This window comes from Pseudopipra pipra, chromosome 6, assembly GCF_036250125.1.
Source record: "Pseudopipra pipra isolate bDixPip1 chromosome 6, bDixPip1.hap1, whole genome shotgun sequence".
Lineage (NCBI taxonomy): Eukaryota > Metazoa > Chordata > Aves > Passeriformes > Pipridae > Pseudopipra > Pseudopipra pipra.
The window spans coordinates 9,306,008-9,426,831 of NC_087554.1; the positions used below are offsets into that span (position 1 = coordinate 9,306,008).

The following is a 120,824-nucleotide window of genomic DNA, read 5'->3' on the forward strand; positions in this document are numbered from 1 at the left end:
AAGGTAAATTTACTAATATTTTGTGAATCATTTAAGTACTAACCCTTTCAGCAAGCTGCAGTGCAGCTTTGCTATTTATAGAGACATGAAATGAAATAACACAGCTTTGTTCATAACTTAATGGCTACATCCCCTTTGCTAACCCTAGAATTTCCAAAGCAGCTAACAAGCACTTTAATGAAGGTTTGGAAGAATTAGAATATTTCCAAACTCCTTCATAACCTCATTTTGCTTCAGGAAATTTTGATACAGTATTTCAGTTTTATTCCAATGTCTTTTGCCTTTTTAAGCCACTTATCAAAATACAATGGACCTTCTCTAAAGTTCCAAAGCCCATCCACTCAGAAGAAGCTGATAGCAATCTAGTAAGACTATTTATGCTGTGGATACTCTTTCTGGGAGACTTCAGAAGTTGACTATATCTAGTTTACAAAACTTCTTTTGCAAGACTGCTGATGAATATTCTTGCCATGTTCAACTCTTCCCTGGCAGAGCCAGCACAACAGGACACGCTACTTAGTAAGTCAGTCATCTTGAACATCTTTGCCTTTTAGAGCACAGAACATTAAGCTAAACTGAGCTTGCACTGAAAAAGGCATCAGAGTTTCACCAAGAGAGTTTTACAAGATGCAGTCAACATTTTACATTATTTGTCCTTTCTTCAACTAATATGTTTTGACATTATACGGCTACAATAGAATCAGCCATCCACATCTATTTTTAAGCTATCCAGGTTTAGAATCAGATGATTGTTCCATTACTATAAATCAGACTCTTTTAAACATAGCAACAAGCAACAGTATTACTAATTCATTCTAATAAAACAAATCTGCTTTCAAAGCAGTGACCCCAGTGAATCAGGTAAATGGAAGGGACTGCTAAAAAAAAAAAAAAAAGCAAACCACAAGAGAGTTTTTCAACGGGGTTGTCATTTCTTTCAAATACTTTGGACCAGCCATGAGGCCTTGTCTGACCCAACTCAGCAAAATAAAGTCCCAAAGGCATTGAGTTTAACACACTAAAGCGCACATTTCACATAATTCCGACCATTCTCCTACGCCTTAAAGCACTCCAAGATGCCCTAAGTTCAGGAGAACACTCAGCTGGAAACCACTATCCTGCTTCATACCAAGAAAGAACGGCAACAAATCCCAACTATCCTTGTTAGCAGAGTTTTGTGTTGTATTTCAGTTTTAGAGCTAAATCCTTTCACACCAGTTTGTAGGATAACAGACTCACAGAACCGACATTTATCGCAGCATCGTAGAACGGTTTGGGTTGGAAGGGAGCTTTAAAGCTCATCTTGTCCAACCCCCCTTCAGCCAGCTGAGACACCTTCAGCTAGACCAGGTTGCTCAGAACCTCTTCCAACCTGGCCTTGAATATTTCCAGGGACAGGGCATCTACTTGTTCCTGTGTTTTACCACCCTCATTGCACAAAATATCTTGATATCCATTGGTGTCTAGTCTAAATCAACCTCTTTCAGTTTAAAACCATTCCCCCTCATCCTATTGCAACAGGCAACACTAAAGTCTGCCCTCACCTTCTTGTAGGCCTTCCTGAGGTACTGAAAGGCCACAGAAAGGTCTCCCCAGAGCCTTCTCTTCTCCAGGCTAAATAACCCCGACTCTCTCAGCCTTGGGCACAGGGACTGCCCTCCACCCTCTCTTGTGTGCCTGGCTCAAGCTCCCTCCTCAGTCCCAAACTGGATACTCCACATCTTGCAAGCCCTGAACAGAGGGGAAGGGTGGGAAGAGCACCAGCTTCACTCTTACTAACACAGCCCAGGTCACAGCTGCACAACAGAAAGAAACTAGAACATGTATTTAGGATCCTACAGCTGTACTACATTACAAACACACATTGTTGCTAAACCTTCAAAAATGCTTTATTTGAAATACGGCTACAGTTTGTAATTAATATGAGCAATTACTGCTTAAAAATATATAGAAGGTAATGAATAAAATCCAACAGAAAAGACTGAGCAGCGTTTTCCCCTTGGGCACAATCTACAGTAACAGATTCAGTCAATCATTCTTTGAGATTCTGCCATCAGGTCAAACAGAACATGTGTCCAGGAAATTTAGGATGATGGTGTCTTGAAAACAGAAAAGAGCATTTCCAAAGCATTCGTATCTCTATCCAGCATTTAACAGATGTCTTTGTAAGTCTTGAGAGAACCAGATGCACGGACTGGAACAAGATGCTCTGTGGGTTATTATCTCACCTCCCCTGTTGAAATTCCTGCCTACGTTAATGCAGGTAACAGCTTTTATATTCTTAAAAGCATCACTGAATCAAAGTGGTTTGAAATACATTGGTAGTTTTGCAAGTCATCCAACTTATATGGAAATTCACACACATCTCAGAGGATGCTTTACCACCTTTGGACAGAAGCAGTGTAGAACGTGGTTTAACACCACTTAATATTTGCTGACCACAAAAACTTTTCCTCATCCCACCACAAACTGACATTTTAGAGACACATGGGCCCAGTGCCTTTGCCAGTTCCAGTACTAAAAGCGGGCTCTATACAAGTCAAGTAAAGATGTACAGAAAATATGAATTACTGAATTATTCCCAGCAAGGTGATACAACATTGCTCACCTGCAAGCATGTTTTGATGGTCCAGCAGGTAGTCATCTCTGAACTCTAAAGAAAGACACTGAAGAATCCTGTGCAAATCAGCCTCAAAGGCAAAGATTTGCCAAATCTTTCTTCCACATACAAGAGAAAGTAGTTTCAGGAGTGCAGGGTAAGAAGAGAGAGAAGCTGACAATGTAGAGTACAGAAAAAAAAGCAGCAGGGTTTTTTTCCCTAACAAGACTCCATTACATACTTCTAATTATATTTACTCAGAAATGATGTAGGTATTTAGAGTGATAATAAAATTACAAATGCAGTACATTGCAAAAAGCGTTTCCATAGCTATTTCAGTGTTCTTTCAGATGAATTATTAACATTAGTATTACTGCATTTTTGAAGGCAGGAATGTGGAATCATGAATTAACCACTGACAAAACAGAAACCCTGTGCACATTTGCAAGCAACAGTCTTAAAATGGCAGCAATAAAGTAACAGCACCTCTTGTTTGCAATTGTTAAGAGCTGTGCATCATCCTACCAAGGAGAAACAACACATGTTTTTACTTCTTTCTAACCCAGAGAGTTCAAATTTTCAGTGAGGAGTGCTGTCATGAGTTATTTACAAGTGGCTCATGCAGAACTTTCCTTGCCAAAATTATTCAGCAAATATGTAAATAATTTTGAAAAGCATCTGGCTCAAAGTTACCAAGTTTTGCACACGGATGACATTTTATGCAAATTATCTTGTAAACAACATCAGTATGTTTCAAAATAAGACATATCAATGGACAAACTGTTCTGACTTTACCAGTTGTGGCAGATGGCAGGATGCAGGATGTCTGGAGCCTGCCAGATTGACAGCTTCATCTGGAGAGGACAGCCTTGGAAGGCGTGGCACAAAGGATACCAAAGGCCACTGTTTCCTCCCCCCCCAACACATCCTTTTCTGTTTATACCTTCCACATCCAAATCAGTAGACCTAAGTGTCGAAAAGATTCAGGTATGAAAAAAGGACATTCACACCTAACCAGGTGGTCCAGATAAGGGTGGCCATAGGAACAGGTAAACACCTCAGCACAGAGGTGTAACAGCTATTTACAGTCAGATACTCTCTGGCAAAGACCAAGACCACCTTTGTGGGAAAATAACCAAAAAGTACAAGAAACGAGGTAGATTTTCTTGTGTAGGATTACTTGCCTCTGGAAATCTACTGTTTGGAAGCCTCTGGAACTTCAGATGAGCAGATACTAGACACTGGATCAGGCTACTAGACACTCTGGCTCTGGGACTTTTTTTCTCAATAAGTCTATCAAATTATTTTCTGGACTCTTAGTTTTGTCCTCTATTGCATCTTGCAACAGCAAATCCCATAACTTAATTAACTATTTTAAAGAAAAACCAAACCAAAACAGTCTCAAAAGCTCCAACTCTTTGCTCTAGCAGTATTGCCCAGGAATTTCATATCAAAGCCCCAGGAAAAGCAGCATTGTCAAATAGAAAACACATTACAAGTGAACTTTATCATAGAATATCTCAAGTTGGAAGGGACCTATAAGGATCATCAAGTTCACCTCCCTACTGTTCTTCGGACTACACAAAACTAAACATATGACTAAGAGCATCGCCAGGCACTCCTTGAATTCTGACAGGTTTGGTTATGTTCCACATTAACACTGCATATCTATATCAAACAATTTTAGCATAGCCTCATGCAGAAGACAAAAATCACTGGAGGTATTAAGTGTAGTCAAACCAGGTATCAGAATAAAACTTTGGTTTCCAGGCCAGTCTGCTCCCAACACACTTTCCCCAGTCTAGAGAAACCCAAATGTGGAAGTCTTATACCCTTCCCCCAGGCAGGGCAGAATAATCTTAGTCACCAGTGCTCTGGGAACAGTTAATATCTGTTGAGCAGCACTCTCCTAACTTCCAGAGCTCAACAAAAATCTACTTCTCTCCCAGATGGTCTTAATCACAACAGCAGAAACAGGTTTTTTTGTGCTGCTTACTCCCCAGTTTGAAGCTGACAGTTCAATTACTAGTAGCATCATTTCTTCTGGCTTGTGCTGGATCTCACTATTAGACATAAACAAGGGAAAAGCCTGCAGAGATCCCTCTTCATCATGCCACACTTTCAGATGAGCATTTTGAGAAATTAAAAGTATTCACTGTTCCCATTTTGGACTTGCTTGACGCTGAGAGCACATGTGGAGATCAGGAACTACATGATAAGGTTTGCTGAGGAGGTGGTGGTGAGGAATGGCTAAGCATGCAGGATAAATTTTGCAGCACTTTAGAAGTTAACCTCTCATCTCACAGCAAAGACACTTATCACAGAAGCTCTAGAAGACAAAGAGGAGAGAAGAGTTTTTGTCTTGGAAGAACAACCCCCTCTCAGACCTTTTGGAGGGGAAAAGCATTTCAAATTGCAGTGAAGTCTAAAGGCTTTACATCTTTTACATAGAGATAGAAAGTTTGTAGCTAGGGCCTAAAAGCTATGCTCTTTTTCAATTTTAATACAATTTCTTGTCCATGTGCACTCAAATTATGTATGCTCTTAAAATACAAAACACAGTGTCCAGCACAGCACTGCTTTATTAAAAAGATCTGTTGTAAATTTTAAGGACCCTTGCAATTCTTCTCATTCCACGATTCAATGTGTTGCAGTACAGATTACAAATTATAGAATTGATAGCAATATAAAGAAACAAAAAAATTCAGTCAGCATTGAGTACTTATCTCCCAGTAGAGTTTTTCAACTTGTATCCCACACAGCTGGTGCTGACAGCTCAAAAGGGACTTAGGCAAGAAGAAATTTTTCCAAGGAATTTGTCTACTTTGAAGCCAACACGCTATTTCATAAATCCTGCTTTCTGAAAGTCTGAGAGCAGCCATCTCTGTTTGGTTCAGAAATTGCCTTAAAAAAAATAAAGACTAATTTCCTTGTAATGGAGAGCAGCACTTTAAACTGGGATGATTCTCCAATTTTACTACCAATTTACTGCATACTGCACCCAGCTGTCTGCACGGCAAGGTTTGATTTTGATATACAGCATATCTTCAAGTAATGAAGGTCCTTTTTTATTCATCAAAAAAATAATTACAGGAAATTGCCCAAGTCTTTTAGATATTTTTCCCTGACTCTTCAGCAAAAGCTCTAATATTTGATTACTTTTCATATTTATGGTTATTTAATGTTGGTTTATCTATGTGCATATAAGAGCACTACTAGATGTCTTCTGTCGTGCTTCAGAAATGCACTACTCAGATTTGGTCTGAGTAAAACCCAAATAACATTAGCCAAATAACATTTCTCATCTAATGATTTCTGACTAGTCATGATAAATTATAGAAAGTCACAAGCAAACTTACTCCAGGAGATTGGTGATAAATAGCAAAAATAATAGCAATTGTTACCACATTTATTTCCACACAGCAAGGCAAAAGGAGAAGCTGGATAATATCTTAATGCACTGGCTGGTTCCCAACACCCTCTTGAACACATCTGTTGTATCTCTCCCCTGCAAAAATACTTATACAAGTAGAATCAGCACTCCCATTGCCTCTTACATAGCAACTTAATCTAGCACTTTTGTTATTACCCAAAAATGGATTTCAGCAAACAGCCTCGATATCCTAATGCAGCAAACATACCATCCTTACTTCTCTTTTTCAAACCAACAAGAGGGATCAATCAAACACTTCTAAGAAATTGCAAAATTTCAGCATTCCTCTTCAGTTCTGGTGCAATGCACTGTGTTCACAGATCCTCTGCTTCAGCTTCTGTAAAACCAGGACAGGTCAACAGGACATGTAACAGTTGGTAAATTATCTTCTCCTGGCACTACAGCAGCAACAACAAATACTGCAAGAATTAGGAAATTAGTTGTTTTCTTTGCAAAAGCACCCCATTAGAGTTCTGCTTTCCCCAGTGATCTATTTATATAAATACATTGTTTTAAAAAAAATAAAAGTTACAGAACTGGTCGATTTAGAATTTAACAGACTGCAGAGCATTAAGTGATGCAAACTAAATAACAGGGGATGGTTGAAAGAATACATTTCTTTCAGACACTATTAAAACCTTATACATAACCCTTAGGGCCAGCTTAAAAATGCACATATGCTCAGGAGACCTTTAATCTATGAATAGTTTATCAAAGTCACCAAGTTTAAACAGAATAAAAACCTTTCCACAGAACGAGGGCTTTCCAATCTGCCTTTCCTACACGTTCATATCTGTTACATAGGAAACAGGGGAAGTTCTGAGTCAAATTTTACATTTTAATTAATTTCAACTGTATTCACCTCAAGCACTTTGGAAAGCAAGCTGAGTTGCAATCTCCTGGAAAAGCTTTGCAGAGATAGTATTTGCAAAACCTCTCAAAACCCAAGTGTCAGGCTAATCCAATAAAACACCCAAAGCATCTCAATTAAAAAAAAAAACAACTTTCATATTGAAAATGCCACCTTACTGATAAGTAGCTTCATGTAACCTTGACTCATGTAAATAATTCACAGTATTATGCAGGAAACATTTTAAAAGTTACAGGGTTTTTATAAACTCCAAAGAAAACCATGCATTGCTGTTAGAACAAAACACTGGCTTTTATTTTTCAGCTTCTTTTCCCAGTTCCCTCCGGGTAGGATAAAATTATTTTAAGCCAAGCTGCAGTTAGTTACCAATATAACTCTGCATACCAAAGAAAAACAGATTCATTAAAATACATCTAGCTGTAGAGATCCTCTGCAAAGCAAAGATCTATCACAAGCAATAAAATGCTGACTTCGAAATGAAAGCAGAGCTGCGTTACACAAACTTTATCTTCAACTGAAATCCAAACTATCATTTCAATACGTTTCTAATACATAACATTTTAAAATTCTATTATTAATGCTGCTTTCTTTATGCTGTTGAATACTCACACCAGTACCACAGACACAAACTGAAAGTTGTTAAAAACCTTAGATGCATAAAGGGAGAGTTTTAGTCGAAAACAAATGAACATCAGACCACCATCAGCCAGCAAAGACTTTGTTATCCAATCTCAGCTCCACTTAGTACACCCATTCAGGTCTGAGGATTATTCCCAATAGGTCTAAAATCCTGACAGTATTGCTCAGAAAAATTAAATTAGCCTTTACCAAACCACTTTGATACAAGTTGTTCCAGGGCTCGTTAGATAAATCCTGAACCATTAAAATGCTTTAGTAGTAACTGGGAAAGAGTGAGACAATTCGCAATTGATTTCTGTGGAAGCTGAATTAAATTACATGGAGTTATACATCTAATGCAAAAAGGGCAACAATAAGTCAATGCTGGGTGCTTTTAAAGAAAAAAAAAAAAAAAATCAAACCTCTAATCTCTCCTCTTCTTACAACAGCCTTCTCCAGTTTCCATAGAGAAAAATCCAATTGATACAGGCATGTAGGCGCTTTTATAGAAATTTGTAGATAAACTTTTTTCTTTCTTTCTTTTTGGCAAGTATTTTGTGAAAAGTTTTGGGGTTTTGATCTTTCTTTCCAGAGAGGCCTAAAAAAAATGAGATTCTACCATGAGCCTTGTAAATTCTGCACATAAGGCTTCATCCCTGGCAACTTCAGCTTTATTTGGACCATACACTATTTACATGCAGAATTTTGCTTATTATTGCATTTATCACTCTAAGCTTCCATGGCCTTTTCCATCAGCTGTGCAATTGGCTGCCTTTGGATTAGTTACTTTTGAAAATATCTCCCTGACGTTTCATCAGAGACAATGATATATCATTTCACAAATACTGTATTACTTGCCCCAGTGGCATTCCACAGGGCTCCATCCTCAGCCCAGTGCTCTCCAACATCTTAAACCACTTGGATGCAGGACTGGAAGGGATACTAAGTAAGTTTGCAGATGATACAAAATTGGGAGAAGCTATGACTCCCTCCAAGGCAGGGAGGCCCTGCAGGGAGGCCACAACAAATTAGAGGAGTGGACAATCACCAACCATAGTAAGTTCAACAAGGGGAAGTGGTGGACTCTGCACCTGGGATGGGACAAACCTGGATGTACAGCCAGACTGGGGAATGAGATGGAAAGTAGCGCCATGAAAAGGGACCTGGGGGTCCGGGCTGATGGCAAGTTGAATGTGAGTCAGCAGTGCCCTGGCAGCCAGGAGGGCCAACCCTGTCCTGGGGGGCATCAGGTAAAGCATCGCCAGCACATTGAGGGAGGGGATTGTTCTGCTCTGCTCCGCACTGGGGTGGCCTCACCTGGAATATTGTGGCAGTTTTGGGCACCTCAATATAAGAAAGATATGAAGCCATTAGAGATTATCCAAAAGAGTGCAACGAAAATGGTGAAGGGCCTTGAGAGGAAGCCGTGTGAGGAGCAGATGAGGTCACTTGGTGTGTTCGAGCTGGAGAAGGGGAAACTGAGGGGAGACCTCACTGCAGTTACAACTTTCTGGTGAGGGGCAGAGCAGGGGCAGGCACTGATCTCTGCTCTGTGGTGACCAGTGACAGGACCCAAGGGAATGGCCTGAAGTTGTGTCAGGGGAGGTTTAGATTGGGTATTAGAAACAAACCTCATCAACCAGAGGGTGGTTGGGCACTGAACAGGGCACTTCCCCAGGGAAGTGGTCACAGCACCAAGCCTGACGGAGTTCAAGAAGCGTTTGGACGAAGCTCTCAGGCACAGAGTGTGGTTCTTGGGGCTGTCCTGTGCAGGGCCAGGAGTTGGACTTGGATGATCCTTGTTGGGTCCCTTCCAAATCAGAATATTCTATGTTAATAAAAAATTAGGAAGTGTTTTAGACAGGCATATCTTTCTATATTTAGTGCTACACAATTTGCTATTCTTTTTATATTATCAGTCGGGAAAAAGAAACAGTAGCAACTTTTTCATCTAAGTGATAAAAGACCACCACTGAGCACGATTTAGTCCTCATGCCCATTCCTGTCACTTTGAAAGTCACTAATGGTTAACCACGGAAAAAATACTGCAGCACATTAAATGCTAATAGGAACTCGTGTCCATTTCTCCACGGATAACTTTATTTGAGCATGCAGAAACCCCGTAACAAGCTTTGCACTGCACAACAAGATGCTAAGTATTTACTGCATATTTTTGTTTCATATTACAAAAGGCTCCCCTTCAGGAGCATCAGTGCAGCACTGAAAGCTGGGCTCCAGCCATAGTTTATTAGGACATACGAAAGTAACAAAACCCAAGTCCTGAGCTGGAAAGTCACAGAAAGAACACATATGCAAACTATTCCAATGCCAAAACCATTTCTTGCCAATTAACATGTACCACACAACTCGCCCAAATACCCAAATCCACTTTCACAACTGTTTTTGGTCAAACCATTGCTAGCTCTGCAGTAACCTGCTCAAAGCAGAACCCAACAGGGCAAAGTCTGAACTTCCAAAATTGTAATTCAGTGGACACAGTGACAAGATCTTTGATGATGAACTGCTGTTGGTTGGCATGGTGACTGGAGACAGTCTGCTGATCAGGAAAAAAAAAAAAATCAGAAAAAGAGAATCATAACACTGCTGGGAGCTTTGTGTGCTCCAACTCCATCATCACCAACAGCCTCCAAGAGCCCAATAAAAACGGGGGCACATAACAAGGAGTGGAAAGGAAGCACACATTTTACCAGTGAGGCAATTCTTCCTAATTTTTAGTAGCTCAGAATTATGCCAGAACAGAACAGCCTTGGAGACTGAGTTTTCCACAAGAGACAATGTGGATTTCCTGTTATACTAATTACAAAACTGTTCATAGAGAAATGATCTGCCAGTTGGACAGCTTAAGCCCAAAATAAAATGCACTGTGTGAAATACAAGTCAGCTCTAGAGGCACATGGGACAGCACAAACATAGCTGCTGGTTTAGAATGGTGCAACACACTCCTGGCAATGAAACCAGCTATTGCTATAGAAAACATTCAGCAATTCATTTGAAGAAAAAGGAAAATATATCCTTTCCCACAGAGATATACAAATTTGGTGGTAGTTTGTTCAGCCTGGGGATTTTCAGACTGTACAAGCATGTGGTTCCTCTAAGCAACTTAAATTGACACTAGATTTTTGTTCACCTGGAATTTTCACAAGCCAAAACCCATACCAGTACACTGCTCTGCTCAGCCCTGGAAATGGATTTGTTCTAGATCTCTTAAAAGTCTAGTAGAGAAGCAAACCTTGTGGTTTCACCTCTTTAAACAAAGGAGGGTATAAAATACACTAGGAGTTAAGAAGCTCAGGCTTTTGCTGTAACCTGTGTAACACGTCATAGGTAGCATCTGGAGAGGAATCAAAGATACACTTAAAGGTGAAAAAATGAACTTTTCTGCACGGCAGAAACGATTTTATTGGCTTACAGAACATGTATTACTGCTTATGTATATGTACATATGTTTCTAATGCCTGAAACCAAGTCATAAGGTCAAAAGCTGTGATACAGATCAAATCCAATTAGGCTCACTGCAGGTCATCATTTTCCCCTGCACTAAACACTGCAGTGTACAAGAAATATTCTAGAAAACAAAGATGCTTAGAGACAAAAGTCCCAAGACCACATTTGCCTAATTGCCACTGTTACCACAAGTCTATTAGTAAAAAATAACTGTCATGCTATATCTCTTAAAGAGAATATAGCTTTTCTCCTATATCTTCTAAAGTGTTTCTTTATCTACTGAATCTACAGTTTTAGGACTATTAACACCTTCCCATTCTCCTCTCAGTGCAGCAATAGTATCTCCATAATAACAACTACCTCAGTGACATGCATTATAAATGAGCTCTTTACCATTAACCATCTAAGTTTTACAGAAAGAAAATGTTCTGTAAGGCTTTTATTTCAAATATTTGCGTAGAAATAACCCTGCACTGAAGACAAGGCTGGACAAAAGACAGAGAGATTCCACAAGCTGTCAGGAGCAGGAGGTGAAGGGAACACCTTGTAATGCTTTGATTTCTAATTAGAATGCAAGATGCTTGAGGCAAATAGCAGATCTGAGATGGTCAATTAAGAGTGCTGTTACTATTCTTCCACAGTAAGACTCCCTAAACTTTGCAAAAAGACAGAAAATCATTACAAAACAGTTAATGCTTCAGTGCCTAGGTAGCTATCCTTTGGGAAAGAAAAAGCTTATTTGTATCAAAATACAGGCAACAGATACAACTAGAGTAGTTTTATCTTCTGGTTTCCAAGGAGACAAGTGACCTCTATCTACTTCTCCTAACAAGTACATCAAAGTCATATCATAGCAACTAAAGCCATAAAAACCATAGGAATGTAGCTCAATGCTAGAGACAATCTGCTTCTCAAAGCTCAGGTTGGTCTGAGGCATAACAACTTGGGTAGTTTACCAACACAACTTCAATTTTGGTGTCAGTCCACAAGCTTCCTTAAACAGAGTATTCTCTGTAACAGATGTTGCAAACCTTTACTTCAAGGAATGGAAAATACAGGCAAGAAAGGCTCCACTATGGAAGCACAGACAGTATGCTACAACTAGCAAGTGATCAGGGCACTAATCTAACTTTAGCACACATGGGACAAGTCTTCCTGTGATCCAAAATCCATCCTTTCACAGTCCATCAGCAATTCTTTGAAGCAAACATTTATGCTGTATCAGCAACTCTCCATTTTAGAATTCCACAATCTCAGGAGGATTCTGCTTTCTTCCTCAGCCAAGCTCAGGAAACCTCCTGGAGCCCACACTGTGTATAATCACATTTTCAATGCCCTCCTAATCTACAAAAAGCAGATTTGTTTTGGCAAAGCACACAGTTAAAGAGATTCTCTGTCTCCTCCCACTTCCCTATCAAGTGTCACTCATGTTTACAACATACTAAGGAAAAACTTTTTCTTGGAGAAACTGCTTCAAGTTCCTACAGTTAAAGTTTACCGTCCATTCCCAGGTATCTGCACACATTTTGACTCCCTTGTGTCCCTTACCCTCATTTTCCTGCTGTCTTTCCTCCATGTGTTCAGGCAGAATGCTGTAAAGCAGAGATGGAGATGGTGATCTGCAGGACTCTGAGGTGCTGCTGTGAGCCAAGAGCGTGCAAATAACAAGCCTGGGGTGAGTTATGGCTAATTTCAGCCTGTCCTAATCTATCTCAGCTGACAGTAATAAAAAGAAAATAAGATGTCATCAGAATACACGAAAGCCCTAGATACCTAGTTCCACTTTGTAATTGTGTAGCAGATTAACAGGTTCTCTGTGGCATTTTCAAGATTGTACTACTTGTGTGGTAGGGCTGGGAAAGTGGCTTTAAGAGATTCACAGCTGTCGGTGGCAAATTCCTGCATCCTAAACAGCTATCTGGGCACAGACTAACCAAAAATTCAGAAAATGTGATAAGAAAACGTTTTGTTTCAGGAGACAGAAAAAAAAAAAAGTGGAAGAGACAGTTATTTTAGACCTGACTAATAAAGCATTTGAGAATATAAATGTGTGAAGGTGTTTTGAATGAGATCATGAGAGACAGCACCCATGATTCTGCAGAAAATAAGAAGTGAGAAAAGCTGAACAGGAACAAGACAGCTATAGGTCAAACTCACAGGTGCTTCAGATGAAATGCAATGCTAACAAACACAGGAGAAAAACATCAGCGTGTAGTGCCAGAACTGGGGGTTGCAGTGCAAAATGGGTTAGGGAAAAGATACAAACAGCAATAAGAAAAAAAAAAAAACAGGACCTAGAAAAATGCAAGCCCAGGATTTCTCCAATAAGGCAAATTACAAATGCAGCCTCCCCCCTCAAAAGACATTCAATACCTGTTTTGCTTAATCTTCAAAGAAGAGTAAGAGATCAGATATTGAGCACAACTGGTAACAAGAGGAAAAAGAAAAGAGTTTCTAATAAAATCAACAAAAACCCAACACCACACAAAATCCCAGAGAAACAGAGAAATCTTGCTAAAAACAAAGATACAGTTATTCTGTTCCCCTTCATCCCGCAGCTGACAAAACACACACAGGAGAACGTAACAGAAGAAAACCCCACACTGCAGGGGCCTGATGAATGCTCATGGTGCCTCTACCATGGAGCAGGGCTTTGATCCTCTACCATCTCCACAGCATGATTGTCACTCAGGTTTTCTACTACTGCTACCCGTGACAAGTTTTATAGCCAGCCAGCTGTAATTCAGACTTCATTCCACTACAGAATTCTACATTTTCACGTCCTTTTCTTGCCATATACGTAACACTGTACCCTATTCTACCTCTTGACCAGTCAAGCATGTCTTACACTGTTATTGGATTTGTAATTCTCTCCTTTCCAACTGTTTGCATAAAGGACAGTCTTTCACTTTGTATAGGACAAATAGAGTCAGTACTCACCAAAATCTATTTTTAGAGAAAAAGTGCTGAAGTTCCCACTTTTGTGTTTCCCTGTCTCTGAGGTTCTCTGAGAAATTTATGTGGCTCATTCACAGAGCATCTCCCTGCTACTGCAAGCTCTCTCATTACACAGATAGAAAAAGAAAATGAAGCAAATCAGAAATCAAGTGTTGATTATTCGCAGTCCTGTGCTCACTCCTAATTCTCCTTGGAAGCACAGCCTCACCTAATTACAAGATCCTTAGCACTCCCAGCTGTGTGGTGCAACGTGACACAGGTGTGCAGAGAGAGAAGCACTGATATCTCTGTGACAGGGAATTTTCCAGAATTCCTGTGATGATAAGCACTTGATGATACAGAAGGTTACATAAATAGGCAGGTAGACCAAAGTAGATAAGAAGAGATGTAACACATACTGACAAACACGTTTTGGGGTACAAGTCTTACAACACAGTCAGCAGAAAGCCCAAGGCAAAATGGTATTTTATTAAGGTAAATCACATAGCACGGAGCAAGGTTAAGCAAGGTTAACAAAACTTTTTATGTCATAAAAAAATAAACTGCATGCAGCAGTCTTTTTTCTAAAGGAAAGATCTGACTAGTATGAACCCTAGCCACAGAATTCCCACTAAAACTGCTACTTTCAAAAAGGCTCTTCTCTCTCCCACTGGCAAGCAACAAAGCATCTGCCTGTGTTCAAAAGGCCTCAAAATAAAAGCAGAGTAACAGATTCAAAAACATGAACGTGTCACTGGGCTATAAATCAAAAACCTTCAGTATAATTTGGCTAAGAGTGCATTTTTTTTTATTGACTATAATCAAAGCCCTTTAGGTCTGTGGCCTTTGTAATTATCAATAAACAGGTGAGTTGTATTTGCAGCTGCATGTCAATCTCAACCCGAGGGAAGGACCTTCTTTGCCTGCTACGAACTGCATTACAGAATTTTTAATGTTATCTCTAATTCATCTTAGGAAAGCACAGGATCCCTGTAGCAGAAAGTCTTCCAGTGACTCACAGCTGCTGGGTGTAACCCCTTGGCTTAACATCACTGTACATCATTGTCTTCAACCACCAGCCTGGTGATGTTTTAAGGCAGCAGGATGCTGGCAAAGTCTCAGCGCTCAGAACATCTGTAGCACTCTAGGAATCTTAGGTATTGCCAGTCTTCTTTTACACTTCTCATCGTCCCTTTTAGAAAAGAGTTTAAAGTTGACAATAACCATGTGTATGCAGTTAGCCTCGACATAAAGCATTTCCTGATATCTCTTAATAAAAAAAAAAACCCACAAACCAAGAGTAGGTCATTAAAGTCTGATAACATCTAATTCAGTCCGAAAATTCAAGTTTTGAAAACTGATTTTCCGTTACTGTGTTTATAGATTAATTCTAATCTGGGTTTTCTGCTCCCAATCTATTCTGAGAACATCAACCCTCCAAGCTAAATTCTGATATTTATAGGTAGGATATTGCACTAAGTGAGTCCTTTGCAAAATTGATAATCTTAGTTTTTGCAAAAGACTATATTTTAAAAACGTAGTTTATCATCAAAAGGGCTAAATATTTTTAAAATTCTACCATTCAAATGATTGAAGAAACATATTTGGGCAGCTGCCTTAGAAACCTCCCTTCTTGAGAAATCCTTTTGAGTGCATCAGCGAAAATGGGCTCAGGCTGAATTTAACCTTTCTGAGAAATCATGGCATGTATAGAGCTTTTTTACTAAGCTCTTCATGTGTCCACTGAGCAAGGCTGTACCACATACATATATGCTGGCTCACTTGGATGAAATCCAGCTTTTCCAAGAGATCAGCTGCCATGTAGACATCCTAGCACATTGACATATTTTTCAAGAGAGCACAGCACACAAAGTTCTCCCTGTGCTTCTCCTTAAGAGGAGCTTCTTGGAAAAATCTAGCCCGAAGGGAAGGGTGGGGATGGAGAGTTTGAGTCTTTTTCCTTACACTCTGAAAATGTAATATAATTGCACAGGGGAAGTCTACACACAAATATTTATATTTATTAGTTCTATTAGTGTATATGATAGCTTTCTGTAAAAAGATAATAATCTCTAAGAGTAAAAAGGTCTGTATATGTATATTGAGTTGTTTATGTAAATACATTATTTCTGCATGCTTTCCAATCAACATTTTAGTTATGATTTGTGCTGCTTAGTTATAAACTCAATTTATTTATTTGCCAAAGTAAACACAGCGCAGAAATTAACAGTTATGTATATCTAGGCTAGAGGTGTCAAGGAGAAGGTTTGAGTTCCAGAAAACATAATAAAAAACTAAATTTAGCAATTCATACACAAGTGCCTGAAGGTTAGGAAGGGGACTAATTAGTACTGAGATTATGGAACACCATAGATCTGATCATCATAGGACTATAAGCCTAGAATTATTATTGGATTAGACCTCTATTGTGGACAAAAATTACTTGAGTGGCTACCTAGAGAATCAGGTTGGTATCACTGGGCTAGGTTTTTCACTTGGAATAAGGCTCAGACCAAAATGTGAACAGGGATGAGGAAAGCAAGGGTTAAAGACCTTAGATGATGCTTGATGCTAGTAATGATAAATGAGAAAAAAGCTCTTCATGTAGTAATTCAGAGTATGTGTAATGTCATTGCTCCAGCTGGACATGTTCCAGAGAACAATATTCCAAAATGTAACTCTATTCCAGTTTCAACATGAGTAAGAGATACAGCTTCCTTCCCTCTCATACATTTATGGTGTAAGCACAAGTTAATGGTTTATAATGTAAATGGAAAGTGCAACTCACATGGCCAGGGATATATTGAGGGAGGAGAGGAGAAAAATCTTCAGGACTAGATCTTAGAAAGAGTTTCTAGCATGGAGAGACAAATAACAGCCCAAGGGTCATGGCTTAGACTGTAGTTAGGGAGGGCTCAAGAAAGGAGCTGAAGTGGGCATTAAATCATAAAAGTGGCCATTAAATCATAAAAGACAAACATGACCACAGGTAAAAGGATGACAAAAATGTATTAGTAAGGTAGAAGCTATACCAGAAATACGACTCGTACCTGCCCTGTTTTAGCCCTGCAGGTCTTAAAAAATCCATCACGCATTTGACCTTCTCCCAAATCCTGCAAAATGGACTGTATCTTCCTGTCCTGTCCATAGCACTCACTTCAGCCCTGGGAGCCCTTCAAGACTCAGCACTACTTTTGGTTCTGCAGATGCTCCCAAAATGAGAGTTGGAGGAAGCAGGGCTAAATGAGCTGTCACTCTGATTCAGGCAAGTACTAACTAGCCTTACAACTACACTTAGATTTAGCTTTCAGGAAAGCAGAAAAGCAGGAGTGAGATGAATGCTGCAGGCTGAGAGCCTTCAGGGTGACATGAGGACTGTGGGACAGAGGTGCAAACGTGCTGCCATTGGCAGTAAGGTATGTCAAGTCCCACTGCTTTGCTGGAAGATGGTATTTAGGTTGAGGATAGAACTCGAAAAAGGAGAGCATATGCAGCTGAGTGATAGACCTTGACATGCTCACATGGCTAAAATAAGAGCTTGAAGGAACAGGAAGAAGTGTAATGTCACTCCTAAAGCTGGTATGAGACTCATGGGTACAGCTTAGGCTGTGACTGGTCAGGTAAAAAGAAACTTTAGAGGTGAAGCTGGCCATGGATCATCAAAGATTTAAAATAAAGACACATGGAAGAAACTGTAAAGCAGTTACTACTCCTACTATAGCCCCTGGCAACAATCCAGAGGAGAGGCTGGGCTAGTTTAAAGTTGGGAATGCACAGCAGGAAAGATAAAATTAATGGTGATTCTTTGAAACCTCACAGGGGAAAAAATGAAGACTAGAGGAAGCATAAGGAATTAATCTATTACTGTGTTTTAGATAGACACGAGTTTATTCTAGCAATTAGGCTGGATTTAGAGTAGGTTAAATCTTGGGAGACAAGAGCCCACTGAAGGCTGCTATTGCTCCTCGAGTACTAAGCAAGGCATAGGGCCAGTTCAGTCAGCATTTGTCCAACAGGCTCTGCCTTCTAAGAGATCAAGTACAACAGGAAAGATCTAAAGGCCTGGCAGAAACATCTGCCATAAAAGACTGAAACTTCAGGCTCAAGTAATACTATACACAAATATCACACAAAATCAGTGCTTCCCAAAAGAGCCAATAATCATCAGTAGTCTTCAATAAAGTGCTCTTGATTTACCATTTAACAGAGGTCTTTGAAAGATCTTAAGTAGTACAGATGGTAGAAAAAAACTTTGGCTTCAGATTTCAAGTACTACCTCTCCAAAATTTGTAAGTATCTCTTGAAGGCAGACCTTGGGAGATTGAAATAGTTACAGGTTTGGACTAAGAAGGAAGAAGAGAATATTTTGTCTTGGAAGGGAAAGAAACCTCTAGCCTCTCCCACCACAGCTTTGAACCATTTTTCCTTTTAGGCAAAGGACACTTAGAAGATGTCTGGCATTAAGATCTACAGATGGTTTTACAATACATGAGAATTGCCTGTAATCTTAGGGTTTTGTGAGCTCGTGAAGATGACTGATGAAAGATTTTGTTCAGGTAAAGACTGAAGAGTAAATTAGATTTAATTTGGTTACAGTCAAGTTAGCTGTGGTTACATTCCTCATGACTTAGTAAGGTTAAGAGTAAGAAAACATATTGTAGCAACCAGTTCTCTGAAAATGAAGACCTTTCTTTTGTGCTTCTTAATGAGGAGAAAAACACCCCATGGCTTTTGTAGCACCTTACATCTCAGAAAGAAAATTTCTGTGACTATTGGTGGGAAAAAAGAGGAGTTAAAGAATCTCCTTAAAAAGAAGTCTGTCAGAATCCATTAGATTTCCACACACAGAAGCAGACACACAGATGACAATCCCATTCTAAAGTTTCACCCTTTTATCTGGCAGCATATGAGGTTATTACAGTATTGTGATGTTTTAGCTTTCCTCTTGGCATTTGCAGTTTTTCTGATGAGCCACCCACCTCCTCTTCCCCCAAGCCTCTAAGTACCTATGCTCACATTGGTTTATAATCCAGTCTAGCAGAGTGTAGTTAAATACATCTCACTGGTTTTAATTTCATAACAGTTTCTTTCATACCTCCAATGCTCTTAGACTCACAGTACTTCCTCTGTATTGCTTTGTGTTGCCCTGCACACTCTTACTGATTTTATTCAGAGCTGATGCTCAGCATCTTTCAGAACATAATCTTATTTTATAGACATAGGCTCTAATACTTCCTTAGGGCTTGTCTGGTTATTGCTGTGTTCCTTGGTTGAGATGAGCATACAGTGCTCAAAAAGTCAATGATGTGGCACCACTGAGTCTATCCTGCAGCAGCTGTAATCAGGAGCCAGAATGGATGTAGCAGTGACAATAACTGAAGGAGAAGCAGCTTGTCACCCCCTTCATCCCATGACACAGAACATCTGCTGAATCTGCTGAACCATACATTAATGGGAATTAGCCCTTCAGCACCTCCCAAAAGGAGACTACAAGTCTTACAATTTAACTAGACCTCCAGAGCAGAACTCTATCACCCCAGATAGCCCAGCCTCTTGAGTTCAGGTTGTCCTGAGTTTAAGAACCTCTCCCACTTTGGCAAATGCGACCTGTTCAAAACAGCCAGAGCACTATTTCTCCTAACCTCCATTCATTAAGCTGGTTTGGACAGCTCCAGGGGCTATCAGAGATGCCTTTGAAAGAATAAATTCCAGTGCTAAGGGGAGGATTGTGCAGATTTGAGACAGAGAAACACATTTTTGGGAACTGGAACTACATTGCGTAATCTTGCTATCAGGTATTCTTTCAGGTAAGTCTGCAACATCATCTGGCTGGGAAAAAAGAAGTCCTAAAGTGAGATATATTGGCATTGTTATGATCACAACATAACTATAAGAAAACTACTTTAAGACTGCCCATAGTCAAAACATAAAATGCATGACTAAGCCTGGAAATCTTACAAAATGCAATCAATGAAAGACAAAATACTGAAAGCCACACACTTCCTGAGGCCATATAAAAATATTACGAATGAGACAAAGAGTACTAGAAAATATAAAAATGGGGTGTAAAAAGATACTTTAAACTGCTCTGTTTGCAACCATCACCCTTTTAAGATTTTTTTCTGTGACATAAACAAATGTTACTACACTCCAGGGCTTCAATTTAAAACAAAGAAATAAAAACTGCAAACTGCACAATATTTGTTATGTTGCCTTAGATCTACAAGGTATATCAGAAAGCTACAAATTCCATGAGGAAATTTTAGTTTAAGTTAACACAGAGAGCTGAGAAGAACAGTGAGCATGATGTATATTGAAATGAATCTTCGCTAGTTTTTGCTGCAGTAAAACAAGGTGTATTGGAAGAGACCTCCCTGTTGTTTTTTACTTCTTTCCCTGCAAAAATAATGAAGGTTATCTTCTGTGTACTTATGGAATTATAGAGAATTGGTCTGGCTGGTGTTTTAGAATATTTAATCCCTTTACATCAGCAAAGGGATTCATTCGCAAAGAAAGCGGGCAGCAGAGTGAATGCTGTAATCTTTTTCTTTAAAAACACAGTTGGCACAGAAATTGTCCATTTTACTCAGGAGGATGCAATTACACTTCAGCTTTCATGTAAAGCTGCGTCGTGAAATTGAAAAGCCTGCCCATGAACAGAAACAGAACAACAAGGAAAAAACAAAGACTGTAGCTGGGTATGGATCATTTCTCCTTCTCCACATGGTTTGAGGGAAAAATAGCTGGGTGCACTGGGTGAAGATAAACTGCAGTAAGCAAGCTTGTATCAGCCCTGCTGCCCTAATGGCTACAAGGAGTCTAGAATTGAAGAGTTCAGGCTCCCGGGGAAAGCAGATAGTCCAAGACCTCATTCTTTAAGTAAAGATTTATGAGCTACACAAGAGAAAAAAACAACCAATAAAAGCAAAACCAAACAAAATCAAACAAAAAAAACAAACCAACAAAAAACCCAGAGTAATGAGAAGTCATCTTATGTCTCAAGGGAGGAAGAAGGATCTTGCTGGTCAACCCAAATCCATCTGCTGGGACTAAAAAGTCCCGCTCACTGCTGGCTCTGCCAAAGCCTGTGAGAGACTGCAATAGAAATTGCCAGGAATGCTTTAACTGATCATGTTTCTGTAAGGAAATGCCAGTGTGTTTGTTTGGTTTAGGAGTGTTAATAAGAAAAATAAACTTTTTGAGAGAGTGGAAAAGAAAAGAATTTTAAAGGTAGGTCTTCCTCTGTCCCACTCAGCTGGATATGGCAAAATTAGCTTTAGGAAACTCACTTAGAAGGTATCAGGCATTTGGTTCAGGGTGCTCTCTTCCCAAGATGTGTTCCAACCACTGAAGTCCTTGGCTACATGAAGACAGTCCTGCTTTTATTAGCAAAAGCAAAAAAACCCCAAAACACTCTAAAAAAAAAAGGCATGTTTTCTGCCCAGCTAGAACAGGAGCTATCATTAAATACCTTCCAATTTCAAAAAATTGGAAAGACATTTCTCATTCTACTCTTGTTGTACCATAATGAACAAAAGGAAAGTTTGAATTCAGACACAAACTATAAATATAACTTTCAGGTCAGAAACTCTCAGCTTTAGAAATTACACTCTGATTATGTAAGGCTACAATAAGTTAACTAAGATCTATTAATCAAGGTTAGTTCCAATGTTAGAAGCAGCAAATTGGGTCAGAAGAGATTGTTTCTACATTCACACAAATACAGCTTATGTTGTAAGACATAAGTGAATTAAAGACTTGATCGGTTAATTATCAAGGTCTTTACCATAAAGCTTTAGATACTTTGATCAAATGTTAGAAAACTCCCGGGACAGACAGATGAGCCCTTGGAAAAAATAAGGTGCTCACATTTTATAAGAATTTCTCCTTGTTTTATGAGTATCAAGTAGTTGGACAGAATAAAAAGTTCAAAGACCTTTTTGATGAATATCTAAAAAATGTCTAGTTGCTATCAATAATAAGATTAAATTTCTGTACCCTTGATATTTGGCATGTCTGCCAAGAAAGAGCAAAGTTATTACCAGTGACCTCTTTGTCATGTAACGCAGAGAAATTTAAGGCACTATTGACAGTTCAGTGGGAGAACTACCAATAAAATAATCATATCACACATTCCTTAGTTTGCTCACATTTGTACTTTGATAAAATATACATTGGAAAGGAGACATACCTGTCTGGTTTAATAACTTAATGTGTTTTAAGTCCACTGTGTGATTCAGAAGGAGGAACTGTAGAGGTTTCATCTCCTAATCCTTTGGTTCTATGCAACAGTGCAGAACTGAAGCGAATCCACAATTTACAATGAGAGACTAAGTTCTAGAGGACAAGATGAGATTCATCTCAAACTAAAATCCCCAGGCCCCACAAAGATAAACAAATCTCAGAACCGACTGCTGCCATCTACTGAAATGTTCCTATTGCACCAAATACAGGCACCCATATAGATCAGTTTGCTTTGACCCAGCTTTGAGTAAAGGTTGTTATACAGTGTAAAGAATTCTTTAATTCTTAATTGTGTCTTCACAATTAATTTGCTGGGAGTTGCACTGGATGTTAAATGGCCTGAGATGTGCTGTTTTCGAAGCAATTTAGACAAGGCTTTATGTTTTGTCTAAACTGAATCTGTATTCAACAGCAAGTGCAAAGGTATGCTTATTTACTCAAGCAGGAACACTTTAAATCAAAATAAATTTTTGCTACACTAAACCACTTCTAAGACATCAATGTAAAATGCTTTTGCATGATTTTCATTCAAGACAAAAATGCACTGCTCACTTAAATTCTTTCCTTATCTGGCTAGATAGCCTCCTATTGCATAGAAAACTGCATTTACTTTACTGTATATTGTGTTGTTTATATTTTGCCTCCTATTCCTATGTAATCATATTCATTTTCTATTTAAAGAAGCCAGAAAACCTAAAAAATTTTTCCACAGCCATAGGATCACTTTCTTTCTTTAGAAAAGCTTATGAAACCTTCTATTCTTTTAGTATTTTCTCGCAGGTCACGCTTACAAAGAATTGTTTTCTAAGAGTTGTTTTGTTTCCCTTTTCTGGACGCTCTTCAGCTTGTCGATATCTGAAATTGCAGCATCCAAAACTTGCATTAGATGAAGCCTCAGCAATTTTAAATCATAATGACTATGTCCTTTGTCTTCCATGCAGTATTCCCAACCATATTCCCAACTGCAGAAAACCACGTTTGTCTTTTTTTGCAACAGTTTCACATTGTCAGCTTGCTCTGTGTGTTTTTCCCTATGACCATAAATTTGTGTTCCGAGTCCTACTCTAGTCAGTTATTCCATACAGCAGACGTACAGGGTGGATAACGCATTCCTCCTCCTGTATGGGGGAAAGGGGCCATCAGCTTTCACACATAATCCGTGGAGACAGGCACACACCTCAGCAAAATTCAAAATAGCCCAGTTACTGACCAAGGAGCTTGCTGGAGCCAACCCACTCCAAGCACCACCGCAGAGGCGGCCCAAGGGAATGCTGGGACCAGCATCACACTTTACATTTTCCCTGTTTCCTCCAGACTGAGAGGTGGATCCCATCATCCACCTGGAATACTGTTTAGAATCCTCTCCCAAAGACAGGCACTCTTCCAGAAGGGTTAAAATCAAAAAACATAATAGACAAAATGGCAGGCTCTCAGTATAACAGCATCGCTTAGATCACATTCCAGTAAGGGGAGGCCAGGAGTCACTTCATCACAGAAGATGTTTTTGCCCACAGGTTCTGGCTCACAGAACAACTTAACAGCTCACTTACAGATGGCCTGTGCCCTCTGCCTTGCTAAAGCAACCTTAACTCTCCTGGCTGAAAAGATATTACTCTGTTGAAAAGAACTGAAAAGTCACAGTGCCTGAAAAGTCACATGGCTCTCAAAGTTAACAGCAGCTGACACAGGCTGGGAACATCTCTGTGACAGGGCCAATATTTAACCACAAAAGCATGGAACATGAATCCCAATTTCCTACACAGTCGTTTACTGTGGCTTTTAATTCTTGGAGGAATTAATAACAAGAGAAAACCCTTCTCACACAGCAAACTAGGTGCTTACCTAGTTTCTTAGCAAACAACCCATATGTTTTACAGACATTAATCATTTGTGAGAACTTATTTTTAACATAAATTCTGGTGTTATACGAAAGTTGAACTGCTACCAATTGTCAGTTTTCCCTAAATTTAGGCAACAATGTATTTTGGGAGTATGACTCAGGAAAGCATTCACATGACCAAGGAAAGCAGGTGGCCAGGACCTACCACATAGCATAAACTTCATCAGATCATCCTCAGAGAAGGAAAAATAGCTCTTAGCTGTTTGGGGAGATGATCAGAGGGTGGAAGAAAAACTGTTCTAAAGCATAGGTCATAATTCTTACAACCAATAAAGCAAACTACAGAGTCTTATGCCTCAGCATCACAAAGCAATACATTTTAAAAAAGCACTACTCTTCTGATGAAAGTGTTTATTCTGTGTTGACAGTTAAAAACTTATTTACACACGGGGCCTCAGTCCTAAGTTTAAATTATGTCTGTGCCAAAGAAACAACTTACCTAGTTTTCCCTCAAATGTATCTCACACAGCAGCACAGCTCATTTATTCCCCCAGTGTTTCAACTGCAAGAGGAGAAAGAGTTTGTTTATTAGTGTATTAGGAAGGGAGATGCCCAAGATACCACAAAACTCCCCCTGTCTTATGCAGATTTAAGCCAAGCACTGGGTTCTGTGGTTCCATGGGAGCAGAAGGCCAGCAGCCACTGCACTGAGGTACCTCAAGTTACACTGCGGCCAAAGCACCATGTTCAGCTGTGATTCCTCCAACTCCTCCTTCCAGTGAATAAGAGGAGTTTGAACAATGCTATTTCTGTCATTTGTTCGCTTAGTAACAAGGCTGAGCCCAAGTCAGCTTTTATAAAATCTAGGGAGTTTTTCAGGATAAGTTTGGGGTTTTTTTAAGGATAAGTAGTTTTCATCATTAGCCAGAGATTTGAGAAAAGGATCCTACCATCTTTACTCAAACCAACACTCCAGGAGCATTACCACAGGCAGTCCTGATTCAGACTGATACTTGGGAATCATCTAACTGTAGGGACATGGGTTGTTCCCTGTAATTATAGCCAGAAGCATTCTGGTACTTGAAACAATGTACAAGTGTGTGCTTCAACTCTTGATTTGAATTCATGCTTGTGAGAAAACAGATTGCACACCCAACCATTTCTACATTTCCTATTTCAAGAATACCTAGCAGAAAGCACATTCTTGATGCAATTAATTGACTATTTTTAACCAATACTGCCTTCTAGATTGAGTCTAGCTTATTTGATTATATGTTAATCAGAACTAAAGATAGATCTAAAAGGAATAAAAATTTTCACCAAGCCACAAGGGGACTTGTGGATCTATTTTACTTGCAAACATTCCATCTGATCTGTCACTTAATTAAAAATGTGTTCTCGATCTAACTACCTTCAAAGAAGGTCATGACCACAGAAACACTAGCAATATCTGTTATTTGCAAAGCATTAATCCACCAGAAATCAAAAAAGAGTTTTCCCTTGGGTGTTGGGGTTTGGTTTTTGTTTTTGTTTTTGTTTTTTTTTTAAAACTTATTTAGGCAAAGTTTCTGTTATGTTTTAAGGTTCAAGGATAAGGGACTACATCCTCCTCACTGAAAGCTACTTTCTTAGCATTCTCTTACAAATCCATCATAAAACCACAAAACATTTTATTCCTTCTTTTGGTTAGGAAATATTAACATGTAGCTGTAAGCAGCTGAGTGGAAATACATTAGCAAGAGCTTTCCTGCAGTCCACATTACAACTGAGCTCTTACATATTTACTCATACGAACTGTACCACTCAGTGAGATTGTCAATAAGAGTTAATTATATAAAGGTTCTACTAGACAGTATGATAACAATTTTCAGACTAATTTTTGTAGCAGATGATTTTGCTTTTTGAACTAGGAAAAAAAAATGCTTAGAGGTAACAGCATTTACTTTATTCAGTGGCTTTAAGGTTTGCTAAGAGTGATTCAGATTTTATATAGAGTCCTGAATATCAGCTAGACTCTTGTTTGTTTTTTTTTTTTTTTTGGACAAGCTACTTTCAGTCACATCACATCATCATTCCACCTTGCAGAAAATGGGCTCTATTGTTCATGCATTTACAAATACTCAAATGATAAAAAGTTGGGGGGTTTTACTCATTGACTGCAGATGCATTAAATACCGGACCAGCTCGTGTTATTGTCTGACTGTCACTGGCATGTTAATATATATAACAATCTTGATGGGTATATTTGGAATGAGCTAAGACATCCCAGTTTCAGGAGATTCTTTTCCAATATCAAGCTTTCATCTTCCTTAAGAACTTGGATATTTCAGCACATGAAGGGAGGGTGGTAGGAACAGTGCCTCAGAAAAGAACAGTGCAATGACTGTCCAGGTTAATGTAGGAACGCTCATATTCTTCTAAACAATAGCCAACCAAGCAATGTAAAGGTCAGCACTTTTGCTCTTTGTCCGTGAAAAACTCCAGCTATTAGAGAGAAGACTGTTGTGTCTCCAACATAGTTACAATTTTAGTGCAGTTTAGGGAACACGTTTTGGCAGTAAAAGAAAAGCATCACAATTTGACTATTGGACCATCCTTTACTTGCAAAGTAAAACTGAAGTGTTCCTTTGATTATGTCTGGGATATCAATCTCACTCTTTCACATAGTGTATTTTTAAGATTAAAACTTCAGTAATAAAAGCAGCATCAACTGACAGGCTAACATTAAGGGAAAGTGTCATAAATAATTCCCCATCGAGCAGGAAAAAAACCATCAGACCTTGGAAATCAGAAAAGATGGCTTCATACTCAGCATGCTGACTCCATCAACTTTCATTGGACTCCCTTCAACATTCAGGTCCAGGGTTAAATTCTGATTTATAGCTGAATAGGTATATGCAGAACTTCAGGTAGGAGGAGCTCAGTGTAACATGCTCACTAAGTCTCCCCTTGGTAGCAGGAAGGTTCTTTTGTGTGTTTATTCGCAAGACCAGAAAGCTGGTGTTCAGGGATGGAAAGCCAGACAAAATTGCAGCATCCAAAGGGGAGATAAAAACCACCAGCTGCAGAGACAGGACTTTAAATCCATGTGAGCAGTCAATAACAAAAACCACAAACCACAGGCTTGGGAATTCAACAATTCTCCCCGAGCTCAATTCACTCTCAAGACTGAATTATTCAGTAAACTTTTTTCCCGGTAGAGTTTGCAAAAGCTGTCAAGGAAGAGACTGTCAAATTGGAATTAAAGTCAGATCAGAAGAGCTGTGTTTTCCTCTCTCTTTCTCAAGTTTTAAGGAGGCTTTCTTAAGATAGATGAAAATAGCATATGACAAGCTACAGCACCCAGAGAACTCTCTCTTAACAATGTGAATGGTACGAAGACCAAGAAAAAAATGTTTATCTGCTGTAAAGAGGTTATAAAAGTGAAAGAGCTCAGATTCATGTTACATGTTTCCAGTCTTCTGGGCAGTATCTTCTGCTCTGAACTTGCATCTCTTTCTCTTCTATAGGCAGTAAAGATTTGTCCAATAGTGACGTGGGGAAAAAACCAACCGAAAAAAAAAACCAGCCAAAAAATCCCATTGATGAGCTACAGTAGACTCCTGTAGCTGTCTTGCTTTTTCTCATAACCTTCATTCAGACAACTCATTCGTTATCTACACCCCTTCAACTGACTCCATAAGATGTAGCTGAGTCCCAGTTGTATCAGGACATTGCCTGTCAAACGTATATTCCTAATCCTCTAGTACAGCTTCTAGTGACACTTGATGGTATCTAAGAGATTTGACACGCTTTTTCTCTGCTTAATGCATGATAGACACTTTGCTCTTCCTTCAAGACCTGCTGTGAGAAAGCAACCTATTCAGAAAACTCCAAAATGACATTTCACCCTTTCTGACATAGAAGCAGCTTTACAAGCCTCCCTCAGAGGAAGGAACAAAGCTTTGTACTGTTCTAGCATTTAGCACTGGTTTTATGCATTATGCTTTAAAAATCTGAACAGATGTCAATAATTGACATGTGATTTAAAATAAAAAAGTCCTAAGATTTTATAAGTACCATAATGAAAATACACTGCCATCCCTTCTTTCATCACAGTATTTAACAGTGATCTCAAAATCTTCAAATGATGATATATTATTGGCTGTACCCAAGAACAGCTATTTTTGTATATTAACACTCTCAAAATGAGGATACCACCCTCCCTTTAGTTAACATTAACGTGTTTCCATTTGACCTCTAGAAGTCAGTGATGAGTAAAAAGTCCAAATGAGGGCATACCTATTTTCTAACTATCCTCCCATTAAAAGCAGTGCTAAAATCTTCTGTGAAGAACAACTAACTCATCCCAAGAATGAAGCTGCTCAGAAAAGCATCATCTCACAAAAACTCAGTAGTAGTTACCCACATTTCTATTTCTTATATGTTCACCTAAGCACTTTCTATTTTTAGGTAGCATAAAAACATACATCCATTAAGAACAGAAGAGGAAGACTGAGAGTGAGGCAGAAAGTCTGGCACAGCCAATAACAGAAAGATTTGATGGATGTATCAATCTCTGAACCTACAGCAGCATCTCCCTTCTCCAGCCTGGACTTCAGGTGACTGCCTTCAGCTCAATGGCACCCTTTAACCACAGCAATGTTGTTTTCCTTGTTCTCTGTCTTTTTGTCCTACTCATTAATTACACATTCACACACCTTGACTTTTTGGAAAAAAAAAATAATCTTGTTTGTCGTGTTTCACTAGTAACTTAGTAGCTCTATGTGTTTTCTTGATTTCCTGAAATACACGTGGCCTCATTTCTCCCTTTTGTTAAAGTACATGGTGTGCTTATACCCACCTCTTTGTGGGCAAATGTAATTCAAGCAATTATAAATATAAATACTTGGTAAGTTCTGGTTGGAGCATAGCCATAATAAATATTCTGATACAAGTTGCCTCACTTTCTTCTAGAAATGCATTCATTTCATGAACGCCTCATCTTTGAAGATGAATTCATTGCCAGCAATCCTTGTGCTACTGCCAGAACACTGGGGAAAAGCTTTATTTCAAGAAAAGAAAGAAGAACATGTCAATTGATAAAGACAGAGCTTTTGTAGGTCAAAGAGTTAAACTTATTCTGACTCCGTGTGTAGCAGGCTTGGGGATTATTTTCCTGAGTACACTGTATTGTGTGAAGGCAGCTCTGAGCTAAACAGAAAAAAATGGAGTTATAGTCAGTACAAGTTGTAACTCTCAAGATAATGTTAATAAGAGCATCCCGCTGCATCCTGCAATGCCTTTCTGGGTGCACAGTTAATTAGTACAGCATTCACTAGGGATCTCAAACGTAACACGGTCCCCTGAATTAGGAAAATCTGCAGCTGACAAAAAGAGTAAACCCATCCCAACTAGGGGTGCCTGCAAGAAGAGAAACATGCAATCAGTGATAACAAAATGGCAGATATAGGTCTGGTTTTCACAAACAACCTCAGGAAGGAAATGTTGCACTTGCTTTGAGACACAGCTGATTACATTTACTGCTGCCATCTCCAGAGACATGGCCATTCGCTCACACAGCGCACTTAGAGCTCAGAGCTTTTGGGAATAGATGCCTTTATTTACGAGCAGTGATGTCCAAAGAGTTTCGTGGTCTCTTCTCCACCAGACTGAAAAATTTCCAACTCTAACCATCTGCATTACAAACATCTCAGCACCTTCAAATTGCTGCTATTTAAAAAATGAAGCAAGATACTCTAGTTATAGGAGAAGGATAAAGAAATTAACACTTCATCACCAGGCTGTCCAGAGTTCACTCTGCAGCAAGCCTGAACCCCAAGCTAGAGATGAGCTTGTGGTCCCACTGGATAAAAACCACACTCTGGTAAATGCATTAATATCACTTTGCAGTTGATATATTTGTCTATCCTGGACAGAGTACAAGCTATAGAACAGCTCAGCCATCTTGGCCAGGGCCAAACTACAAAAATATAGCCAAATAGTCTGTCTAAATGAGTCACAATGCACAAATTCTACAGTAATTCAAAATCTGGTCACACATGATCACTGGACTAATTCAACTGTACTTCTCAGATATCTCTGTCAGTGGGTTTTGACAGCTCCTCTGTCTTTCCTCCTCTTCATGACATATCACCAGCATTGGCCAGGACTTGATTTTGTGTTACAGATTAAAAAGTCCCTGCCCCCAGAGAGCTTACATATGTATGAATAATTCACTACCCCTCTTGAAACTGTTTTTCCCTAAAAGACATTCTGGTTTCTCTAGCTGTACCAAGTTCTTTAAATTTTACTTCTTCTTTACCGAAGCAGGAAAAGCAGCAGGACTGCTAAAGCCTGATCCTTAGCGTGACTGACAGTGCCTCTCAAGAACTGTCTTTCTCCCTGCATGATTAGGGAAACAAGGCAATCACCTTGTTTTTTCCAGCATCAAGATATATATTTGTGCAGCATTTATTGAGACCGGTAGGAATTTTCCCTGTGCTTAAATGTGAAAACAAATACTGATGTCATCAAAACCTCTGGCCTTCAAAAATATGTCAGCAACTGTAATATCTACATACTATTTTATTATCTATTGTTAATTCCTAATAACAACAAGCCAGCATGAATGAGTTGCCTGATTACTGATGGAATTAAACATGGTTTATACAACCATGTTTACAAATATCATTTTTCTATTAAAAATTAGGTGGGGGAAAACAATGCCTTTGAGACATAGGCAATGCTGCAAAAGCACTAGGAGACAAGTTACACTAGTAAACAATTTTTCTTATTAACATCCACTCCTTTCCCAAAATACATCTTATTTCAGTGATATACTTTTTTCTTTAAAATGAGAAAACCTTCTACTAGAAAATTATGCTATTTCTAGAACTGTTATCAGCAGTCTTTAAACAGTAGGCTGAACATCCACAGCAGTCTGAACTTTCTGAGCTCATCATGGCCTCTGATATTTGCTTAAACTATTATAAAAGGGAGAGAGAGGAAAAAAAAATGAAGTTAAATGGAGCAGCCAGTTCTCAGCTTTTCCCCTTATGACACCCACCAGCCTCCCAGCCTACAAACCCAGAAAGCAAAGCAGCACCTTAAGAATCTCCTACTTGTCAGGATAAACATGCCTAATGGCAGACATCTCCTCAGCCCCCACCTCCTCCGGGAAAGGCTCTCCTGCCCTCCCCTCAAGCTATGGCTGGGTCTCGGGTGCCTGAGGTTTCTCAGCCGTGCTTTTAACTCTTTTAACCCCTCGATCAGCCAAGCCAAAATATGAATCTGCTGAACGAAGATCTCCGTTCTGTCCAGGATACATTTTTCGCTTCCCGGGGCTCCCTATTGCGAGGGGCGCGGGGACAGAGAGGCATTTCCAGGCGATTAGCTGAGCGAGCGGGATAATTCCTGGGCAGGAGCGGGCAGCGAGACGCAAGGGCACACGGCACGGGACAAGCTGTCGGAGGAGGGCCGGGCCTGCCCAGCGATGGGGAGGGGGAGGACGGGGCGCTGTCCGTCAGGACCCGCGCCCAGCAGCGTCCCTCGCCAGCCCCTGCGCCGCCTCTGAAGTTCCCAGAGGAGCGGACGAGCCCGGGGGGTGCCGGCCGCCGATCCCGCGGGCCGGGGCGGGGGACAGACCTGCCCCCCGGGGCGGAGAGGGGCGCGGCGGCCGCTCCCGCCGCCGGCAGAGCTGCGCAGCGCGGCCCCGCCGCCGCTCCCGCCCCCGCGCTCAACTGGTGGGACCCCCCGGTCCGCCCCCGGCAGCGGCGCGGGGGGAGCGGCGGGGCGGCCCGGCCCGGCCCGGCCCGGCGGGGCGGGCGCCGCTGGCTGGGGATGCGGGCGGCGGCCCGGCGGCTGCAGGCGGGCGGCGGGCAGCGGCGCGGCGCCTGACCGCAGGGCTCCGCTCCGCTCCGCTCCCGAGGATGCTGCGGGGCGATGCCCGGCGACAGGGAGGACGAGATCTGCCAGAAAGCGCTGCAGCTGCTGGCCGAGCTGTGCTCCGTCGGGGCGGTGGAGAACGAGAACTGCCGCGATTTCATCTACTACCTGCGGGACAGAGCCCGGCCCCGCCTCAGCGACTCAGGTACGGCCGCCGCCCTCGGGGGCGCGGGCACCGGCGGCCTCCCCCGGCCCCGGCTGCGGGAGGAGGGCGAACCCCCCCCAGCATCCCTCGGCGGCCGGGAGCCGCGGGGCGAGGCCTGCCGGCGCCGCGGGGGCTGCCCGGAGCGAGCGGCGGCGGAGCGGGGAAGGTGGAAGGGAGGGATGCTCCCGGGAACGCGGGGCTGGGGGGAAAATTTGCCCGGCGTGGCCGGGGGAGGACGCTGGTCCGGGCTCTGCTGCGCCCGGCGCTGGGTTGCAGCGCCCGGTGCCGGGGGAGATGCGGAGCCCGAGCCCGCAGCGCTGCCCGAGCCCGTGCGAGCCCCGGGTGCGGCAGCGCGGGGGGCGGGCGGGCAACTTTCGGCCGCCGCCGCTCACTCACCCGGAGCGGGTCGGAGCCGCCCTGCCCGGCGCTGCCGCGGCTCTGCTGCAGTGCCCGGGGGCCCGGGACTGCCCTTGTGCTCCCCTGGCCCTCCCGGCGCTCCGGGGTTAAGCGCAGAGGAGAAGGGTTCATAGCCCGGTGTAACTGGAGCGCGATTTAACCTAACTTCCCAGTTCTCTGCGTTACAAGCTAAGACGACTGTTCCTCGCAATTCTGTAGGTACAAGCAGAGGTTGTGGGGCTTACAAGGTGTGCACCGGGTGGTTCTGTGTGTGTATGTCAGGATTATGGTTGCCTTTTTGCGTCTTGGCATAACGCTCCTACTTAAAAAACTTTAACTTAAGGAAGCTTTCTCATAAGGAAGCTGAGCTCCAGCTGCACAAAAACGTGGAAAGACTGAGGATGTGCCGTATGTCTTTGGCCATAAGGGAAAGGCAAATTGCAGTTTAAAGTAGGAGCTTATTACATTTATTTTTGCATTGAGATGGGTTCGCTCGGTGTGAGGAGAAATTTAGAGAGTTAAAAAAGAAGTTGATGAACGTTTGCAGTACTGGGAAGCCGTGCTGTTAGATCAGTGCAGTATTCAGCACAATATTCAGTTCATCACAGCACAGTATTCAGTTCTTTATTATTCTCTGAAACGAATCAGTTCACTTAGTGTAGGGCAGTCTAATGACACTATTCCTAAATATTTTTCTGTGATTTGGTGAGTCTGAAGTAACACTCGGTGCAACTTACTGACAAATCCTTGCATCTGCCGAAAGGCCAGGATGAAACAAGTAAAACTAAGAAAAAAAATTTGAGGGGGGAAAAAAATCTGCTACCACAACAAATGAATAAGGAATTTTCCATCATTCAGTTCACTTGTATCCAAAGCTATTTACAGCCATTCTGGCTTTTCACTACTTGAAATATTCAAATTGAAGTGATTCATGCAATGTTTGATAAGGATTCTTTGAAAATAGGCAAACTTAATTGTTGGTTCATATAGGCATATTTAATTTGTTCATATAAGCAATAATTTTTGTGACAGACACCTGTGATTTTCAGTAATTTTCATCTACTAAAGGATCAATCACATATTTGTATATCAGGTCATGATTCCAAAAATGTCTGCTTAAATCAGTGCTCACTTTGGATACGAAACTACTTGAAATGCATATGGAGACTTTAACCTCAGCTACTTGGATAACAGCTTTTCAAATTTCTTTCAGAAGCTACCTGCTTTTTCTCCGTCAGCCTCGGGCAAAAAGAGTACCTGGCACCTGTTTGGGAGCATTTTTAAAGCATGGTGCGCTCAGGAAAAATGTATCACCTCTGCCTAAAGATGGAAAAAAACGTGTATTTATTTCTACCTGTTTTGCTTCGACTGTTATTATACAACAACCTTCCAGTATTGTTGCAAACCTGCTCGATTACACAGAGCAGCAGTCCCTAACCTTCGCCAGCCAATGTGCAACAACAGTGAGCAATTATGCTGCAGGCAGCATCTTCCTATTGGCCTCAATTTTAACATTTTTATTTTTTGCAGCTGCAGCCAGTCTCAGAGGGTCTAGCAGGCAACATGTTATCCATAAGCCCTGTCTTGGAAAGCCCTTCTGTAAGGTAGCAATGTCAAGAATTTATTAATTTATTAATTTACCTAGTCTTATGTTTCTTTGATTAAAATACATATATTGTCCCAGTAAACTGGCTGCCCATGTGGTTTGTTTAGCTGGTCCTTAGATGTGATGGCGTGGCCTGTAAGAAGGCAGTGTACATGGCTTCCAAAATGAAGCAATAGGATTCACAATCAAAGGGCAGTACACTGACCAAATCCAGCCTGCTTTGTGTAGTGAGTTTCATTGACTTAACAAGGGCAAAATGGCCTTAGAAAGCCCTGACAGCTGATGCATTCCCTTTCCAGCCTCTAGTGGTCTAAGCATAGGGATGTGAAGAAAACTCATGCTGAAAGACAGCATCTCCTTGGCAGACCTGGGCAAAAGATGAAGCTATCCTGGTTCCAACTTGCTGCCCACCAAGGTGTGAAGGTGATGTGCATTAGCCAAACTGAGTAACTTGCTTTTAGGCCACCCAAAAGAGAAATGTGTACAACTGAGTTGAGAAAAGTGCAGCCAGAAAACACACACACACACACACACACAGTTAGGCTTTGCACAGGAATCAAAGCGTGGGGAAATGCTTATAGAAGTTCTTCTGAAGTAAAGTGGCTACTTGCCTAAATCCAAAACCATGGTGGATATAGATGATTTTACAGCAGTTTGATTGGAACCATTCATGTATGTTGGCACTGTCCCCTGTCAGTATTTAGAAAAATCAAGCTCTAACAGAGGGAGATGGTGAGCTGAGGGGTTGCTGAGCCTGATAGGAGTGTTTGTCTACAAGCTCAGCCTCCCAGCACCCCTCAGTCCCAGCAGGGAGCAGCCAGATCCCTGGAGATCCACTAGTTTCTTGCCTGATATCTGATGCAGTTGGCTTTGTGGCTTCCTGCTGTCTGAGGCTTTGGTGTGTGACTCAGACCAGGAGGGAGTAGGACAGGGACAGGAGGGGACTGGGTGCCTGTGGTATGTGCCACATCTCTATTTTTCATGTAATTTGTCCTGTTGTGGGAAGCCCTGCATGTGCTTCGAGCATGAGTTTAAAGTCTAATGAGTTCTGGGTTTAATGTGCTGGTCCACTGGATATAAAGGGTGACATGGGTGAGTCAGATTTTAAAACTTTTCAGAAAACTAAAGATGCAAATTAGTCATTTAGTGAAAAATCTTCAATTAGTTCAATAAGAGGTATAAGTCAGAGCAACCTTGAAAATCCCAATAGGCATCCTTAAGCATTTCAGTACTTTAATAAGCTGACTCGTTTTCTGTTCCACTGTAAAATGTCAATAATATTTCTGTATCACAGAAGGGTTTTATGAGGGTAAATTGCAAAGTCTGAACACCTCAAGTATGTAATACATTCATAAAGGAGAGTCACGTGGACCTCTTGGAGATGTTCAAGTGAAAACTGTGTTTGTCATATGGACATTTGAAAACAATCACTCAAGATCACATAATATCGCCCCATGACACCAAATAAAGCAAATATTGTAGATGAGGAATGGAAGTTCCTTGAGCAGGAGATATTAGTGTGTAAAAAATATCAAAAACCAAAACAACAAAAAAACCATGAAGGCAGAAAACCTTAATGGAGAGACTAACCATTAAAAGAAGAATTAAGACAGAAACTGCTTATGAAGGGGTAAAAAAAAGTACAGCCATTAATCATAACTAATTCTAATTAATTTTGTAGCAGAAAAAATGAATAGAAATAAAAAATAAAGTTTGTTCTCCTTTTCTGTTGTGTTGGATAGCACGTCTTGAGGATGAGCCTGTAAGGTCTTAAAATATTCTTAATTATGTTCTTTAAAATTGACTAATAGATGCTAAAACAGAATGCATGATGAATATTGTGGGTATGGTGATGGCCATTAAGCATAAAGTATGCTACAGGTCATAAGTGTGAGATCAATATTGTACAGTAACAGAAAGTCAGATTTTAGTACTTGATGGAGGTAAAGATAGTTGACAATCAAGAAATTAAAAAATGTGGGCATGGAAATGGGGTGGATATTGAAGACAAAATGTACAAGAAAGTACAGTTATGGTCTTGCAGTGGAATTTGAGAATCTTAGGAATCAGTACTTTTTTTTTCAGTCTATACTTTCAACTTCAGGAAAGAAAAAGCACAAAGAAACAAAAAAGCCTAACAGGTTATATGTGGCCTCCAAACCCACTGCTGGAATGTGGGAGCCACAGTTTTCTGTGGAGAGGATCATTCTGATATAGTGGTCATTCCTTAGGAAGCTGATACTTGCAATTAAATATTATTCCAGCAAGTTTCCCTTTAATTCAGAACTGAGTTTAAAACCAAAACCTGTCTTCAGAAAGTAGTTTTAAGTTCTTAGAGGGGTATTTTTAAATTTTTGTAACTCTAATTACTCACTGATTCATTCCTTGCCTCACCCCCCCAAGTATTCCAGGGACACATCAAGCTGCAGAGTTTCATCAAGATGCTAAGCACATCTAGATTTATCTAGATAAATGCAAAAAGCATTTACAAGTTGTAAAGACATGAAGAAGATCTGAGTGGGTGAAGTAACTTTCAGTATGTTTGTTATTTTTATTTTACTCACTATGAACCGTTGCTTTCCGTATTTTTAATTTGCTTTTCCTCCTGCGAAAGAAATGTAAAATGCAGCTGCTCCAAATTGATGGTATTCTGTGTGTCATTCCAGTGCAAGAATCTTTGCAGGACAGAGGACAAGTGTGAATCATATTCACTGACATGAGGTCGAACGAGTGAACATGTGTGAGGCCCAAATTCCTCTGGGTTTCGAGAACCAAAGTGCTGTTTCAAGAGTTGAAAAAAACCACCACACTGATGTTATGTGTTTTAGACTGAAAATATGTGCTCTTTTTCTCTTTTGAAAAGTCAGGAACAAGTTTGAAGCAGGTAGAAATAATTCCTTCCTGTTGCTTCTGTTCTAAGATGCTCTGCTAGTTTAATTCCCTTTGAACAAAGAGGCTCTCAGAGATTTTGCTGTCATACTGGAAAAGTTTAGTATTGGTTTTCCTTGGGAAATCTGTCTAAAACAGTTAACTAAACTTCAAAACAAATTGTAGAAAAGAGCAAATTATGTTCAAAGTAAAGGGACTAGCTGTGTGCTTAATAATGGTTTGAAGGTAAATTAATTTTAATAAAAGTAAATTAAAGACTTTACCATAACTGCACATGACTTTTTCCTAGAATATATTTTTGTTCTTTTTATAGGTAACCTAAAGTTGTATAGATGTTTAAGTTAGGATTTACACTTCAAAATGAGAGAAAAGGAAGGCTACAAACATAATTCTTATGATAAAACTGAGCATTTGTGAGGCTGCAGCATAGTCATGTTAAATACTCTTCAGACACGAAAGGACAGATCCTTGCAGTACTGAAATCACTTTATATTTTTTCAGTAGTGCAAAGCAACTGCAGTGTTCTTCAGTAGCACTTTAACTTGGGAAGACAAACATGAGCAGGTTTTCTGCAGTGCCTCTGACCAAGACTCAAGGCCGGTGCTGTCCCGTGGCTGCTCTTGGATGCTGTGGGGAGAAGGGCAAGTTTCAGTCTATGGGGAAAAAACAAGAGAAAAGTGGCCTCTAGCCCTTCTTGGTCTCTGCATCCATATTCTGTAGACATGTGGAAAGGAAGAGCTTTCTGGGGCTTCCATTTCCATTTTGGTTTTACTTCTCACTTTTATGGGAATTATACCAAATGTCTGTTGTTTACAGTCTGCCCTTATGCACTGAAACTATGATATAACAATATTTTATGCTGTGTTAAATAGCCTGATGCCAGCTACACCCCTTTGTATTTAACAGAGAAAAGTATGTTTACTCATATGTGATATATATAAAAATAATACTTATTTACTGCAGTCATTGCAAGCCCATTTGTGAAGTAATACTAAAAGTTAAAGTAACATAATAATTGAATCAGAAATCACTTATCACTACAGTCATCACACAATTTATGCATTCCTCTTCCAAATGTGCAGTCAACGTTAAGGAAAATGGTTATTTTGAATTGTGAGTAACAAAAATGTATATAATTGAAAATAACTTGAAGAGTTATGACAAGAACATCAGCCTTTGAAAATTAGGATGGCTAAATAGCATAGTCTGCCTTACACCTGAATTCCCATCTTAAATGCCAGTTTTGCTTGTGAGGAGCAGTAGGCTAAATTTAGTCCCTCTATATACAAACTCTTTTTGCCACTAAAACTTGATCACTGCATTTGTCATAGCTTTTATTTCACTGGGATTTGCACGTTGCTCCTTGATGGGAGGGAAGAAGGGAAAGAAGTTAGCTAATTATACTTTCCTAAGGATTATCCATAAACTTTCTGCAGGCAACAGTTTAAATTTGGCACACAAAGCCCTGATGACTTAGTAGGGGTGTTACTGTAATGGATTTATGGGTCATTAATTCCTCAAAAAACGTGAACCTCTGTTACAGTAATTCTGTTTTTCAGTACTGGTAGAATTCTGAATTGTTACATATTTGTGTGATCCATATATTTAGTGACCCAAGTACAAATGATCAGCCACATGTTCCCCCAGACAGCTTTCCGGAAGATTCCTTTCCAAACTAATTTGTGTGAGTTTAATTACACTGACAATTCAGAGACCTAGAAACGTAAATCCAAAATTATTGCTGTCATAACAGCAGATTCAGTTGAACTCAGTCTTGAGGGTGTGCAGTGCTCTACGAACTTTGGTGTGTAATATGTACAGGTTGAACATAAACTGCAATTTATATATTTATGTTTAAAAGCACATTTCTGTGTTTTAGTTCTTCCTGCACTGAAAATAATGATGATCACTGTTGGTTTAGTGAAAAGCTGTACTGAATTATGTTGCACTGTGCATCTTTTGCTGTATTTTGTCATTATTTTAAGCTCTTCTGTGGCTTTATTTAGCCCAAAGAGATAAAGAGAGATTATTTTGATGCAAAGCTTTCATATTGCTAACAGGTCCCTTTCATACTGCTAACAAAATTTTAGTCCAAGGGATAAGAATTTAGAATAATTAATTACAGATGAAAGGAATTTCCATAAAAATGCTGGCAGTTGCAACTTAGAAAACCTGCAATTCCTAAAGTTCATCGTCTGACAAGATAAATCTTTTTTGCATGTTTTGTAGTACTGTTAAGTAGTGAATACTTGATCCATTTATTTGGAGAGTAGGGAAAAAAGTGTTATGTATAACAGGTGGTGGTTTGCACATTTGTTATATTAGCTGTTGTAATCACACTGAATTTTGTGTTTTAAGCTGCTCAATAGGTTCAACTTCTTTTTTTTTTTCATTTTAGACATTCATTAGCTGAGTTTGGCTTCATTTGGCAGTCGTACACTACAGGATTTGATCTTGTATACCTCCTGTGGTTAGCTGGAATTCAGAAATACAGTGGATGCAGTTGAAACTGGCACATGTGTGTGTATGTTTTAAGCCAATTTACAGTTGTTGTGTGTCTACCAAAGATCAGTGTTGGAATAGTCCATAAACTGTCAGAAGAAGCTTTCAGATTATTTTTGTAAAACCACTATACTAACAAAAAGATCAGGCACTAATGATTTGGAGTTAAAACTTTCAAAGGGTGTTTAAAATAATAAGAATGAGGATTTGAAATAGGATCATTCCTTCCAGTATAATTTCTCACTTTCTTTTTTCCCAGTTTAGCTTTATACATAAAAGAAAGCCTTGCTGACTTCCCTCGGAAAAATGTTTCTTCAGTTTGTTTAATTTCCATCAGGAAGTTTGTTTAAAATATCTTAATTCTATCTCACTATCTCTGAAACTCCCCAAATATTTCCTTTCCCCCTGTGAGGGATCTTTTTTTTGAGTGTACAAAACACTAAATATTTATCTTCTAAAATTTCCTCTTGTAAACCAGTCTTGATCATTCCCACCCAGGTTACTCAGTGTCTGGTTGCTGCATTCCTTTCCTAGATTATATGTGCATATACCAGTGTTTCAGATGATTTTCCCTCTGGATGTTCCCATTCCATTTCTCAAGCAGCAGCTCATTTTATTTATTGCCCCATTTCTAGTATTTTTAATTCAGCTGGTTTTTAATTCTCTGACTTCAACAGTATGGTTTGCTTTCTTCTGCCATTTAGTGTGATGTAATTGTATTGCTGTTTAATCAACTAGTACACAAAGTTTGACCCATTTTACACAGGTTTTCTCATGAGGCATCTGGCTACAGCTGTATAAAGTTCCCTTTAGAGTCCCCTTTTAAGATTTTCTACCTGTTTTCTAATTTACAAGAGGTTCATGGCTATGGAGTGGATTGTTTCACCAATAAATATTAAGATAGTACAAAAGGTGTTTCTCACATCTATGAAATTTTATTACTAATTAAACCTTGTGGTTCAGTATGAATTATCCTACTAATATAGAAAGGAATGTACAATGCTAATTAGAAAATTATCAATGAGACCAACAGTCTTATGATTTCTGTTTCCATTTGTAGCAGATGTTTTACCCAGTTAAATTTTTTTCTCCCCCCCCAGAGAAGTTAGATGGATAAAACTAAGGCCTAATTATTCTATCTCTTTTTGGGAAGCCAACCAAAAACAGCTGCTCTCTAGTATTCATTATGCCAAGGTCTCTGTGCACAGCATAAATGAAGGGAGTGTTTCCCCAGTCTGGCTACAGGGACATGCAGCAGGTATTGACTTGGGTCTTGCTCAGTGCTCTTCTTTTCCCTGTAGTAGGGCTGATGTAGGATGTGTGTAGCAGTGGCATTATGGCAGTTCTTACCTGCTGAAAAGAGCTTTAAGGTCCATTAGCAACCAAAACCAAGAGGAAAGAGATCTGGTATCGCTTAAAAAATACGTAAAGCTCTGAACAGAAAATGCTCTTATCGGTGCTGGTTTATTTTTTTAAGCTTTAGCAATTTGCTTGGACACAAATCTAAACCAATAGCTCAAATTTTGTTTAATTGTATGATTGTGTTCTCTTCTGCAGTAGATCTTGTCATTAAGAAAGGCTCCTATTTCTCTACATGCCACAAAGGCATCCATGGTAACAAAAGTCTAATGTAAACTTTTCCTCTTTTTTTTTTTTTTTGATAATGACAAATATTAAAGATGATTAATGAGTTAAAAAAAATAGAGACCAGAAATTAGGCTGAGCTGGTAAACAGGAGGGTGAGGCGTTGACCTATTTTTGTTTGTTTGTTTGTTGAATTTTATTTGGTTTCATAGCTGTTTCACAATTAAAGAGGGATGAAACCTGATGGTACAGCAGGCACAAGAATGACACCTGTTGCTTGTGCTGCTCAGGAGATGGACATGAGGAGCAGAAGAGGCAGCCAAGCCTCTAAAGGAAGACATATCACTCATATTCCGAAGGGATCAAAGAACACCAAGCAGGTTTCCTGTTTCTTAGAAATTAGACTTAGCTGAGTTGAAGCCTGAGATTTTAACAATCTGCCTGCAGGGACATAGTGGACAGGAAAGGTTGTGGATATACTGCATTGTACCTTTCTTGTAAGAATTTAAATTTCTGTTTTATATTACACTAAAATCTGCCATTTTTCCCCCAAGTTTAAAAGCTTTTTGAGCTTCTTTGTGGAGTTCACTGTAAAAAAAAAGGTAAAACAGATCTGTCCACATGCTTTGGCTGTCTTGTGGTCCCATCACATGCTCATTGGTTTGTTGGTTGGTTGGCTGGGGATTTTTTTGAGGGCTCAGTAGCTTGCTAAGTCATTCTGAGAAAGCATGATTTGTCACTGACAGTAGGGCTGTGGCTAATCAGGAAAGAGAAAGCTTGGCCGCCGTGTCTTCACTTAATAAGTAAAACCTGTCACCTTGACTCTTTCCTACGCAGCAGCATCACTGTTCCTGCCAGCTTCTCTTAGCTGCAGAAGGTGTAACATTTTTATATCTGCTCTCGTTCTCAAGTTAATGTCTTGTTCCTGCCTACCTTGTTCGTTTTGTACCTGTCTCTTTTTCTGTTGTCATTGTGTTACAAAGAGAGAATTGACTAGTCAAGATGATTTCTTTCCTACTGCTGCTAGGAGCCAGTGATGATAAAATAGCTAAAAGCAGTTCCCAAAATAGCAGTGCACAGGTATGGGTTTGCCAGAGTGATTTGATAGTGATTACTCTATCCGTCCTTCTGTAGTGTAGTGTTACAAGTAGACCCAGCACTGTGAACAAAAACTACTCTTTCTTCTTTTGATGTATTTTTCTTCCTTCTTTTCTGTTTTTCTTGGGAACTGGAAACCAGAACAGACCTTAATAGCAATAAAACCAGCAACATCTTCAGCCACCTCAGCTTCTTTTCATTCCCAGATTAGGGGGAAGTAGTTTTTCACTTTCAAGAACATGTAAAATTGAGTCTTGGGATTCACTCCTTATCCTAAAGGCTCTGTGCACTGAGAGAAGGAGCAGTAATTTTGTTAAAATGGAAGGCTTGGGATTTGACATTTTCCGCTGTTTGGCAGTTTTACCTCCTTTTTTCTGTACCCCTCCATACGAGGAAGATTTCCAGTGGTAGTTGTTGCCATGGCACTAAGCAGGACGAGGTGTCTACTCCAGTCTTAAAACTACATTTATGGTCGTGTTGTGAAAAATTATCTCTTCTGACAAGTTGGGTTTGTTTATGCAGAATTAATACAGCACCACTTCTCTTCTTCCAAAGTGAACAGAGGCTCTTCAGGTCATTCCCTGTGTGTCAAGGCAAATGTGAGCTGGAAAAGCCTTGGAATTAAGCTCTGTCCTTCCACTCCCTCGTTAGCTGTTCAAATGAACAACCGCTTCACGCCCTGCCGAGCAGCTGATTGGCCTTGGAGGGAAGAAGCATCTGAAGCAGTATTAATGTTTCATTCAAAATCATGAGAGCCAGGGAGGAGGGGAATTAGGGAATTCAAAACCCCACATCAGTCCTGCCTTTTATTTCGCCAGGCCCTTTTCTCTTGAGCAGCATCCCTAATTGTCTCCCACACCGGATTTCCTCTTAGGATGGTCTTGCTGACTTTGTGAGATGTTTTTGCCAAGGGTAAATTGGCAAAGCTCTCTTCCCTTTGCTTTTCTTTCTCCATTGTCTGCTTCTTCTCCCCAACCCTGTTAACAGTAGCTGCTATGACGTGTGCTGGGTAGGAGATGGAGGAGCAAAGAAGCTGTGCAGTCCCTCCATCCTCTGCTGTTTTCTTTTCTCAAGTCATCGCTGCTGCATCAAGACCTATGAAATTCCCTTTTTATTTTCTCAGGAAGCAAAGCAGATCAGAAAGCTGAAAAAAATAGTGCCTTAAAATGCTATCTCAAAGATATATGAGCAAACTAGATGTAATAAAGCAATCAGTAAAGGAGTGTAGTGGGATGCATGACAGCAAGAACAGCCAGCTGCATCTGGGAAATACACAAGTCCTTGGATTCCAGCAGTATAAAACATCCAAAGCTTTAAAAGATGAACAATTCTTACTTTTCTGTAGCAGTCTCAGCAGCTTGAAACACAGTTGGCAACCATTTATTGCAATCATAGGATCATTGATGTTAAAAGAAACATCACCTCAAAGTGGGTATTCACCTAAGGTCTTGGATTCATTGTGCATAGAATAGCATGTGCCAGGGTTGTTAAATCTGGAAATGTTGCTAATAAATAAAAATAGTTTCTTAGGACAGGAGTAGAAAAAATGTTAGATACAGAGGTGTTGCATAATTAACCTTGGTCAACGGGGAAGGACCCTTTTACAACGTTTCAAGAAGTACTCTTCCCAGTAAATGACAGCAAATAGATGCCAAATCCCCGAGTACTTCTGAGGTAAATGTATATTGTTGTTTTTAAAAACACAAATGTTGCTTATTCTTTTACCTGTTAGTCTTTGAAAAAAAAAAAATAGGGGAAAAAGCAAGCTTTGACAGAGTATTTCCTGAGTCAGCAATTGAATGGAAGGAGTGATGCTGATGCACTTGGTTCAAGGTAATGGAAGGACTTAGCCCCAGCTGAGGAGGTCTGTGAACATACAAAACAGCACAGGAGATGTCTGGCTGTAAATCCTGCAAATCAGATATTAGCTGGCAATATGTTAATGCAAATGTGTTTGGTTCAGGGATATTGTTTAGAGGCAGGAATGGGGTTTAGTTGGCTGGAATAGATCACTAGTTGGGGAAATAAGGCTCTTTTTTCCGCTGTGCCAGGCACTTGGGATGTGATCTTGTAGAAGTGTTGTTTTTCCCCTCCCTTTCAGCTGCTTTTCCAGTACTGATATGCAGCTAAAATTCCATCTAATGCCATGTCTGTAATCAGCAGAGAAAGCAGGGCATGTCTCAAGTGTGATGTCAGTGAAGCACTGAGCAGAAACCTGCCTAAAAAGCAACCAAGAGAAAACAGTGGGTCCAAGGACTTAGGTGGAAAGTAGCTTGCCTGAATATGGCTCGCTCTATTTTCACAGCAAACAGAAAACAAGAGCCTGGGCCTTGCTGGGGCCTCTCAGCACTTTACTCTTATAAATAATAAACAGAATATATTTTCCTCCTGTGCAGGTTAGCAAATAGAAATGTGCCTCTGCTATCAGCAAGGAAGCCATAATTGAGAGGCAGTGATTTGATGGGATACACGTTCAAATGGAAATAAATAAAAGCATAAGGAGGATTTCAAAACTTCTATTTCTGTGCTGGGCTTGATATGTTTAGCTATGTAATTTATTCATGATACCTCATTGCAAGCTTGGATTTACATTTTCAGACTGAAATCATACAACACACTGTAGCCTGCATCTGACAAAACAACACTAACAGGTAACTTTTGGTTATCTTTTGCATATTCCACCATTTTGCTGTTTACAGTCCTATTTTTGACAAGGGAGATTCAAACATTTGCTTTCATGGCCTGGGTTGGATTTCAGAGGTACATCTCAGTGTGATACCATTTGAGACTGACACTGAGAGGACTGTGATGGGGGAAATCATGTTCACATTATTGGAGCAGAAATGCACAACACAAACTTTTTCTTGGAGGGGGACAACTTTTTAATGTTCCCCATTCTCCAGTTTGTGTCCCCCCTCCCACTTGGGATTAAGCAGTGTATTTTTGCTGGGTCAATTTACTTGTTCTTAAGGATATATATTTGTTTGTTAGTTCAGTATACCTCAGTGTGTCTGTTGTGCTCATGTTTATGAAACTTGTAGAATTAATCACCCACCCCTTACATGAGTGTCCTCTAGAGAAATTAACAGTGGGTAACTCTACTCAGCAACCTTCTTACAACCTGACTTTCACAAGTCTGGAAGTTTGGAACGTGCAGCTCTTTGAAATGCTGGTCCTTTTTCCTTCTTCCTTTTCGTAAGTTTTTTTCTTAAGTGAATGTAATCTTATGCTTACAAGTGAAATGTTTTCTGTTTTCTTAACATTGACATTTTAGTCATGCAAAAAACTATTCCTTTTTTCCTGCGTTCATCTCAGTTTCTATAATTTTGGAGCAAAACTTAATCCCACTGTCAGATATTGAAAGCTGCTAAAAAGGGAATGGATTCAAACTGAGCGAGAGTAGGTTTAGATTAGATATTAGGAAGAAATTCTTCCCTGTGAGGGTGGTGAGTCACTGGAACAGCTCGCCCAGAGAAGCTGTGGATGCCCCATCCTTGGAAGTGTTCAAGGCCAGATTGGATGGAGCTTTGAGCAACCTGGGATAGTGGAAGGTGTCCCTTCTCAGGGCAGGGGGATTGGAACTGGATGATCTTTAGGATCCCTTCCAGCCCAAACCATTCTGTGATTCTATGATTCTATAAACCACAGTCACTAAATCTGACCTCATGGCTTCTGTAGCACTGCTTTTCACTCAAAATAACCTCTGAGTAAAATTTTGCAAGAAAGGACATGAGTGAAATTTGAAATGTAAGCCCTTCATGTATGTTTTTAAAATCTAAACATAATCATTTGTGCTGCTAAAGAAATAACTGCTTCTGTTCAAAACACTTCTCCAGTTGTATAGTGATCAATTTTGAATGATCTTGGCTCACTAATTCCATTTTGTCTGTGTGATTTTATTTTATTTATTTATTTTTAACTTCATTTTCTTAATTTATTTTGAGGGGCCATGTTGAGACCAGGATAAGCAGTTGGTGGCACATTGGTGGGTGCCTTATCTACCTATGGTGGACGACAAAGAAAAATGTACCAAGCTTTCAAAAAAAATATCCTAAAATCATTCCACTGAAGTAGCTGAAAAAAATTAGCATCCTCTTAGACAAAAAAGTGGGTTGTAGCTCTGTCTGGGGAAATGGGAAGAAACCCTCATGACTACTTTTAGTTGCTTTTTGGTTTTTTTTCTGGTCAAGAATAAAAAATTTAGAGACCAGAAGATGAAAAAACACTGGCTAGAAGTTTACCATCAATTTGGTTTTCCCTTAGAAGTGGCAGAATTTTTGGAATTCCCCAGATTTGAGAGCAATCCAGCTGAGCAGGTCTTGGGGGAGGAGAGAAGACATGAAAGCTCACTGTTTCCATGCTGTTTTCTTAAATATCCCACTGCAGTGGTATTATGGTTTCTAGGAACGAGGGGCTGACACCACTGTTTGCTTCTTTACGTTCTTGGTACTTCTGAGAGGGAGGTGGGGAGAGCAGTTGTTCTCCCCTTGGAACAGGCCTGGGAAAGAGCAGTCAGGACTCTTCAAGAAGAGTCCTACATCCTGTTTGTTTGTGTGCACCCACCTGGAGAGAGTAGTGTGTGTATCATATGAAAAGTATGTCACTGATTATAACTGAACTCGTCTAAAAAAACTACGCCATATACTGTGATTGTAATTTCTCTCTCTGGCAAGGCTGTTTATCTTCTTTTTCTTTTTTATTGCTTGAGTGAACCTAATATGTCTGAAATTCTGTTTTAGAAGAAGTAAGATACTGTGCAACTGGTGGTATTTCACTGCAAAATAACCCCCAGAGGGATTTGTAATCCCCCGGTACTGACATCATCTAATAGTGAGCCAAATTGAATAATAAGCTCAGTGCTGTGAATACAGCCTCATACTCAGCCTCATTCTGCTTTAGTTAGCATTGCCTAGTAATTAATTATTATTCTGTATTTATGCTATCAATGGCATCCAGAGGCTGGCCTAAACACGCTCGAGCCGCTGGCAGCTGCAGCGGCAGCATCTGTACATGCAGATATTTTGTTCTCCCTCTATAAATGTGTGCTGCTCACTGCCCCTTAAAAGAGTTGTTACTAAGTCTTCCCTGCAGCTAAACACAGTAAGACAGTACGTGCTGGACATCAGTCAAAGATGCACAATGACACATAGCTGACTAATTACTATTAATGTTTACAGGATTTGGAATGTCGTAATTGATTTTGGCACTGGAAGTGCAGTCTGGTAAATTGCTTGTCACCTTTGTTTCATCTTCTATTTCATTGAGAATCTCATATGCAATTAGCTGTAATTGCTTATACTGTATTTATTCTAAAGTGCACAGTACATTTCTATTTTGTTGTTTGGATCTCAAAAGTGGGGAGTTAATTGCTTACAAAAATACAGTTCAAAATAAGGGGATCGTTATGGTGAGGGACATTTTTTCAGAGTAGGAAAACACAAAGATTTTACCACAGTGCATGTTCCAAACACAAGGCTCTGCTGTACTTGAAATCTCAGTAACTTCAGGGACAGTGGCTTGTGCATAAAGACATGACAAGCGAATCTATATTACCAACATAGAGGAATTCTTTTTGCATACAGAACTGGACAGTAATTCTTGAAAGGAATGTGTTTCCTCCACATACTCCAGGTCACAAGGTGGAAGAAGCACTGAATGGCTCACAGAAATTCATCTGCCAGTTTATCCTGGCAATATTTTCTATTTAAACAGCCAAACCTCCAGAATTAGCATGGACTGTCTAGAAACCTCAATAAAAGAAAGAGCTTTGCCAAGAAACAGTCTAGGACAGCAAAAGAAAAAAAAAAAAAGTGAAGCCCTTGGTACAGATAAACAACAGAAATCTGCAAAATTTTCCTTCCCAAGAATGGAGAGCTACATTGTCTCCTGCTCTAACCCACGGGTTGGATGTTGGAGCACAGGTTTGGTTCTCAAATTTAGACTGGCAGCACCTGCTCTTTTCATGTCATAGTAAATTGTCCAAGGAACAGCTAATCAAAACTTTCCTTGCTGACCTTTTAAAGCAGAGGATACTCTTTAGTTCCTCATTTTAAGAAACTAGCTGTTCCAATTTTTTCAGGAGAAAATAATTTTAGGAGATAAGATGCTAATCTAGCTAAATTAACTTAATTAAAGAAAATGCAAATCCAGTAGAATACATTTTCTAGTAGAATGACAGTGTAGATTCTACTTGCTGCAAGCATATAGTGTCTCCAAGAGTCTGGATATGTTGAATAGTGGCAATAATTGTACATCTAAACCATTAGAAATATCTTCTATCAGAATGCTGGGTAAAACAGAAACTATTTCTTTTGGATTTAACTACTGCAAGTGGAAAAACAAGCCTAAATACCATGGACTGATTTCCAGCACTTTCAAACTACTTTAGAGCTTACTTTTAATCCAGTTAATTATTTTGCTATTCTCCATTCAATTAATTATCAGATTAAAGTTCTTATATAATATGTAAAATGGTCTTTTGATAATAAAAGATTATAAAAGAAATACTGCAGAGTTTGCTTTAGAAGAAAGCATAGAAAGATTGAAATCTGCAGTATTCCAAGTTAAAAGAGGCTATTAACTTTGATTACAATTACATATTCCACAAGAAGATGGGATGGGGCATGCAAGACTACTACAAATCTTTATTGTAGGAATCATTTAGTATTGTACATAAATATCATTGCTTGGATTTTCTGCTTAGATCTTCCAGAATTGTTACATTTATCAAAACCTCTGGTTCAGTTTTTTATTACAGATGTTGATTGTCATTGCTTTGGAATTTATTTGTAATTACACAGGAAGCACATCAACCTGTTGGAGTGAGTCCAGAGGAGGCCACCAGGTTGATTAGTGAGATGGAGCACCTTCCCTGCAAGGAAAGGCTGAGAAAATTGTGTTTGTTCAGCTTGGAAAAGAGAAGGCTTCTCTTTTATTTAGGGGGTGACCTAATTGTGGCCTTTCAGTAACTGAAGGCAGCTGACAGGAATGATGGAGAGACACTTTTTGCAAGGGCCTGGAGTGACAGGACAAGGAGGAATGGATTCAAACTGAGAGAGAAAAGGTTTAGATTACATATTAGGAAAAAATTCTGTACTGCAAGAGTGGTGAGGCCCAGAGAAGTTGTGGATGCCAGAGAAGTGTTCAAGACCAGATTGGATGGGACTCTGAGCAACCTGGTCTATTGGAAGGTATCCCTGCCCATCCTCAGGGACTTGGGAATAGATGAGCTTTAACTCAAACCATTCTATGATTCTACAATTCTATGATACATGGTATTCCAGTCTTCCTGGAATCTACCCAAAAAACTCCTGATTTTTTTGTTTACAACCTAAGAACTGATGCTCGGCATCAGTCCCTTTATGCTGCAGAGCTGGTGACGCATTTTTTTGGCCTCTCTGTATCACTTTCTTCCTGCAAAGGTCTGTTCAGGGTGTCAGTACTTCACACACTGGCAGAGTGCCTGCTGCCTCACGGAAAGCAGGTGTGCTTGGAGGGATGACAGCTTTCTCAGGACTCAGTTATTTAATTAACTCATTTTTATAACCGGATTATTTGAAGAAGCCACACCGTCTGTCTAGTGGTCAAAGCCTTGCTTGTGTGCTAAGCAAGGCTTGTTGAACTCCCTGCATCCCTTCTCTTTGCTTGCATCCTGCTTCACTGGAGAAGCAACTGGAAAGTTGCTAGACTCACAATCAGAAGTGAGAAGATCCAGGTTCCATTTTTAACTTTTCAACTGATTTACCGAATCTCACCTTGAGAACTGTGCTACATCTTGGTTTCTGCTCCTGTTTGTAAAGAGGCATTTAAATAACTTTGACATTTCTAGAAGAAGGGGAAAAGCTACTTAGTAATAAACAGTTTAATCACTGAGATATTTTAACAGCTTTATTCCACAAACTACTTGGTAATGTGAATAGAAAAACAAACAATTCTTCAAATATCCACTAGGGTTTCTGAACACATTTGTTGCACTGTTTACATTCCATTAACATTTTTCAGATCCAGATTTACTCACAGTGGTTTTAACTGTGTATGTTCAGACACTTGGAGAGAACACATACAAAATTTTAATGCTTTTTAGCAGCTTTCATGAATAAACCTTGCTTTAAAAAAAATAATTTACTCATCCTATCAACAGCAGCATTATTGATTAGTTAAATAAGGACAGAAGGCTGTCACTTATGTCTCAGATGTATAGCAGAAGTCACTAAACTTCAATAAAGACAAAATCTGAAAAAGATAGCTTGCAAATTTCTCTTTGAAATATTTTAAAATTACATCTTTCCCTTAAAAATCTGGATTTGCATATCTTTTCCCATTCATGTTTGATAACACTGGGGGAAAATATCTATAGTAGACCTTCTTGTCATCATCCAAGAGGCTGGGGGGCATACTGTAAGTTGATGGACAGTAATGAAGCTACTGTGCATCAGAGAGGTTGTCAGAAGACTTTGACAAGAAAGGTGTCAACCCCTTATCTTAATTACTTCTGAAGGGTAATTAAGTGATTCCTGGGCATAAAAATAAGCCTGTATCTAACTGCTGGTAAAAATCAGGGTATCACAGATGCATAGAGGATTTAGTTTTGCAATTCTGAGATCACTGTATGACTGTGGCTTTTTCATCGAATCACAGAATAGAATCAATTAAGGTTGGAAAAGACCCTTAAGATCATTGAGGCCAACTGTTAGCCCAGCACTGCCAAGCCCACCACTAAACCATGTCCCTAAGTGCCAAGGTGCCATACCTAGACATCTTTTAAATACCTCCAGGGAGGGTGACTCAGTACCTGTATAACCAAGGAGGAAAGCTTGCCTTTGGCTTTCTCACGCAACTCCTTACAGCTCAGCCAAAACAGAGCAAGCTCCTTCAGTAAACTGTGCTCCAGCCATACAGATCTGAGAGCTGTTATCCCCCTCCAGACTTATTTTACTTATCATTTCTACCTAATTTTTTTAAACACCAAAGCCCTTGAGGCAGCATCATTTATAAAGCTTATGTCAGCAGTCAGTTTATTTGTATTTATTGTATATTTCAGAATCTTAGCTTTCCACCCACGCTGATGTATATTAGACTTGGGATGTACATATGTGAGTGTATATGTGAAGAAAGCAAAGGAGAAACCTTTGAATACACAGAGCAGTGTAAATTGGTGTGGAGCCATCTGCCTGAGCCTGCAGTGTTTGACAAATGGAGTGCATTAAGTGTGCCTGTTCATTGTCATTGAGGAAAATAGATCAAAATCTTCAGCTTGCTTTTGAAAGCATAACTGTTAATTTTTTAATTGATGAACATTTTTAGATGCATCAAAGTAACATACTTCTTCAAAGTGGTTGATACTGGTAAACAGGGTTCAACAGACAGTCATTGCTATAAATGACTTTTCGTATGAGCCTGAGAGCTTCTGATCTTTTCTCTGACCTTAGTCTCTGGTGCTCACAAGTTTCTTTAGTTGTGCAAAAAGGCTCATGGTGTTTCTTAAATATCTAAAATAACACTTCCTGCTTTTCTTAGGTGAAAAATGTACCACGAAGCCCCTTGCAGCATTTGAAACCTCCAGATAGATGCAAGGCTAATGTATTCAGTTAAGTTACTATCACCCTTAAAACCCTGAAATGCTGAAGTGTTAGTATCTTGACCTATATGTCAAGATGAATGAAAAATAAATTAACTTCTGATGCAGCAGGCCTTTCCTGAAGGATTGTGTTTGTTGGAAAATGTCTGGTTTTACATATAGGTGTAAGGGCAAAAATAAGCTGTTTTTCTTAAGAGCTGAAATATCTTGATCTTGTCAGCCAGAATTTTTGCCGTAATGAACTAGTTATTGATGCTGTTCTTTGGCATTTATGCTTTATTATTCCATAATACAATGCTATGGGTATTGTTAACAGAAAGGTACAAGAGGGACTGGCATATTTTGGAAGCTGGCAGCACATAGGGTTAAAGTTTCATCTTTGTCCCTTGTCCTCCACCTGTCTCCTTCTAAAGATTTGTTTTCCCTGTGAATCCAGCAGGTTCTCAGAAACTCCTGAGCTTTTCACAGTAACTGATTTGTTGAGCATACCCCTGTGACCATGTGTTAGCACTGCATTTCTCCAGATATAACTGTCCAACTTTACTCAGGAATTTAAGGGCATATTAATAGATTAATCTTCAGGAGTCACTGACAACAGTTAGCATCCCATCTGTGAACTTTGACATCTATATTTTTGAGAGTAACAATGACACAGTTACTTCCCTGATGCTAAAGTGCACAGTTCAGGTTTATTATCCTCTTGATTTTTTTTCTCTTTTTAATCTATTATAGCTCAATCAAAGTGCTTCAATCAGCTGTAGAGAGTAAAGCCCTGAATTTATCCCTCAGTCAGCTACAGTACTGTGTGCTCCCTGCCAGTTTGCTGTTTGGTGAGAAAACCACGTATTTGGACACCTCCTGCATGTTGTGGAGTAGGAACAGACAGCCTCAGGGAGTGACTGTTGGGCAGGAAGATTATTGCCATCCTTCTCAGCCTCCAAACTTCAGTGCACTCAGTTCTGGAACACAGTGCAATTTGGGCACCCTCACTGGAACAGCAGGATGAGACTCTCCTGCTTTCTTCTTGGTACCAAATATTGAGCAGGGTGGGTCCATTAATCTGGGATAGGGTGACATCTGTCATCACCATACAGTGTTCAATATTTGCTTTGTTGGTTTTAATTGCAGTATATCAGCTTTCCACTCCGTAAAACTGGTTAAGTACAAGAAGAAAAACCCCTCAAGCTGTCCAGTTTCAATTTTACATTCACAACTACGTACAACATGAAATTATTTAGTTCATAAGAGATTGAGTTATTGCTACTAGTTCTTTCTACAGATTCCTTTTAATATAATATCTTGCCTGAATGCACAATTGAACCCAAGAAGACAGAAATCCCGATATGTTCAGTTCTTACTCAGAGCATACATTCTCCAGTATATGTTTTGCAAAAACAAGCAAGTTGAAGTTCTTCTCTGTATTTGGATTTGCCAAAATTAGGAAGGCTTCCAAGATCATCACAGCCTTAAAATAATCCCCATCTAGGAATGAAAAAGCAGAAGAGCAGTCTGAATGATAATTTTTATCAAATCTGTTTCTCAGTTCTGTTCTTTAGCTGCTACATCCTTAGGATGTTTCACTTGAGATTTTGCTTGATTTTCTGTTTTCATATATCTGCTTTACAGTTTTCTCTTAGACAGTGTTTCAGGCAGACAAGACAGTTGGACTCAACGATCTGAAAGATCTTTTCCAGCCTAAGTGATTCTATGATTTTATAATTTCCATATTTACCCATTTGTAAGTCTGTAGAAGCCTTGAGCTCATTTCTTTTGCTCTCTGGAAATAGAGTATGAATGGAAAAGAAGTATATTCCGTATATTTTTTTCAAACAGTGAATTCATAGTAAACACGATCTGATTGTAAATTATTAATTCATTATCTTTCTTAGTAGTAAATATCCCAGTCAGTAAGACTTCCATCACACTCTAATACATATGGATCAGCCAAAAAAGCTTCCTTTTATAAAATGGGAACCCTAAGTTCACAAAGAACAACAGATGCATAATACATTTGCCATGGCTGAAATACTTTTAAAAAGAGTCAGTGTGAACATTAAAGTGCGTCTGGCTCCTCATCTGAGAAGGATAAAAGCTTTCAGGGCTGTCTTTATTTCCCTTTATGCCAACAGTTCCTTCCTAAAAGAAAAATCAGGTTGTTTAATCAGTTTAAGATGTTAGTGAGCAACATAATTTGAGCAATACAATTCCTCTTTGTCCATATCAGTCTGTGCAGGCAACCTTCCTGAAGGTCCTTGTGAGGTTTCAACATTTGTGACAACCTTTTTATGATCTGCTGGTATAGAAAAAGCAAATTAATTTTGGCTCTTCCTTAAATGTAAAGCAAGAATTGTAAATATTGAACCACTGTGACGTGCCAAAGTCCCATAATGTAGGCTTAGAGGAGTTGATTCTGAAAAGGAAGCTAATGAAGTAATTGACCTCATTTCCAGTCCAAACAATCGGACTTTAAAGAGAAGCTTGCACTTCTGTTCTGCATAAATTGCCCAGAAGAGTAATACTGTCTTCTTATTTCTTACATATATATTTCCTTAAAAAAAAAAAAACAAACAAAAAAAAACAACCAAAAGTTCAAAAACAGATAATTTTTGGGGGGTTATTCAAAATCAGAAGGGCTAATGGTTTTCACTGAACTTAATAAGATTATAGGGACAAGGAGCCAACTGCTAGGTGAAATTTAATGCTTCCAGTAGGAAAAAAAATGGAAATCTGAAAGAAAAGTATAGATTTTTACTAGAAATATATGAGCAACATGACTCATATTAATCATTATGGCTGGCTCTCTGAAAGTATTTTTTAATCATATTCATCCCATCATAGATGTGTTTGTATATATATTTACATACATATGTCTTTATTAATGCTAGATATGTCTTTATTAATGTGAAACAAATTTTGCTAAAGCTCAAACAGTATTTCACGGACTTTAGTGGTCTATCCACATGTCCCATGGTCCCTCACAGTAATTTAATTCCACAAATTTTCCCACCGAAAAAACTCATTCAGTGAGACATTTGGATAAATACTATTTTTTTTTTTTTTTTGGTTTTAACCTTAAATATTGTGCCCTAAAGAGTATAAAAATTAAAAGAAATCAATCAGAATGTTATAGAAAATATTGCTGCTTCTTTATTATTTTTATTAGCATATCAAATTATATTGCTAATGGTTATTAGCAAAAACGGGTTATTATGGTTATTAACATAACTAGGTGAGACCCCCACATGGACTGTTGCATCCAGCTCTGGGGTCCCCAGCACAGGAAGGACATGGAGCTGTTGGAGTGAGTCCAGAGGAGGCCACCAAGATGATTAGAGGGATGGAGCACCTCTCCTATAAGGAAAGGCTGAGAGAATTGGGATTGTTCAGCCTGGAAAAGAGAAGGCTTTGGGGTGAGATAATTGCAGCCTCCCAGTACCTGAAGAGACCCTACAAGGAGGATGGAGAGAGACATTTTACAAGGGCATGTAGTGACAGGACAAGGGAGAATGGATTCAGGCTGAAAAACAGTAGGTTTAGATTAGAAATTAGGAAAAAATTCTTTGCTGTGAGGGTGATAAGGCACTGGAACAGATTACCCAGAGAAGTTGTGGCTGCCCCATCCCTGGAAGTGTTCAAGGCCAGGTTGGATGGGGGTCTGAGCAACCTGGTCTAGTGGAAGGTGTCCCTGCCCATCGTAGGGGAGGTGGGATCAGATGATCTTTGAGGTCCCATCCAACTTTGAGGTCCCAGCCATTCTATGGCTCTATGATCTCTGTACCTGTTGTTTTGAGCACTTTGATTGAACTGTACAATATTACTGTACAGTTTTATACAAATGGGAAATGAAATCCTTCTCTGTCATTTCCTTTAGTGCTCTCAAACGCTTTAATATTTATTGTGACTTACTGGGCTTTCAAGGACTATAATGGAACCTAAAGCCTGTTGGCCTGGTTCAAATAAGCTGTTTGCTCTCCTTCCATAACCTGAGGACTCCCTTGGACTGGCTATATATTGCAGAAAAAAAGGGCAATTTCTCTTCGTTATTATTCATAAGGTCATAACATTCAAGATTAATGTGTGCTCTGATGGCTTAGTCATTAAAATATTCACAAATCTTGACAGTTTCATAATTTTTAATACACACAATTTGTCGAAGAATTTCCACTGGAAAATTTCTGCCAGGTTATTCTTTATTCATTCTCCATCCTTCACTTTGCTATTAAAACCTTTCATTCTGCTAATGAGGGAGCATACACAGTACTTGCCAAAAGTGACTGGTCATTTTCTATGACTAGATGAGAAGTTAAATTCCTCAATTACTGTATGGACTTCTATTTTCCATATCATAAAAAAAAAACAACAGGATAAACACTTGCAAAGTATTAGTTAGCAACTCCCTTCACTTTTTGAATGATTCTGCAGGAAAAAGAAAAGTCTAAGTGTATCGTATTAATTATTTGCTTGGAATAAATCATCTGATTCTATGATTTAATGCATAAGGAGTAGCAAAAGAAAGTGGTTGGAAATATGCCTTGTGGCTTTTGGCTATAGTCAGGAACTTAACTCCTACAAAATACAGCTACTGGTGGCCATAGGAGTTTGCAGTGTAAGTGTATACCCCCAAAATTTCTTTCCCACACGTCATGTCACCAGCTTTCCCTTTTAGCTAACAAGATACAAGCATGTCTCAAATGCCAAAAGGCTTTTAGAAGATTTCGTGTTCCTTTGCTCCGGCTACATTTCCTGCAAATGTAGCATCCTAAGTGGTTCTCCTACCAGGATGAAATGGAGCCATTTAAGCCATCTCCATATATAGGGTACTTGAAAATCTGGCATGGTATCTGTAGAAGTGGTATTCTCTCTTCTATTATGTTATTATCTATGGATTTTTTCCCCCAGTTTATAGCATTTTTCGCTCAATATGATAAACTGAAAGTATACAGTAATTTTGTGTAATTTATCAGTTGTGTGAAGCATATGTTGAAAAAGAACGTGGAAATAACCAAAAAAGAATCAAGAATGAGGCATGGGAACCTGGACAAATCTTATTAAAGTTGGGTATACGCAGACATGAAACATTTTGTTTTCTGCTCTGCTTTGTGTCCCTGTTGATGGTGAAACAGCAGCTTTAGTTTTCACAAGAGGAACAGCATCATTCTTTGTCAGGAGATACAACTGCAAGATGTCAGAAAGAAGAATGCAAGCCTTGAACATACAACTCTTCTCAGCTGTGTCTTTAAAAATCACTTCTCATTCAGCCAGCTGTCTGATTAGTAAAGGCTTCTTTGTCACTTACAAACTGTAGCAGAATTTACGTCTCAGCTAAGTTGTCAAGGAAATTTGCATCAATGCAGACTAAATATATTAGAGATAGGTGTGCAAACAAAAGTAAATTCTTCTCAAAACAAATTCACATACAGTTTTTATTGTAGTTAATAAACTGTCCAGTATGAAGCCACCTTACCTGAATTTTAAAAAAACCTACATAACTTTTCTTCTTAATAAGCAAAACTTTCTGCTGATACAAAAGAAAATAATATTTTGCTATGTTTTTAGTACTTTTTTTCTTATGTATATCCATGAACAATTTGCTTTAAGTTCTTTTTTTTTTTCACTTAAAGCTTTAATTTTGTGGTCTTACCAATAAACTGTTATGTCAATCTTATGTCGGTTTTGAATAGGATCACAGCAATTGCTGCTGGAAAAACATTCTGTGCAAACAAATCTCTTACTGCCTTTGCACAACTTCTTGTTGTGTGTATTTTATATGGCCATTTAGGAATGCTGATTCGATGTCAAAATTGTGCTGTGGAATTTGTGTACCTTTAGACTATTTGACAAGCACCTTGGTGAAATCCTAGGATTATATTTCATTGATCTCGTTCATTTATGAGATTTAGTTAATATCAGGCAATCCCTGAGAAAACATTAAACAAATTTGTAACCCAAGCCAAGCAAATGAAGAGAAAGCACACAGTGATAAACTGGAATTTGTAACACTATTTAGGAATAAAAAGTCATGCAAGTCACGCAGAGAACAGTGTCTTAACCAACACAAGAGCTTTACATACCCTAAAACCTACCTAGACTATGTAGAACACACAACCTGGGAGGAAAAAAAGCCACTAAAAGCTCATAACAGCTTCAAAAACCAGTGAGACCCTGTTACAAATACATTTTCAGAGCATGGAGAATGTTATCACTACGTGAAGCCCTGACTGATCTCATTTAGGCCTCTTTTGTTGGTCCACATTCATAAACGTCAGAGTCAGACGTATAAAAGTTGGAGTGTAGTAAAATTAGTATAATCTGAGATTAATTCCCTTGTCTTTTAGCTGCCTTACTTTAAAGAATTGCCCAGAAAGTTTCTAAACACAGTATTAAAAATAATTAAGAGTATTTCAGAGAAGAATACATTAGCTGAGAATTATTCCTTTGTCTCAGGAGTCTTGGCAAAGAGACACCTTCCATCCTGAACGAGTGCCAGGTATGTTAATTAAGGAAAACCCGTGAAGCACAAAGGAAACTACACTGCAATATTAGGTTAAAAACTGCTTCAGATCCTCAATGCTAAGAACACTTCTTCTCTGGAAAAGCTAGGGTCTTAAACTGCTAGGTGTAAAAAAAAAAACTAAAACGACAGTGGTTTTTACCGTACAATTACTGAGCTGAATGATGGGTAACCCTCCTGGATATATTTACAAAAGAGAAAGATAATTTAGATTTTCAAAAGTACAGCTAGGATTTAAGCAATAGGCACTGATGTTTCCATTGTTTTTCAAGAAATTGAGTGTCTGACCCCTTCATGTTCCTTAAAATCTCCTCTTAAGCAGCAAAAAAGTAATCAAAAGAGGAATATATTTTTTCCTCAGGAATTGACAGCTTGAAATTTCTGCTGAATTCAGATAATCATATTCACAAAGATTGACTGATCTGCCCCAATATATCTTAAAGTTTAGTAATATGATTATTCAGAACAAATTAATTTTATTATTTTAATTGAATGTCTTTTGAAATTTGTTGGGTTCTAAATAAGGAAAAAATGCTTGTAATGCAAGATTTTAAATTGCTAATATTTGTTTCACTTCTTTCTAGCCAAACTTCCCCCAACAGATCAATGTGTGTATTACAATAATGCTGGTATATCTGAATAGTCATTTTAATAAAAAGAGAAGAATAAATAGGATAGAAATAAAAGGATTGAAATAAAACTTGTTTTATTTCAATAAGAACATGTTAAAAGAACTCTTCCAGTTAGAATTTCAGGTAAAACTCTTTCAGCCTCAAGTTAAAACAAATTACAGCCAGTTTGTTGGGAAAGGAGTTCATTTAATAGAACACCTGTCACATCCAGACAACCAACAACTTGATTATCTAAATAATTATATTATTGATCAGCAGTTCCTTTGTCCTGTCTGTGCCTGGTTGATGAGAAATTCCCACTTATTTTTCCTTTTTTATATGTGTTCTTATTTGAATCTTTTGAAGTCAGGTGAATCCAAATATATGTAGTACAGTTTGTGCTTTTGGACTCCGTAACTCCAACCTCATGTCTAGGCACATAAATTGATCTGCATTAGCTATTGATGTCTCTCACTGTTGGCTAATTTAGATATTTGATTTTTGTATAAAACTTAACAATGCAAATGGTAACTTAATAAACACAAGAAGGAAAATAAATTACTTCATTCCTTGTTTCAGGTGTAAACAGACAAAAAACCCACCTCTATCATTTCGGTATTTCACTTGCCTCATTTTTTGGTAAGTTTTTTCAACATCAGAATTTGAGAGGGTAAGGCTCAACCATTTATGCCAGAAAAAAACAAGTCACAGGCCTGCACTTTTGTACTCTCAGAGTTTGAATTGGATCATTATACATTTATCTTTGCTCTTGCAACCTCTCATACTGAACAGGAATCATGCTACATCTATGTAAAAATTCAACACTATTCAAATTCTTTTAGAACAATCTATGATTTTATTCAAATTCAATCTAAAAGCTTATGTTCAGTATATCTGTACTAAAAACCTGTGCTATAAAAATAGAGGCATAATTCTATTTCTTTTTTTTTTTTACTAGATAATCTACAAGGTGCTGTTATATTTTAGAGCTTTGATATTTTGGTTACGGTGATCTAAAAAATGTTACCCATTTAGTATCTTACCCTTACCAAAACAAGATTATACCCACACAGATTGTGCAATGTTCATTTTTGGAGAAATTTGGGCACTGTCCTGGGTAGCCTATACATGCCTGAACTCAGTGATCTGAAGGGTCCTTTCCCCAACAATTCTGTGATTCTGTTCACTAAAATAATCTGAAGACAAGAGAATTTATATTCCTGTCATACTATTCACTTGACATAAAGAGTGAGATTCTTCTTTTCTGTGTAACAGATCTACTTTAAAATGTAAGTTAAAAAATTAAAAATGGATCCAGCAATGACTCCATAATCAGAGTCTTTTTGATAAGAGGACTGAGTCCTTTTTGTCATCACACTGATTGTAATAAAATCTGTCACAGAGAAAAAGGTCATGCTCATATCTCCAGTCAGTCATAACAACTGATGATGTGATCCAGAGGTAGAAAACTCTTATTTCATTTGCTATTTCTGCATCATTTTTGACCTTGCAATTGCTACCAAAAAAAAAAAAAGTCAGAACAAATTACGCTGATGAGCATAAGAGATCAATAAGTTGAAAGTCAGTAGAGTAAAAAGAATTGAAACATGAAAACCTGGTCAAAAACTGACTAGTACATCAGCATATCTGTAAGACACGCCACGAGCAAGATATTCAGAGAGCCTCTGTGTCCCTGTCTTTACTGCACACCATGGCTGAGCACCTGGTGGTTGGAAATGCGTGGAAATAATGGCAGTGCCTTCTGAGTCTTCTAACAATGCAGTTACAGTCTCAATAGACAAAGAATTAAACGAAGTTCCCTAGTCTACTGTGTTTAATATGGGGCCAACCTGAAGATCTGTCCTCTTATTTTCTATCTATCAAAAGGCCTCCTTTACTAGTGTGTGAAAGCATATTGCAGAGGATGTGTTTATAAAAAATTAACTGTAAGTATATGCAATTGCACTGATTGGTTCCTTTAACCCATTTTAAAAACACGTGTTTTTAACAAAAAAAATGGAGGGTGAGTTTCTGTGGAACAAATTTTCCGTTATCAGCACTGTCCAGGCATTCTGACATGCTGGAATTTGGGAGCTCAGCTCTTACTGCAGCCATCAACACCTCAAGACATTTGGCTGGCATCGTGGTTGTGCCAGGAAAGACATCAGTGCAAGTCCCTGTGCCACGGGGGCCTTGCTTGTGTTCACGAGAGTCTCCCCTGCAGAGCATCAACAGCTTGTATCGATGCAGAGCAGGTACAGGGAGTAGATGTATTAGTCAACCACCAATGAAGTGGCCAGATGCTGATAGTGAGCATCCTCAGAAACAGGGCAAAGCCTTCACACTGAACTGATACCCTGCAACACTGCTGAAATGCCTGTGAACTGCTCAGCCTTGCCTGCACTCGGGTTCGGAGTTGCAGTTTAGAGTTAACATCAGGTACTGCTCTGGAAAACACATTGCTCTAATTCTTGTGAAAACAGAGTGAATTGAGAAGCAGCTGGATTTTTTGAGGCACACTTTCTGTGCTGCAGATCTCATTTTTTCTAAAGACAAACAAGTAAGGACTTACCCTGCTATCGTGTTACAAAGCAGAGGAAATCGCTGGCATCAGATACGAGTGCTGCTACCACATGAAAATACAGATAAACAGGCTTAGAAAACCTGAGACATCTGGAAAGATGGAGTAAAAATTATACAGAAAATACAGTATGAAACAGTACATATGGCTAATGGAAAAGCAGCTCCAGGATGCAGCCAAAAATCTCTTCACTTGGGACTGCACTCACCCCAGCTATTCACACTGGATCTGCCCAATGGTTGAAAATTGCCAAGCAGGGGTGGAGGATATGAAAATTACTGTGCAATGAAAAGTAATAGCTTAGAGCACTGCCCTTTAGCACACTTACTTCTTCTATAGAAGAAAAATACATGATGGTCCCTTTTTCGCCCACAGAACCAAAAACTTCTTTCTGACACATAGGAGTCAGGAAGAAGTAAAACCAAGATAATGAAAAAACAACCCCCTCTTATGCTGTGACTTGGCAAGTTACCTGAACTGTTTACTACCCAACTTCTCTGGAAGTAAGCTGTGAGATAAGGGTGTTACATTATCAAATGCAGAAGTATGTTATTAAAGCCCTCCAAACTCTCCAAATGAAAAGCAGTTCATGCTGTCCTCATGTATTTTTTTCTCATGATTTCAGTTCTTTAGAAGACTGTCCTTTGCTAAGGTCATCTTCAAGATTAGGGGACTGTTGGTCTGCCTTTCAAGTTGTTCCTCACATTCACACATCCTTGGCATTGGGCAGTCTCCAGCTCTCACTTTGTAATCCTCTGGCTGGTTCTGACAACTCCCAATTTCTCATTTCTTTCAATCCTGGATCATTTACTTGAATCAGTTCTTTGAAAAAAGAGGCCTTTTTGCAGACCTCTGATGTGTTTCTTCCTTCTTCTCCAGGGAATCCAAGACAAATTGCTTTATTCTGAAGGTCTTCTTTCACTACTGCACCCTAGATCCTCGGCTTTTTAATCAAACAGAGAGGTTGTGCTCTGCCTCCACTGCCAGACTTGTTTACCAATAAATATTCAAAAATTATCAAGAAAGACCATTCTACTTTCTCCCAAATTGCCTTTTATGCATGGGAGGAATTTCTTTAATTAATTTCAGCTCTGAAACTCTTTGCTGTAATTCCAAACAGCTGCTGTGCTGTCCCCACTCTTAATGAGCTTTGTCTTCATATGACTTGGAGAAGGACAGAAAGGGCCATGCTGTCTAAAATTGTTTGAAATAGGTTTTCAGCATGCAAAATAAACTGGACAGCTCCCATGTGAAATGGATTGTAGTGTCACTCCCCCCTCTGAGGAAATTTAATCTGTCTGGCTAGTGAGAATGAGACTCACAGCAGGGACAGAAGGTATTGACTTTTCCACTTTTTTTAAAAAAAAAATATTCTTTTTTTTTCTCCTTCAAATGGACTGGGGCTGTTTCATCTGAATTGTCATTCTTAAATAATTGCCTTGGTAGAAGCAGTACGTTTCAACCTCATGCCATCTTTTGAAAATTTAGACTAGCTGTTGGCTTAGAGAGATGCAGCCTGACATTCTGAACCTACACACAGTGTGAAAAATTGCTTTGATCAGCTTGTGCTTATGATTTAAGGCAGTAAAATAGAATTCTCACTAATTGTGTTTAAGGCATGATGTATTGTGTAATCCACAGAGAGACTCGTTTCAAAAACACTGTAACCATGAAAACAGCTGTTCCACTGAGTCATTTTCCCAACGTGCAACTTAAAACAAAGCAAAACAGAGCAAAAACCTGTCCCAGTTCTAACTTAGTTGTGTTGATGGAGTAGGATAATGCTGGAAATGTGGGGAAAAACAACAGAAAACTCATGTCCACATTCCTTTTTATACCAGAAGTTTGGAAACAGGAAAAAAGAGCCTTTGGAGTTTAAAAAAAAAACAAACAGAAAAATCTCAGTTTCTAGGAGATATTGGTATCCTAATTAAATTGTGAATAGCAAGGCATAGTCAAAATAATTTGCAAAGATGGCAATGAGTCTGAAATTAGAAAGAAAGGAATTAAAATAATAAAGATATACCAGTTGAATATCTAAAAAAATTCAGGTCATATATGTGCTTTTGTACATATTTTCATGGTGTTCAACTAGAATACAGTCTCTAGAAGAGAATGTAGTAAGATCTGGTAAAGCAGGTGGAGGAAAAAATTGCACTAGATAAAAGGCAAAAAAAAAGGCAAAACATACTGCAGGCACAGATCTTTCATCAGTAGAAAGCTGAGTGAGCAAGTGAATAACCCTTTAATAAATTTAGAATGACCTTTCAAACACCCAGCTTTTAGAGGGAAAATATAAGCCAAGTTCTATCAAGGTAAGCCTTAAACTGAATTCCAAACAAATTTCCTTGGGGGGAGGGCGCGGGAGGTAGAACTTTTAATATGTTTGTATGTCATGACTGTTGCAGGGCCCAGAATTTAATTTTTGTGGATCTGCAGTCCAGAGATCTTTTACTTCCCATATTGACGCTTCGGAGATGCAGAGCTCCAGAGGGCACAGAGAAGTGACATGGCTCTGTTTTTCTTGTTTGCAGATATCTCAATAAGCTTGCTCTCCTTAGTTGTCACAGCCTGTGGTCTTGCTCTGTTTGGTGTCTCTCTGTTCGTCTCCTGGAAGCTGTGTTGGATCCCTTGGCGAGAGCGTGGTCTGCCGTTTGGGAACAAAGACAACAAGCAGGAATCGCTGAACTACACAGACACAGAGACCAATGACCGTGACTACAGTGAGGATTATCTGGGTCAGCCTACAGCCTATCCAGAGTCCTCCATGAAGATCAGCCACACCTCCCCTGATATTCCGTTAGACACCCAGGCGGGAACGAAGGAGAACTGCGTCCACAATGCGCGAATGCATCGGCAGATCACTGAACCAACCTCTTCTGCTCGGTCAGTAACTCCAGTTTCTCTCTGATATTAATGAATACAGATACAGTCCAAAAAGGACAGCTTGATTATTCAATACAGTGATCTGATAAAAATGTATCATCTGCTCGCCACATTCTTTTAAAGAAAAGAATCACACAAACCTTATTCTTTGAGGTGCACAAACCTCATAGATTGAAAGGACAGGATCACAATCCTGTTCCACTCTTCTATAAACTACTGTCTCATTTGTGCTTCTCCCTCAGAAGCTGGATAACATAGAGCACTATGTGTCTCTTAAAAGCACCAGAACAGCCTAGATTTAGCTTGTAAAGCATATTCATTTGCACTTAGCACTGATGCTGAGCACTCAGTAATATCTCCTCAAAGATTTTTAAAACAACCAAAGAAGAAAAGTAGGGCAAGCTAATGAAACACTTGCAAGAGTTAGAAATAGGATTAAAAATCATAGATTTTAGCCACAGTCATGACTGTGGAGGGAAATGGAACTGAATAAGAGTCAGTGAAATCTCCAGGGGAACTGCAGAACCAGTACACGAGGGAAGAGGAAAGGGAGAGGGTGAGAGTATGTGCAGGGGCAGGTGATAAAAGGATTATGTTTCATACAGTAAGAAAAAGGATCAGCATGTGAAGAGCCAGTAAATATCTGAGTCAAAGCAGATGCACTTCAGCTGGAGAAGGTACAGCACTAGCCCAGTGGCTCTTTGCTAGCCTCCCTTCTGGCCATCTGGGAGAGCAAATTTAACGAAGACTCTTGCCTGCAGGCACACCTGAAACATGGGTGAGATGACAACAGCCAGTTCAGTAATTGCCAGTTGTCCAGAACAGGTCTCAGAAAGAATTTGAGACATTTCCAGAGAATTACAAATGCTAATGTCAACCTGTAAAAGAACTTGCCTCAGCATCCTATGTGCAAAGACAAGGTCTTCTCTCCTGTGCAGATCTTTCTTCTGGCCACGTTCCCAGGCTGGCCCTCTCCAGCAGGTGTCACAATGGCTCTCTGCTCCCAAGGGATCCTTGTCCGGGTCCCACCCCTGCTCGATGCCATTTGCTGGCCCTCGCTTTTGCCCAGATCTTCTCCAAAAGACTCTTTCACTGAGCAAGAGGGCCCTGCCTTCCTTACCCTGCATCCTTCAGCAGAGACATCACCCTTGTCTCTGCTGCTTTATACCATAACTGGGGAGCCAGCTGTGGTTTTTCTCTGTGGCCACAGAGACCAGGCAGCTACCCCTGCTACAGTCCCTGCTAAGATGTCTCTGAAGTGCCCTCCTTTTAATTCCTCCACAGGATATTCTGCATCTGTCACTGCAATGAGGAGCTTAAGGGTTGAAAAAAATACTTATTTTTTGGTTACATGACGATATTTTATCCTGGAAATGACTAATGTATAGCTCTAAGATTATGTATTTATTATGCAACAAGAGAAAAAAAATTAGGGTAGTACAGAAGAGGCTGTTCCTGTTTTAAGCATGCGTAGACAGGTATTTACAAGGAATGAATGAACAGTGGTAGCAGAGGAGCTATTGCTGATTAGATTCAATATAAATAGCTTTGGACTAATCCTCTGCTAGCATTTTCCATGTGCTCTTTCTGTGTTCAACCACAGCTCATGGTACACCAATAACTGAGTGACTGCTCAATATGAATAGGACAAGAAAATGGAACCCCACTCAGATAAGATTAGGATTTTACATAATCCATCTTTCACATCCCCTCACCCCAACGGGATTTGCAAATTTGATTTCTGTTACCATTCACCAGGGAGAAATTTCAGTCACAATAAGTGAGGGACTCCAGGTAATAAATTTCACTGGACTGAAAATAAAAGCAACTTTTCATCCTCAAGTAATGAAACTAAAGGAGCTTTTCAGCCAAAGTACCACAGAGCTCGTTACATCAGGTATGAGAGGAAAAAACCAAACAATTGTTGGGGTGGTCAACAAACCATTTCAGGCCAGAACAGCTCACTTGTTAATTGTAGAAATCAACAAGTAATTAAAATGCAGAGATGTCAGGAAGTGTTCTCTGAACCAGAAATCAGCAAGCTCATTTGACCCTGCTGCCATTTGCATAATGCAACTCATTTTGTAGGCATTAATTTACAGGATTCAGTCAAAAATGGCTAGTGATAAAAATAGCTACAGTTCTTATGCCACACCATACTTGCCAATAAGATATAGATCCTTTGGATTTGCAGTGGCTGTGAATTTCCATTTGGTCACCTTCTTCAGCCAGGTTGGGTTTCAGATATGGAAGCAGAAATGAAGTGACATTAGCACTGAGGGTCAGCTCTGTGAGAACTGTTGGGTCTCACGCTTTATCCCTTCATGGATTAAAGATCTGACCCCGCCGTACGTTACAGAAACACGTCAAATGAGAGCGGGGTCTTCCATGTGTGTGTGCAGGGACTCTTATCATCCTCAACACGTCTGTTTAAACTCTTTCATTTCCACTTAAGGCACAATTCGATCCGAAGACAGCTCAACCTCTCCAACCCGGACTTCAACATCCAGCAGGTTCAGAAACAGGAGCAGCTGACGGGGATCGGCCGCATTAAGCCAGAGCTGTACAAGCAAAGATCAGTGGACACGGACGATGGCCGGAGGAGTAACAGCAAGGCGTGTGGAAAACTGAACTTTATTCTCAAATATGATTGTGATTTAGAGCAGCTGATAGTGAAGATTCACAAGGCCATCAACCTGCCAGCAAAGGACTTCTCCGGAACTTCAGATCCGTACGTGAAGATATATCTGCTTCCTGACAGGAAAACAAAACACCAGACTAAAGTGCACAGAAAGACCCTAAATCCAGTATTTGATGAAGTTTTTTTATTTACTGTTCCATACAATGATCTGAACACAAGGAAACTCCATTTCTCTGTATATGACTTTGACAGATTCTCCAGGCATGACTTGATTGGCCAAGTGGTAGTGGATAATTTTTTAGATTTGGCAGATTTTCCCAGGGAATGTAATATTTGGAAGGATATTGAATATGTCACCAATGTAAGTATCACAGTTTTTCTTTTTGCATTTTTTTTGTTTCTGATTTCATTTCCTTGACGTGATTATAACTGAAATTGTCTGTTAAATTTACGAAGGAAAATATTCTCTCTCTTTCTCAGGCTTTGACCTTAATCCAAGGAAAATGACAGTACATTTTCAGTCCTAATTTCTTGTTCTTTGGATATATTAAAGCATGTTTTATGTAGGATATAGTGGGTTTAGTCATTGTGCTGATGATAGGGTAGTAATGCTGAAGGATGTTCTTCTCTTAATCTTACTTAATCTAAAACTTATTCAAGGAAATACTACTCCTCTTACTTTGCCTATTTTTCTGTGTTCTGCATGATTTTTCATGTAAATTACACCATACTAATTAGCTAGAACTGCAGATTCAACATTCTTTATGTAGTGATTTTCAATCCTTCAAAAGACTATATTCTTATAAATTCAGACAACCCCCCCCAGCTATAATCCAGTCAAAGAGAGTTCAGACAATACTGTTCCATGAAAGCAGTGAAACACCCTGAATTGGTTTAACTCTTTGTTTGGCATCGTTTTGTTCTTAGGGGAATGGGAAACTTGTAAAGTAAGTCTCTTTTTCTGTTATCCCAAAGTCTCTGGTATCAAATTCTGAGCAGGAGTCAAACAGTGATTAGATACAAAACCACAGAAATTACTTCTGAAAAGGAAATCTTCTCAGAGCAGGAGCCAACCTCCTTCTAATACCACTGGAAATGAATCCTGCCCATCCTCCAGAGAACAGACCTTCAGTGAGAATGATACATTACAGAAATCCACAGAGGTGAAGGTACCAGTGCCAAGTGTCAGTAAATAGTTCATTTGCTATGTCAAACCACACTCAAATAGAGTGCACATTTTAGAGTCAAATGAACCAAACATCATTAACAGTAAGATCAAAGTGTAACTTTGTTAGACCTCAGTTCAAGAAAGCATTTAAGAATATGCTTAGCTGAGAATAAGAAGCCATTAAAAAGTAAAGGATGTTCTGAGACAAATAACTTTCCTGAATTCAACTCCTCATCATATACCTCTGTGGTCTGGTACTATGCCTGTGTTACAGACCAAATTGCTTAAATCCATTTTTTTGTTTGGAATTTCTTTTTGAAAATGGATATTTCCCTTGTTTTAAGGTGATTTCTCAGCCTTCTTGGTCAGTGTGTGGAATGTGCACTCACTGCACAGTCCTGTCCCACACAAGGATGGAAATGCAGCAGCAGCACGAGCAGCTCCTCACTCGGGATACAGGCAGGGCCTTGGTGTCAGAGAGGAGGAACCTGGCTTTTGTGTGAGGAGTTATTGCTTTTCAACCACAAGGGAAGAGTAAGGATGTGACAGAGCAGTTGACAGTCATTCCAAGTGAAAGACTATCTTCATGCAGCATTAAGTGTCTCAAGATCAACTTCATTTTTCACTGTAAACTGAAAGCTGAATGCACAGACACTCTGATATGTACCAGTCCTTTTGCCCTGCTTTGACTCAGGCAGAAGGTTTGCTCTGGTATTTTCTTTAGAATCACTTCTCCTTCCAAATTTCAAAAGCGATGCAGCATGTCATTTGTATTCAGATTTTCTGTAATCTCCGAAATTAAATTCAGGACTGAAACATGAGTCATTTATTAATTCCTACTGATACTAATTCCTGTGAGAAGCGTAACCCTGTTTATCCAAACAGAACACACGACCTGCCATCTAGACTTGTCACTGGGTTTCCAGCTAGCAGAGACCTTTTCAAAGCAAGTGACTCACAGTACATAGGAGACACATCCAATTTCGGGTAATGTGAGTTCTGAGATAAAAGTATCAGATAAATGAAAGTGTGGAGTACTCAGCTTACCAATTAACATTTCCAAAATTTCAAAGGTTAGAACTCACTCCGTAAAGTTATGAGAAACCCTCCACGCATCATTTAAGAAACCAAGTTTCAGCCCATTTCCTTGTCTGTGTAGCTCAGATATCTCTCAGAGTGACAGCAGAAGCTGAATCCTGCGGGCTACTCGTGAAGCTGCTGCAGTGGATACTCCTGTGGCTGCACTCCAAGCCAGCAGGCAGCATTGGTGAACCCCAGAAAGAAATTTCGGCAAAGTTTTGAGCACCATGGGGAGGTTTATGGTTGCAAACCAAAACTGTATCAAGAATCACAGGTTTTCAATGATTTTATATTTGAATGCCTTGTTGTTTCAAATAATAATAATCCTGGAGAACAGACAAATTCTGGACAAAATTACTGAAGGAAATTCAGTTAATGTAGATCAACAAAGAGTGCACACAGGAAGGATAAACCAAGGAAAGATGAGACAAAGGGAAGCTCCACACAAACTACACATGACAAGTTTGACATAATTCTGAAGAGTACATTCATTTCAATTCCTCCTGCATCTTATTGCACTGCATAACCAGTGAGCCCAAAGGCCTTTATTTTACATTCTTCATTTTATTATGTTCTAATCCAATTTGACACAGTAATATAAAAGAATGTATCGAATCCTTCTCTGCCCAGCAAAAAATGTCCTACTTCAAGTGAGCACTGCAGATTATGCCTGAAATGTCAGATTTACTGCAAACAATGCCATTAAACTGACCTATTATACCATGTGCTTTCTTCTGTTTTCTAATAACACTGAAAGATTTTTTTTTAATCCCAAACCAGCAGTTTTCATTCCTTAGACAATAACATCTGTTACCATCCCAGAGTTAAAGAGAAATTATTTCATAACACAGACGCATGTCAGCATAAATTTTTTTTACATGCTTAAAAGCAATCTGCTGCCAAACATGAATCTCCAATATCAAAATGATTGTTCTTCTAATCCCAGGTCCTCTGAACATAAAATCTCTCTCCTGTAACACTGACACTTTCTCCAAGCAGAAAAAAAAGGCATCAATGGGCTGTATAATGGGAGAAATAATTAAGTGGATCAACTGTAGATGAACATGATATGAACTAGATAAGCTTTTTGAATATCTACCAGTCAGATTACACTGGTTTCTGGTTTATCAAGAAAAAAAAAAAAAAAAGATGCTTTTTATTTTTAGCCTGTGTTTCTCTTGTTGCCATGTTTTGTTTAAGAGCATCTAAAACATAATCAGGTTTGGGGTGGGGTTTTTTGTTTGCTTTTGTAATTTTCATGGACTGATGGCATGTTTGAAGAGAAAAAAAGTGGTTAATATTTCCTTGGTTACCACCTTCAAACTCAGAAAAAAAAAAAAAAAGCTTTGTCACAAAATAAAATGAAAAACTATGGAAGAAGAAGGTGTCAGATATGAAACAGGAAGGTGTCAGATAGTCTGTTTCAGATAAAGGAGAACCTTCTCTTTCAGAAGATGCCAAGAAGATCCACTGGTATAACTTGCTGTGCATCCAGAAAGGAAAATCCTTTTTGAAGAATTGCTTGTTAAACATCATCAGGCAGCTACAGGGCACAGAGGATTTCTGTGAGCTAGAAATCTAGCTCTGGTTCATACTGGATGTTTCAATTCTCAAAGTGCTCAGCCTTTGGCACTTACTAAGCAGGTGATCCTTCTAGAGAGGAGTATTTAAAAGTGGCCTCAACTTAGAGCAGGGGAGTAATCAGAGTAAGAAAGAACAATATAAATTTCTACTCTTAACTGGGCCAGCATTTTCCAAAATGACTGGTCATTTCAGGAGGCAATTTTCTGACTTTGTTATAGTACATATAGCTTCTACCACTGATCCTATTTTTTAGTTGTCAGATATAGTTATGTTTAATATCTAGGCATGGTACAGTGAAAACTGCTCTTTTTATGAATGTCTAACTTTATATATACACTTAAAAAACACCCCTTATTCATAACACCCCATTGGCACCTTTCTCTCATCTTACCTTGAGTTTGTGAATATTTCTGTGACATTCTTTCCTGAAAGGATATTTACAACTAGATTTGCAGTGATTATGTACCTAATATCCTCTAAAATGTAGCTGCCAGATTGACAGCTACAATTTATCCTTATCTGTGACTCCTTTGAGGCTCTTTGGGGTGTGCAACTTCTGTGAAGGCGTGAAGTAAATTGAAAGCTTGTTAAAGGTAGAAAGCAGTTGCTCACATTCAAGCCATGGTTTTTTCTTTACCTGCAAACAACTGGAGGACTAGGAAGGATTCAAAGGGTTACTCTGTTTTGAATATGACTATCTTGAAGTACTTCACTGGTTTCTAGCAAAGCATTGATGAGTGTAGCATCCAGCCCCCAAAGTTATAAAACAATAGATCGGGGTACGAAAGGAGAGTGAAAATAGAGAAGGGAATATTTCTGAAACTGAGAGGAGATTACAGAAAGAAGGCCCTGGGCAATACATATAGAATTTGAGAAGTAATATACTGCAGACTTTCAGGTATGTGTATGGTTCACTGAAACCCAAAAGATAGTTGTGGATAGTTCAAAGCTGTGAAGAAACATGAGCTGTATATCAAGTTGCTCACTCTGACATCCAGAAAGAGCCAGCATATGCTACAAGTTTTAAAGCCAAGAAATTGATTGCATCTCTTTGAAAGAATCTTCAAGCTGTTTTAAGGTCTGAGTAGTGGTCAAGAATACAGGAGTGTGTCAGATAATGATGAATTAGTTCTACACAGAAGCAGGAAACAAAAACATATTTAAAAAATAATGAATTTAGGATGTATATTGATATGCATGCTAGTGTTTTGACAAAGAAAGAGTTAAAAGTGGGATGGTTATAAGTATTTGAAATTCTGCATTTTAAAAATGCTAATTGTTCACTGCTGTTGTTCTCAAGTTTGCCCAAGAAAGAAAGATTTGAGAATTTGTATTTTTAGGCATTTATGTTGTATAACTGAGATGCAACTGGAATCAAAACATCACCACAAGGAATTTTCAAGTTCTCCGTTTCAGAGATGTTAATGCCAGTAAAAGTATGTGTGGAAGAGAGACAAAAAGACACTGATTTTTTCAATCAGTTGATCAGTTGCATTGCCCAGAACCAGGCTGTGAACCATTATTTGTCTGCCAAATGCAGATGCATAGGTGCAGGTCATAGTCCTTAGGGCTTAAGCCCTCAAAAACCCAGGAAAATAAACTTCCTTCTTCTAAAGAAATAGGTAAATATTGTCCCTAATTCGCAGACAGCAGAACAGACTCAGACAAAAGGGATGTGACTTGCTCAAGACACAACACTCCTAACAGCAGAAATGAGACCAGGTCCAGAATCTGCAGATTCCTGGCACCAGCCTTAATCCACTCGGTGCAGCGCTGCTTATCTCCTTCGACAGTGTGCAGACACTGGAGCTGGCAGGAAGTCAGCTAAGTCCACCTACTCCAGTTCTAAAAACTGTTTAGCTTGTCAAGATGCTTTAGCTAGTATTTCTGAAATCCCTGTTCTGGCAAGTTGCAGGGTTTAGAGAAGCGATGGCGTTGAGCAAGAGCTCAGGAAAGCGTTTAAAATATTTACAAGGGTTAACAAAATTTTTGAGTTAGCAGTTTGAGGAGGAACAGAAACAAACCAAAGGTCTGCCTCTGTGTAGGAATTCAAATCCAAACCATCAATGTTAAGTACCATATCTGTTTTTTAGGATTGTGGCAACAAAAGAGAAACACAAATTGATTTTTTTTTTGGTTTTGGTTTTGGTGGGGTTTTTTTGTAATACAGAAAACATATCTGGTATTAACCTGTTGTTCCACTTGTGTAAACATGTAGGTTTTTGCATCAGGTGAACAACCAGTTTTTGATGTGGAGATGTACCAAATAAATTTTGATTTGCAAATTCAAGTCTCTTTAGAAGAGAGAGGTTTGAAAACTCATGCATCTTGCCCGTGTTAAAGCATGGCAAAAGCTTAGGAGCATCAATTATTTCGTGACTAGATAACTTAAGGCAGTAAAAGCAAGAGGTAAGATTCACCTCACTTAATAAACTTATTAAAAAAAAAAACAAATCAAAACACCAAACCCACAAACAAACCCAGAAGAACTCAAAAATACAGAAAGCATAATTGCCTTCGAGAGGCAGATCAGTGGATATTCATCTTCTCCAAAGTCACAAGGTCACCTTTTGTTGCGTGATTTTTCTGACTATTCTTAGTTAAATTTGCAGAAAAAATAAAAGTGCATGTGTAATGAACCATTTCACAGATAAAAGATGATGAAAAGTTCATAGATCTTTAATCCTTCAGATTTCTAAGGGTCATCACAGCAGGGATGAAATAGAAATTAATTAGCCTTCAGCATCAGCATAACAGGTATAGTGCTCATTGTACAGTGGGGAACAGAGGCAGCCAGTGTTTTTCTGACTTTTTAAAAAATATTTTTATAACCACATATTTAAATAGGTTTATTTTCAAAACTGGGCTTTTCCTTTTGTCTTTTTTTTTTTTTTTTTTTTTTTCTTTTTTAGTTTAATGATTTTACTAATGACTTTGTAGGAGAAGATTTGTCAGAACTGTCCTCCATATAAATGATGAGGGGCCAGCACTCAGCACGGCTAAGCAGATACAGATATGTACAATCATAGAGATAAAATATTAACAAGTATTTTCAGAAAAGTTAAAGACATCATATGCCTAATTCTTCTTGGAACATCTGCATGATTGTGAGAATAATATTCAATAAAACTTGGGAAGGGTCAGAAGTAAAAAAAAGTCAAATGCCTTAAAGAGCAGTGGTTTGTGATGCAGCTCTGTTGGTCCTGAGTCGGTGGTACAAGCACCCAAAGCTTGGCTCTAAAAGTAGCAAAGACTAATCTATGCAAGTGTTTACCTAAAAGCCCTGTAACTCCACAGGCATAGCCAGAAACAGGATGAATCTTGTAATATCACTGAAGCTTCAGCTAACATTTATTGGGGGTTTGGGAGCAGTTTAAGAAAATGGTAATTCAGAGAGTTGTTTGTATGTGTATGTGCCACATGAAGTTTGCAGAACTGGGGAGTGCGGCCATCACAGTTTCCAAGGGAGCTTTTTCAGTTTGGATATTTCTCTACAAAAAACCCATACAAATAAACAACCAAACAAAAGAAACTAAAGCAAGATGAAAGAACAAAAAAGAAACCCATGTAGCAAAAATGTCACCATTCCAGTTAAAGAATTTAAAAGAAAAAAAAAAAAAGTGTTCCGAAGTCAGTGTTTTGAGAAGACTGAAGTTCCAGAATAAGATGTTTTGATTTCTCATTTGGAATGCCCTTCTACTGCTATATTTTAAAATGTCTTGAAAGCTGAAATAGGAAAAAAAATCCTGATTTTTATCAAAGCATAATGTTTCAAAGTCAATTGAGGGATATTCTGCTTCAAAACAATAACTCAAAATTCTTTATGAAGTTGAAAACCTGCTTCCTTCCTATACTGGTTCTTCCCCTATCCATCAGTGCTGCATGTTCTTGAGCTCTCTCTTTTGTCCTTGTGTCCTGCACGTTTCCCTGGTGCAACAGCCCCAGAACAGCAACAGTGTATGAAGATCATTTTCCTCCATGCGTCAGCTGCATGCTGAAGAAGGCTAGAGAAAATCCTAAGTTCCTGTCTCCTGCTTAGTGGAAGTTTCTGTAACAGTCCCTGTTCTACACGTTCCCCCTTCTCCTTTCTTCTCACCCTCCTCTGCCATTCTTTTTTCCCAGAAATCTCTATCAAACAAGAATCTCAGCGAGCTCACGGTAACAGACACACTGCACATAAAGCAAAGCCAAATTGTGATCCTGGTCAGCCAAGCCTGTCCTTCAATTATACCATCCAAAATTGTCAGTGGGAGCTGCAAACACACAAAAAAAGTACTGCTCTAGTGTTTTACAATTCATAGGCAGCAATTCTTGAAGATGAGCAAAGAGCACTCATGCAGAGCTAAGACTAAAATAGCTGTATTAAGGGGATCTTGGTTGTAACCATTCTGCACATAATTCAGGATTAGACTGTGCCATAGCCCTTTTTCTACAGGGTTATATAACTTTCAATTTAAACATGTATTTAGCCAGGCAGGGGAAAAAAATCACTTCAAACACGCATTTAATTATTAAACTGTTTGGGGAATGCTTACTCTGTCTCTTTTTACTAGCAGAGGTCATAGAAAGCAATTCAATAGCTTATGGATTCATCAAAATTTCTGAACAATCCCACTCTTTAAATGAAGTTTCAATATTTGGAACCAAACTTGCAAGTATTCTTCCCTCTGAGCATACTGTGCTTATGTGAAAAACCTCAAGCCGTTTTTAGCCTTTAATCCCCACTAGACATCACAGCCATCAGGCATCCTTTCTCCACCAAACAGGGTATTTCAGAGTCTTACAGTTTCCCTCTGTGTACAATCTGTTTACCCAGGTCTCATATTAGTTTGCCTTGGTTTTGTATTTAAGCAGGAAGGGGACTTCTTTGTTGTTATATACGTAGGGGCTCACTATGACTGTACCCAGAACTCTCACCAGGACACACTGATTCTGTGGGAAGGGAGTAGCCAAAGTATTCAGGAAGCACCTCTGGCACACCACACCCAACAGGCATCCTAACACAACCTAAAATGTGAACATGCTGGGGTGCAGTTGCCACTATACACAGGCTCTTTTGTCACCAAAAGATTTGTCTGGCCCCTTTCAAAGTCTTGTTAGAGGATGTAGCTCGTCTCACACTTTAACCTTTCAGGATTCCAAGATCTGTAACAGGAGAGGAGAGGACAAAATATCATCTGTACAGAGGGGAGGAATCACTGGATCATAACAGTAGTGCTGGGAGGCCTGGATTTTATGATTACAGGTTAAATGATAGAGTTTGCCAAAGTTAAGATAAGGCCATACCATTGGCTAAATAATCAGATCTCCCCACTGCCTTTGTGGAGGGAAAACATTAGAAGCTGCAGCTGAAGTTTGAGCTGACTTGTGGAAAAGGACCTATTGTTCCAACAATATGTATCTATATATGTATCTATAGCTCTTCTAGCTTTTATCCTAGTCTAGGAAACTTATAGCTGTTTGAAAGAAATAGATGAAACAACTGAACTGACATAGATGAGAGTAGAAATTTCAAAAGATACACAAAGCATTTTGCTAAGATTTGGTTATATGGTCAACAAATATAATTCCAGATATTATGGAGGCCCTCATTGTGTACATGACAGCTTTCCTGTCTTTAGTTGCAGCCCTTCAGAGCATGAGGGCTGCTGCCAAGGCTCTGTAGAGAACCTTGCTCAGGTTACTGCAGGAAGATACATAGCTATGCTCTTCCAGTCTTTCACTTTGTGAAAAATAGGTTACTTGGCAGCCAAACTGTGTAAGGGAAGAGAGACAGAAAGGCATCACTCTTTCATGGTAACTGAGCTACTTTTCTGAGAGCAGGGCTAAAGAAACAATGGCAAAAATGAACACCTATAACCTGACTAAAAGGTTTTTCATGAAGATTTATCAGCCCCAAGCTTATGACATCTTTACAGCGGAGATCTTCATTTTAACTTACTATTTTATTTAGTTTCTCCTTGTGAATACCTGTTTATCTAAACATTCAGAATACACAGGTATCAGGAACAACATATAAAGTATACTGTTTCCTGAAAAAATCCAGCAGTCCACAACAACCTCACTTTGTGCTTGCCTGGGGAGGATTAAATGACACACACCCCCCAATCTCTGAATTCTGCACCAGTTGTCACAAACACTGAAAGGCAATTCACAATCCACACCCAAGTTCTAAAATTATGGATATTCTTTAGTTGGTCTCACTGAAGTCACTGGAAGTAATCACAGGGATAAATGAGGCATACAGGCTTTTGCAGTGCCTGAGCCTTCCTGTGGCTCCCCAGCAGAGAATTAGAGTGAGGATTTCACACCATGTACTTTGGTGGAGTGACAGGCTCAAATGACAAGACTGCATTAGCAATGTCTGTGGTATCATGACATTTGAGATTTATGTAGCTACATGTTCCTGGCCCTTCATTGCTTGATTAAACACCTTGCTCTATTTACTCAAGAAAACAGTAGTCACAAGCTACCTCTTACCTCAGTGAATGCTTAATCATTCACTACTCCTTTCATCAGGCAAACTCTGAATTAAAGCTGGAAAAACCATCTGGAAGAAGATTTCTGACTAGTGATGGCATCTTTCTTGTGATGGGCATGGAAGCAGAAAACAACTGACAGCTGGAGGTTTTCACAGTTGATTATGTGAACTATAGGGATAAAATCCCCCACTCAGATACTTGGGCCAAATCTGGCATCTAAAAAATAGCAGTTTATCACAACATCAGAAAACATAACCTTGCTTGCCAGGCAACCAATTGCTAACATCCTCAGTATATGTGACTGAAATATCACCCCTCCAACCCAACATCTCCTCTTCCATTTTCTGCAGTAAAATTTTTTCAGAAGCAGCAGTGAATAGGACATAAGCCATATCACCCAATATCTAATACTTTCCATTCATATAGAAGCTGCTATCCAAACACTATGAAAGTTAACTCAGAAGAATAAAAGAACAATGTCCCATACTGTATTTTTATGTCTGTTTTCAGAATTCATAGAACTCTATATGTGTTTTCTTTTTAAAAGCATGCTGGGGTTTTATAAGTAGCTTTAAAAGCCAGCTGTGGTTTAATCAACCATCTGATCTACATTAAGATAACTCCTCTGAACAACCCCAACAATAAAATAAATATGTATGCAGTAAAGTGAAACAAACGTGTGTACAGAAGTGATAGAGAGAAAATAGCAGACTTTGGTTTTGAGCACCCTAGAGAGTTATTTATGATCATCAGGAAGAAAGGAATCACTTAAAAATAATGAAAACCTTTCATGTCTATACTTCACTGAGCACAGAATCTTACAGTAAATGCTAATTTAACAATAAACTTCTCTCTACTGGGACCACAACATCTTATGCAGGTAGAAGTGAGTAGTGCTCAGGATTAGATTCTGACTCTACTGTAAAGTCAGGCAAAGAATTCCCACTGAAGCTCAGATTTCATGCATATCCTCTTGCTGTAGTTTGGAAATAGTATCTTGTAAACAATACAAAAAGCCATTTGAAAAATTGAACAGGTAACTTTAGATGTACATCAGAAAATGTACTAGAACAGCAGAACAAGCAAATTACCATCCTATTATTCCTCTCTGTAAAAGAAATACGTAACAGTGACTACTCAACACAGATTTGAAGGTACTCCTCCTCTCCCAAAATTTGATGGGTAAAATATGAGTGAGCTATCACCTTTCTTCTTGGAGAAAGCAGATAGAAATCTCTCCCTCAGAAATTACCTGAGTTCTATATCCACATCTTCAATTTTTGCCTGGCTGTAGCCTTCCTAATGGAATGAAAACAGATTATTTTCCCTCCAGGTTTCTGCAGAGCACCCCTGACCCATTCCTTTTGGTAGCTCAGCATGGTTTATCATTTACCAGCTCCTTTTCCAAACCCTTCACTTTACTCAATATACAGAGAATGTCAACATTCTTGAGAAAGCCATGAAAAACAGTTCATTCAATTCAAAGATTTTATTATGAAATAACATATAAAAAGCTTTTCATCCTATCTATAGCAGTAATACTTTTTTCATTAAAATACATATCTTTTTAAAAACAAACAGGTATCTATAGCAGTAGATGCTCACTTTCTTCATCCCCATCCAGCCATTTCTGTGCTTCTTAAAAGGTACTTATTTCAGGAAACCTTTCAGTGCTAAATCAGCCCACACACAAAAGGATACTATCCTTCTTTTCAGACAGTTTTGCTTCAAAAGTTATGAGTCAGGATGGTTAGAGATAAATACATTAAATTCTTTCAAAATCATACTTCCTTCCAAAAAATTGAAGTCAGGCCCTGTTAAGGTGGCAGATTGAGTACCCAAAATCAAATTAACAGAGTCCTAAAGTGAATTCGCCATTTAGGACAAGTCAATTCACAACTCTGATTTCATCTAAAAACTATCAAATTATTTAAATTATAAGCAGCTAAACTGAAAATTTGAGAAGGCATCTGAGTGACTGTGACATACTATTTACTGAATCACTCACAGGCTGTCTAAAAGTGCTACTTTTTTTCCTACTCCTAGGCAAGTATGTACTGAATAACACTATTTATTCTGAATATAAAGATAACCAGCTCACCACATTCACCTCACACAAGCTCACGTGATTCCAGGAGGAAGAACAGAACAAGCTGCAGAAAACAATCCTTGTCCTCTCTAGGTGTGTTTCACATGTAGCACGTGCAAGGTAAAACAAGTTAGAAGGGGAGTCTGCTAAGAGGAGAGCGTTCTGATAACTCGTTTTTTTATGGACTTAAAGCATTAAAGCACTCCTATATTTAGTGCTCTCTTTATCTCACATCTTACACTCCCCTCTGTGCATTCTTTAAGAGAGAAAACATGCTCACTGAAGTGGCCCTAAAATTGCCTCCAGTGCACGTCTAAATATAATAGGGAGGCACGAACACATCTGATAGAGAACGAGTAGTACAGAAAAAGAACTGTTATCACACTCTGCACAGTCACATCTTCCCCTGCTCATGCTCTAGACACCTGGATGATACACTTAATTTCAGAGTCTGCATTTTCTAAAATGGATTTCTGCCTTCTTTCTTCACCTTCCTTCAGCTTCCTCACAGTCGTTTGTTTAATTTTAAAGCTCTTATTTTTTTCTGTGTAGCTCCTAGGGAGATGTAGTACTGGGTTGGTAAACTGCCTAGCAGCTTCAAGATTAAAGTGTTGTGTTTATTTGTAAGGTAGGTGGATAATGCACAGCAACAGCATAAATTCTTCATTAGCAGATCCACACAGCTTAAGTGTCCTAATGGCGATAGTCCAGAACTGTCTCTGAAGAAAGGAAGGTAGCTGGATTTGCATGAACTTTTGGGTAGCATCAGCAATTAGGATACTGAGAAACACTGAAATGTTCCTGGAGTAGCCTGAGAGAAGTGGTAGAAATAACCCCATGTCACTGGGTCACCAGAGATTCCACGGCATTCATTGGGAGGTGAGGCAGGGAGGTTTGCCCTGAGAGGGTGAGACACCAACAGCATCTCAGCAGGTTCTGCAGTCAGCAAATTTTACAGAACAGTCTGTTATGAAGTTGTCACTTGCATGTCTAAGAGGAAACAGAAGAGCTTGCATTCTCTCCCCACCCCCAAAAGAGAACCACCAAACCCCCAACATCTCATTCAAATGTGCAGTTTTCTTCATAGCATGGTTTGAGAAGCAAAGGATGAAAGCAGTCCTTGTTTTCACACTTCTGGAACAACGCTGTCTAGCTGTCATTAGTTTTATTGTCTTTCTCGTTCTTCCTCCCTCTATTATTTCAATTTCTTTTGTATTTGGAAACCAGAGAGATTCTAAATTATAAAATGAGGTAATTTTGCAGTATTGAAGATTTAGGGTGTCATCTATTTTGACATATTTAGTAACTGTATTTTTTAGGATTAACCTTGATGTCCATGATTCTGTTCTTCCATTTAACTTGCAATTAAAATGGAATGACTGTGCAAGGACAATCAAAGCAGTACAACTCCACACCTTTGCACCCCATCTGTTAACAGCATATTCCCAGTGGTGAAGTAATCTCTTTACCTTGGCTGCTTCCCTTTGAAATTTGCAGAGATTTTCTTTTCTACATGACCCATTCAAATTAATTACTAAGAAGTAAATGAAACTTCCATGGAAATGGCTTTTCTATTGTTAAAAGTGAGTAATTTTATGGAGAAGTGTTACTAGTAAAACGCATATTGAGAAATTTAGTTGTGCATTCAGTCTAATGGAAGGTTATGTTGAATGCTCTCAGACATGATTTTAAGTCATAATGATCCATTTTCACCTTTTCTCTGGTGGATGATGCATTGGAGTCTGCAGGGCACCAGTGTTACTGTTTATACAGGTGACAGATCACAAGCCAACTTTTTGTATTTAGTGGTACCACTTAATAGTAACCAAGTCAGTTTAAAAGGTAGCAGGATTTCAACATCAGGGAACGCTAGAAATGAAGCTGCTTTTTGCCAGAAAACACATGAAGTATTCTCACAGTTCCCTGACCTGAGGGGATGCATGACATAATATGGCAAGATTGTCTCTAGAGAAACAAAACACATGGAGAAATTTCAACAGAAACACACACTTGATCACTGGCTTTAAAATCACAAGGATACCCAGGAAAAGTACCTGTTCAAAAGAAAAAATAACATTCAAACACAATGAAGAAAATCACCGTGTAACTCATAGGAAAAAAGGTAGGAGGAATAGCTTCAAAAGCCCGTTGGCTGTGAATTGGCACTGAACTTAAAAGGAGCTGCACACAGAAAACATTGCTTTTGAAAAGTCCAACTTAGGTAGTAATTCTTGTATTACTTTCTAGTGGGATGAGAAGCCAGAAAGGATCAGAAAGAGAGAGAGAAAGAAAGAAAGAAAGAAAAAAAGAAAGAGAGAAAAGGTGCACCAGAATTTCATTAAATGTAGATTTGACATCCAGAGATCACAGAATCATTTAGGTTGGAAAAGTCGAGTCCAACCATTAACCCAGCACTGCCAAGTCCACCACTAAACCACATCAGTAAGTGCCACATCTGTGTATATTTTAAATCTCCTCAAGGATGCTGATTACTACCATTTTTACTACCATTATTACTATTATTCCCTGGGTGGCCTGTTCCAATCACTTGAATTTTTAAATGAGCAGAGAGAGTTTGGATTAATGGCAATACACTGATCACTAACAGTTACTTTAGTGGTCAAAATCTAGGGGCAAAGTGCTTCTTTGCTGCCTGTTTACAGTGAACATGGCACATGTGCTTCTCCATCTTCTACGTTCTTTACATGGGAGCCCAGAGCAGGATGAGCCCCTCCTGACCTTCCCAGGGCATGTACACAGGTACATGTATAGCTGGCCACTGCCCCTGCTGCAATCTCACCTGGGATAGAATTCCACAGCAGATGGCAAAATCTATCAAGAGATACCTGATTAAATAAAAAAATAAAAAACCTACCTCAGAGAAAATCTCTGCAATGGCAGGAGAGATATGCTAATGCAGCACAGAGTTTGACATTAACTTTCTATATTTCAAGCATGATTTTATTTGGACCATCCTCTTTTTTTTATATCAGCTTCCTCAAAAACAAAATTGTAGAGCAAACTTACACTAAAAGTAGATTCAGATTTGTAGAAATGTCCTTTTATTACCCATTTTGTGTATGACCTGTGCTAAACCTGAGCAGCAAGGAAGTCAGTTCAGAGCACCTAACGTATGTATAATGAATATATCCACAAAACTCTGTAAGTGCTTGCACAGAATGGGAAGAACATCTTTTTTTCCTGATGCTATGACCCTCTCCATCTTTTTTCAGCACTACCCAGGTGCTTAGTTTCTCTCCTTCTCAGAGTGATGTGCTCAGAATACATGATATAACAGACAGCTGCTTTGCACAACACAAAATTCCTGCACTGAGAATGACATTCAGTGCCAAGGGAAGGTGAGGAACTGTTAACAAGGCCCAAAAAACTCTAGTATCATGTCATTTCAGCACCATGTCTAATTAGTTTTTTTTTGTAAAGAATGGCCACTCTGCAGGACTTTATCCTTAATTAAGATTGTGTCAGCAGGGCACAAGGGCTGGCTGCTCCCTGAGGGCTGGGACATCAGGACCAGTGTCAGGAACAGCACGGGATCCTGGAGCTGCTGGGCAGGACCTGGCCAGCCAGGTCCTGTCCCACCACTCCAGCCAGTGAGTGGGGCAGACTGGGAGCTGGGGGGCAGCCCCTGGGATCAACCAGCTCCCTAGGGATGGGCCAAGCTCCTGAGTCAGGCTGAAATGGGGAGCTAAGCCAGGGGCAGGTGCAGGGGAAGCCCTGGTAGGCAATCAGGGCCAGTTAGGGCTGTTAGTGCCCTCAGGGCCCTGACATACTGATTGCTGTCAGTCCCTGTACATGAACAGATAATTGAATGGGGTTGGAAGACATATCTTTTCATATTTTAGTGGAGCTCTAAGTTCACGTGCAGCCCTCCTAACTCAAGGTGGAGTGAAAGGCCAATCCATTAATTTGCATACAGATTCAGTTTAAATTGACATTTTCATTTTAACACACTCGGGGAAAAAAAAATTAACAGGCAAGACATTTTGGATTAAAATATTTTGATTAGTAAACTTTAAGAACCAGCTTCCTCCCTTGCAATTTCTCTTGGATCTATTTGAAATTTTCATTATTAGTGGTATATGGAGATAATTAAACATATCTTTCAACTTATGTCAGAATGGAAGCAAGAGGTAACTGACAAATGGTAGAAATAGTTTTATGCATTAGAGTGGATTTGCTGCTTCATTTTCTTCGAGCTCACGTTTGCCTAGAGATAGCAAACACTTAACATGTAATTTAGCCTCCCTTTCTTACAGCAAGCTAGCATTTAGCCTTGAAACCATCAGGGTTTATTTTCTCATCTTTTTCCATCTGTGTGATGTTCACCAAGAGTTTTCTTTGAAGTCAGCAAGGTTGGCCCACCCAGATTAGATTGCACTGTAGGCTACTGCACGCTACAACACCATTAACCTCTGGTTTCCTTGCGGTTTTTTAAATCTCAGTATTTCACAAAAAATGCAGGTCTAGTCAGAATCAATTACATCTTGTGGAAAAATTATTGGGTTTGACATGACAGATACTGATGGACATTCATTAAAAGCTTTGGTCCTCACTTTAGGCAACTACTGCCCAATTTTACAGATTGCACTGTTACATTGGCTTGTGACACTGCCCTCTCTGAGGCATCCCCTGTCTGCCTGACCTACCTGTCCTTCCACTTTTACCACCTTCACTTAACATCAAAACACTTATGTTTCCCAGCAGAAGCTCCCTCTTCATTTCCTTCTGAGAAAACAGTTGTTCTCCAAACATATATTCCTATACAGGGCAATTTACATTTTATTGCTCTTCCCAAGTTTGTCAACATTTCTGAAGCACCACTGCCTTCCCTGCAGAGGGGAAGGTTTAAGTCAGCTCTGTGCTAATGTGCTCTCCCTTAAAGCTTTAGCATTCAGAAATCATCCCACCCTCACGAGGCTTTCCTTTCAACAGATTTTGGAAGCATAATACCAAAGGTGGCAACTTGTAAACTCTGACAAGGTGGAATACATTGGAAGAAAAGGACAAACAAATCTGTCTAAAGCACCTTGGTTGTGAACTCACGTCTTGCAGGTTATGACATTTTCATTTTTACATATCAGACCATGAAGATCAGTTATTTTCTCTGGCTTTCAGGTGTTTCCTATCCTGCACACACACACACACACACACATAAACACACATGCAACCCCTGCCTCCCAGTATCAACCAAAATTATACAAAGCAGCCTGCAATGACTGGGAAAGAAGAGCCAGGGCAGACTTCTTTATACTATTAAGTCTATACTGAACTTCGTATTTTCTACAAAATAGAACAAGTCATAGAAGAATTGAAAAAAAGCAGTAACAACTCAAGAAACTAAAATTTCAGAGGAACAATTTAATTTGCAAGGAGAAACTTAAGCTTCAGTTAACTTTTGTCTTTGAACTTCAATGCCATCTAGCAAACCTTCAGAGCCAACTCTGTACTCACTCTTTCCTCTTCTTAATAACTGATGAGGGAGTTAAAAATTACTGATACTAACTTTCTACAGAAGTTTCACTTTCAGAGTGCCTCATTTCTGTTTTTCCTGTGAAATCAATTTCTGACATGGCCACACATACACAGAAGTACTCCAGCTTTTCCAATCATGTCTCTAGTAATTTTCATTAGCTCAATTCAGACTATCTCCCCAGTTCATCAATTTAGTTTGGAACAAATTAAGACATTATTTCTATCTCAATAGCTACAGGATAATTCATTAGATTCACTCTTAGGCCCAGACAGCAAACCACTATAGCTGTGAATTGAAGATCTGTGAAAAGTATTCAAAGCCAGTAAAATCTATAGGATTTAAGCATATGTTTAAAAATAAGTTTGGGGATGAAGTTTATCTTTACTGAATGCAGGCTTTTTTTAAAGGATCTTAATACAGAATAATTTATCAATAAAGCCTTAAATGACTCAGTAAGAACAATTATATTCTGTAAATGCACTCAGATAACTGAGGATGGTATGCAGCTAACCCATTAGAAAGGCAATTTCAGTTAATCACTCCATCCTATTTATAGGATAGAAATTATGACAGTAGAGATGTTGGGTCTTCAGAGAGATAACTACGTTGACTGCCTACAGGAGCAGGCCTTTGACTTACTAAGCAAGAGAAAGTTATGTGTGTGTTCTTCTCAAAGACACCAACTGGATTTGTCCTGAAGTGCACAAGGAGTGAAAGGCTCGTCCTTTGGCTCCAGCTACCCACATTCCTAAGGTATCTTGAATGACTGGCACAACACAAAGCTGTGTCTGGAGGATGCTTCTTATGTGGCCTGCAGTGACCTGCCTTACAGAAAAGTAGTCGTGACGCAAGGATAATGGAAACAGGAGAGGAAAAAAAACCAGCACACAGACTCCAAAAATCCATCTCAAAAGATCTTCAGGCTCTGAAGTGGAGACAGAGGATATACTATCTGCTGGATGCTTTACTTTGGATACTGTCTTTACAGAGAAGTTGCCGAGATGCTCGGCAAAACTATAAGTAAGTTAAAATAAGAAAATAAACTCCCTGAGCTGTTCTCTGCGGCCCAGGCTTCTTATTTCTTCAGTCCCTATGAAGTGCAGCACAAAGTGATTGCATTCAGAACTGTTCTGTGGGGCGAGATGTCTGTCTATGAAGTGCTCCAAGTACCATCTTGGCATCACTAATATAAAGCCTAATAAAATAAAATCAATCTACATCCTTTGTTAAGCAACAAAGTTAAGTTGAACTTAGTTGTCAGAGGGTCTTGTTGGTTTCTTTTTTTAATTAGAACACACACCACCTTCAGTTGTCTGGCTGGCCTAAGGGCTTTCTCTCCCCCTTTGCAAGGGTTATTTGCTTAGATTCTTTAGCTGATCATACTTTTCACTGTATTAGTCATGCAAAAATCTCTCAGGTCCAGCATTTTTATCAATGTGTGCTAAGTAGCAAATGCTGTGCCACAGACAAGCCCATGGAGAGAGCACTAGGGATTCCAAGGTACACTTTCTGATCCTGCCTTTTTATGCATCCCATCAGACTAGTTTCTATATATACATGTCTTACAGTTGTATAGGCACAAAAGCTGATAGCCCATCTGTGACTTGACATGAAAATTACCCAAAGCAGTATAAAATCCAGTGAAATACAAGCAAACACGTCAGCTTTCTCATATGCCTTCACTGTAGTGAAACCAAGCTTCAGCCTTGTTAGTGTTCTTTCCCAGTAAGTGAAATCAGACTCATTTTTTGCACATCTAGCTCTATTTGTTTTCATTTTTTGAGAAAACCCTGAAGAAAAGAAATAGAGACAATGGAATGCAAAAAAAAATGAAATCACGGCGAGAAAATGATGCAATTTTCAAATTAACCTAAAACATGAAATATAGCCTGACATTGATGTATTGAAAGAATAATTGTAAAAGATAAGCCATTCCCATTTTCCACACACTTTACTTAATCATATTTCTGTAGATATAGATTGTTTGAGGCATTAATAAATACCTACTTTACCAGAGTTCATTTCTTTGATTTAAGATGTCATGAAAATAGAATTTTCCAGTCATATCTTTTCTATTCATCTTAAAATGTGTGATGAGACAGCAAGTGGCTCTCTTCTAGTTACATGCAAATTCAGTTAAAATCAAACACTTTGAAAGAGTTTGTATATATTTCTTGTAGATATAACTCAAAATAACTCTATGATGAAATAATAAAAAATGTAAAGCTAACATAATGAATTCTTTATGTTAGATACTTTAGATTTACTGTCATACTCAAACAGATTAGTGTCTCAAATTTTTTGAGTATGGGATTTGCATAGTATTTGTGTCCTGGACATGTACCTCAACTGAATTAATATCTTATCACTCAAATCTTATTTCATGCATCTCAACGCAGATGAACAATTTAATTAATGTATATCCCAAAAGGTAGATAGCACTACTTAAAGCATTTTTAATTCAGTTAGACTTAACACATATGCCTTGTATATTTAAATCATCCTTGATTTAGCTGAGTGGACTTCCTCTAAAATAAATCCTTGCAAAATTCAAATCCCCACATTATCAAATATTAGAATGATGTACAGTAAAATTTATCTTGCACTATAGCAGTATAATTCCATTAATTCCAGGAAAGATTTGGAAATAACTAGGAAGATTTTTTTTGTTTAAAATATAACTAATTCTCCTGAGCTACGAGGGGAGGAAAAAAGAGAGACTTTAATTAAATAGCAGTAATCTATCCTTTCTGTGCTTCAGAACCTTAAATTATATATCTCATTTCAGGAAACCTCTGCTATTTTTCTAGTTTCCAGTGTCCTTTCAGAGACATGTATAACTGCTAAAGGAGGTAGTCTGCAAAGCTACCATTGCCTGAGCTGTACAGCTCTGACGTAGCAGTGGGAATTTATCAAGTCTCTGAAATCACTAGTGCCTTGAAAACCTCTTTCAACAGTAATTTTAAAGGAAATAAGCAGGGGCATCACTGCCTGTAAGTGCTCCCATTAATGGCAAGTTGGTGAGATGCATAAAAATACATGCAAGCACCTCACAATCCATAATTAGTTTTGCAACATACCCGAAAAGTGAAAAAGTAGTGTCTGTCTTTTTATAGCTGGAGAACTGAGGAACCTGGAATAATTGAGACATATGCTTTAATTAGAGTGGCACAGGCCCTGCGTGGTGACAGGCCTATCACAGCTTCTCTGCTCCAGAAATACAAAACTCAAGTTGGCAAAAATTGGGCACAAACCTTAAGAATGCCTAACTCAAAGACAGCATGTCTTCTTCCAGACCAGCAGCAGAAGCAGACGTTATAAGCTATAATCTGTCTTGTTTTCTTCCATCCCTTGCTGCCTGTTTTGCATGATTTTACATACTCATTCTCTGCTATTTTTATATATAAATACTCAAATGTATTTAGGAGAAGGGAGAGGAGAAATCTGATCCCAAATGTCATCCCCATTTGTCAAAAACTCCTTAACTTCCAGGTTATTTACAGGTTTCACTGAGTTGGTTTGATCCAGCCTGAGCTGCTTGATGCAGCCTCCCAGGCATCAAAGGTGAGGCCATTTAGGGGCCCATGTTCACTCTCCTCTTTAAGGTTACACTTCTCCCTGTTTAATATGCTGAGTTATACTCACTAAGCAACAGCATGGAGCTGCTGACACAGTACTAGGGAGTGATTTATCCTGCAGGCTATTTGCCATCAAAATTTAATAATTTTAAGTTCTATAAATACCATGTGATTCTAGACTAAAAACCTATTAATGTTACTATTAGAATTCAACATTTTTAAAGGTATATTTATTTTGTGTTAATTTTACAGGAGGAAAACCAGAAATGTTTTCTTGGAAAAGTAGGAACATTAAACCTTTCAGTAGAAGCCACTGAAAATTATTCAAATAATATGATTTTTATAATGTTATCAATTATTTCCACTAGAAAATGGAGCAAGGAGGAAGGATAATGTGAGGGGGGCTATGTCTCCATCCTCCTAACAGGAATCAAAGAGTAAAATTTGCCTTGAGGTTTCAGTGTGGGATTCATTCTCTTTGTGGTTTTCAGGCAAACCTTGTGATTTACACCTCTGGTTTGAACTCTCCAGCTGGATTGAATACATATAACTCTCCTAGGTAACACTGGGATGTTTTAAAGGAAGAAAACTTCATGCTCTTGCCCTTTTGAATAAAGGACTGCATGAACAGGACAAGGGCTCAGAGACAAATCTAGGTGGGATTATCAAAAACAGGCTGTGCAGCGTGTTGTAAGGCACAGCTAACAACATCAAGGCACTCAGCCATCACCTCAAGCCTGGGGCCAAAGCCTGGGGCACTGGAAAAGCAAAGCAGATGCCAGTCATGTTCTACCTTTTTTAAAACACAGGAATGAGCAGGTTATAGATTTATAGATTAAAAATAGAAGCAGTGTTTTCTTCCTCTTCTTTTATGTTTCATGCTGAACAGGACCAAAAGAAAAATAATACACAGCATGTACATATACAGAAATTATAATTGGAATTTAATTATCTTCTACTTATTTTCTTTTAAGTTATTGATGCCATTGCCCAGCCTTTTGGTCTGGTTATTTTGGGGCTGTCATGATTGCACCATAACATGCACAGTGTGGTATTAGCACCACACTGAATGAAGTAAGACACATATTTAGAATGTACAACATGCATGACTCAATAACCTACCATATTATGAAATTTCTTTCTATGCAGAAATTTTAAAATGTCTCTGGCAGTGTAATACATTGCCACGTATTGTTAAGCATACATAGTAACACATAAGTACTCAATTCAAACAGGAGCATAATCCTTGCAGAAGATCCTGCCCTCTATGCTTGTTAATTCTGTTCCTTGAAGCTGTTTCTTGCTAATACAGCACACCTTTAGTGACAATCCGTGGCTTAAGCCATGTAGCTCAGTGATTTTAAACTTGTGATGATGTGCACTAATCCTCTCTGTGCTCTGTTGCATAGGCTTTGGTTCTGTTAAGAAACTGAATTTATAGTAAAGGCTGGTGTTTGCTGGATGGAAGGGTCACGCCTGTGACATTGCCGGTCCCCAGGCAGAGCACGTTGCCTGTTCCACTGCAGTTATTCAGACAGGTGCACACACACACGAGCAAGTTCTGTGGTGCAGTCACAGACTGTGGCACTCTCTGAAGAACATTCCCTCATTAAACCTTTCTAACTGAACCTTGAGGCCCCAGCAGCAAAATTTACAGTGTTTGGAACAGACGAAAATGTTGCCCTTTGATTACAGAAACAGGGATAAGCAGGGAGGAATAGCCAGGGCATGGGGAAAGGTTCTATTAGAAAATCTGTCTTACCAAAATGAAAGAAATGTTCACAAGTAGCCAGTATGATGGAGTAGTCATTCATTCTCTACAAGTCAAAATGAAAGTGTGAGTAGGCAGGGCTTCTTTTTCAGACTTGGAGAAGGATTTGCATGCCAAAAAGTGTGTCTCTTTCCTGCTGCTGCCTGCAAGCTTCCCTTCAGTCCCATTCCCAGACTGCCCTGGTTAGATTACTGCTGGTATTGGCTTATGAACAGACAATCTCACGGTCATCTGTGACTTATTGCTACAACACCTGTAACTTCAAGAACTGGAAAAGGGTGAAGAAACCACAGACTCTGTTTCCAGTATAACAATGCTTTTCCCATATAATACCCAATGCAATTTTTCAAAAAGCGTTAATGAAGTATTATTGTCATTGCAGCATTTGCTAAAAACACATCACAGTGCAGGTGACAATTATTTTTCACATGTAAGACAAAGTTTGTGGATCAGTATATTATGGCATAATTCCTGACACTGCATTCAACGTATGGGATCCATTCTTTCCTAACCAGTTCATTTATGCAGAAGGTTAACATATTTTAACTCTTCTTTCTGGTAACCAGTGACAAGACTGAGGAAATGGTATGAACCTGTGTCAGGGGAGGTTTAGGTTGGATATCAGCAAAAGGTTTTTCACCCAGAGGATTGCTGGGCACTGGAACAGGCTCCCCAGGTCACAGCACCAAGCCTGACAGAGTTCAAGAAGTGTTTGGACAACATTTTCAGGCACATATGTGATTCTCGGGGTGTCCTACACAAGGCCAGGACTTGGAATTGATGGTCCTTGTGAGTTCCTTCCAACTCAGGGTATTCTGTGATACTATGATTTTTCTTGGCATTTATATATGAAACAATTGTGTAGTAATACATTTACTTATGAACTTCTTGATAAGAATTGATAACAAGTTTTTAAAATGTTCATTCAGGATGACCAAGTCTGGAATGGAAACTCTTGTATTTGGTAGTAACAGTAAAGCATTTACAGGACTCACAGAATGAATTCCTAGTCACCATGTGGAGCACTGGAGTTGAATACAGAGTGAGGCTGCTGTGGCTGACAATACTGAGGAATGCCAAAATACACAGTTATAGCAACAGCTGCCTGATGGGCTTCTTTATGGTCAGGGAAAACCTGAGTGATTCAGCAATGCTGTCTTCTTCTGAAGGCTAGTGACCAACTCATTGAAAATAACCTCTCTATAAAAAACTTGCCAGACTGACAAATTCCCAAAAGATGGCTTCAGTCAATCATTTCTTTAAATGGCTTATGAAATCCTGCTCCCCTCAGAAATGCAGCACGAGTGGATTCCACAGCCACAAATCTCAGCACCCCAGAGCTGGTGAAGTACACTCACATGTTGGAAGTTGCTCTTCCTCACAGTGGGAAGGATAAGTGAAAAGTTTGCTTCCTGTTCCCCAGGTTATAGGTATCGAGCTGCAGCTGATCACTGGGAAATTCCTCCTGTATTGTTAAGGTGTCAACCAAGAGAAATTCCTCCTGGATGTGCTGACATTGCTTCAGCCTGTAATACTTATAGCATCACCTTCTCAAACAGCACTTTGATGCTCTCACAAAGTGAGTCAGTGACACAGTTTGTTGCATCAGGTCTGTTACCAAGTGTGCACCATCAAGAGACACTAAACTGGGTGACTCATATGAGCTACCTCGATATTGTCACAGCCTTTATTAGCTTTACAGCTACCGTGAAACACTGAACTTCAGAACAGAAAAGATGATAAGTGATGAAGTCAACTCAGAGTTAAAAGCTGGTTATTCCTGACAAAGGGCCCATAATATCAGCCTTTTCCTTCTTTGGCAGCATCTCTCTTAAATAACAGCACAAGGAAAGGACCTACTTGCGAATGAATTTACATGTTTTGGGGTTTTTCCTTGAATGAGCTGAGAGCTAAAGTGAAGATGCCTCTCTTGAGCAAGGGGTTGGATCAAGCAACACCTAAAATTCCCTTGTGACACAACGTTTTTCTATGACTCTGTGACAACAACATTTTCTGTCCTGCTTGTCTCCCCTAGTAACTCATGAAACTATGTAATATAACAGCTCAGGCTCTGGGCATTGATCTGTACAGAAGCCAGAGACAGCTCAGAGACAAACCTGTGTTAGGGGCTGTTTTGAGAGCTATTTTCACTCACTTTCTATATCATCCACCACCCTTCATTTTTTGGTGGCTGACACAGAAGGAGCAAAACTGGGAAAGGAGAGGAGCTATGGCACAAAGCTAAGTGGGCAAGATACACATACTCCACAACAGCTGTATTTCCCTCCCTGTAAAATCTGGAATGTAGCTTTGAATTTGCTGGATATTATAATTCTTTGAAGTCAAGAATGAAATATTAGGTTACAGGAGACAGGTCTGTGAAAGTATGAATTCATTGCTCAGTCAAAACAATGCAAATCAAATCACAGAAATAATTTAATACAATCCTTTATTCACTATATTTTTCATAAAAGACTTCAATTTCCCTTTTTAAAAAACCACCAACCAACCAATAAAAAAAAACAAAAAAAACAAACAAAACCAAAAACAAACAAACAAACAAAAGACCAACAAAAAAACCAAGAAAGCAATGCTTTGTAACTGCAGATAGGGTTTGCACACTTGCTACTGCCTTCTGAAACCTGTTAATGCCATTAACAGAGGAAAGGGTTCTAAATCAGGTTGTAAATCAGGTTGAAACAGGTTGATAAGGGAGCTTGTCTTCTCCAGGCACAGGAAGTAATGCCCTTACTCCACTTCTAGCAGAGACTGTCCCATTGCCATAGACACTTCAGACTTATCACACTGAGTTTATGCAAACTTGAGAGTTGCATAAGACTTTGCCCTGTGCAACCCATGGTTTTTTCTGTGAAACTCTCTGTGGGTATCCTCCTGCAGACCAGAAGGAAAGGCACAGACATCTGTGGCTGCTCGTCAATGGTACAAAACAAATCACTACAAAATATAAAACAGGACAAAGATTTTTCTGGTGCCTTACAGTATCTCATCACTTAAATGAGTGTCAGCTCCAAGGACTGAGTGCTAGAAACTAAAACCTCATTTACCCTTTGGTGGTCCAGCAAAAAACGTAGCGACTCAAACCTTGTATGCAGGTGGATGTCTGTTTTTTCAGATGTGTTTCAGAATGAGAATTCAGCTTTTACCTGCTAAACTGTAGATCCCCAAAGGTATATTTTTATCTCTAGCTCCTGTTGTGGGTAGGAAAATTCTTATTATTGCTTCATATTATCTCTCTTTTCTTGGAACAGGATAACGTGGATCTTGGTGACCTTATGTTTTCCCTCTGCTACCTTCCAACAGCTGGTAGACTAACTATTACAATAATAAAGGCAAGAAATTTAAAAGCAATGGATATCACAGGAGCATCAGGTAGGAATTAATTTAATGTTCAGTATGGATTTCTGTCCCATTTCCCTCCTGAGAGACAAAGAATTCAACCCTTTCAAATCCCAGAATGATTTTTCAGAAGAGGGTTCTCGAGAACAGAAGTTTGTGAGAAATAAATAATATATTTTAGATTACTCAGTTGCAACCGACAATTTAAAGTACTTTACTCTTAAGTAGACAGCGAGATTATTTTTTCTAAAGCCACAGTGATTCAGAGTAGCATGAGTTGGCCAAAATGCATTCCTAATACTGGGAATTTGAGCAGCAGAGTATAATGATTATGGCACAGAGGCAGACTGACCCTCTCTGCCAGTCTCCAAGAGCCACTGAACCAGTGCTGCTTTTGTTGGCATATGGACAAAGAAGTGACCATCTCAGAGTCCTTTCAGCAACCTTTTCAAAATTTGATAATGAAAATTATAAACTAATTTAAGTAAAAATTCATAAATTACTTTTAAATACTAGCAGGGAGTTGTGGAGCTCCCAGAAAGGACCTGCAAATAAATAGTTTTTTTTTTTTTACTATATTCAGGAGTTTAAAAATAATTATAATTCTCCTGAGAAATATAAGCTGCTAATTGTTACATTTTGAATTATATTTAACCATACATCAGTAAATCCCGTTGTGAAAAACATTGTCATCTTCTGTCTGTGCTACAAATCTAACAAGTAATTAGGCTGCTATAAATAGGCTGATACACAGGCTGTTGTGTAAAATACTCATGTATAACATGGTTCAGTGGATATTTTAATACCCTCCGAGGGTATTAAGAAGCCGAGGGGCTTCTTGAACCTAAATTGTTCATTATAAGCAGTCAACCAGGTAAAGCTTTCAAAGCTCCACTGCATCCCAGGCACCCCATGGTAAGAAAGAAGCTCAAATTCCAGTCAGGTCCAGAAGATGAATTCTGCAAGCAGGTATGGGCAATACAAGAAGTCTGCTCCCTTCACTTGCCATTACGTTTGCTTAAAAGTGTCAAAAGAAAATCAACGTTTTTCTTATGATTCACACAGATCCCTACGTGAAGGTTTCTTTAATGTGTGAAGGAAGGCGACTAAAGAAAAGAAAAACTTCCACCAAGAGGAATACCCTTAATCCCGTTTACAATGAAGCCATAGTCTTTGACGTCCCTCCAGAAAACATTGACCAAATTAACTTGTCGATAGCTGTTATGGATTATGACCGGTGAGATACCTGTAGCTGTAACACGACATCAACTGTTGGCTTATGAAATCTTGCACGGCAGATTTGCATCCAGAAAGAAAGTTATTAATTTTGTCCCTATAAGTGGAGAATTAATTTCATGTTGATATTGGTAGAAGATTCGAATTTTTTGTTTCGCCGGGCAGAATTTCCTTTCTACATTTCAAAATATAGATTTGCATTCGTAGCTGACATAACTAAGCTGCATATACATCTACCAAAACCGAAGTAATTGAGCATATAATCAGACACTCTGCACGCTGATGTTCTGTTTGTGTGCATTTATTCAAACTCCTCACACACAGACCTCCAGTTATAAAATTGTGGCTTAGAGTTTACTTTTATTTGCAGCTAATTACAGAACAGAGGCAAAGGACCTTTTATATTCTTCATGCAAAAATAAGAAACAAATGCACATAGGCACAGTGGGTGCTATAAAGGGGGGAGATATTAAATCGTTCTGATTAGTGGGAAATACAAAGAGAAAACCTACATATTTTGTAGTACATGATATTTTTCAGGAGAGAATTAATTCTAAAAATCCATTATTAATGTTTCTGATTAAATATGCAAATGGTATGGTTCTAAAGGTAAAATTTTAAGAAAAAAATATTATGAAACATTTTCACAGTGTAGGTCACAATGAGGTCATTGGAGTATGTCAAGTAGGCAACGATGCAGAAAGTCTAGGTCGTGACCACTGGAACGAAATGCTCTCATATCCTCGGAAACCCATTGCTCACTGGCATCCTCTTGTAGAGGTAAGACTTTTATTTCCTACTCCTCCATTACAATTATTCTGAATATTCCTCCATATGGCACTAGAGGTTGGATAAAATTTTATGAACAAACCCAAGATCTACATGCATGAAGTAAATCCTAGAAAAGGGCTTAGAAACACCGATATTAAAAGTCAAACATAAAACAAAAGTTAAGTCTGCTCCTTTCAATTTCAGGGAGACAGAAAGTAATTATTGTCTACAAGATATATGTATGAGAACACCAAACATTATACACTCAATTAAGGGTTTGGTTTTGTGTTTTAAATACGATCTTGGGTAACTCTCGGTTGATAATTGACAAAAAGAAATGGACCTTGTTTACAGAACAGTCAAGACCTATTTTTTTTTATATATATAACAACCTAATTTACTTCTTTTCTTGTAACAATATATCATCCATGGCACTAGCACATCTCAAAGGATGCCTAACTGCACTGAAAAAAATATGTTTAAGTGTCTCTGGAGATCTGAGGCGCTGATAAGAAGCGACACAATCAGAAAAGCTTTTCAAGGTTCCTATGGTTTTTTTTGTTTTGTTTTGTTTTGTTTTTTGTCTTTAGGGCCCTATTCAGCAGGAATGTTATGCAGGTCTTCTGCGCTTGGATGGCTGCCGAAGAGGCTTCCTCACCCTTTTAACCTATTCAGCAGAAATTTGGCATTCCTGTTGAACTCTTTCTTAGCCATATCCTCAGGGGCTATTCCACAGAGTCCAGTGGGGTAAAGACGTCCTTTTAATCCCTCTGTCTAATCCTCTCCCCAATACAGGGAACACTAATCCTGATTCATGAGACACAAAAATTCATCAGAGGTCTAACTAAATTGCTTCCTAAGAGTTACCACAACTTACTTCCATTGTTGTTCTCACTGCCTAAAGTCAGGCAGTAATCCCAGTCAAAAGAAACTATCACGTTTATGAACAGCCACAGTGTTATCCCCAGTGCTGAAGGACAGGAAAGACCATAGTATCCATATCAAGCCAAGAATGATGCTGTAAGCACCTCATACGTGGAGGCAGCCTCTCTGAGTGTACTTTATGCATCAGAGTGAGGCCGTGTTACCAGAGGTGCAGCTGAAGATTTACCTGCCTGGTTGTGAGTGCTGACCCCAGGCGGTTCCATAAACAATTTTCAGGCAGTAGGAAGATGCTACAAACTGGGAAGAATGCCACAGTCTCGCCCTGTGTCCATAAGCAATTGCATTTCCCGGTGCCTGGGGACCACGGCGGCGCAGTTTCAGCAGAGTCGCAGTGGGAAGGCACCGTCCCTTTGCACAGCACGGGGGCTGCCAACGTGCAACTGTCTGGGAAAGAAGATGGAGCAAAGTGGGGAAGCTCTGCCTGTGTGTTTGTGCCTTCAGTGACAAGCTAGATGTGAGCTGAAGTGCCATGTCTGAAATGCCGACCTGGGCATTTGGGAGCTGGGTTTGGAAAACACCTCACCAAGCTTCCAGCTGTAGCCAAGCATTGATAGGAATGGCTTGAAACAGCACACAAGGAGTAGTTATGCAGTAGTTCCTGCCCAGAATAGGAGAAGTGTCTCTTATCAAAAGTTCTGTACATCATTATATCCAACGTGTCTTCCCTCTTTGATAAATTTCATTGCAGCCAGAGCCCACAATTAGGTTTTGACAGTTCTTCCCTTTTTACAGGCATCCTGTTCTTTTCATACATGCCTGGCTAACTTCTTTAGATTTCATTACTGTGGATTGCTTTTCGTGTCACTGAGCTAAACAGAGACATATTTTTTTCCTTCCCAGGAATCAAGTGGGGGAGGGTGTCCAGCGCATCCAGGCTGTGCAGAGAAATATATACACAGCATATCATTTTGGTTCCTGAATCAGGATTAGACTCAGCGAGAGCTTCTGGAACCTCTGTGGCCACAGCCATAGGACCCTGAATATTTGCTGAATAGGACCCTCAGTCTTCTACTGTGTGAAGAGCTATTGGTTTCAAGTAGCGTAATGTTATCCACTTGTAGCATTAATTCTCCAGCTGACACTATTGCTACTGATAGATTATTTGTATGGTCGTAAGCATTACCCAAATTCAAGTCATCATTTCTGTTCATTAGAATAACCCAGGTTTTACAAGCAAAATGGTAGCAATGGAAACCAACAAGTATGGGAAGCAGCAACAAACGTAGTCCTTGTATTTGCAAAAAAGGTGCAGTATTGTGAATGGATAGCTTTCTAAATAACATTTTTCAAGAATGGTTGTCATCAGACATTTATTTGTTGATGACAAGTTGCGTCCTCAGTCTCAGTTGGTGCCTCCTTTCACCTACATGAAAACAAATTAATATGGTTGCTTGAAGAAATCCTTCAAATCTGAAAAACTGTAAAAAAAGTTCTGTTGGGTGCGAACAAGATGCATATGGTATTTGTAATGACAGTATGTTCTTTCAGAAAGAAGATAACCATCTGTATAACATGGAGGTTGTTAGTCCTCAACCTTTGTAGATGATATTCCAGTCAATGTTTCTTAGTTGTGTCCACAACACTGCAAAATGTTGGAAGCATGTCACAGGCGGCAATGCTTGATCATACAAACAAGCACACACACGTTTGCCTGGGCACAAACACACCCTTTGTCATTTTAAAATGCTGTTCCAAATATATAGTGCCTGTGAAGACTTCCTTTACTATTTGTGGTAGAATTAGCAGGGCTGTTTTACATGATGGTATATTGTAAATTCTGACAAATTCTGACCATTAAAAGAAAATAAATCAAAGCGCTGGACTCTTTCACGCAATAAAATCTATGCCCCAAACCAAGAGACCCTGAGATAATTTTTTACCACTTATTTAGCCATGCATGGAGTTCTCTCTTCCTCCAAATTTTTCTAGAGAGAATTTGATTCAAGTTTTTACATAAGATTTTCTGTTTAAAAAATGCAAACACAAAGTATGGGTATTTTATACGGTACAATTGTCTGCTATTTACTTACAGATAGGGAGCCCTGGTCTTTAAATATAGTTCAGATAAGCTTATGTGCACACACATTGCTTCATGTCTTGTATGTGTTGAATGGTCACCAAGTGTTTTGGATTTGCAACTTCGCTGACACAGATATGCATGCATGGATTGAAGAAATATTTAAAATTCTTACCCCAAATCTGAAAAATTAGTTTTATAACCTATCAATGAGGATCTTTCAGAAAATAAGGATTGTTAGTGGATAAAGCACAGCTTGGCACTTGCAGGAAATCTTGAATTTGTTGTGTGTTCTGCAGCTATAAAGCAGAAGCCCTGTAAGTACAGTGGTTTTCAAAAATCTCGTGCCATGCTGTGGAGAATACTGTGAGCAAGGGTGCTTCTGGCAAACTGAACACTTCAAAACCTGCCCAAGCACAGTTTCAGATGAGTAACAATTGGGCATTTAAAAAAAAAAAAAAAAAGAAAAACAGACACGAAGTTGCCACAGCAAAATTATTTCACTGCTCTTTCAGCTGAAGCTTTGTATCAGCAGACCAGTGGTGCGATCCATTGTGTGTATCTGCTCCTGCATGATCCTCACCTCAGGCAAAGTCCTGCACTCTTTACCCAGGCTCATGTCCCAGGAGTCAATATGGGGAGATGGGCATGAGCAAAGGAGGAGGAGCTCTTGCTTTGGGGCGGAGTTCTTTGATTTCCTGGACAAATCTTTATACACACACCCCTGCCTGGAACGCAGAGCCGGCAGCTTTGCCACTGCAACATTAGCAAAAGAGAGTTCTGTGAAAACACCATCACAGCAGTGCAGGAGACTTTCTAGGATTTGTCCCTAGCAATTCAGAGGGGCATCAAACAAAAAGTGGTATCATTATAGTTGCCAGTGGGTTGGGGTTCTTTTATTTTATTACCATACTCAGTTTATTTAATGCTCAAGGGTCTGGCATCAAAAGAATTATTTTGAATGCAGTTCTACCAAAAAACAAGAAAGAAATCTCTGTGACAGTGAGCATTTTAAGTGGAATCCAGCATACCTCAAAGGCTTAGGGATGAGGAAAACCCCCTAAATTTATTATATTCTTCTAATTTTTGCTGTCTCATGACTTGCAAAGTGTTACTCAGGCTGTGGCATTACTATGTGCTTTTTACAAATATCTGCCTTATCATAGTAGTGCATCTATGGAATGATAGCTATTTTCTATATTTGGATACTTCACTCTTCACCCTTATACTCCACTTAACCACTGATATTCCCTAGACCTGAAATATTTTCATGTTATGGTTCTGGTCTGCCAGTAGACTGCTGCTGTCTTTGGACTGTATTACAATAATACAACAGCCACTGGAAGAAATAGAGGATAGTTACACTGGAAACTCAGAGCAAACTATGGTCCCTATACTGTTCAGTCTTTCTTTTCTGAACTCTGATTCTCAGAGGTAAATTAGTAGTAGACTCACAAGAATTATTTCAAAGCTAAAACCCTCATTTGTTTTCTTATTTGCTGTGAATGCATAATTAGGCTGTATGAAATGTATCTTAACCCTGAAGCAGAAGAGGAGATCCCTTAGAAGTGCATCTCAGTAGGATTTTAATCCCATTTCACTCATTTTAACAACGTGCTATTAAATTTTAGTTTTTAACTTCTAGTTTTCCATAACAAGCCACCGTGTCAGATGTTGTTTTATGAAAAAGCAGCGAGTGCCAATGGAAAAGCCTTCCAAGTTACTGACACTGAGGCCAAGTACAATGGACAGTTGTGTGATATTCCCATGAAAAGACTCTCCCAGCACAACTCTTCTGCAGTTGAGTGCTGAAATATTTCTTTGTGTGTTTCCACTGAAATCACAAGACATTAAAAGCGTTCCTGCTCTCTTTAGTTTCACTTTTCCCTGTCAGTAATCTTGGCAGCGGTGGGGAGTACCAGAACAGAAAGACAACATGTAGTATAAAAGACCCAGTGCTCAAGCTGTTCTTACCAGCCATTGCACACCTCAGCTTTCTATGCCAGCAGATCCACAAAACACCAAAGCAGTACGTTTGACAAACTTGTTTCTTAGAAGTCCAGTTTTACTAGTGGTAGTGGAAAACTCCTGGTTCAGTCCAAAATGAAACAGCAAAGGGCAATGCAAAAGCATGAAAAAGAAGAGGTTATTTTAGTCCACCCTTTTTGGTTTGAGAGGGTGGTTGTTAGGGGGTTTTTGGTTGTTTTTGTTCTTTGGTTTGGCTTGGTTTCCTTTATATGTTTTTAAACGAGCAAACATGATATGTAGCTATATTATCATGAGCACCCAAAGTCAGCGACATAAAGAGACATGTTTACATGCTTATCACCTGGCAACGTTCGAGCACGGTGGGGAAATATCTGCAGTCAAAAAAAAAAAGTTGCTGCAAACTCCCTTTCAGTTTAAAAGTAGCAAACGGTAAATGGGGACTGGGAAATTTAGTTGAAAAGTCTGGTTTACCCAGGTAGAAATCGATCTGAAATTACTGTTGATGCATTTTGTTTGAACAGAAGTAAAAAAAATTAGATCAGGTGACTCCATCCGAAGTGTCATCAATTAAATGCTTTTTTCCCTTTAGAACAGTGCATTGTAATGTGATTGCATCTCAGTATCAAGTGAGAAAACAATGGCTTTCTTATCTAGAAGAAAAAAACCATGTAGAGAAAGTAATCCACAATAGTGTAGAACTTAATAGAAGCCCCCTGTGCTGGGACAGACTTTGCAACAGCATCACCTTGGATCTTGTTGCAGTTAATGGCAAGCCTCTCTCGCAGCCATAATTCTGTCCTGAAGTGACAGCCTTGCAGTAGGTGAACCCAGCTGTGCGAGGTGTGAGTTGTATTTTCGTGGCACTGCACATTCAAGGCTGAGCGGTTCCAAGAGTCATGTTTAGAGCTTAATTTCTAATAGAGTGGGTTGGGCAAGGAACTACAGCTGGAAGTTCTCCAGGGTCCTCCAGTTCTCTGAGAGGACCTCCATCTCCTTGAAGGTCCATTAGGCGCACTAATCCGGACGGCAGTGGAGGGCACCACCCAGGAAAGGTTTCGTCTGCGCGCCGAAGGCAGCACACGTGGCACAGAGGGGAAGATGACCTGAGGACTTGTAAGCATCTGGGCTGTTCATTTGTTCCTTTGTTTTGTCTGGGGTTTTTAGTTCCTCCTTCTTTTGCTCAGACGTAGACATTGTAAAACTGGAATGTTTGACTCAGTTGCATGCTGGCCAGCTGTCATTTTTAATACCCATTGCAAAGGTGCGTGAAGAGAGGTGTGTTGTTTTGGTATACTTTTGGTTTTAATAACACATGAACATTGTACTATACTTTATTATTTCTTGTTCAGTAAATAGTCCTGGTATCTCTATGTTTCATGTCTAATTTTGGAGAGTAGAGCCATACCTGTATCAAGGCTCTCTCAATTAGGTGGGCATTTTGTTCGTTTAGTAGAAATAATGCATGATTCCTTTCGCAGTGATGGTTTGAGGGACAAAAAAAAAAATCTTAATTTTGTAATACGTATTACAATCTTCTAAACACAAGTAAAAATGTACTGTGATTTATTTATATAAATCTAGTCTGAACAAATAAGTTTTGATCTTAATAAAAACTCTGTAAGAAATTGTGCAATTGTAATTTATTACTATTTTGTATTTAATATATTAAAGTTCAGTTCATTATTGAGAAAACCAACTGGAACACTTTGGAAATGTTTTTGCTCAGTTTTTCTCCGTAGCTGTTGTGTTTTGATAAAATAAATGAGGCCAGAGAGACAAAGCTGTTAGCATGGCAGTTACTTTACAGCACTTGAACACAATTTGGGGGTTTGAATACTGATACTTCCTCTTGTTTCATCCTATGTCCACAATCATTTTTACAGAAAGATTATTTGACATATCAAACATTAATCTCACATATGCTTAATATTAAGAAAAAAATCAAGCAGCTACAGGAATGCTTCTATCAAGTAACAGTGTGTTAAATTATCAAAATCACTATTTAGCATGGCACACTGGCAAAATTAGCAGTCCTCCTGTCAACTCGTGACATGTAGCTCCGGGATATTCCCAGAGGTCCCCTGGCAGAGCCCAGAAACAAATGGAAAAGAGCACAGACGAATCTGGTATGATTACACAAACTGCACCTAGAAAGGCAACACTCTTGTCTCCTCTTTCCTTCTTGTCTTCTCTTTCCTTCTTGTCTTCTCTTTCCTTCTTGTCTTTTTTTTTTTTCACACCAACTGAAATTATACATCCATCAGCAAGGGTTCTACATGTGCCTGACTTCTAATTAAGTAAGAGTCTCTCTGTCTCTGTAGGGATAAGCTCATTCTTTCCTCATTTGGAAGATCTATCCTGCTTGCACATACCACAGTAATAAAGGGCCACTGACATGTAACGTATGGCATAAAACAATATTTCATGCAACTAAGAAAGAAATTAATTTAGTTCTTTTCTCTTCTTGGGATAATTTGATATCACAGGCATGTGGTAGAAGAATGAGAACAGGCCTGTAGTTCTGAAGTTGGTATTATCCTTAATAATGGTAACACCTTTAGGGCCTGGGTAGACTCCTGTTTTTCCTCATTCCATACAGGTACCTGTAAATGATGCTCCATGCTGGGGTAACAAGAGAGACTGAAGATTAACAAAGCACACAACTGTTGGCATTTTGTCCCTGGCAATGAATGTAGTGCTAATTATGCCTCTCTGTCCCATAAGCCACTATAAAATACACTCCAGAAGAGGAGGTGTATGAACTTCAAAATTGTTTTTAATGCCTTTCAAAAGTACTGGTTTGCGTGTCTCTATTTCTTTGTTAATAACCAAGCAAAAGCCTCTTCCCCTGTCATAACAGGCCCACACATCTCTCCTTTCAAGACATTTTTCCAGCAGAATCATCCTTTAAGTATTTATATGTAGCCTACAGACATGAAAAAAGCTCCATTAAGACCGGGACAGGTGAAAGACTGACTGCAACAATCTGTTAATGACTGAAAGCGAGAAGCCAAAGGTTGAGAATCCTCACTGAAAAAGCCCAATCAATAGCAAATAAGACATCCCACGTAGCCCTCAACCTAGAAGCCTAGTAATCCTGCCCAGCTAATCAGCTGTGAGATGAAAATAAAGGGAGATACCTTGTTAGTGACAAGCTTTACTAGCTGCTGACTGAGACTTTCCCAGGGGGAATGCCTAGTGAGGACATGCTACAAAGTCTAAAAAGTGCCTGGAGTGAGAGGAGTGGGAGTGCAGAGTGATGTCCCTGAAGAGCTGAGGACATGGGCTGTTACAGTAAGAAATCAGTAACTCAGAAAAGAGCAGAGACACAGAACAGGGCTGACTAAAGACAGGATCACGTTGGCAAGCTTTGTGACTCCGAAAGTAACCTTTCCAAGGAAAGAAATCATCTAGTGGTTTGTACCACGGACTAATTCCACTCACTTCTGACAATATTGTCACTGATTGAGTCCTAACAGAGGTTTCTAATATAAGCAACATGTTTTTGTCTCCCTTTTGATATTCTAATATTGCCATTTAAACAGCATCAAACAATTCTCTGGATATACTTATGCATTTATCATTTCCATATTAATTAACCACACACTTCAGTCTGGTCCACCACACCATCCAAAAGGTCATGGCCTTTAACCACTTAATAACTTGCCAAATAGCATTCAGTGAATTTATGTTGCAATACAAGCACACATGGGAAAATCTGTAAATGTTCCATAACACAAGAAGGGCCTGAACAGTCTGGTTCAAAGAACTTGACTAAATCTGCTTTAATGTTAAAGAACCATTTAGATATGTCAGAAATGTCAGTAAGTTAACTAGTGTTAGATTCTCACTCCAAAGGAAAAATTGTCAATAAAAATATATTTTTTAGGGAAACCATTCTTAATAATAAATTCTCTACTGAACCTTTATAAAGTTTTGTAATTTTAAGTTTAGCAGGCAGCATTCTGTTTTGAGAATGTTATTGTAATCATATCACTCATATCCTGGTAACTGGTGCATTACCATTTTTAAAACAATAGATTAATAGACTTGAGCTACATTGGGTCTCCCAAAAATATAATTTAAAGAAACATCTTTTAAAAATGCAACAGTTTCAGGTCTTTTGAATAACTTTTGCCTTTTTTTAAAAAACATAGTTCACTACATTAAAAAAAAATTACTAAATAACATTTGACTAATAGTCACATATCTTAAAAAAATTCCAGACTCATCAATCAGTTCTTATATCTTAGTGTAACTCAGTTCCAAATATTTACTGTTCCAGTAAAAATACTTCTTCTGTCTGCCAGAAAACAACCTTTGATACTGTTATTTCCTCCCTTCAAAACCTCAGCTCTCCAAACATGATGGCATTTTACTTTCAGTTCAAAGTTTTAATATAGACCATGTTTCGGGAAAAGGACATTAAGCACTCAAAAACTCTTTGCTAGGCCTGGCCCTGGTCCCCTCTCTTCAGTTGTCCTTGAGGAATCTCACCATCTTCTAACTTGGGCAGACCATGCAGCAACACACATAATTGTGAAGTTCAAATAACCTTTTTAAATATATTCTGCTTAATTTTGAATTCCATTACTGAGCTCTTACAAAGAAATAAAATTTTAAATCTAGTGGAAAAGGAACTTGGGAGCTACAGGAACAGCAAACATCTGTGAGTTGGCACCAATTAGAAATACAGGTACAATTTTGGTCAATTAATAAAATAAGGTTAGGCCATCATGAATGGTAAAAGAGTGCCTGAGTGGTGCTATGCATCAGAGGTAGCAGAAACCTACTGTACACCTGGAATGATGATTATAATCTGCTCAGTACCACACAGCTCCAGCAATGATAACTAGGAACAAACATTTTACTGCTATGGACGGGTTTCTTGTTACTGGTAGCAGGAGTGAAAGGTTTTCTATCATATTTCCCCAAATTAATTAATTTCTTGCATCTTTATGCAGATGTTTGTAAATGTCCCCAGTTTTCTCTTTCTACACTACTTAAACTACTTGAAAAGTTAAAATGGATTGAACCAGAAGGAGGAATTCTCAGTATGACTGGAGCTGTATCGCCTCTTAGTAAAAAACGACAGGAAGCTACTTCCTCCTACTCTTACTTTAAAGCCACCTTAAATTAAAATTAATTGTTCCAAACACTGCCAAATAATAGGCTGAGCTCGCTCAAAAATAATTCCTTCCTTTCATGGGGAGCATCTTTAAATTTGGGTGTGGGGCTCTGTTGAATTTTTTCATTTCCTCCCATCTGCCTGGGAACTGGAGTGCCATTTTCCCCCACTCCCTTTTCTGCCCTGGTCCTGCTAAGGAAAGACAGCACATTTGAGCTAAACCTTCAGAAGTTCTGCAGCTCTTCAGCCAAAATCTAAGACATTTTGGTTTTGAAATTCCTTTGCAAGTAGAAATAACATCTGAGTTGCATCTAGATATATGCCAGATAGATTTTCATTTTATTCGTCTCCTGGTTTTACTTTTCACTTCTGGTATCTGCCTTTTCTTCTCCTCCTTTCCTCAAAACCTTTCCCTTGTCATCTTTCCCTCAGTGATTTTTACTAACAGATGGGTTCAACTGTTCCCATTCTTCATATATAAGAAAACTTTCCCAAATATGTTGGTTTCTCCTGTGGTTTTCACAGTGAGCCCAGGTCCAATAGGCAAGGGTGGTAATGAGCTGTTTCAACCTTCACTCACATTTCATCTGTTATTCACCTCATAGCAATAACATTTGCATTAGAAAAATCGTGTACTTTGTCTTCAGGTAGTAGACCAAAGGTGTAGGGACATAAGGGCTGCTGCAGAATGTCAGAACATGGTGAAATATGCTGCCAGATTGCAATTTAATGATTTAATAGTAATGGCCAGGCCTGAAACACTTCTGATGAATGCTGCAAAATCCAAAGTGGCAGCAAATCACAAAATCAATGGCTACTCATGTCTGCTCCTAAAGACATCAAACATCTGATGTCTTTAGGAGTTTGGGTAAGCACCTTAATAAAATGTTTAAGGCCATAACACAGCCTGAGATGTCAGCATTCTGACACTTGTCCAAAATAATGTTCAGCAAGAGAGAAAACAAATGGACAAGCAAGAGAACTGTGTTTACAACAGGAGTTACCATAGAATTCAGGGCAACAGACACAATACACTATCCAACTGTCCAAATAATGACAATTAATTGAAAAACACTTTCTGGAAGTTTTATATAAACCAAAGGCACAGCAAACTCTAATGTTACTGTCCTTAAGAGAAAGGACCTCTAAGGAAGGGAGATTTAGATTTATTGCTCTATATTAATTTCCTTTCCCCTTTGGCACCTTTTAGGAACTGTTTCAGAAAGGGTAATTACATGTGACAAAGCAAAAAAAAAATAAAATCATTATTTGTTTTGGTTGCCTGAGTCAAACCTGCGTTTCAGGGTGTAGGACGAGTCAGCAGCACTTCAATGTGCAAGGAATGCAAAACATCCTGTGTTTAGTGCTAATGATTGCTCACTACTCACAGGAGTAAAATATCTCATGTTTCTCAGAGGCAGAGTATGACATTATCTTGTTCCAAAATTGCATTATGTGTCTCATCCTGACTCTCCTAACATCCTGTTACAGGAATGGCTTTCACAGTTTGTTAACAAGCCTCAATTTTTATCAGCATATTTGGTTTGCCTGGCAAGGTGCTGGCAGTGGAGTGGCAACAGGAGAGGCTTTTGTGAAAAGCTGTCAGAAGGTTCCCCCATGTCCCACAGAGCCAGTGCCAGCTGGCTCCAGGATGGACCCACCACTGCCCAAGGCTGAGCCAATCAGAGATGGTAGTAATGCCTCTGGGATAATAGATTTAAGAAGGGGAACAAAAGTTATTGTGCAGAAGTAATCATATCCAGGGAAGAGAGGTGTGAGAATATGGGAGAGGACCAGCCCTGCAGACACCCAGGTCAGTGAGGAAGGAAGGGGTGGAGGTGCTCTAGGTGCCAGAGCTGAGGTTCCCCTGCAGCCCGTGACGCAGCCCATGGTGAGGCAGCTGTGCCCCTGCAGACCATGGAGATCCCACGGGGAGCAGAGAACCATCTGCAGCCCGTGGAGGAGCCAATGCTGGAGCAGGTGGATGCCCAAAGGAGGCTGTGACCCCATGGGAAGCCCACACTGGAGCAGGCTCATGGCAGGATTTGTGGAACTATGGGGATAAGAGCTCAAACTAGAGCAAGATTTGTGACCCCATGGGGGACCCACACTGGAACAGCTGGTTCCTGAAGGACAGCACCCATGGAAAGAGACTCATGCAGGAGCAGTTCATGAAGAACTGTAACCTGTGGGAAGGCTTCACATTGCAGAAGTTCACGGACTGTCTCCTGTGGGAGGATCACCATGCTGGAGCAGGGGAAGGACTCCTCTACCCAAGCAGCAGCAGCAACAACTTGAGATGAAGGGACTGTAACATCCATTCCATCTCCCTGCACTGCTGGGTGGGGAACAGGTAGAGAATTGGGAACAAAACTAAACCCAGGAAGGAGGAAAGAGTGGGGGGAAGGTTGTTTTAAGCTTTGTTTTACTTCTCATTATCCTACTCTGATTTTGACTATGAATAAATTAAACTAATATCTTCAAGTTGGATCTGTTTTCCCTGTGACCATAATTGGTGAGTGACCCCTCCCTGTCCTTATCTCAACTCATGAACCTTTTGTTATATTTTCTCTCCCTTGCATGGTTGAGGAGGTGAGTGATAGAGTGGCTTAGGTGGGTGCCTGGCCTGCAGTCAGGGTCAAATCACCACAATCAGGAAACAATTTATCCTAACTTTTCCAATGGCCCAATGCTGACACTCTGTGATTTTTATGCAACACAGTCTGCAAATGAAATGTGAGATTTTTGACCCAGATTTGGGGACTATCTCAAACCATGACAAGGTTGAACACAAAACTTTAAAAAAAAATAATTCCACCAAAACCAGTCATGCTCCATGACAGTGAACCCAGATAGAAAATGTTATAATAATATATACTGTACTCATATAGCAATTCATGTGTGATACCACATTACCTCAATTTAATTCATCTTTCTGCCTTAAGTGTTCCAACAGTGGCTTTGTGTTTGTTTTGAATTTCAGAATAAGTACCAAGGGTGTGCTGCAGACTGTGCCTAAAATAGCATCTGGTTTGTAATTACTGTCTGGGACCTGAATTACAAAAACCTGCCGCTCCATGAAGAGACATAATTATTGAAAAGATCTTTTATGCGTGGTTTGTCAGCATGCTCAACCATCAATTAAATCATTACCACCTAATCTTGCTCATAAATAGAATTTCACAGTTTCCCAAATTCCTGAACCTACAAAAAATTTTTTTCCAAGTGAAAAATTACCACATCTGTTGAATGACTAAATGAAAGCATACTTCTTCTATGGAGATCAGGGCTGCAAGCAGAGCCTTTTATCTCTTTTCTTAATGAAAGGATATACAATTGCCAAATTGTTAATTGAGGGGTAAAATCATCTTGTTTATCCACTGCAGGTAGGTGGGATAAAGACCAATTCATCCCAAACTATGTGCAATGCTGTGTTTTTAGGGTTCCAACCAAATCCCAGCTGCATCTACCTTCAGAACTTCAGTGTGGCAGCACAGCCTTTATACTCCAGAATTTTACCTAAACTTTGCAATTTCTACCTTCACTAATTTCTACAACCAAACACACACATCTGACACTCATAAAACTTTTGAGCCCAATCCTTCCTTCTGATATGCTTAACAAGGCAACAGGACAGTAGAGGAATAGCAGAAATACACATTATCTTTGTGCTGCTCAGGGCTGTGAGTCAGGCAAACTTGAAGGACTCGTATATATTTCAAGAGCCTAAAAAATATGCTTGATGTCTCCATGATCTCCTTCCACCTACTGACACAATTTCTTTGCCAAGTATGACAACTCTCAAACAGCATTTTGCCAGGGATGCTCTACAGGGAGTCAGTGGAGAACTGAATGTTCTGTGTTTGGGAACTCGTGGAAAGAAAACAACAGAGTAGAGTGATGTGCCTTTAAAACCTTCATAACATTATCAGTGCCTAGAAGATGATGGACAAGCTGTGTGATACCTCTTTTTTTCCAGTGTTTTCCCTTATGCTGCAATGTCTCTGACACAAAGACTTCTTTTTCTCCAATGGAATGAATTCTTCAGCCCTTTACTGATGGCTGAAGGAAGGTATCTATTACCCAACTTCCCTTAGTGTCATTCTACTGACTCCAAATTTGCTTCAATTCAATGGTGGCAAGAAAGCTGCCAAAAAACTCAGCTATGCAGACATTTCATTAATTCAATTAGCATAAACTTAGCTTCTTTGTTTGCTTATCAACAGCGTGAAAAAGAGCCTGGGAAGTCAGTTGGCCAGCTAGTCTGGGTTTTCAGCTGCCTGTACAACCCATGTTGTATAGCTCAGAGAGAAGAATAAAAAGGACAGCATTGCTCAAGTCACTAAATTTCTGCTGTCTGTGACCTGGGGAAACTGCTTTATTGTCACAAAGCTTCTTCAACAGAAACCAGGGCTTACATATCTATCTTTAAAAAAATGTTATTCTGATCCATTCTACTACTTACATCAAATGCTCTCCAGCAACCTGCAGAGGCACTTGAAAAACAACAGCAAAGTGAACAGAAATCAGGCAGAGATTTACTTCTAAAAGCAGCATCTACTAAATGCTCACTTACTATGTATAGCCTGGCCCATGCTGAAAAGAATTGACAATTCCATTTACAGCTGTGTCCTCTATTAGTAAGAGATCAAAAAGCTTCAGGACCATTTCAAACTTCCTGTTATCACTGTTATTATTATTCCATGCTTATGGCAGGGTATTTCTGAGAGGCCTATCATGTTAGGCATGGATAAAAAATAATGCCCCATTTCCAGTAAGTAGCAACAATACAGAGACCTCAGGGCTTTGCAGTATTTCCTTTGGTCTATCTTAACTATTAATCACAACCTTTATTTGCTAGATAATCCTATAAATAAATTCTCTTTAATGTTATATTTTTTAATTACATTACTCATTAATACATTTCCAACATCTTGCTGTCGTGAGTGATGGACATCACTCCTGATTATGTAAAGGATATTGAACAAATCCAGTCAAGGAAGGTGACCTTCTTCCATCATGAATCCTCATGTCATTCACTGTGTCTCTGAAAAAAAAAGCCCTGTAGTGCATCTCGGAAAGATAAAGGTTTGTGTTTCACTGAACTTGATGAATGAAGTCCAGCATCACTTTAGACAAATGAATGCAATCTGATATGAGTATTGTGCCTTCAGTCCCTGACATTTTCTTTTGCACTACCTACTCTGGGCATTCTTTTTCTATGCCATGATTTCTGTTCTGGAAATACAGGCATTTCCTTTAAGCTGATAAAATGAAAAGCACAGGACATATCCTGGGAAATATTAAGAAAAGAACTGTGTAGATCTATTTCTCATCTCCAAAATAATCTTACTTCATTCATCCTTTTACAAGTAATTTCCTCCTTCCTCTGCCTCTCTGCAATTCCTTTGGCTGCATATACTTAGGAGGTTTTCCCTGGATATTTATATTTTTCATTAGAAGCGTATTTCTCCTACAGACACATATAATTTATTCAAAATGTCTTCTCTAGCAAAATGTATTTCAAAGGATTAACAATTTTTTTTATCTTCTCAGCAAGGAGTATTACTGTCCTTGTTCCTGCCTAATGCATCAGAAAAGCTGCTCCAGAACAGCACCTTTATAGGATGAATTTTGCATGGCTCATTCATACGAATGTGAATATTCATACAAATTCATATGAACGTGTTTGAAGCTCTAAGCCTTAAACATAACCAGGGAAATGAAGATCAGCGAGAGATCATTTCCCAGTGGCACAGCTGTGAGTCTGTTTTTAGTATTTCCTATCACTGAAAGTGGACATTAGCTGTAATTCTGTAAGTTTAGCTCCAGGTCCAAGCCTATCCATACAAGTTCTTAGGTATCTATACAAAACCCAGAGCCTGTGCTGCCTCACAGGTGTGAGCTGACATCCACAGCTTCAACTGGAATCCCATTAGATGGTTTTGCTTCTGTCAGGATGATGGAGTGGTGAGGGCACCAGTAAAGTAACAAAAACACTGGCTTTTATTCCTTCATTTATGATATCAGTATCCACAAGTCTTAGGTATCAACCTATGTCTCAATTTCCCTCTGTGTAAATCAGGGATAAATATTTACATCTATAGAAAGTGTGTAAATGGCAAGGGCCAGAGTATTCGAATTGCAGTTTATTTTATAATGAATAAAATGCTATTTTTGCTTTATTAATCTGAATTACTCCTGAAACAAATTCAGAGAAAATTGAGATAGATTCTTAATAACCCATCATTATGTGTTCCCAATTGTAAATAAGCCACATTAAATTTTAAAAAAAACTTTTGAAAAGGGAACATTTACAAAACATAATAAACTTCATTTAAGAAGTTCTAGACTTCAAAACTTTGTACAAGTGTGATCATCCAAATTACTGACAATGTCAAAGAATGGTAATAAAAGGAATCCTAAAAATACTTGTAAATTTACAAAATTAAATGCAAGGTTTTATTAAAGAATTTTTGTCATTTTGTATTATTTCCTACATTATCTCTTAAGATTTGAATAAGAGCTGCCAGTGCACAGTCAGGAACCTCCTAGACTGTTTCCTCTCTGCTGTGTTTCTAGCAGATATCTGGTAAGTTGAAGTCCCTCACAAGAACAAGGGCCAGCAGTCAAGAGCTTCTCCCAGATGCTTACAGAGTATTTTATCTGCCCCTTCATCCTGCTTGGGTGACTCCCACCATGGGATCTGTCTTTTTGGCCTTCCCCCTGATTCTTACCCATAAACAGCCAACCCTGTCATCACCATCATTAAGGTCTAGACAATCAAAACACTCTCTACTGACTTCAAACCTATCAGCTGCCACCTCCCAAAAGAGTACAAAGCCATTAACTAACATGCTGGTTCTGTATTTTGTTCATTGTTTTCTTCATATAAAATATAACTGAATATTCAGGTCTTCTTCAGACACTGATAACCCCACATAAAGTTATAGTAAGTCACTTAAAATCTCGACATCTCACAGATCTAATTCTTTTGCAAATCTCACAGGAATATATTAATAGAGAAAAAATATTCAAAACTGCAGCTTTGGATTTATGTACCTGAATTCCATCCAAATGCCTATTTCATGCCTTTAAATCCATTCTGACTATTCGTGACACAAAATATCACATTTTTTTCATTACTGTTACACGTTCAGAATTTTTTCTTAAAACCAAGGTAGAATCAAGACACTGGATGAGTATCTCAGCTTTCACTTAGTTTCTGAGAAGGTATCTGATGAAATCTGAGTGTTCCCCATGAGAGAGTAATTTAACCCTTCCATATTAGTTACTTTTAGACTTCAAAAGATTTTCATGTGATCTTCAAATAACCTGTGATTTTTGAATTTGTGTCTGTCTAGTAAACTTTGTTTTTTCTGTTTGCATAGTTTCAAGTATCTGGTGGGTGTGGAGCTCACATGGCAGATTCCAATGGGGCTCTTGGGCTGTGCTGTAACCAACGAATGCTGCTGCTTCCTAATTGTAGTGAACAATTCCTGTTACAGATTTACATTATGTTTCAGAGCACTGAGCTTGCATGATACAGTCCTTCATTTTGCATATAATCCAACATATGAAGGCATTAGTATTGTCCCTCGGTGACTCATTAAAATATTTTAGTCAAGTTTCAGTGCATTCGTCATGCAAACAATGACTGCACAATGCTATTTCATTTAAAAAAACAAACCAAACCAAATCAAAAACAAACAAACAAAAAACCAACAAAAAAACAAACCAAACAAACAAAACCCCAAAAACACTCCCCCAAAACAACAAACAAAAACTCAAACCCAAACAACAAAAAAACGAATAACACATGCTTTAAAATAGGCTCTAAATTCTTGAAAGAATAACTTGTTTTACCCTCTTTAAACTCAGGCACAACCAGCTTTCTGGCCTATTCTTGCACTCAATAGCACTGTTGGGAATATTGCCTTTGACTACAGTGGGGAAAAACAATACCTAGTTTAATATATGCTTCAGTTTATAAAATACTAAGTCAACAAGTTGCTTAACATGGTGCATAACTGTTCATTTGTTTTTATACATAAAATACAAGGACCAGAACACATGGGGCAGACAGAGTTATGACATTAACAAAAGACTGCAGTGCTTCTTTTTGTTCAGTATTAAAAAACCTAAATCCTTGTTTAAGGATATTATTAACTTGAGTAAGACATCCTTTTTGGAGGATATGTTACACTCATGGTTGCCAGAATAGAAGTCGAATGACTGGATGGTAGCAAAGGAAAATACTAATAATCTCTGTCAGATCCGTTTTGAACAACAGGTAATTCCTGCTACCACACAACTTTCATCATTCAGCATATATATTAGAATCACAGATGGTTTGGGTTGGAAGGGTCATCTAGATTGTCTGTTCCCAACCCCCTGCCATGGGCAGGGACACCTCCCACTGGACCAGGTTGTTCAGAGCCCCATCCAGCCTGGCCTTGAAACACTTTCAGGGATGGGGCAGCCACAGCTTCTCTGGGCATCATGTTCCAGTGCCACTGGGCATCCTGTTCCAGTGCCTCACCACCCTCACAGCAAAGAATTCCTTCTTAGTATCCAATCTAATCCTACCTTCTTACAGTTTAAAGACACGCCGCCTTGTCCTATCATTACATGTCCTTGTAAAAAGTCCCTCTCCATTTTTCTTGTAGCCCCTTTAGGTACTGGAAGGCTGCTCAAAGCTCTCCCTGGAGCTTTCTCTTCTCCAGGCTGAACAGCCCCAAGTCTCTCTATTCTGTTGCCTCAGCCCATCCGAGACTGGAACGACAGTGCTCGACAAGGAACTAATAACTTTCCGAGGAGCTTATCATTCATGAGTTAGCAAATGTGCAATCTAATGAAAACAGCTCTGTTATTAATGAGAAGTCATTTTACAATTAACTCTGCAGCCCTGTGCAAGTTGTACAACAGAAACTCCTTGTCCATTTATCCACTGATAACATATTATTTTGCCCATATCCTGCCAAGCCAGCACACGGACAGCACTGAAGGAGCAGTAATTAATATTGCCAGTGATTCCTCTTACTAATCCTGTTCTCTCATTACGAAACCCCTTGTCTTGACCTTTCTGCATCGGAAGCCCCCAGGTGAGGACGCTGAGAATTTTCTCTATCAGAATTATATTTAGAGCAAAATTAACAGGTTTTACTGATTCAGCATGCTTCTCTTTTTGGTGCCTAGCTGGGAATACATTTAGGGAAAGAGATGAATGTCATTTACAGCAAGGGCTTAGAACAAGTCCTTTGTGACAGCAGAATGTAGACGTTCAAATTTACTCATTATTTCTGAAAATCTCGTCCCGAGTGCAACAAATTCAGGGGCATGATTTTAAACAGCTCCCATTGCTTTAGACATTTTACATCTATCGATCTGTCTGCCTATATTATATATAAACAGTATTTATTTGATATATTTCCCAGTGTTCCAGAGATCATGAGTAAAAATATACAAGTGTTGAACTGCTGCAACACGTGCTGTAATAAATACACCCCCAGCTTTCAGCCTTGTTTATTTTTACAAGGCTTTGCTATTAAGGGATTTTATTTTGTTCCCGTATCCTTTCTCCTCACATCAAATTCAGAATGGTCTTCCCACTTATCTTATCTTTTTCACATAACTGACAGTCTTTTTAAGTTTGAACAACATTATCAGAGTAGTAATCAGTGTTCTGTTGAAACTACAGGGATTCAACAGATACTCTTAAATCACATTACTCAGAAGCTCCTGCCCACAATTTGGGATAAATGGTTGTGTTTGAGGAAAGAATATATCATGTTAATCATGCCTGTGATTCTTCATCAGAAAAGTTTTACTTCAAATAATAAATCAGAAAGCAAAGCAGCAAGAGAGCTGGAAAGAAAAAAAAAGGAGACAACAGCAAGAGAGTTGGAGAGGAAAGGAGAATGTGATGGGAAAAAATGAGACAGGACTAGAATTAAAGGCAATGATGTAGAAAAAAATCCTGACAGCTTTAATGGGTTGTCAAAGAAGATTTGCAAAGGCTCCAAAACAAATTAAACAAAAGAAAGAGAGCCATATAAATACATATAGAAATGAAAATGGAGCAAAGTATCTCATCTCTTATTTCAGGATGTCAAAATTAAACCACTCTACCTAATAAACTAAAATTGGTGTTCATGAAGTTCTGCTTTAGTTTATGACATCTGCAGCCTGTATTATTTCTAAAGATTAACCTGCACCAAAATCTCCAGTCTGTTTCTCCCTTAGCTTCTGTAGTCCCTGATGCTAAGAAACCATAATAATGTTACTCTTTCCATCCTTCTTGGATTCAACCAAGTTGATCAACTACTTGGTTTAACTACACTACAAACAATAAATGTGTGTGCATGTGAGTGCACAGGCACGTGTGGCTTCTTCTTAAGCTGGTGAACAGGAGGAGTATGTTTTCTTAATATTCTCAGTTGAATCAATGTATCTACAATACCAAAGAAGAACGTTTCAGAAGCGAAAAGTTCAAGTCGTGAATTGAGGACTGTGCTTGGTCCTTAAACCCTGACCTACACTGGGATATTGTGGTGCTATTAAAGGGATGTGGGATCTCCTGATACTCTCATCCTCAGGCATATTAGGTGAAATATGCTTTTTACTAAAGAGAAGAAAGGATAATATCTACTTTTGTGTGCCTCTATGGTACAGAGTAACCAACCGCAGGCGGGGTTGATGATATTCGTAACTAGTGAAAAAACAGTACAAGTTGTTTTTCATTACCTTTCTAGGGAAACTTAGACTCAAAAGACATGATCAGATGAAGTTCAAATGGGAATTAATATATGCACTCAGTGACTGATGTCATGCTAAAAATCTTTCAATATTAGCCCTGTATGTATATTTGTACTCACACACACACTGCACCATACTCAATATTGGGAAAAAATGTACTAGCATAGCTCTTTTTCCACTGTAATTGTCACCTGTGAAAAGCCCTAAAAATACATCCATGAAAAGCAATCTCTTTCTCTGTGTTCTGTGTTTCCTTCCCTCTTTCTTTTTTTTTCATTGATGTCTTTTTATGCAAATTAGATTTTTTTTCTTATGAGTTAATCTCTTGCTACTTCTCCTTCCCGTCTTTGGTTGAAATCCCTATGTTACACGGTACTTCTGCACCCATGAATTGTATGGGATAGTGACAATAATACAGAAGGTCCATTAGGGTTTCTGTTTCCAAGCCAACATCCAGATGTTACCACATAACTACATTTCTTCCATAAACTTCCTCTTGTGCCTCACCTTGACAGGTCTTTTTACTTTGAGGTTATTAATGGCAATCATACAAATTATCATTTTAATACATGGACAAAAGTAATGGAAAACTGATAAAATGATGAAGAAAAGAAACTGTGACCCTTTGCTCTCCATTCTTTGCCTTCTTCTGTTCACATCTTTCACAACTCTCCCACAACTACTGCCTGAAAGTTTAGTGTTGCATTGATAACTGGGATCAATATAGCACTAGTCAATATAGTTAGGTAAATACTGCAAGTGAGATCTAGTATTTGGATGTTTTTGGCAGAAAAAATGTCTTTGCTTGTGTTCAAGCTCTGTAAAGAAAGTGAAAGAACACCTACCAACGTTAGACATTACTGACACCGTGTTTTTGTGTTTTGTTTCTTTTTTAAACTGACTTTGAGACTTTTAACTGTTAAGGACACCTTGGGCTCTGGGCAACTTATTGAAAGACCTCCAGACCATAAATATTATTAAATGAGCATTAGTTAACTGTTTCTTTGCATAAGTTTTGGCTTAGGAAAAAAATGAGATTATATTCATATTTAGGAAAATTTGGATTTATTCGGTATCTCTAACTCAAATCCCACCACTTTATATTTAGGTTACTGGTCAATGATCATTCCTCCTAGTGCCCTGCATATGTACATTTTAGTTGGTATCTAAATTAATTTGAAACATCCTACCTGATACAAATGTTACTTAAGAAAAATAGATTTCCATCAATTATTCAATTTCTATTCACTTCAAATTCAAGCTAGAGGGCTCAACACAAGGTAAGAGCCATGCTTGAAATGCTTACTGAATTCAGCATTTCTGTCTCTGAGACAGGACTTTCACCAAAGGAGTCAAAATTGCTATTAGAAGAGGATTATGCATTCTTGCATGCTTCTCATTTTCACTTCTCTTTTATACAGTTTCATTTTTTTTTTCTTTTTGGAAACATCCTCTGGAATATAAGGGACAAACCTCTGCATCTCTATACATGTAGAATCCATTAGGGTTGCTAAAAGTATCTAAAATGGATATTACTATTAGTTCTGAAAGCAGAGTCTCTATCGTTATCTTGTACCATAGAAGTGCTGAGAACACACCAGAAAGCAGACAGATTTTTTCTGCCAGGTTTTCTGTCTGCAGAAATGAGTCTTTTGGAGGTGTGTATTTAGTATTATGGCTTTTATAGTTACACATCTGACAAAGATTGTGCAACTCCCGTGTTCTCTTTGGGCTTCTTTAGGAGGCACAAAAGCCCCTAAAGCAGATCGTGCTTTATGTTTTTGATAAAAACAAAAGCTGAAGCCTTGGCTCTGAATGCTCCTCATCTGAAGGGAGACTTCAGAGATGTAGATGTCAAATATAAGAAATGTCTTTTGTGATAAGTGAGGCATATGAACAAATCATGATTAGATTAAATAAATCATCCAAGAGTCTCGAGCAGGGACTGTTATTATATGTTTGTAATATTTCTAGAACATTAGAGCTCATGTCTTTGGTGATATTCAATGTAAACAGTAAGTAAATACCACCAAGGCTGCTGCTACTTGGTTTTGGAGGCAGCAATGCCTTTATGAAGGGTATGCTTTCACTCTACAGCTTGTTCTTGCTTATTACTGCTATTGGGAAAAACAAATCAAAAAGACGACAATAAACATGTTTCAAGCCAATACTTTTCTCTCCTGCCAACTGTTAACAACTAGTTTGTGTTCAGATTCATGGCAATGTACACATTTATAACTGTGCTATTTGTGCAAATAAAAACCACAAGCAAGTTGTTTACCTCCTTTAATGGAAGCAAGTAAATGCCTGAATCAATTGGCATTTAGGCATACACAATGCATGTCTAGTTCTGCTTTCCAATATACTTCTCTGGGACTAGAACAGGAGACTGGAATTTCTCATTAGTACAAGCTAGAATATAGACTGGCAATTTGTTATTATCAAGCTGCCAATGGCAAATGAATTATTACTATTGCACAGTAGGGGCGAGAGTGTTGTTCGTATATTTTCCATAAAAACCAATTACAAATTCTTTATAGATGTGATCATTACTGGATGATTGCTCTGGTCCAACAATTTATACTTTCTAAACTGCCTGGGAACTGATTTTTCTATATAGGTAGCTTAAGTGTGTTATTTTTGGTCAAGGTCATACAGCAGTTTTGCTCTCGATTTATTAAAGATTAATTGAAACAATAGGAAATGTTCTTAAAAATATTCCTCACTGATGCATCTAAAAACACCACAATAGCGTCAGGATTAGTCATCACCATGCAGGTCTCATATTTCTCAAGGAGAGGATGAAGAACCAGAATGGAACACTGAGAGGACAAACTTCAATTCCATAAATCATCTAAATAAGTGCTTACTTTTAAGCCTGTCATTAAGTGGAGTTTTACTCACACAAACTTCAAACTCCAATGTTTGAAGGTAAATAAACCCTCTCAGTAAAGTAAGAATTTTGTAAAAAGAAATTTCTACCTTATTGAAAAGTACCATAAATCTGTAGAAATGGGTTTGGAGGGGACCCCAACAGATTAAATAGATCTGTTAACCACCCTCATTTACACAGGAGAACCAACCATATCCAAAATATCCTTGACAGATATTTGCCCAGAACTGCTCACATGTCTCGCTGCCACTGCTTCCCCAAACTCAGTGGAATCCTGCTATGAGCTCCAGCACCTTTACAAGACTGGGAGTCACTCAGTTATCCCTCTTCATTCAGTTCACTCTCCTTTCCAGAAGACCACATACAGAAGACAAAATCCTTTCCAGTCACTTTAAGTTCACACAGTACGAGGTATGCTGGCACAGATTTTAGCTGTAAGGTAAAAGTACAGGTGGTAACAGCTGGCCAAAAGCTCTCCAACCAGGTCTTTGTCACATATGAAGAAATACAATTATGTAGCCCTAGCAAAAATACTGTGTTGACAAAAACAAGCAGGAAGCCAGAAGTGAAACTGCTGAGTAGGTCTCTGGAATGATCGCAAGTACAAGAGCTGTGCAGGGGACTGAAATGGCCACAAAGTCTTGGTATCATTAACATAAATAAACATTAATGGGAAAGAACTGATGATGGCAAAATATTTCCGGAAAGCACGTTGGTTAATATTCACTGGGAGTGAAAACCTTTGAGCAATAATTCATCTCTTTTCAAAAAAACGCAGATGTTGCAGTGTTTGAGAAAAGCAAATCATTAATACTACCTGTAGATGCAGGAACAGGGTTACAGAGGTGAAATGAGTTGTTTGCAGTCATCTGCAGAGTTCATTTGAAAGGCAAATACACGCTCTAGGTGTTCATCTCCTGGATATGCCAGTCTGAGCATCAGAGAGAGCTTTTGCAGGCTCCTATTCAGTCCCATTAACTTGGGTTCAGTTTCAGTATATTCATCCTAATTCTGCACCCATTTATAGTAAGTGAAATATCCAAGTACCAACCATATGATATGGACTGAGAAAAAACCAAAAAAATCCGGTTTGTCATGCTCAGATTTGGTATCCATGTCAATCAATATCACAGATGTGACACCTCTGCTAAATTAACACAAAACTTGCACACCAACTAAGGGCAGTTAGACTCTGCTGAATTGCCACTGCAGTAATGTAAGAGAAGGAGACTTCATTTTCTTTGTTATCAAAGAAGCATTTTGCAATGCAAAAATAAAATGTAATGACCACTTGATTATAAAAATCTAGTTGAGATTAGAAATCAAAGCTGTAATAACCATGCTAGGGGAAACACTGCAAAAGGAAAAGCTGCTGACTATTAAAATTCTACAGCATTAGGTTTTCCTTATACCTGACAACATGTGAAGTATGATGCATAAACACCTTTCTAAATAAAAAAGTAAAGAACAGTTGCCATGGAGACATCATGCATTCCCTTGGGGCTCGAGGAAACACAATTAGCC

General features: G+C 39.1%; 1 protein-coding gene across 4 annotated transcripts; it reads left to right on the plus strand.

Moving 5' to 3' along the window:
• Nucleotides 1-31,841: 31,841 nt before the first annotated feature.
• Nucleotides 31,842-102,223, plus strand: LOC135415488 (synaptotagmin-9). 4 transcript variants are annotated; one of them, XM_064657246.1, is made up of 8 exons: nt 31,844-32,078; nt 63,968-64,319; nt 66,775-67,321; nt 93,476-93,596; nt 94,629-94,800; nt 95,450-95,579; nt 96,161-96,317; nt 97,356-102,223. In XM_064657246.1, the coding sequence occupies exons 1-7, from the start codon at nt 31,931-31,933 to the stop codon at nt 96,266-96,268; spliced, it is 1,578 nt and encodes a 525-aa protein (XP_064513316.1). In that variant the 5' UTR covers nt 31,844-31,930; the 3' UTR covers nt 96,269-96,317; nt 97,356-102,223. The 4 variants fall into 4 exon arrangements, with proteins under 4 accessions (XP_064513318.1, XP_064513317.1, XP_064513316.1 ...); XM_064657247.1 differs by lacking the exon at nt 96,161-96,317 and having other exon boundaries at nt 31,843-32,078; XM_064657245.1 differs by having other exon boundaries at nt 96,161-102,223.
• Nucleotides 102,224-120,824: the final 18,601 nt, after the last annotated feature.

Bases quoted from the DNA above. Each gene is read 5' to 3' on its own strand.
- LOC135415488 (XM_064657245.1), top strand. From the start codon at position 31,931: ATGCCCGGCGACAGGGAGGACGAGATCTGCCAGAAAGCGCTGCAGCTG. The intron at 32,079-63,967 runs GTACGGCCGCCG...TCTTGTTTGCAG, and splicing joins GCCCCGCCTCAGCGACTCAG to ATATCTCAATAAGCTTGCTC. The intron at 64,320-66,774 runs GTCAGTAACTCC...TTTCCACTTAAG, and splicing joins GAACCAACCTCTTCTGCTCG to GCACAATTCGATCCGAAGAC.